Here is a 144179-nt window from a genome sequence, read left to right as displayed (position 1 = left end):
ATGCCCAACGAGGCTTCCCGACAGAGCGGGCAGTGTTTTCTACTGTGCCATGCAGGTCAGGGTTTTAGATGGACCACTGTGGGACTGGCTTCTACAGATCATCCCACTCATCACTGTGCCCAGACCTCAGGATTTACTCTGGGGTGATACCTGAAAACTTCAGTTCTGCAGGATGCACCCTAATGGGCTGTACTTCAGTGTGGTGGATGTTTTGGTTCCATTCAGACATGTTCTGGTTTTGGATTTGTTTCTAAACACCAAAGTGGGGCAGATGGAGTAATTTGTTGGCACACAAATGCCACAAGATTTGACCCAGATAAGATTTCTGGTTTGGGAAATTTGCATTCCTCCAAAGACCAAAATAAGAGGCATCCAAATGGTGTGGAGATGTATAACTGGGGGGTCCCCCTTGAATCTGTAAGGTTTAGGGCTGAGACAGGCCTCCTCATGCAGCATGTCCCACAGGAGCTTAGACAGGACGGCGTCCAGGCCAGAGCAGCTTAGCTGCGTCAGTTCCTGATCAGCTTGCTCCGTTAGGGCGGGAACACTGTCTGAGGCGGGGTCTTCTCTTTCTTACTTTCAGCCAAAAAGCAGGAGGTTTTGGACATCCCAGTAGGTGAGAGCGAAAGCTCGACGGGCTCCCACAGGGTACTCCTCAGAGCCCTGGGGCAGTGGATTTCCTGTGCTAACGCAGGGCGGCGAGCCTGTGGATCCTTGTTTGGTAAAGAATCACTCAGAGTACACCTCTGGAGCAGAGAGGAGAGGAGAGGTTGCGTGATGGGTGTTTCCTGGTCTTGTAAGCAGCTCATGGGGCTCCTCAGCCCACTTCAGAGAAACCAGCACTGACCAGAAGTGGTCAGGTCTCCTGTTGCACGTCTGCCTTGGGATTCTTTCCCCCTCTAGTGTCCTAGTGCCGTTTCCTGAATTCAGATTGAGTGACTTTCTGTTTTGTTGAGTGGTGCTTATCACCTGGGCCTTTTCCCAGTCCCCCGTCTTGGCTCTCAGGGCTGGCCACCTTCCTTTAATGAACCAAAAGTGACTATGGAGAATGCTAGTTTTGACCCCTGGAGGTCAGCAAGGAGGGCAGAAAGCCCTGGTGCAGCCTCTACTGCCTTGTGCAGGGCGGTCAAGAGCCTGGTGCTACTGGCAAAACAGTGCAAGACTGCTGTGGCTCCCTCTTGTCCATAGGTCCCCACTGTCCCCAGGTGTCCAGTACCATTGGAAGGCCAGCCGAGGCAGCAGACAGACATGTAAGTTTCAGTCTCCAATCCCCAGTGATGCCACAGTATGATCCCCTCAAGGAGGTGCAGTCCATATTACTCTGGGGGCTACCCTGTGTGTGCACCACACCCAGGTATCAAGCAGGGTGCTGAGTAGGGTTGCTCTGAATTCAACTGAAGCCTGCTCCATCCTACTCTATCAGAGTGTACTCAACTATCAGAATCACTCATCCTCTTGCGAACCTCCCAAAGCCTCCTCTGTCTTCCTGCTGGAGCCAGGGTGAGCCCAGAGCCTAGTAGATAGGTGCAGTGAAAAGGCCACGGTACATCCCATCTGGGTTGCCATAACTCTATTACTAACCCTCCCAAGTTGGTCCCCAACCCTTGTTGCCTTCTGCCTGGCGTCATTGGAGCCAATAGAACAAGACCGAGTTGGGTTCAGAAGCGAAGGGAAGCTTTACTCTTTGATCACAGTGGAGAGGTGCAGGCTCATGCTCTGAAGTGCACACTTTCCCGCAAAGGCCCTTGGTGGGATTGCCTTATGGACTCTTGCTGGTGGGAGAATTCTTGAGGTCCTGGTGCAACTGTGCTGCTCAGGGCGCTCCAGATCGAAGCCCTGGGTGCAGCGTCTCTGCACAAAATGCACTGTCGCCACCTTGAATTGAAGTGTCCTATGCAGCGCTTCTGCACAAAGCCTGCCAAGCTGGTGTCAGGAGCAGCCATTACACACTAGGAATTCTGGTCTGAAGTAGTAGGGGGCAAGGACCCTGCACAAGGCGCCCTGTGAGCAAGTGAAACTAGACTAAGTGCAAAAGAAAAGGGGCAAAAAAATGTTAGATTATTCTACTACCCAGATTCTATTTTTATTTCTCGAGAATTGTTAATGGGCTTTGCCAGTGACAGGAGGACACAACCTGCTGCAGATTAAGGTCATTAAGGTTGCAGCACTTATGACAAAGCCCGATTGAGACACTAATGGGTGGGATCCCTGTGAAACTGAGAAGAGCCAAGAGGAGGATGTTGTGGTGACTGACAGTGAGACAGATGAAACACATGAAATGCAGGTGCCCTCGGCCCACATTACAAAGGAAGGCAAAGCACAGCAACAGCCCCAGCCGTGGTCCCTCCTCCAATTCAGGAAACGTTCATGATGAGAGAATATATTCCCACCAAGTTTATTGATATGGCTGCCGAGTCGGAATAAATGATAACCAACAAAGCCTGTCCTTACTGAACACTAAAATATCTTTAATGAGATGGATTGTCGATGGCTTTGGACATTATTAGTGCTACTCCAGGAGGCACCTGTGCCATTATCCAAACAGAATGTTTCATGTTTATACCTGATGTATCATCTTTGTTAAATCCCGTGAGGACACAGGTGAACATCTTGAGTGATCTGACCGCCCAGCTTAGGGAACTTAGTGAAGCAGTGCTTTGGATCATGGGGCTCCTGGTGGAAAAAAATTGTTACTTATTTAGGAAATCATCTTAATCTGTATTCCTCTTACATGTGCCTGTATTGCTGTGGTGTCTGCCTCCAGTGCAGCCAGATATCTACCTCCATGCTAGTGAAACCCCCAGCTGGCCTCTCAGTGCACATTGTGCAAGAAAGGAAACATGTAAGATTTTAAGAGCAAGTTAGGAGGACTGGAGAAGGTTATCGAGAGGACATGACCGAAGATTGATCCTCAAGCTGGGCCCGGGTAATCAGCTCCACCCTCCACCCACCACCGTTGGAATGTACATTCCACCCACCATTCCTACAGTGGGAGTCGTTTCCAAGGACACAGCCTCAAGAGAGTGTGTGTTGTTGTGACCATCTAGTTGGCATACGTGACTGAACCCGGTTGAGGCCTCTCTTATATAGAAAATTTTGGTGGGCAGTTGTGGAGATCTACTCATCTTGCAGCCAAGACAAGCCTTGTAAGTCAGTCCCCTTGCTTATTAACTCTACCAGTCAGAGTGATCTGCCTCTTTCTTCTTCTCTTCTTGCCCTGCAGGTATAGGGGCCAGTTTCAGATCACACCTGGGAAACCCCGGAGGTTTCGAACCAGCCGTATATTATATTTAGATGCTCGTATAAGTATAATGTGTACTTTAGCCCAAACGGTTATTATTCTAGTTTTACAGGTGAGTGATATAAGGGGACAGTGCTCCATGAATAGTTAGTTGGACATTTCTGCAAACTTGGGCATTTTTTGAGCAAAGAGCATTGGTATCAGATTTACGAGGAGAGAAAAATATACAAGTTTTAGCAAAATGCAAGTACAAATTACTTCAGGTGAAAGAGGCTACCCTCATTTGAGAAGCAGAAAGGTGGCTGATGTGGTTGAAGAATAAAGATCTCTGGGAAGTTTATAAGGTGGAGTCAGAGGTAGGCAGACGGTGGAGGGCTGAGAGATGTGGCAACAAGATGAAAGTGTTGGTGCAGTGGGAAGCCATTTGATTTTTAAGTAAGAAAGAAATACAGTTTGGTTTTTGTTGTGTGAAGAGCTCCCTGGTAGATACTGTTAGAAGGGGGGAAATGGCAACAGAGAAAAAACAACTAGAAGACTTTCTGCAGTAGCTCAGGTTAGGAAGTTTTTAAGTTGCCCTATTTAGCCCACTAAATATTTTGCAACTTTTGTGAGCAAATTTATATCTGCAAAACATTGTTTTAAAGTCAAATAACCCTAGATGACTTTTCTACAAGAAAATTGCAGCTTTCTGCCTCCTTTTATCCCTTCATTACATTGCTGCTCTTCCATGTGATGTTCCACAGCTTGAATACAATGTATAATTTGGAATATGAGGGTTTGGTGCTTTTTCCTCATCCTGTTTTCTCTTCTTCTCACCCAACACTAAAACAAGATTTCATGTTTTTCATTACCCGGATTTACCGTAAAATAGGCCAGAACTTGAAACTCAAATGCCTAGCAAGCAGCTGGGTATTTTACTTTTTACATCACTTGGGTTTATTTTCTTTTTAGGCATGTTTGTTTGCTTGTTTTGGTCTATATGTTTTCATTCTGATAAACAAGTACCTAAATTATAACAATTTAAAACTGCTCTGAAATTAAGTCATGCTTAGGAGATAGATGCTTCTCGTCACACAATATTTGCATTACATTTACTATTACTTCATTATTTTGTATTTCTTTAAGTATAATTTACTGAACAGTTATTTTATTTGTCTCGCTTGGTAAAACTTATGTATAAAATGACATCAGAAAACATGTCACTTTTTTTTAAAGTCAAATTATAAATTAATCTATATATATTAAAGAGTTGTAATGACTTCCTACAAATGTCACATATCATCAGGAAACACTATGAATTGTCTAATATGGAAATCTGATTGTGATATTTCCCGACTTAGAAATCTTCATTGACATCTCTTGCTCACTGGGTGGGAGGGGCAGGAAGAAAAGAAGCCTTGCATCACTTTTCTGGTGCCTAAATTTTAAAATTCATCGTAAGCCATTTCCAAACCTTCCTTCCCACTGTGCTCCTGCCACTAATGGTTGTACTTTTCAGAATATGCCATTGTGTGTTTACTTCATGTTTTCGCATATGCAAAGCATATTGTCTCAAATGCTGTTCTCCATTTTGTGACCAATCAATATCTATCCAAATATGAAGCCCTCATTGAACATTTCTGACCTGTAAAGCTTTTGGCAATATTTTGGAAACAAGTTCAGCGTTTTTGTACCATCGGATATCTTAAATGTGACCCCACTGTAGCACTTAAAATGGCTACTGTGATAGATGTTTCATCTCTTCGTCTGCAGTTCATGACTGAATTCCTAAAGGGCAGTTATGATAATATTTCATTCACTTTTGCATACACAGGTCTTCGCTCTGATAAAGACTTTGTTTCAGGGAGAAATGTTTAACGACTAACTGATTGAAAAAATAGATTGATTAAACAATGTTGATCCTGTCTTGAGGAATACATCTGTGTAATAATCTACTTTGCTTCGGAGAGGTAGCCATACTTAAGGAATTATTAAGAAAATTTAAATACACAATAGAAATATTTTTGAAAAGACAATTTTATAACATTTTATAACCTGATTTTTATAACTTTATTTTTTCTTTAATGTACATATGTGTATTTATACACGTAATTTATAACTTAATGTGTAACTTTATTTTATAACTGTATGTGTATTTTCCTCTTAGCAAATTCTTAAAAAAAATTGAAAATCAGATTTTATTTCACTCATCTTTTTGACAAATTGCTTACTTTAAAAATTTTTGTTTCTGAGGTGAAACTTTTATTTTATACGTGAAAAGTGCAACAACCGCATTGCTTGACTCACCTCATGGTAGACTGTGAAAAGCAAAGAAGCAAAGACTTTATCCTTTTATCTTTGCCTTTGCTTTCATACCTTTTCATGAATTAATCACTTTGAGATAAATTGTGCAGTCATTATTCCTCTTGGAAAAACTTCTAACTGAAGTCAATTAATGAATCAGCTGAGAAAGCTGTAGCTTTACTAATTCTTACAGTGTTTAATCAGAAGGAAAATCTGTTTTAATTTTATTTTATTTAGTCAGGGGGTCAGAATCAAGCAAATATGCCAATCTCTGGACAGTTTCTGAATCAAATAACTATTAACTTGAATTTATAAAAAGTTAAATCAGAAAAGAACATGAACTAGAAAAATGAACAATATTGCTTTGGTGATAGACTTCATAATTGAGAAAAAAGTATCTTTCGTGAGGCTGGCTGAAGGCAGGAACTCTCCCTTACATGTTTATTATATATTAGCCCCTGGACTAGACACTACAATTTTTCATATTAAATTCCTTAAGTCTCCCTTAAAGAGAAAATTGCAAATCCTGATGAAAGGTTAAGAAGTTTAAATACAAACAGAAAAAGCAAACGTGGTATTATTACATGTGAAATTTATTTTAAGAGTCTTACATTATTTATGACCTCATAACTAATGTAAATAAATAAAATAATTATGAAATATGTTATGCCTTCTAGAAATCACATTTCCAAACATTAATAATAAGTTCAAACATCACCTCCTCTACCATAAATTATCTAATGGTATAATAAGTCATCTCAAAAGTTAGAGGGTTAAAATACCATTAATTTACCTCACATGTTAATGGTAGGCTCTTAGGCTGGGTTCAGCTGGCTGGTTTTGCTAATCTGGATCACACTTGGCTAATATCAGTTGGTCTCTGTGTGTGTCTAAAGTCACATAGTAGTTTGGCTTGAAACAAAGAGTATGAAAGTATGCAAGATATCTTGAGTCCTACACTCAAAATCAGAAAAGTATTGCTTCTGCCTCATTTGGTTGGTCTAACTTAATCCCAGCTAAATCAGATTTAAGGGACAGAAAAAGGAGGTGTTGTAAAATCACACGTAATGAAAAGGCATTCATACAAGGAGGAATTGATTTGTGGCCGTTTTCACAATCTACAATACAATATCCTCCTTAAAGCTTTTGATAATCCCTAAGGTCTATTGTCTTCTGCCTCTTAACTTCCGTATCACTCGTGACATTATAACCGGGATGATGCCTTTATAAAAAACGAAAAACATAATGATATTATAGTGTTTTTTATTAAAATCTTTTGCACATAGGTGTTATTTTCTCTTTTTAGGCAATTATCTAGAATGCATAGACTTCATTTTTATGCATTGGATTCATAAGGGTTCACCAGAGAAACAGAAACAAGAGGATGTGTGTGTGCACACATGGGTATATATGTGTTTGTGCGCACACACACACGTGTGTATATGTGTGTCTTGGTTGGGGGGTGATTTCAATAACATGGCTCGCACTGTTATGGAAGCTAGCAGGCTGGAGGTGCAGGAAAGAATTTATTTTGCAGCTCAAATCTGAAGCATACTGCAGGTAAAATTTTCTTCTCTGGGAAGTCAATCTTTTTTCTCTTAAGGCCTTCAAGACTTCAGCTGATTAGATGAAGCCCACCCACTGCATGGAGTGTAATCTGCTTTAATCAAAATCTACTAATTTCAATGTTAATCTCATTTAAAAATACTTCACAGCAACATCTACACTAGCATTTGGCTAGTGAACATCTTAGTACCATGGTCTAACCAAATTGACACATAAAATTAACCTTCATACTTATCATTTACTATTCTCCACAGAATTTCCAAATATCAGCATTTTAACTACAAATAATATTTCTAATAAATGCTACTGAAATAAATAAAGCAATAAGTGAATGAATGAAAATGGTATCTAAGCAAATAAGAATAATTTCCAATTCAATGGAGGTAGAGTTAAAAAGGCACTATCCTTCCTCTCTGTCGAATATTATTCCTAAATAACAAGCTTGGTTAGAAATGCAAACTTAATTTCCATTGTCAATGATAATATGCATCATGGTATATAAAAAAGGGCTGCCAATGCAGTGAAGATCAAACCAGGGTGACAAAAATTGCCTAGAGAGGACAGCCTCTCTACACATCAAGCAGAGCCAGTAGAGTTCAGTTCTCCAAAGCAGACACCACACTAGGTAGGGGGAGAACAAACAAGCCCTTTTTTTGGAACCACTGGAAAGGAGTGCACAAGTTGGTATCATGATTCCCTTGGACCCTGTCACTACTGAATAGAAGGTGAAGACACATCAAAAGAGGAAAAGTAGACATGCCATCTGCCAGAAGCAATCTATCAGTGAGACTGAGTAAAGATAAGAGAGGGAGGGAAGGAGGGAGAGAGGAAGAGAGAGCGAGAAACACACACACACACACATATACATACACATGGAGACTGAGATTACATTTTAAGTAACCAGTTAGCTACTGACCTCTGTTGGCTGAAGAATAAAAGCAAATACACACACACACACACACACGCACACACACACGCTTAAGTGAGAAAACAGGCAGAATTTTTCTGTTAAACGTTGTGTTGGCTCATTTATTCACTTTAGACATTCTACAAATGGCTTGGCAAAAAAAAAATTATTTAATCCAAATCAAAGTAAATAAGAATAAAAGGATGCAACAGCAGATCTATACACAAACATCATGAAAAAAGAAGAAAAGATAACAATAAAATGGCAGACAATGATCACTCATTGAAAAAATAGTGCTGTCCTTGGGCAGGTAAAACTTATGACCTAACACATTGCCATGAAGCCAGGGAAATAAATGAGTAAGCAATATGATTTCAGCCTACGCACTTCGAAAACAATGTGAGCCAGTTTCTTGAAAACAGTCTCTCTCTCTCAACATATAGTTGACTCAACAGCCCCCACCACTGTAATAAAGCATCATGTCTATGGAAAACCATAGAACTGCAAACAAATTCCAAGGCTATCAATAAGCAAATGATTCATTTTTCAGTAGCATTGTTTTCACTTGATAAACTTTTTAAAATTTTAGCCTTTGTATCCTTCTCCCAGGCTGCCTGATATCCTCTGCCCAGCACCCCCATATTGTGCCTTGCCTGGGGATGGTGTTGGGGAGGGTGGAGAAGGAAATTATACCTATAGAGCTTGTAGAGCTACACCAGGAGTGGGGCCAACACCTCACCCCACCAGCTGGGTCTGGCCAGGGCATGGGGCAGCTCCCAACATCCCTGAGACCCAGAGGCTATGGCCAAGAGCCCCCATCCCCCATACCCACTCAAGACTTGGGGAGGAGGGGGATGGGGAGCATACCAAGATCCCCAGAGGCAGCTACAGGAGAGCAGGTCTTGCCAGGGAGAAGGCAAAGAACCAGTGAGATTTCTCGAGGTGCCTTTGTTTCCAGCCAGGGTTCCTTGACCTCTCCCTGAGATAGTGCCAACTACCTCCCTCTCCTACTTGCCAAGCCCGGAACCGGGGCACCCTGCCCCTTCCCACCAGCCAACAAGAAACAAAAGTACTGAAAACACCAGGCTTTGCTGCTAGCTTGTAGCTGTATCTAGTTGTAGCTAGACAGTAGCGTTTTCCTACTTGGGGGAAAAAAGGAAAGTGATGTCTACCCTACCTCCTAGAGAAGTAAACTCAGGAGGAATGAAAGTTTTGAACACTAAAAATAAAATCCCAAAGGGATTAGTAGAAAATATGTGAGAATCTTTTATGTAAACTACTAGTGGGGAAGGATTTTCTGAGGATGTCTTTAAAACTACAAGCAAAAAGGAAACCAATAATTAACATACATACACACATTTCATGGACATATGTACATGCATATTTATATACATATATGTATACATATATACATAATTCCTAGAAAATCACTAAAAAACATGTTTTAAAAGTTTTTGTGGTAAAACCATCAAAGGCAATTCAAAATAAAATAATAATACAGGAAGATTATCTTTGCTATGGACTAATTTTCTTAAAACATACATGTATACTTATCCACATTTGTTCACAGTATATGTATGTAATTTAAAAGTGTATATAATATATAATTATGTATAATTCTATCATGTTTCAGCATATCGTTACACTCTGTTTCGTATTAAGGGAATCTACAGATTAAAAAAAATTTTTAAATTAAATGGCTTGCTTTTTCAGATCCATAAAATATTCTCTAACAAATATTGCCTATTAAAATTTATCAGATAAATAACTTCATCTAATACTTACAAAGCCACAGAGAACAACTTCAGTGATTGCTATTAAAAATAATTCTTTTCCAATTCGTTATTTTCACATAGGAAACTATTTATACAAATGTTTATGTCTTTAGATATTTCATGATTCCTTATTCATCATATGCATTTAGAAAGATTAAAATTAAATTAATTTGTCTTGATTTGTGAGATAATATTTTCACTTTATAAAAAATGGTCCTATTTTAATTCATCTTTGTACCAGCTTGATAATTTGGCCTTGATATGATGTTATGAACTATGAAGAGAATCTTCTGATTAAAATGCTATCCTATGAACTTGATTTTGTTGTAATAAACTGTAAATGCTGATGGCTCTTTAAGTAGTTAATTAAAATTTTAAATGATTGATCTACTGAAAAAACAAAGTAGGTTAGATATTTTTCTAGCGACAAAGAGCCACTTAAAATAATTCTTATATTGTTATTTTTTTCTTTGCTCTTACTCCTCACATGAACATTTTCTTTTAAAAACAAATCTTTATCATTAGCCATAACCTCTCTTTATTTTCTCATTAACAAAATAGTATTAAAAAAATGAGTGTATCTTGGCCTAATCCATTCTTGAGTCAGTTTTGTTATGTTTTAATTAGAAATATGAATCTAAAGTAGCCTCCTAAATTGAAAGATAATCTCTTTTTGATTGTGCCACGAAGAATAATCTGTAGAGTAAAATATATTCATGCCTAACTCTGGTCAAATATGTATCTTTACAGAAGAAAAATCAATGTAGTGGGAAGATTTTTAAATTGCATAAGGCTTCTTTTTGTAATAAGGCATTTCAAAATACAACATACTTTTATGTCAGGAGTATTCGTTTTGTATTGCTAGCATTTGACCTCGATCATTTGTTCTTGGATTAGGTGTTCATACTGTGGTTTTGTGGGACTTCTATGGAATTACATTTAAATGGGTGCAAATTCTGTTTTATCTTGAATTAGTTGTGACCTTGATTAAGTAATTTTTTTAAACAGTCACATGAGATTTCTGTCTAATATTTTCTAATTAAGTATACTTATGGAACTTTTAAAATTTCTTTTTTTCTTGCCTTAAATTTTATTTGAGCTGTTATTCTTTATTGTCACCATAAATACTTTCAGAAACAAAATGGGAAATAAGAAGCATAGAAAGGAAAGGACAATGAAAGAGAGGCAGGAAGAGAAGAAAAGGGATAAGGAGAAAGGATGGAAGGGAAGTTAATTTGTGCACATTTTTTCTGCTAATTTCTGGACATTTGTGCTAATTTGCTAGATCTGTATATCTTAGTATTCACCATGGTACAGCCTACATTTTAAAAAAATACCAAAATGTAAAAGGGAAACCAAATAACTTCTTACAGAAAACTCTCCCACATTCATCTATATTTTGGAAAGAAAGAATAGTTTTATAACAGTGAATCAAAATCTTGAAAGAATAATATGATTGATAAATTTGAGTGCAATGAAAATGTGTTGGTAGGTCATATCTGTTGTGTGTGTGAGTATGTAAATTACATCACAGGTGAAAATCTAGTAGATGTAGTGTGGAGAGTGTTCTAAAAGTCAATTAGAAACAGCAGAACACTTACAGAAGAACAGACAAATTAGGGCAGTCCACAGAAAAATTAATTTGGTTACATGTCATTTAAACTTAGGAAAAATACTTGAACTCATGTAAGTGTGAGCGTAATTTAAATTTAAACTGAGATCTCATTTTTGGCTCAGTTTTGTGAACTAAAGATTTGAAAAAAAATCCAAAAGTTTAACAACACATGCCATTTTGAGACTGCGAGGATTCATACACTCTTAGGCTGGAGGCAAATGGAATAGCCCAGAGACAAAAATAACAATATCTAATGAAATACATGTCAACTAGAACATTGGCTCACAAGTTGTTGTTCAGCATCCCATCTCAGTTATGAACCAGCAAACATGCAAAGTGACATATGCATAAAATAATACTTTGAACTGCAAATGACTGGAAAGAACTGAAATGTCCTAAAATTGTGTATTGGTTGAGTAAATTATGAAATAACACGATGAAATACAAATGCAGTCCCCAAAACATTTACACTTTCAAACTGTTTCGTCATGAATCATAATTTATGTGACTTACCTATAGATTAGAAACGAATCCTCATTAGGAAAATAGCCACCCCAAAAGTGAATATGTCATTTTTTTTTTCTGCACTATTTTTAGACAAGTTAAAGATCATGTAAGGAAGTCTCTGGGGGAGAACCTGGGCTTTGAACTGAATACTGAGAAATGATGGTATTTTGGAAAGTGAAAAGTATAAAGAGGTAAATCCGCATAGGTGGAAAGTACAAGCTGTTCTTAGGGGAGAGAAAGCTCAATAATTTCTAAATGGTCATTTTATCCAAAGGCTTGGGGAGTAGCAGGCGGGCAGGCATATTCTAGAGATGCTGTTAGAAATGAAATGACCACTAGCAAATTAAATTGTATTGGGCACAAAGTATATTCAGTTGCCACTGTTGCAAGCACTTTCAAAATCTTTCATTGAATTTTCATAGCAATATTTATCCCCAAATTACATTTGTAGTGAACGAAGATTGATGTGAAATCAAAGCCTCCTCTGGTCATGACTGCCAGTGGCTTAGCACACTACTTTCTTTTGCTCTCAAGGCTACATTTTGAGCTGTTTTATTTGTTGAGGGAAATAGTGAAATCAATAAGAATACTGTCATAGTCTGTAAATGACTTACTGCGAATGAAAAGAATGGGGTTAATGTTCCTTTATCTGAACAACATCAAAAGAAATACACAAACAAAACAAACCAGAATAGCATCTATAGATCCATTATTCATAACATCAGTGTTGCCAAATAGAAAAGCGATTCCAACGTGCTTTCTGTCGTTCTGAAAGAAATATATTTATTTGTGACGTGTTTTGTATTCTAATCCACAGTACCATTATGAAATCTATAGAAATCACTTAGCTAGTCAGTTATGTCAGAACTTTTATGGGAAATGTAAAACAGTGATGATGAAAGCTTGGATGAAGTGCCCCAAATTTTGGAAGCCAGTTGTGGTTTTCCAGTTAGCGGAGGGTCTGCATGGAATTTCCTAGTTTTTTCCATAAATTAGCTAAGATAGGATACTCACAGGCAGCTCTCATATAACCTTTCATCCATATTCAGTACTGAGAGCTTTAATTCCTGGGTTATTCAAAATGTTTGCACATAGAGATTATGGCAAATTGTAGATAATTGCTGTTGTGGTTAATTTTATGGGTCAATTTGATTTGATTAAGTGATGGCCAGAGAGCTCGTAAACATTATTTCTGGGTAAAGGTGTCTCTGGAAGAGATTAAAAGAAAGATTTAAAGAAAAAAAATTAGCATTGACTATATTTAGACTTAATTAGTAGATATACTGTTATTTAAACATACTATCAATGTAGAAATTATTTCAATAATGGTATATGAGAATTATGTTCCAGATTCTTTTTCGGGTTCTGAAAATACAAGAAAAAATTGTACTTAATTTAGTGTAGCTTATAATGAGTTGATGAAAACTTTATATTACTGAAACTGTTGGAGATAGTTTTCATTCTCATAATATTAATAAAGTATGATTCTGTAAGTAAAAGAAAGCATTGAGCCAACAGTAATTTAACTACCACTTTTCTTATTTAACCAGGTATTAGGGGAAATTAAGCTTCTTGCTTCTAATGTAACATGTTTGGAGAAAAATGACTCCCGAGAAGCTGGTCTGCTTTGTTGATAATTTGCAGGAATAAGGAAAGTGCTATAAAGTTCTCAGCGTCGGTATATTACTAAACTGCTGTAGTTGGCACAAGCTGGTTTAGCTCTTCATGGCCTGACCTTGTGTAGGTTAGAAGACAAGTGCGCTGCAGTTTTAAAGAGGGACTTTGATGACGTTTCCTGTCAGGCGTGTTCAGTCCACGTGGAAGAATGTCACGAGCTTGACAGGACTCTGTCCCAAGAACAGGGTGTAGAAAGTTGGATCGAGGGGCTTTATTTCTGTTGATTCTTTTTTATTCTCTACAAGCATTTATTATATTTTAGAGTATGGTGTGGATAATCTCAAATTTGAAGCGTGTTTTCAAGGCTTATGAAGATTTTAATAACCTGGTCCAAAAGTCTTTTGAAACAGTTTATCTCAGTGTCATCCAGTAGGATGACATTGAAGGAAATCAGTTGTTTTGTAACTGAAACTTAAGAGAATTAGAAAGCATGTGTATTAAGTGAGAGCTGTTAGTGATGAAGAGTAAAGGAAAAAAAAAAAACTGTCCCTCTAGGACTCACCAGGAGAAGTAGAAACACTTTGATGTGACTGAAAAAAAGGAGTAGCCTTTTAATTTACAGGAAGCTCAGTGTGAAAGAGGGGAGGACAAGATAGGAGTATAGATGAGGGTGCTTCTAGCTTCTCAATTAGAGAATTTACAGTATCTAGGATGTTCATCAGAAAACTTCAAAACATCTTTTTCTTTTTCATTTCTTAAAATTAGGAGTTGGTTCACATAATTTAAGAAGTTACAATGTTAGTGATGAAATTTCTCAAACTACAACAGTTTTAAATGAAGAAATTAATCACCAAATATATTGTCTTATAAAACTTATGGTCAGAAAGTGACATTGCATATTTCCTTATTAAAGAAGAAATTATCTTATAATTGACAAAATGACTTTTTAGAGATTTTAATATATGCTACATTGTGAAATTACAAAACTTCAGCTTCAGTTCATTATGAATTTGTTTCTAGATCAAATATATGGTTTGTTCAGATATAGCTAGAGCCAAAATACAATCATCATCTCTGAATTGTTTTTAACTTAGTGAAATGTCTGAAGTAATTGAAAAGTGAAAAGTTTAACGCTAACACTGAAAGCAAATCTAATTAACAACTATTTTTTTCTTAGTTTAGAATCTTATTTCTCAATGAAAGCATACATATGAAAATTATAGTGCTATATAGTGAGACTTTAAAATTAATTTTACCTAGAGTGTTAGGAGAAAAAAACGATTGAGATTAAAATGCTCACTCTGCAACAGTCTTTTGCCTTCTTAAATAAGTTCGTAATATAAACATTTTATGTTTCTAATTTTCAATTCTAATCCAGTTACACAGTTTTAGATGTGTCATTTTTTTAAATGGAGTTTATTCAGCAACAGTTTATTCAGAAAATAAATATACCTACTTAATTTTAATAGATGTATTAAAAATAATAATTTTGTAAGTTATTATATTGAATTTCTGAGTTGATACCTTTTTTGTTATTTCTTGGCTTTCTTTATGGGATCTATTTTACACTTAGGAAAACTTTCCACTAAGAATGTGAAATTATGTCATAAGCATTTTATGTGTATGTATTTAATACATGGTGATTTGGATTTGGCTTTTACATCTTAATTAAATATATGAGTAGGCATATAGTGCCTTGTTCTAAACATTAAATTCATCTTTAAGTAAAGATATCATTGTTTTGCTGAATTACAAGGAATTGTGTACATCAGTTTGTCCTAATGTTCTCGAGAAGGGCTTATGTTTTGTCTTGTTTTTGTTTTCTCCTTCAAATACCCTTAACAGCTCCAGATTTTTTTTAAGGAAACTACTTCATCCACAATCGCTGTTGGACAAATCGCCCAGCAATTCTTTATGCACTGGTGACCGTGTTGGTTGCCATGTAAATCATCTCCATAGTCACAGTTGAGTGGATTACAGGATAGATATCAATAAGGGACTGGGAGAAAAATCTTCCCAAAGATATCAGTAGATATTTGTGCCAAATGATATTCTTTATTGTGAGGACAGGAACTGACACCAAAGGATATACATACAGAAAAGGCCATACACAAATATCATGGACAATACAAGCCATGGTTAACAAAGTTACATGTCATCAAAAGCTATGTAAGTGATAAGCAGCCATGAGGAATGAAATGGAATAAAGAATGAGGCTGTGTGTGGCCAGATTAGAAGAGCAAAAATTGACAGGTACTGAGGTATCAGGTGGAAATCCAAGAACACCAGCTGTTCATGTACCAATAAGATGATCTGATTATATTATGTAGCATGTTGGAGACATGTGTGTGTTTGAAAGAGAGTTCCTATCAGAAACTAAAAACCATTTTAGAAATGGGGCTTAAAGAGTCAAATATTATGTATTATATAGTCTCTAAGAAGCATCACTCAACTAGGAAATTAGACTGTATTTCTAATTAATTAAAAACATTACTAAGTACTGAGGAAAATTCATATGTTTGATATTTTAAATATAAAAATGTGAATTTTTTATATAACCATGTTGAAAATGGGGGAAAAAGTGTCTATATATATATTGTTACTTATTCGGATTAATTTAGCAGAGTAGATCTCAAAATTTGATGTATGTCAAAATAACTGAGTAACTTGTTACATTAAAAAAAAAATGGCTGTGGCTGGCTCATTTCACTCATTAATGTCCTCTAGGTTCATCCCTGTTGTCACAAGTGGTGGAGTTTTCTCCTTTTTATAAGGCTGAATAACGTTCCACTGTATGTATGTTTCACGTTTTCTTTATCCATTCACCTGTCAATAGACACTTGAGTTGTTTTCATGTCTTGACTATTGTCACTAATATTGCAATGAACATGGGAGTGCAGATGGCTCCTTCATATTCCTTTGGATTTTTACCCATTGATTCCACTTACTTGGAAATCTAACGTAGTCAAACTCTTAGAAACAGAGAATACAGTACCAGTTGCCATAGGTAAGGTGTTGAGAGAAATAGGGTGTTATATTTCCATTGGTAAAAAATTTCTTACACTAGACGAATAATTTCTAGAGATCTGCTATAAAACATGCCTACAGTTACAACATGGTATTGTGCACTTCAAAATTTGTTAAGAGGGTAACTCTTTATGTTGTGTTCTTACCCAGAGACAAACAAAAAGCGAAGGATGCAGGAAACTCTCTGAGGTACTGGATGTGTCTACCACCTTGATTGTGGTGATGGTATCATGGGTGTTTACCTATGTGCAAATTCATCAGACTGTGCACATTAAACATGTACATTTATTTGTATATCAATTATACCTCAACAAAGCTGTTAAAAATAAAATGTGAATATGGCAGGGCTCCAACACAGAACCACTTAACTCAGAGTCTAAAGAGGTAGATCGAGGTCTGTTTTTTTATGCTACACTGGTAATTCATATACAGGGTCAGCCTAAATTAAATATGATCTCATTAATTTTTCTTTAGGATTTGACTTAATATTTAAACTGTTAAAATATATTTGTTTATATATATTCATGGGAAGAAATATTTTCATTTATAAATATGGTATGTAAATTATAATTTAGTATCCACATATTGAGGTATTACTTAATTCTTCTGAATCATCATTTATATTCAGAATTCTTACATTTCTTGAATCTAGAATGCCCAGTACGAAATTAATAGTTATTATCTTATCAGTTTGTTGAAAGGTAAATTATATGTGCTTACTTTGTGGAGAAAGATAAATAAGTATTATGGCACTCTTTCAGACATTCCATTAATAATCAAATCAAATCAAATCAAATCAATTACTTACATTTTGCCTACATTGTAAGTCAGTAGGGCATAAGATTTAAGACTCAGGTTCTGCCCTTGAGGTATTTTTGAATTGGGGGAAGATAAACTATTGTAAGATAAGAAAATGTATCTCTTCTTCCAGAGTTATCAGAAACCTCCCGATTTTTAATTCTAATGTGTGCTTCTTTTCCTGAGTTAACATCTCAAAACAGCATTTAATACAATTTCTCACTCCCCTTAAGTTGGAAAGTTTTTTTTTTTCTTTTCTTGGTACTCTCTTGGTTTTTCTCTTATATCATTGGCCATTTAAATATAGTTTTTGTTTGTTTGTTTTCACTCCTTCTCTTAAAACATTAGCGCTTTAAAAGCTCTTTCCAATCTATGTTCCCTCTCAAGGCTGATTTCAGTCTCCTCATTTTAAGTATCATATATGCATGGCATGCATGCACACACGTAAATGTTACATCTCCTGTTCACATCTCAAACCAAAATCATAGGAATCACAACCCTAATCCCTCTCTCGTCCTTCATGACGAGTCTGTCTTCAATATGATTTCTTCTACCTCTAGAACATGGCCCTTATTAACCTATTACTCATTTTCATTCCCAAATACTAGACAGAATTTCCCAAACCATGTACTGTGGAATGCTGTGCTCCATGGGAAAAAGAAAGTTGTAAGTAAATAATTTGGGGGAAACAATGTCCTGATTTTGAGTATATTAGCATATTGAATCACATTACCAATATTAAATATCAAGCATATTAGCATATTAGAGACTCCAAAAAGATTTTCAGTAAATGCACATTTAAAAATGTATTTATCCCAATGTTTCATCAGTGTTTTTGACCATGGAACCATTTCATTTTACAACATAATTAAATGTATTATAACCTATTAACCTTGAAACCCTGGGTAATGCAAAAATCTAAAGGTATTTTTTTAACTTATATGTGGCTATAGCCATCATAGTCAGCAGGACAGGACTGAAGAGTTCTGCCTGTGTTCTTATTAATGATAAATAGCATAAATATCTTAAAAATATTTTCCAACTACCTCTATATACTGTTCACAAGTAAAGACATTTACTTAAGTTCTATAGTACAGTTCTCTAAGTACCAGCCTATTGGAAGTTATACATCTCTAAGGAACTATGTCTCATCCCTGAAATTTGGTTTAAAAAATTAAAAACAATCAGCTCTGGATGTTTTAGGCATGGAACCCCTGAAAATGAGGAAACTAGGCATAAAAAAACAAAACTTAGCATGATTTCAATGCAGTGCATGACTTTTTTGGCCACAAATATGAGGCTTATAGAAGACAGTGGTAGATAACATGGGCTTGGAAGCTTAGAAAGTCTTCTGAATTTCTAGTTCCTATAATTTGATATGATCTCTGATAAGTTAACTTCTCTGTGCCTCAGTTGCCTCATCTACCAGACGGGAATTTTAATAGTACATTTCCTAGGATGTGAAAATTAAGTGAGACAATCCATCAAATGTTCTTGGAACAGTGCCTGGTATATCATAAGTACTCAATAGATACTACATGATAATAATGGAGGATAACTTTAAAAATGTTTATTGGAAATAAGACTAGAAATTATAGTTTTGTTTTCATTTTAACATATACATAGTGAACAACATCATTTGCCATGAATAAATTGGCAAATACATTCCAAATAAATTACAATCATCACTTTTGGGCACAGAGTGAGGAAAACAGCCGTCTGTTTTAAAAGTGACACTAGCCATGTTAGAACTCAGTGCAAGAGACTGTAAGGCATTGACCAGTCTGCTTTAATTCAGTGTTAAGCTTAATAAGGTAAGAACTTAATACTTCGTGTTTCAGTAGAAATGGTATAGCACTGAATGTATATCTTTCAATATATCATAATGACTTCATCAAATAAAAAATCACTGAAATCATCCTGGGAGAGGACATAGATTAGGAAGAGCTTCTAAAGCTCTAATATCTTAAGAAGAGGAGTTAAAAACAAACAAACAAAAACTGGATATAAATGGCCAGTGATATAAGAGAAAAACCAAGAGAATATCAAGAAAAGAAAAAATATATATATATTGTCTCTGATATACAGAGATCACCTGTTACATAAAACGTTAAAATAATAAATATTACCCCTTCCTTCAAGAAACAATATCACTGTTGAAATAGTTGGGATACTTAAGCTTTGACCATAAATGTAGTCTGAGTTGGTGTGCAGTAGGGGATTACCAATTTAGCAAAAAGATTGAAATCAAGATAATGCTGCTTGGAGGATTCTATTGAACATTTTTCCTACCTTGATAATCAAGTTACATAATTTGCCATCTTTAACAGTTTTTTTCTGAGAGAAATATTATACAATACTTTGAAGCTAATCTGTAAACCCTGAGGATTGTGTTTGTTTGTTTGTTTGCATGCTTGCTTTGTGATACTGTGATACCCAAAGCAAATCACTGCTGTAGATATATTGTGTATAACAACCAGGCTTGTCACATTGATACACTGGAGAGGATGACCTTGGAATTGAGTGGAGAAATCGTTTTCCTTTTCTATGTGCCAGTGAGTAAAAGAGTGGTTGTTAATAGGCAGGTTTAGTTAATAGTCCATATATGAAGTTCTAACATAAGAGTGCAAATCAGTTGTCAACAAAATATATTAGCTGTGTTACAGAGTAAGCAGGATGATACACAGCTTGCGAGATTTTAGCTTGTGTTACAAGATCAGTTCTTTTCAGTTTGAAAGAAAATATGTTATTGGAGTAAACATATTAAAATAAATAGGCACAAATAGAGATTAAAGAATCAGGAGGGTTATTTATTTTCCTCCAGGCATATGAATAACCACAGTTCTTGCTCTTATGATAGACGCCTGTTAATATTTTGGATCCCAAATGCTCGTGTGTGTTGTAAACACTTTCGGAGTTTTTTACAGATACTCATTTGAGGACCCCCACTGTCAGATTCTTATGCAGTAGCTCTTGACTGAGATCAAAGATATCTGATGTGTTTAAGAGCTGCTTAAGAATATGATGCTAACTAGCCCAAGGTTTAAATGCAGGCAATACCACTAGTGAACAGAAGGTACAGAAAAAAAGCCTGAAAGATTCCAAAACTATCCTGGGAAATTAAACCACTACAAGCAATGGGAAACACTTCTTTGCTGGAAACATATGTATAAATGGAGAATTGGTACTCAGAGTGGCGTCAGATCAAAAGACCAGTGGCATCTGCTCACCAGGAAGCATTTTGGAAATGCCCAGCCCCAGCTCAACACCTGTCTTAATGTACCCAAATCTGAGCTTTCATAATATCCTCAGGTAACCCATTAATGTTTAAGAAACACTACAGTAAAAGGAACAGAAGAGATATATCTGCTCTGTCATTCTACTTTTTATCTGGAAAAAATGTGGTCCTATAAGGTGATTTCTGCATAGAAATAAACCCTGCCATTATATGTGTGCCATTTTGGGTTTTGCTTGCTTGCTTGTTTGTTTATAGGCAACATAGTTTATTTCTGAAACTTTTTTTTAACATTTATTAATGTGAATACATCAGAAAATAATTCACATTTATCTTCAGGTGGAAAAAATAAAATATGCCTATCAATAAAGGGACAGTCTATCAAAATTTATAAGACCTAGATAGTGGAAAACTAAACTACTGCTCCCTCGATATTAGCTTTTCATTTGATAACTCAATGTACTAAATGGTAAAAATCCATTGTTTTTACATCTATCAAATTTTAATTAGAACTCATGTAGCCTTAATGTGTAGATCAAAAAGGTGGTAGACTGACTGTTGCCAGGAAGCAAAGGCCTAGAAATAGTGACAGATTGCTCTTTCGGATTTTTTTAGTCCTTTAGATACATATTCTGCTCACGGAGAGATTTAACTTCCTAGAAAATTCCATCATGTTACAAAATGCCATTAACTCCTGATAGTCATAAACACATTAAATAACAACCATCGATGCTGCTTTGACAGCTCTAAAGGATTTGTATGCAGTTTTAATGATGGAGAACCTCACTCATCATAATTTCTGAGTGTTGAATTGATCCTTGGAAGAGAGGCTGATAATTTGATTGTTCTATAATGTGCTAGTGCATAATTTCAGAAAGAGAAATCATTTTATGAAGAAACTAATTACATGCAAATGACTCTCTTTGCAAGATGTTAATAAAATTAGAAATACTTTCCAAAAATGAAGAAAAAATAGTGTAAAATAAAATGCCTTGAAGAGGTAAATTGTTAAAGAATACTACAGAGATATTATCCTGGGAAAGTGCATGAAGGAATCTATACCAAGGAGAGGAAACTTGTGCTGTTTCATTTTTTACTGTGTCAAGAACATCCTCTTGTCCTTTACTTAACCTTCTAAACCCTAAGTGATAATATGAATTGTGAAAATTTCAATTCATATTGGAATTAAATTGGTCTTCATGGGAGATATATTACAGAAGTCTCTCCAAATAGAAAAAGAATTCACACCTTACCTAATAAAGGAGCAGTGAAGGGACATGCCCATCTTACAGTGCATGTTAATGTCTTGTTGAAAAGCATTATCAAAAATAAGCCAATTTATTCTGAAATTTTAGAAACCCCTTTAAAGAAAAATACGTTGGACTTGATTTGACTGTAATAAAATAATATTTTATCTTAATTATCACTTCTTTTTTCTATATGCCCTATTTTTTATTTCTCTTTCTGAACCACTGAAGCTTTTCTTTGAATAGAGGAATTGAGGTGGACTGTAGGTGATCCAGGTTTATAGTCTTCTAAACTATGTAGTCCTAATATTTATCTCAGACATCAAAAAGTTGTCATGTGAATATTTAAAGATGTGAAAATCAAAGCCAGACCAAAAAAAATGCACTTTGGAATCCTTACTTTGCAATTAAAAGCATATTTTTTTTGTTTATTGATTAATTTCTCTTATTCTTAGTCTTCTCATTAGCAAAACAGGGTTCTTTCATATAAACTACCATACTTTTGCTCTCAGTAGCTTTCCATGTTTATTTCTTATCTGCTTTCATAGAATCCTATCCTTTCTTGACTTTCTATATACCCATGCTAATTTTTTTCCCTTTTCTCTCTCTTTCTAAAAAATTTTCCAAGGTATTAAGCCTTAAGATATATTTTAGAGAGTCCCAAGTTGCCTAACTCATAGAAAATGTTCAGTAAATACATTTTTAAATTAACTAAATTTGGTTCAAAGCCATTTCTCTCTCTCTCTCATCCATTCTATGAAGATTTAGGTACCCATCTCTTTTTCTCTTTCAGAACTAGTGTCCTGCCCAACAGACACATGCGCATGTACACAATTCCACCTCTGATAAATGCTATGAAGCAGTTTATTTTGCTATTGTATTTTAGGTATGTTTGTCTTTATAAATGAGGTCAAGTGGTGCTTCCCTGAGAAATGGGAATTGTAGATATGATTAGCCAACTATCAGAGAGATTTCCCAGAAAAACTCATTCAATAAAAAGATTAAAAGGAGTATTGACTATTACATTTAGTAAGAATGAAGTTTTTTATGGCTTTGGCCAGTAAGTTTACAACAGACTAGGGAGATGCACATGTGATTGATTGGAATAAAGAGATGATAAAACATGGGAATTTAAGGGTCATGCGTTTATATAGCTCCGGTTAGGAGTTTTGCTCTGGAAGAGATCATGAAGATTCGGGGGAAGGAATGGAGGAATACACAGGATCAAGGATGAGTTTTCCCTTTGTCCATCAGTGTGTTTTAAAATGGTAGTTACTGAAGCATGTTCATTTGATGATATAAGTGGTACAATATAAAGGGAACAAATCATGACACCAGTGAGCAGGAGAATTGTGTGGGGTTTAAGAATGGTGAATGCGGTTTGATTAAAAAATGGAGGTTGGCCTCAGCTAGATGTGGAGAGGAATTCATTTACTAAAATTCATTTACTAAAAGGAAACGGAATGTTTACGGATATGGTCGCAAATACAAGTATTTGATGTTGGAAAGAAAAAATGAAGGAAATGCTTTTCATTTGATGAATTTATTTGTTCGATGAAACATGATTTAATATCTTCAAGATTGAATAGCGTTGTAAGGCTGAGGAGAAGAAATAGTAAAACAAAATTACTGCAAGAAGTTAATACTATTGAGGGACAGTTTGAAAGCTGGTGAGGAACAGGCAGAGCTTTGGAGTTCATTGGGTTTGGAATTTTCCAGATGACCTCACCGGGAAAGATAAAGGAAAGGGAATTAAATATGTAAGCTGGTAAGCATTTCCACTTATTGACAAAGTAATCTAAGGATGGTAAAGAAAGAATTAAAGACATGACAGAAATAATAGACAACATAAATAGTGATGGTGTCCGTATATCACTGAGATACCTAGGTAAGTCAAAGGATTTTTGAGCCAGGGGACCTAGAATAAACGAGGTAGGGTGATTCCCAGTGGTAGTCAAGGAGTGGATGGTTTGAAATAAATTCTGTGAAGGGGATATGACTTTGATAAAATAAAATCTAGTTAAAAGCCAATGTTTTAGATACTTTGTTGCCTTCAGGTAGATTTTAGATACAGACCAAACTTCTGTCTTTGCCCACAACTAATTTCCTGCTGTGATCTGACACATCCATGCATTTCCAACCCTGTTTAGGTGGAGAAAGAAATTATTTTATAGGATCTCCTTATTAAATCCTACTTCTGCTTTACCTCTCAGCAATTCTCAGCTTTAAATTTAAATATTTCTGAAATGCAAAGATTAACCAGATAGTCAGAAAACAGGTTGGGGATCCTGGGTCTGTTCCCTCCCCATGCCCTATGTGTACCTGAAAGCACCATCTATTCCCTGAAATTCTGGTTGTCTCTCTTACATGTCTTTGGGCCTTTAAGTCTCCTTCACGATCAGGTAACTGTACTCAGGAGTATTTAGCACGCTGAGGAGAACATAATATGCTGCCAATAATTGGGTTTTTGAGACAAACATGCTTAAATTTTAACTTGTGAAATAACAGGCATCTTCCTTTCTCTTGACCTGCTATGTGGCATAGTTTTGTACCTTAAGTAATCAGAAATTTCACTGCTGGAACTAAATTTGAGAGACTTCTAGATCCCCTTATCTTCTTTAAAAATAAATGATATTTTATAAGACGTTGTTTCACAGTTTTAAAATATGACATATTTGTTCTTAGCCCAAAGGACAAGCAGTTGACAGGGCTGCTATTGAAGGTATTATTTTAATTTAATAGAACATAAAATAGAGATAGGTTGATTCTAAATATCTTTGAAACCACAATATTCTATAACATCAATGTTGTAAGTTGGGATGCTGAGAAAATTATTCTGCCTCTCTATACCCACACACACACACACAAAAGGATTGTGGAGATTTTGACAATAAATGCACACATATGTATGTCTGTGTGCAGTACCAAATATCTACACAACACAGATAGAAATTTTAAACATTCGTATTTTTAAAAATCATATTTAGACAATACACAAATTGTTGATTTCTGTTTTTATCAGGCTTTAAAAACAGAAGTTAATTTTCCCTATGCATGTTGATGTCTTAACTGGTGATTAGCATGACATACATTTTAAGCAAATATATCAGTTACCATTTTTTCTAATTTCTGAAAATCCATCCTTGCATCATGAGGGCTCAAGACTTAAATGACATGTAAGAAACTTCCTTTAGAATGTTACATTTTTTAATCCTATGTAATGTAATATCTAGGTTAATGTTGGTTTCTTTATGGAAATTTTAAAAATAAATGTATTTTCCAGATATAATCTTAGTATATCTCCTCCTGGTAGAAAAGTGATATTTAGAACTACTAGTATTTATTTTTGATAATTAGGCTATTACTAAATATCCTGGGGTTCATACTTAAAATACAAGATCAATGTATTCTAAGCACATATCAAATTCATGGAATATGATATGAACATTTCTCCAGTCTCCATAGATTCTAATGATTAGGAGCCAAGAAGCACATGTTTTGTTCACTTTCCAACTAATGCCACCTCCTTACTCTCTCAGATTCTGTGACCTTCCTTTAAATAAGATATATTTTGGAGAAGTTTCATATAATCTAAGTAGTTTTATCAGCTTTTCCCAGTAGGCAACCAAGCTTGAATTTTAATTTGATTAGTTGCATTATTTTTTTATATTTTAATGGCCCTGGAATATCTAAAAGAAAAAAAATAGACATTCAGACCACTTTAATAACCTGCCTTAACTCACATGAAGAGTATGATTGAATTTTTCAAGACCATTTGCAATCTGGATAGATACAATATTGTAATCGGGTTGATCTAGCTATATTTAAGGAAATATAGCTCCTATCAGATAGATAATAAATTAAGCCATGTCCACATAAGGAAATGAAATAGTGCCTCGTATATTAAATGGATGGTACAGTTTGCACCCTAACTTCAAGGAGGGTAATAGGAAAGAACCAAAAGCAATAGCAATACCATTCCATCCTTTATCATATTATGTACAGTATCTTATTTTGTTGAGAAATATTCTAGATGATATGAATAAAATAGAAAAGTGAAATTTGTGAATAGTGTATTTTACTGTTGAAAGTTGTTTTAAAATTGCCAAATAATATCTTAGTACAGGTAAAGAATTCAGATATTCTTGTATTTTCAGGATCTTCCTAATGTCAATAAGTATTTAAATAAAGGTCTTTAATATGAAAATTAAATATTTTAAAATTTTAAAAGATGATTTTAAAAGATACAAAGCAACTCAATTGTAGGGAGAAAGTGAACGTATAATATTGTAAATGAGCAAACGAGGCAGCACGTGCTAGGTAATACATGAATTAAATGGACATATTACGCCTCAGGAGTCCGGAGCTGTCAATCTCCATTTCTCCTGTCATTTTTTTCAGCTCTTTTCCTGCATTTACTACCCCGTGCATTGATTTTTTTACTACTTCTTTCTCCAATAAACTATCAAATCTTCTATTCTGTCTGTTTTACATTTCATGTGGCTCACCTTTGTATCTGCAGTGGCTAGTCAAATGCATAGTACATAATGTTTTTTCAATCAGTGTGTGGTAGGACACATCAGTTTAGAAGTGAGAGCTGGAAAAGTTTTATTAAATTTTAGAGGCACCGTGGTTTATGTTATTCAAAAAGAAGAGAGATGGAGCCCATCTGAGGTCCATAGAGGTATCTGTGTAGAGAATGGGATAACAGGTAGAAAAGCAAATATGTCAGTTGGCTTAAAGGTGAAATTCATGTGTAGATTACCAGGAGGTAAACTGGAAATGACTTGTTAAACCAATGTGGATCACTGTAAATCTAGGTTATGGGATTTGGATTATATCCAGCAATGATAAATATACGAATAGGGAAAATATATCTGGCATGAGTAATACACTGTTTCCAATGTAAAATCTCCTCTTAAAGAGGTATTTTCAATAAAAATATTTAACTTTGAATTATGTTTTAAGTAAACAAATTGGGAGTGCAGTGATTTGTTAGGCTGAGCTTACAACTGAGCTAGTTTTTGTTTACTTCTTGTTTTATTTTTTTAATCTAACTTCCTGGCTAAGCATCCTATTTAGATTTGCTTATACAGCTAACTACCACTGTGAATAACTTCCAGAATGGGAAATTAGCCTGGCTAATTTAACCACCAGGATTCTAGTCTAATCCTGTTGATGTATTCCTGATAATTAACAATCTGTGAGCAGCTGCAATGTCCAATATCCAAAATACAGCACAAGGTAAATGATCATTTGTACGTTGTGGGTTTCATGGACTAAATGAAAGAGCACTTTTTTTTTTATTAATAGCTGCACTTTTCATAAATTTTATGAGTTAATAGGGTTCAATTAATGTTGCCAAGTAGTGTGCTTCATGCATATGTCTCTGGGGTTTTGTGAAGTTGAGGAGAATGTATAATGAATGGTTGAGCAGTTATATTGGTACCCTAGTAATTAGAGAACGAGTAATTAATGTGCATCTGTGTTAGGCTCCTGGGTACTGTCAACGACCCTGTGGTGTGCAAAAAAAGAGAAATTATGTGCTTGGCAAGAGATTACAGCTTTTCTCTTTTTCTTAAATTTTAGATCTGCATCTGTGTTTAATTAGAAGAAGAAATGAATTCCCATTAACACCATTAGGCAACACGCTATGATTGGTTAAAGCCTACATGGACTGTGAAACTGATCTAGAAAGCTCAGGAGATTACAATGGAATTTTTTTTAATCTCAGGAGAATTTATCTGTACTAAAATAAGGATGCTGAATAGTCCCCACTTGTCTCTCTATAGAATACCTTCTGCCTTTTACTTTTGGCCGCTTTCTATAACTGAGCGATCTAAGCAAAAATCTACTGAGCAAAAGTAACTTACCATACCCACAAGTGGACTTTTTCCTAGCTGTAAGGAGCGAGATGCAATAGCGTCACCTTGTAATCAGCTCAATGTACAAAAACCGTCCCATATATTAATGACAGTGTAACATAGTTTACTGACAGGTAATAGTCACGGATGTCACAGCTGACTAGCTGTGCTGATGTTTTCGTTTCCAGAGAGATTCAAATTAAGTTGCTTTTATCTCCTGAAGCAGAAAAACATTTCATATTCCACATGATGATAATAAAATGTATCCTTAGGGCAAGTAGAATGCTCTACTTCTAAAATGAAACAGCCATGATTTAATTAGTATGCAAGAAAACAAGCCGAAATTTTAAGAGAAAGATGATTCTCCTGAGTGTTCTTATTCAGTGGCCCTCTAAAATTCTGCTTTTTGAGAGACTACTGAGTGGCTGTATTTGTAATTAAACATTGCCTTTACTTAAAGTGTTGGTAATACTCTGCCAAATATCCCACTGAGATATTAACTTGAAATTATGACATTCGCTCTTACATATATAATTATGCTAGAAACTTGCTGTGCACTATTGAGTACAAAGTTGGAATTTGAGGAAAAAAAAGTTCAGTATTGGACATCAGCAAACAAATTATGTAAGCAGGTTAATGGTGGGTAATTTTACCCACAGGAAAGTTCAATATTTGCATTTAGATGTTAGCTTTAGAGCAAGGTATGAATTATTTGCTACATCGTATTTAAAGCTATATATTTAAGGAACATATACATTTAAATCCTTTCTCCAAAATATTGTTAAAGTAGAATAATGTATAATTGAATGTTATTAAGGTAATTTAAAAGTATAATCCCTATTTTCTTCTTGCTCTAATATGCGATGTTTCACTTAAGATTTGAAAAGGAATTTTTTAATTAAAATGTTGAAATTCCAGTTGCATTTTAGTTTTCTAAATTATTTGAGTATTGTACTTCATAAGCTCTGGAGTCAACAGGTCTGAGATAAAACTTTCCCTCTCTGTTTACTAGATAATATGACCTTTAATAAGCCACTTAGCGTCTATAATTTTCCTTTCTTGCCTAGAGAAACTGAAAATAATAATATCTGTATCCCAAGTGTCAGTACAATGTGGAATGATGATAAATATGCATCGTGATCATGGTGATGGTGATGGTGATGACAGCTGGTGTTGGTAAAGATTATTGCATGGCAATAATTATCACAAGTGAAGTAGATTGAAGGTGGCCTTAAATTTTTTGCTGCTCTTCCCATCAACAAATAAAGTTGACTTCACCTCTGCTTATATGTGGACTGGCCTTTGTAATTTGTCTGACCAAAGAAATGCAGCAAAAGTCGAGTTCTGGGACTCCCGAGGTAGGGCTGTAAGCAGCGTTGCAGCTTCCATCAGGCCTCCTAGGAGGGTGCTCACTCTCAAGACGTTTTCTTCTGAGGTCCGCCTGCCCTCCCTGTGCCACGTAGAGAAGCTATATATGTAGTCACTCTGTTGAGAAACACCAAGTGAGCCTCAGATGACAGTCAGCACCAACTGTCAGCCCTGTGTGTGGTCATGTAGCAAGTCCAGCCCTTTCAAGCCTTTGGATGCTTCAGCCCCAGCTGACACTTGACTGTATCTGCATAAGTAACTCCACATGGTAGCTGTCCGTTTGAGACTATTCAATATGTAGGACAGCAAGAGATAACGAATTGTTATTTTAAGATTTGCATAGCGACAGCTAACTGAAACAAGAATACCATTAAGTAAGCATTTTAGTATGCCATTTTGCTTATTATGAAATCACATCTTAATGAAGTCCAGTAATTTGCCTCAAGTTACACAGTAAAAAGAAAGTAATATACATATATATATTTTTTAGCATTTAGTATATGTCAAACACTGTCCAATGCGTTTTGCTTATCTTAACTCATTCAGTCACCATAAGGTTAGTTCTTTTACTTCCATGATCTGTTTCCTTTTCTAGATAAAGAAATTGGGAAGCAGAAGAGTTAAGTAACGTGGCCAAGAAATGATGGAACGGGAATGTTAATCTAGGCAGATTAGTGTGAGATGTTCTCTATGACTACTGTGCTGTCTCTCAAATAGTTTAAGTAGGGTTTGAACCCATGTGTGGTTGATTTTAAACCCCAATAAATGCTTTGTTTTTATCTTGTTTTCCCTATCTCTCATATCCTTCTATGATTATAGTCCATGTCAGCTAATCTGGATGATAAACTATAAAATCCACAAGCATAAAAACTCTCTCTCACTTGCTCACCTTTGAATCTCCAGTGCCTAACAAATTGCCTGGCACAGACAAGGTCGTCAATAAGGATTATTGGAATGAATACCGACAAGGAGATCATGGCTACCTTAAGAGATACTGAGTATGAATATCGAACTCTCCTTGAAGGATCAACCCTGCAGCCAGAGCAGCTTTTCCAGCCCCTACCCTGGCTTCCTTAAATGCCTCCTTCTCTACAACTCCAGCAACCCTAAACAAGAAAACCCCTGAGAAATCATTACTGCATTATTATCAACCTAACAAAACAATCCTTTCTCATAATGTTAATATATGAAAAATGTTTATGATGATAATGTTCATAGCTATCAGAGGCAGTTTGAATTACTTTTTGTGTACTGATAAAATAACAGACCTCAATTGCTACAGAGATGGCTGGATGAGACAAGGTTTCATTAATTCAGTTTCAAGCGCCATTGACACAGAGTCTTTCTAAAAAAAATAATAAATTTGGATATATGCAGTTTGTATTGAAAACTGGAAGAGAGGTTACTATCAAATAGAAGTCATCCCTTAACTTTCTTCATTCCTTTCCATCTAAGGCATTTAAAGCTAAATAAATTTAGAAAAGGTAGATTATTAAACAGTCCTCAGCAAGCAAAACACAGGTAACTATTTCAAGGCAAGCATGATTTGTAGGCTGGTTCTGAGTTGTCATTCAGAGCCCCAGTAGCCAAAGACTGCCAATTCATTGTTTTTCCTCTCTTGTTCCATTGGAAACCACTTTCCTCTTGCTATATTTTGTTTCACTTTAAAATTATTACACAAAATTAAAAAATGCTCAGACAAATTGTAATCAAATAATTCTGTGCACTTGCTTTATGTCAAGGGATATATAAGTTAATAAAAAAATACTGTTTGTATGTGGCACCGTAATATCTCCATCATTCTGAAATTTGGTGTAATGGTCAGCATTATAATGAAATTGCAGTTTTTCATTTTTTTCAACAATACTTCTTGGGCAAGAAAAATCATCACAAGCTAGAGTTGAATTTGTGAATTCTACAGAAGTCAGTTTGTGTGTGCATATGTGTGTGTGTGTGTGTGTGTGAGAGAGAGAGACAAATTAAGGGGTAAAATGTCGTGAACATTTCTAAAAGAACTTCATTGTGCCTTAATTTTTTTAACTTCAGTGAGTTTTAAAATGTCTTGATCAGAATGACATGAAGCAAAAGTAATTTATGAGTTGTATCTTTACTGAAAATTCCATAATAATTGGAGGGATATATGTTTTTGTTAATATTCTATTGTATTTCCATTTTAGAATAACTTAGCTATCATATTTTACATGTTTGTTTGAAATAGTTGCTTCTCTCGGGAATGTGTTTTAATTTATTTTTAGTCATAAGATTTTTTTTAATTTCAAGTATTTTTAAAGACCATGATTATATTTCATATTCATTAAAGAGAGCACAGGTTTCTAAGATTGAGAAAGAGCAGTTTGAGAAAAAAAAAAACCACGAGAGAAATTTTATGCCAGCTATTACATTTTAATTTAGTATTTGAGTAGGTGCCTAGAAATAATATAGTCAAAGGAAATGTCTGATAAAGACAATTGGAAGTCAAAAAGAGCTATCCATTGAATTAGTTCAAATTTTCTAAACAGTGTCTGCCAGTGATTTGGTAAAAAAAAAAAAAATTCAATTGTATCAGGAGGATTGAAACCTTGGTTTTCCATACTCTTCTATAACTCCCTGGTGTCCAGAATTCTTTGACATGTATTGCTTCTCACAGTTTAGGATGTATTACTTCTCTTCCACTCTGTTCTATTCCATTTATCCTCAAGTCAGAGTTTCCCTGTAACATTGTTATTCTTAAAATAGAGAAGGGAGTTTTAAAATTATTTGTTTCATGATTACATATCTTCTTATTGCCCTATGGAAGCTTTGAGCTATGTAGTTGTATGGCCATTCAAATGGCTGTTCTCTTGCTCTCTGGACATCCCCTGCTTAACCAATGCCTTCCTCCCTGCACCCTGCTCACAAGTCTGACCTTCCTACATACTTGCCCAGATTCCAGCTAATGGACCAGGCAGATAGAAAAACAAATGCCAAAACTCTGAGGAAAGAGCATGCCCTACTTCTGTGAGGTCATAAATCATGTCATTTGGTTTGAGAGGAGTGAGCTCATGCTCACTGTAGCCCGTGATCAGACCTACAGTTTAATTGTATCTCTCAGGCTGCTCTGTTGGAAAATGACTGAGAAGTGTAGAGGAGAGCAAGTGAAGGGAGAAGTCTGTTATAGTGATCCACGCCTGAAATGACGGTATCTTGGATACTAGTACTGGTGGTGGTCAAAGTCTGGATTCCACGAGTAGAGCTGAAAGGATTTCTTGACTGATTAGGTAAGTAGTACTTGATAAACAGAGAAGTTGAAGATGACTCCAAGTCTTGTGGACTGAACATTGAATGGCATAGAGTAACATAAGAGGGACCTTTACGTTTAGGTATGTCATGTTTGAGAAGCTTGGTAGATGGACAAGTGGAGGCTGCATATACTCTGTTTAATACCATTCTGGAGTTCACAGAAGATGATGGAATGGAGAGAAAAACACTGGAGTCATCAGGGTGAAAATAGTATTTAAAACCACAGGAATGGATAAAATCACCTAGAAAGTGAGTAAGAAAGATATAAAACCTGAGCCCTAGGCCAGCCTGTTATTTTAAAGGAGAAGATGAGGAAGATGGCACTAGGAGGAGTGAGAGTGAGAGGCAGTGAGGAGGCAGAAGAACTAAATTAGAGTGAAGTCTAGTGCCTGCCATTAGAGGAGAAAGAGGAAGAAAGGGAGGAAGAAGAGAGGAGGGATAAGTAAGAGGACAAAGCAGAAGCATCTCATGAAAGAAAAATCAACGTTTGTGATAGTTACATAAGGACTAAACACTGAATTAGCAAAGTACAAAGTAGGAAGTTTCTATAGATTTTCTCAGCAAAATAAGAAGCTGAATTCTCAGCTGAAAATGTGGAAGGAGAAAATGGTGTTTATGTTTTGAGGAGAGAAAAGACTGAAATGATCCTTTAAAAACCTGGAGTGTGAGTCATGCAAGGCTAAGTAGTAGAAGGAAGGAAGGGCAGTTTTCCTCATCACTCTCAGCAGGACTGAACACGTCCTTCCAAGGCACTCTGCCCATGCTTTCATGAACATGCTTAGCATTTTTAATTAAGGTTATTCACTTTTCTGTCTCTTCTGCTAGGCTGTAAGCTCTTCAAAAAATGACCAGTTGATAGATTCCTAACATGCATGTTTTCCATGGAACCACATTAAAGAATGTTAAACAAGTGAAAAAGAGATTCAGATTTAAGTGGCACCATTAGGGCAAGCGGAGACTAAAGAACTCCAAATTTTAACATCCCCAAATTATAAATACATTGGGAAGTATCATCAAACATTGGAGAATTAGTGCATGGATATTAGGCAGCACAGAGATAGAGATCCTAGTGCAACCGTGTTAAAAAGAAATTCATAATGATGTATGCAGAGAACAACAAATCTAAGAGGATTTAAATGAAGGTTAGGATAAAAGCAACATGGAAGATGTTTTATACTGAAGTTGCTACCTTTGATAGAACTTTTTACCTCATTCTTGCCTAGTTTGAAAATTATTCCAAGAGTGTCCTAAAGTGGAAGTAAATAGGGTCTTCTGGTTAAGGTGACTATTTCTGGTGTAGATTACATGAGCTGACCACTCAAATAATGTTTTCATTGTTATCTGAAACAAAGTGAGAGTACCCTAAGACTTGATACTGAAAAAAAACTTGACATAATTAGTATAGACATCTAAATATAAATCTATTCAAAACAGTTAAACACACTGTAGCCAGTCCAGGCCTAAGAATGGGAAATGATGAGAATAATAGTGACAATTTTTCATTGATGAGGATGTGCTGAATCCTGTTTAGATCTTATTTCTCTGGATTTACGTGACGCTGGTTTTTCGCTCCGTGCTGCTGATGACCTGTCAGGATGACTGGATGTAGAGACTTCTGATATGGCTTCTTCTTCACGAGCTTCATCACCAATGCATAGTAGTGACCTTGTTGTCCTGGCACTGTCTAGTGGTCCTCTATTGCACCTGGCCCTTTTCTTCATGTCACTTGTGGAAACAGCTGTCAATGCCTTAGGACATGCTTCTTGCCCCTGTTGTCTCTGAAGCCCAAGACTCTGAAGCATTCACTCACTGTATGTTTCAGCAAACTCATCCCACATCCACCCTTCAATGGGACCTGCAAGACCGAAAGACAAGGAAAGGGTGTGAGTGTTGCTGGCACAAGCCTTAGAGACTGCCACTGATAACTTGAGATCTGGTTTCCCTTTCCCTGGCAACTACCCCAAAAGGCAGAATGCCTAGAAGTGCCTGTAATGGCACCCTGTGGAGTAAACTTTGACCGATGGGAGGTGAAAGCAAATAATTAGACTGTCTTCCTACTCTGAACATAGTGTTCCACAAAGCAGTAGGTTATATTAGAAGATATCCTGCAAAGCAGAATAATCAGCTACACTTGTTACGATTTCAGATCAATGATGGACTCTTATCTTTGCTTCTCTTCTTTCCTTGCCTCAGTTGACTATACTTCACAATGCAGTGTACACCCATAAATTCCACTTAAATTCTGTTTTCCCTGGAACCTAGTCTAAAATGAGATTTATGCATGCATTTAAATCATTTTTAGGATAAGATCTATTTGTTAAAGTCTGTATGAAGAATAAAAGCAAGTTTTGTTGCAGTTTTTTTCTTTATTTAGTCAAAATAAATATCTTTTAATAATGAGGACTTTTCTTAAAAGTAAAGTGTAAGAAACACTTTATTAAATTAACAGATTGAAGTAAATAGTGGTGTTATTCTAATGAGACACTTTATTTCCAGAGGAGTAAGAGAGAAAGAAAGAAAGAAATCCTTGACTATTTGCATGAACAGAGAGATTGCAGTAGAGGTGTTGAAAATGTTAAAATTCTGAAAGTGGGGTCAATAGGCTTTTCTAAACAGTTGAGTATGATGTGTGAGAAAAAGAGAAGACTCATAATATTCCAAGAACAATTGCGAAAATGTACTTTCTTTTCACTTAGAAGGGGAAGGTGATGGGTATTTTGGGTGAGGGAGGGTAAAAAGATCAGGAGTGCAATTTCAAACATAGTGAGTGTAAGGTCTTTATTAAGTATGCAAATGAAGGTTCTAAGTAATCTGTTGAGTTTACAAGTCTGCTGTTCAGAAGAGGAATTTGGACTGGAAAGATTATTTGGGAGATTTGAGCATATAGTTGGTATTTAATGTTATAACACCAGATGACACAAAGAGGAAACTAGGTGTAGATAACAGGGTAAAGATTTTGCTAAAGATGAACGATGTAAGTTTAGAGGAGAGAAAACTTCAGAGGTGACAGAAAAAAAGTGTTCAGAGAGGAAGGAGAAAAGCAAGCTAAGAGTATCTGGACTCCTAGATCAATTTAAAAACAAACAAGCAAACAAAAAACCAAAAAACGAATGTTAAAGGAAGCTAAAAATCTGCCATGTCAAATACTGCTGCTAAATCAATAAAAATGAGGAATTAAAATTCACAATTGAATTTAGCAACATGTATATAATAGTTGACCTTGACAGGGGAAATTTCATCTAAGTACTGAGTATAATCATGATTAGAGCGGGTTTAAAAGAGAATGAGAGAAAAATTAGAAACAATGATTAAAGATAAAAATTTCTTGAAGTTTTATTAGAAAGAAGTACAAATAAATGGGTTAGCTGGTAAGAGGAATAGATCAAGAAACTTTTTGAAAGATGAGTACAGATTCCCGGGCAGAGGTGACGTTTTTGATCTGTGGCAGATAGACCCCGAGCGTCCACAAATACACCTGCTGTCTGGCACCTCTGCCCCACTCTCCCCGGAAGTGTGGGCACAACTTGTGATTTGCTTTAAATCAATAGAAGACAGCAAAGATGACAGGATGTCACTTTCATGATTACATTACATAAACTTTTAACTTCTGTCTTGCTAGTAAATTCTATTGATTCTCTTTCTTGCTGGCTTTGATGACATACACCATCATATAGTGAGGCCCAGGTGAAAAAACTAAAGGTGGTTTGGAACTGACAGCCAGCAAGGAGCCGAGGCCCTCACGCTGAGAACCCTCAAGAAACTAGATCCCGCCAACAATCGTGTGAGCTTGGAAGAGGATCTCTCCCCGGTAAAGCCTTAGATGACACCTCAGGCCTGACTGACACGGTGAATGTAACCTCATGAGAGACCCTGAAGCGAATTATCCAGCTAACCCACGCCCAGGTTCTGACCTGCCAACACTATGAGATAATGTAGGTTCATGGTTTTAAGGCACTAAGTTTTTAGTAATTTATTACACAGCAATAAGAGGTTAATGCTTAGTCTTTAAAGATTCTCCTTTGATTTCTTCAACTGTTCTAGCAACTAGAAGTGAGCATGAGGAGGAGGTATGTGGTGCTTGAAGAAAGGAGGAGACACAAAGTAGTTATCTCGGAGGCTGAAGAGAGAATGGACTAAGAATATACACTGCGACAGCATAGCAGCATGAAGAGTTCACTCAAAGTTCTTGGCCACTGCATTTCATCTGAGAATATTCAGTTTGATTATCTATTTTTCTCCAGCTCCAGTTTAGGTTTGGAGTGGTGCCACACTGAAGGCAATGAGCTGGAAAGATAAGGAGTAGTTGTCTGGGAGTGGAATGCATGAAATTGACATCAGGGTAATAAGTAATGACAAAGTCTAGGTCATGATCATGGAAGCAAGTAGCTGAGAAATGCAGAAGGCACGAACAATGGAAAAGAGTCATTCAAGAGACTGAGACCACAGTTTTGAGGAAAAGCATCTACGTGAATATGAAAGTAGCCAAAAATAAAAACAGACATATTGAAAATGGTGACAGTGAGCCAAGGAATAAATCTGTGTAAAAAGAGTAGGAATGATTCAGGGGTTGGCAGATGATGGTGACAGTGAGATAGGTATGGTGGATGAGATAATCCCATGGCACGTGATACAAAACTGGAGGAGAGTAATGGAGGTGGGTAGAAGAATTGTCTGAAAGGGACAAGAGGGAGCAACAAGGACATTTTTCCAATTCTAGGCTCAATGATATGAAGACTGAGGAAGAAGAAACAGCCAACACTTGAGGGATTTGCAGAAGTGGTACTCTCAAGAGACAGCATGAATTTAGAATTTCAGTTCAGCTCAAGGATGGTTCAGAGAAGATGTTGAGGATACAGCAGATGCTGCTTCTGATGGATATTGAAGTTCAGAGGGCTCCATCAATATCCTTCAGCCAGAGATCACAAGGAACACACATGTAATTCAATCAAGTTGGGTTTATTGACTTGTTGAAAACTATTGCAGCGTAATGCAACATTGGATATTTCAGTGAGAAGATGGTAGAAGGGATTTATTATAGGATTTGGCCTTGTGTTAGATTACTTGATAGAAAAAAACAAAAGGGGGGAAATTTTGCTCTGGATTTGATGCTGTAAAGAAGTAGTATAATTCTTTGAGTGTTTTAATAGTTCTTACTGAGAAGATCAGAACAGAAAGCGCTAAATCTGATCAGGAAGGAAGCACAAAGCACCGGTCACTCCTACTGGCCAGTGTAAGAGAATTCTTAGTCATTTTGATATTTTCCTTTGTCTTCCTTTTGTCTGTGTTCAGACATGATTATGACGTTGTCTGTGTGGTTTTTACCCATCCAGTCAGTGTTTTTGTCTGATGTTGGTGTGCTGTGCAGTTTTATGCTCGGTGGGAGAATGCCATGCCCTCTCTGTGAGCTCTAGAACATGCCCCTCTTATCAGGGCATGGATTTCCCTTTCCCAGCCAGGAGACTGGTCTTAGATGTTGGAAAGAGTGTGAAGAACAGAGTAACTTGTTTGCATAGCCTTACAGGAATTAGAGTGTAAGAAATGAGGGTGGGTATCAGAGTCTAAAGTTTTTTGTGATGACTGCTATGAATAGGGATGATTAAGGGGCATGATTAAGCATAGTATAGTTATTAACTCAGTCAAGAGAATATTTTGTAACTGTTGATTGTGCTAATAATAAAAATAATCTTTTAGATTTTAGAGGCTATCATCTGTTTAGTGCTTATTTTCATCAAATGTTTTGCTAAATATATTATGTATAATTTAATACTTTATTTTATTATCACCAAGTAGTTTTATTTTTATTTTTTAATGAGAAAATCAAGACCTAAAAGTTTTAAGCATCAAGATCACATTCTTAATCTTGAATCCAAAGTTCTTAATCACTGTCATGCTGTCCCATCTACTAACAATATTATGTTCAGTAAAAGTACAGACTGGAGAATTTCAATTATGCTGAGGTTGCAGTAATATGCAATTCATACTTACAAATATAAGTAAACTGGAAGAAAACTTGGGAACAAAATAACAAAATCTTTGATTGATGGAGCAGTGGATTTATTTATCCACCAGGGTGATTTATTTTTATTTCTAATGTTGCTATAATATGTTTTTGTGAAATTAATAATAATAATATGTTTACCTAACATTACTTGTCAGAATAAAAGTTATTTTAAATAAAAAATATTCAGTTGAATTCCCCAAGTTTCTGAGCAATAATAATCCCTTGAGATAATTACACTAGAACCTGGAATAATTTTCTCCAAACTTCACTGGCTACTGTGAATCATTTCAGGTTAAATCATGGAGCTTATTTTCCAAAAGGTTTATTTAAATGCCTAAATATTTACAGTTAAACAGTGAAGAGTGTAGTGTACTTCTTTGCTTATCAGATAACTTAAAGAAGAGTATGTGCACATATATTTAAATTCTTGTAATATATTACTTAAGAGAGAATTTAAATCCAGTTGCTGTGTTTTCAATCATTATTTTTTTCAAGTGTGTGTTAGTTTAGTTTTGTTCTGTTTTAAATAATTGGGAGCCAAAATCTATAGAAAAATATTCAAGGACAAAGTGTAATCATTTCAATTAGGGAATCCATTTTGGACATTATATATTATATAAATTAAGTACAGTTTGCTTATAGATGTCATAATAACTATATGACTTGAAATTAATCAACTATAACTTATAGGAAACTTAGAAGAACAAAAGTTTGTGGTAATACTGTATGAGAAATAACCTGGTTTCCTCATCAAATAGTTTAAAGACATGAGAAAGGAAAATTAAAAACATGAGAAATAGAGGAAAAAGATATGTGTATATATATGTATATACATGTGCATATATATGTAAAGAGCCTAAAGAGACATCAATCAACAGCAATGTTTAGACTTTATTTCGACCCTGATTCAAATGAAAAACTATAAAGGCACCTGACATTCCAAGACAACTGCATATTTGAGTAAGAGATATTTTATAGTTAAGATATTATTACTTTTTTTTAACCATGACAATGTTAACATGGTTACTTTTTTAAAGTTCTTAACTTTTAGAGACACCTGGTGAAATATTTATGAATGAAATGATACAATATTGGAGAATGTAGTGGGTGAGGTATAGATTAAACTCTATTAATGTTGCATTGATGACTGTTAAAGCTGAGTAACAGAAATGAGAAAATTTATATACTGTTTTATTTTAATATTTATTGCTTGAAAATTTCTATTCTCAAAATGAAGAAAAATATATCTAAGTCATTACATATAAAACAATAACAGAAGCATAGACTACACAGAAATCAGAGAGGAGTATTTAAGGTAACAACTTCATAGATAATTCTTTTTTTTTTATACCAGCTGTATAACTAATACTGGCTTGATTAATTTTGTTAGTATTATATTTGTCTGTATCTCCTTATTTGGTCTAACCTTTCTCCATGTCTAATTAGTTCATAAGTGCGTATTAACTCTAATCACATAATTACTCAACTGACAAACATTTGAATGTCAATATCAAAATATTCCAAAGAATATTTTGGAAGCAATATGGACCAGAAATCACTTATTAAGCTGCTTTCCTTAAAGAAAAAATAATTTATGGATCTTGCATCTTGTGCTCCCTTTAATTAGCATTTTCATTCAGCATTTTCATTCATTCAGGATTTTAATAGAAACTCAGCCAATCCATGTCTGATGACTAACTGTTAGAATGAGTGCATAATGGGATAGATTACTTACTCGTGGAATAACATAGAGTAATACTTTTAGATGGTGTGTTTATTCTGGGAAACCAAACACAAGAAGAGGCATTTTATTTATCTGCAAATATTTGAGGCTTTCCATTTTAGAATTGAGAATAGACATGTACTTTTTTGCAGATGGATGCTGCTTGTATGAGAGTTATAGGACCATGGTTGCTTCAACATAAGAAGAAATTAAATATTTAGGGATGGATAGTAATGAATATGCTGCTTCTTCAACTAGTATGCTACACTGAATTATTGAAAAAAATTACTTCTATCAAAGGCGCTATGCAGATAATTTATGTACTTCCATTGTGAAGCCTAATAAAGACAATCAAGTTTTAGTTCAGCTCTACAATCCTATATGTTAAGTTACTACAAAAGAAATTATAAAGCATAAATATGTACTTATTTATTCAGAAAATGACTTAATATTGCTAAATCTTGAATTTGAGTACTGCTTATTTTGTAGCTTGTCCTGGAAAGTCAGTGACAAAAAGTCAATCATCTTCCAAATGTCAGTAAAGAATATTAATGTTTGGATCTTGAAACATGTTTCCACTGAAGTGTAAGTAGAAAGCCCCTGATTCTAAGCCATGATATTCTACACCTCACAAACCTGGATGTTATTGCATGGAGTCCAGTTTGCCAGGTTTATACCAAACTGCCATTAGATTGGATAATTTGCATCACACACACATACTTCTACTTTTTATTGTTCACTTTCATTGAACTTACTTTTAAACAAACATTAATATATAATTTATATGCCATATAATTGATACATTTAGAATTCAATTCAGTGATTCTTAGTCTATTTGTGTCCTGTCAATACAGTCAATTTTAGTACATTTCATCAAGTCAGAAGCAAACTCTGGACCCAATAGTGGTGATTCCACCATTGCCCTAGGCAATTGTTAATATACTTTATATGTCTCTTTATATTTTATACTTTTATTGGATATTTTAGATAAATAAGAATCACACAAATGTGATCTTTTGTAACCGGCTTGTTTCACTTAGTAAAGTTTTCGAGATTCATCCATGTTGTATCATGTATTGTATTAATATGCTTCATTGTATTTATCTATTCATCAGTGGATGGACATTTTTGCTGTTTCCATTTCTGTTATTATGAATAATAATGCTGTGAACATTAACACACAAGTTTTTTTGGAGAAATGTTTTCATTTCTCTTAGTTATTTACCTAGAAATACAGTTGCTAGGTCCTTTGGTTACTCTGTATTTAGCATCTTGCCAGACTGTTTTCCAAAGCAATTGAACTATTTTACGTTCCCACCACAGAGTACTAGCATGTGTGAAGTGGTGTCTCATCGCATTTTCCTGAAGATGTGAATCATTTTTTTTTCATTTGTCTGTTAGCCATTTGTCTAATTAATTTGGCAAAATGGCAATTCAGATCCTTTGCCTGGGTTCTTATTGAGTCATGAGATTTCTTTATATAGTCCATATGTAAATCCCTTATGCAACAGAGGATTAACAAATATTTTTTTCCCATTCTGATGATTGTCTTTCACCTTCATGTCATTCACTGTCATTCACTTTTTTTTTTTTAACAATTATGATCACCTTTTTTTTGGGGGGGGGTGAGGGGAGGTAATTAGGTTTATTTGTTTATTTATTTTTAGATGTACTGGGGATTGAACCCAGGACCTCATGCATACAAAGCATGCACTCTACTGCTTGAGCTATACCCTCCCCCTTGTCATTCACTTTCATAATGGTATCCTTTTGTACTGCAAAAATTGATCATTTTGATGAAGTTCAAGTTATCTATTATTTCTTTTGTCATTGTGATTTTTGTATCTTTTTAAAGAAATTTTGCTTAATCCAGCGTCTTTTCATATCTTCTTGTGTGTATGATTTTAGTCTCAATATCAAAACAAACTTTAGGTGGGTGACCATACTGCTTTGGTAGAGTGGCTGCATCACCCTAAAAATGGAATCTTAACTTTTTTTTTAACGTCGGAATGGTATTTGTAAACAAAGATCTGGAAACTCAAACTCTATTTAGAGAGATATATGTTTTCAGCCCAGAAGGCCTTCTATTTCTCATTTGGAAAACAGAGTTATATTTTAATTTTCTCTATCTGGTTGGCCACCTCCACCATGCTATGGAGATTGGTGCCTATCATAGCAAAAATAAATAAATAAATAAATAAATAAATAAATAAATAAATAAATAAATAAATAAATAAATGATTTCTTAAAAATGGAAATGTCCGTTCGAGTTCTTTGCCCACTTTTTAATTTAACTGAGTTTTTTTCTTTTTGTTTTTTGCTATTGAGTTGTAGATATTCTTGAATTATTTGGAAATTAACCCTCTATCTATGATTTGCAAGTGTTTCTCTCATTCTATAGAGAGAATATTTATGTTCTGTTATTTTTTTTACTCCTGTGCTGTGCAGAAACTTTTAGCCTTGTTGTAGTTCCATTTTTACTGGTTTTATTTATATTTTTGGTGTCATATCCATGAAATCATTGTCAAGACTAATATTAAGAAGCTTTTCCATTATATTTTCTTCTAAAAGTTTTACAGTTTCAGGTCTTATGTTTAGGCCCTTAATCTATTTTGAGTTGATTTTTACAAATAATGTAAAGTAGGGGTTCACTTTTTTTTTTGGATGTGGACATCTAGTTTTCTCAGCATCATTGGTTGAAGAAAGTATCCTTTCCTCATTGTGTATTCTTGGTTACTTGGTCAAAGATTACTTGACCACATATGTGAGGATTTATTTATGGACTCTCAATTCTATTTTACTGATCTGCTTGTCTGTCTTTATGCCAGCACCATACTGTTTTGATTTCTGTAGCTTTGTAATATATTTTGAAATCAAGAAGGGTGATACCTCCTGATTTGTTCTTGCTGCTCAAATTCACTTTGTCCACTCTGGGATTTTTGTGGTTTTATAAGAATTTTAATTTTTTTTTCTATTTCTGTAAAAGAGAAATGTCATTTAGATATTCATAGGGATAGTATTAAGTCTTTAGATCACCTTGGGTATAATGAACTCTTAAACAATATTAGTTCTTTCAATCCATGAACATAGGATATCTTTCCATTCATTTGTGTCTACTTTAATTTCTCTCATCAGTGTTCTGCAGTTCCCAGTGTCTATCAGACATTTCTCCAAAGAAAATAAACAAATGGCCAACAGATATATTAAAAGATGCACAGCATCATTAATTATCAGGAAAATACAAGTCAAAACTATGATATCTTATTTCACCTGTTTGGATAGCTATTTTTTTTTTTAAAGATAAGAACTGTTAGCAAGATTGTAGAGAAATTGGAACCCTTGTATACTGTTGAATATAAGATGGTGCAACAGCTATGGAAAACTATTGTTTTCCTCAAAAAATTAAAAATAGATCTACCATATGTTCTAGCATTCCCACTCCAGGACATATATTCAAGAGAACTGAAATCAGAATCTCTACGAAACAGCTGCAGTTGCATGTTTGTTGCAGCACTCTTCACAATAGCCAAGATATGTAAATAATTTGAGTGTCCATCAACAGGTACATGGATAAAGATAATTTGGTATATACATACAATGGGTTATTATTCAGCTGTAAATGAAAGAAGTAAATTCTGCCATTCACAACTGTATGGATGGACCTAGAGGCCGTTATGCTAAGTGAAATAAGCCAGACACATACAAATACTGCATGATCCCACTTTATGAGGTATCTAAAATAGTCAAACTCTTAGAAGCAGGGGATACAGTACTGGTTGCCAGATGCTGGAGGGTGGGGGAGGTAGAGAATTGTTTCTATTAGTATAAAGTTTCAGTCTTTGCAAAGTGAATAGATTGTAGAGATCTTCTGTGTAACATTGTGTCTGTAGCTAACAATACAGTTTTCAAAATATGCTAAGATGATAGATCTCAGGCTGAGTGTTCTCACTTACAAGCAAACAAAAAGAAAAAGACCCAGGTAACTCCAAAGTGTATCAGTTATGTCTATTACCTTGATTGTGGTGATAGTATCGCAGGTGTCTGCATATATAAAACTCATCAAATTGTACACATTATATATATACACTTCTTGGTATATAAATTATGCTTCAATAAATCTGTTCTTTTTAAAAGAACCATTAAATTAATCTTTTTGGGGTTCTTTTTTTTTTTTTGAGTCAGAATACAAATATATTGAACATGGTACCAAGAATCTTCCTGAGAGCCCTCTCACTACAGAAACCCAAATACTGGCTTTTGAGTCAACCAAACTCTAGCTGTCAGTGGTGTCACAGACCCTGCACACCACCCATTCCCCAAATTCAACTGGATTAGGCATATAGCTTACATTATAATCCTTTGCTCTGAGCTAAACTTAAAGCTGAGGCTATTGGTACAAAGAGGTCAGGATTGTTAGTTTTAAATCTTTGTTTACTTTTCAACAACCTTTTTCTTCTGGGTGATGATCGAAGTTCTACAGGTGAAAAGAGCATCCAAGATGTAGAATGGTCCAGAACCAAGAGCCTGGAAAATGGTTCTCCCCAGCCCTATACTTTTGCAAGGTGAACTCTGAGGTTACCCAGGGGTCAGTCTCAAGCAGGGTAGAAACTCACAGCCCTGGCATGGGCAGGCAGTGTGGCAATCACCTTGTTTTCTTCCCCTATTATTATGATAATATCTAAAAGGCTGAAGAAGGTTTAGGAACCGTTAAAGAGCTGAGGTCAGGATAAGGAAGGAGGGAAGGAAGAGAGAGAGAGAGAGAAAGAAAAGAAAGAGAGAAAGAAAAGAAAGAGAGAAAGAGAGAAAGAGAGAAAGAGAGAAAGAGAGAGAAAGAAAGAAAGAAAGAAAGAAAGAAAGAAAGAAAGAAAGAAAGAAAGAAAGAAAGAAAGAAAGAAAGAAAGAAAGAAAGAAAGAAAGAAAAAGAAAGAAAGAAAGAAAGAAAGAAAGAAAGGAAGGAAGGAAGGAAGGAAGGAAGGAAGGAAGGAAAAGAAAGAAAGAAAGAAAGAAAGAAAGAAAGAAAGAAAGAAAGAAAGAAAGAAAGAAAGAAAGAAAGAAAGAAAGGTGGAAGGAAGGAAGGAAGATGGAAGGAAGGAAGGAAGGAAGGAAGGAAGAAAACTCTTCCCTTTAAGAGTTTCTTTTTCAAGCTGATTCCCCTTGGCAATCTGTCAGCTTTTGTTCACATTTTTAAAGCTTTATTTTTTGTGTTTTTGTCTTAAGTTTTAAGTTGTAGTTGGTTGGAAGGATGTGTTCTTTTGGGCTTAGACTACCGTGCTGAAACAAGAAGGAAGTCTGTTTCTTTACCTATGAATTCATTTTCCATTAAGATATTAGGGGTTTTGTTTGTTTTTGTTAATAGTATGTATCTGGAGAAGCATCAGATGGTCTGTTGGCCTGTAAGGCTCTTCCTTCTGTCTTCTCTTTCTTCTCCCTAATGAAAGCTTTCCTTCTACATCGCAGCCACAGTTCCAGGGTGCTGAGGGGAGGAGAATGAAATGGACACTGTCAGACCTGCCTTTTCTTGTGATTATTGACTCTATATACCAGGTGACTGGAATTTTGGGCCACTCAGTTATAATCTGAAGTGTGGCTCTGGTAGCATTAATTTTCTGCCCTGGGGTGGCTAGTGGACAATAATCTGCTCAGGAGAATGTGTCTGTGTCTGTGAAAAAAGAAGCCTCAGTATCCACCTGCTATCTTACTTGTCCCTCACTCAAATCCGGAGACTGACTCTGCTCAGCTCTGTACTGCCAGTTCTTTTCCTCGTTAGGTCAAAGTGCCTTCTCTTTTCTCATGTGTTTTCCACTGGTTTTATTATAACTTCACAGTCTTACATTTTCCTCTGACCTCCAGAACATCCCCATGACTGGACTAGGAGCTTGTGTTCGTTTTCCAACTTGTCAGCAGTAAGCATCTAAACACTTACTTTTCATTATGTGATAAAGATATTGCAATAAATGTGATAAAGTTCAAGTTGTAAAGCAAAATTAGTTTGTTGGAAAAATACTCAGGTGATCATTATATGTTAGCTTTAATGAGGTACTCTGCTCTTTGAGACCCAATTGTTTTCACAGTTAGAAAGCATCACGGCACTTTACTTTCTGTTAATTACAAAGAATTTAGTTTTAGAGATGAATACACCAAAAGCAGAATTCATAATTATCATAGTAAAATCTCCAGAGAATTTAAATAGGATGTATTTCTAGACAAAATATTTCTCTTTAAATTAAAGTTTAAAATTCAATCTTTGATTCTGAGAGAAATGTCTGACTGGGCTTTTATGTAAATAATTTTAAAGTATTCTTGGTAGAACAAAGTTAACTATGGGCTTTTAGATCTCTGTGCCATTAGCAACAAAATGGGTAGTTAAATTTTGGCGACTCCCGAAATGACTAGTAATAATTATAAAGGCTAAAAAGATCAGGGAAAAAACAACAAAGGAAATATGATATTTTAATAGTAAAATACATTTTAAGTTAAAATTTTTATGAGCATAGTTATATAATGGAAAAAATTGAAATTACATTCAAACGATAACTTGTTAAATAAACTATGACCTGGAAAATTTCCTATATCAAAGTTAATATTTTGAATTTTTATTGAAAGGATGGCAGCATATTTAAAATTATAAAAATATGATTCCATGAGAATCAGAGTGAAACATTACAGCATATACATGTATATACCATTTTGTGTGATTAGCTCACATTTCATTCTGAGAACTAACTGAATTGTTGAAGAATGCTTCCCATCAAAGATACGTATAAGTCAACTTTAGATTCTTTTTAAAAGTAGTGTATTTTAAAAGAGTATGTCACATTTGCAGTGCCGTTTTCCTTATTATCTAAGCTTTTTCTTGCTTTTTAAGTTCATATCATTAGCTTGCACTCAGTGTTCAGATGACCCTATTGAAAGCTATTTGGAGCTATGTCAGATATACCTTACATCTTAAATTTTACATTTCATTAAGTGATAAATATGAAAAAAGCATTTTTCCTTTTCTTAACTCCATGTTCACATTATTCCTTTTCTTCCCTTCATCTCTGGCTATATAGTAGCTATACACTAGACTACCAGAATGCCAGATTTGCTCACTGTATGCCTAAAAAAAACCCCAAAGATATCTTGTTTCAGAACTGTTTTAATCAGCACTATGTAAGCTCTCTGAATAATGCATGATTTCTCTATGGGGTCTCAATCCTTATCAGAGATATCTTCAAGTATAGCACATTAGGTAACTTGCACTGGGTCTTATTAATTATATTCTTAATTTTTTATTGAAGTATAGTCAGTTTACAATATTGTGTTAATTTCTGATGTACAGCATAGTTATTCAAATATGTATATATATATATATATATATATATTCCTTTCCATATTCTTTTACATTATAGGCTATTACAAGGTATTGAATATTATTCTCTGAGCTATATGGTATGACCTTGTTGTTTATCTATTTAACAATAGTAGTTAGTATCTGTAAATCCTGAACTCCCAGTTTATCCCTCCAGCCCTGCCTTTTCCCCCTGGTAACCGTAAGTTTGTTTTCTATGTCTGTGAGTCTGTTTCTGTTTTATAAATGAGTTCATTTGTGTCTGTCTTTTTTACTTTTTTTTTTCTTTTTTTTTAGATTCCACAGAGGAGTGATATCATATGGTATTTTTCTTTCTCTTTTTGGCTTCCTTCACTTAGAATGACAATCTCCAGATCCATCCATGTTGCTGCAAATGGCATTATGTCATTATTTTATTCTTTTTTATGGCTGAGTAGTATTCCATTGTATAAATATACCACATCTTTATCCACTCATCTGTAGATGGACCTTTAGGTTTCTACCATGTCTTGGCTATTGTAAATAGTACTACTATGAACATTGGGGTGCATGTATCTTTTTGAATTGGAGTTCCCTCCAGATAAATGCCCTGGAGTGGGATTGCTGAATCATATGGTAAATCTAATTAGTTTTTTGAGGCATCTCCATACTGCTTTCCATAATGGCTATACCAAACTGCATTCCCACCAATAATGTAGGAGGGTTCCCTTTTCTCTACACCCTCTCCAGCATTTATCATTCATGGACTTTTGAATGATGGCCATTCTGACTGGTGCGAGGTGATACCTCACTGTAGTTTTGATTTGCATTTCTCTGATAACTAGCAATATTGAGCATTTTTTCATGCACCTATTGGCCATTTGTATGTCTTCATTAAAGAAATGTTTATTTAGGCCTTCTGCCAATTTTTAGATTGGGTTATTTGTATTTTTGTTACTGAGTTGTATGAGCTGTTTATATAGTTTAGAAATTAAGACCTTGTCAGTCTCAATGTTTGCAAATATTTTCTCCCATGCTATTGGTTGTCTTTTAAGTACATTCTTTAAATGTCACTTTTCAAAAGTTGAATAAGAAAGCATTTTCACTTCAATATCATAAAATGAGCAAATATAGTAACTACGAGAACATATAAATTTGATTCACTTTTATTATTGTTAAGAAAAGTCATTTAAAATATTACATGAGATTAAAGTTAAACAGCATGTCTTTTCAATTTCATACTAGGGCACTCTAAAGGATTATTTAATTCTGCAGAAGAATATATTTTTATTTGATTTGCTATTTACTATTAGAGCCAAAACACAATAAAGTTACATGTGTTCTACATCTTATCTAGCAGAGTTGCAAAAGATACCATCAAAGGCTACCTGATTTTTTGTTTGTTATTCTTGTTTTGTTGAATTTGGGGTTTTGTTTGTTTCTAATTGGCATGTATAATTGTAACTATAGCAACAGTTTGGGTAATTGCAAGAGTTTGTAAGATTCTAGAGAACATATTCAAGTCTTGTAATAAAGGCAAACAATACAGGGCAGCAAAAGGAGATTTCAGCAAACTTTGGAGGGGGTCCAAGAGACATCAAGGCTTATGCTCCCTGAGGTCCCTCTTACTTGCACAAAGATATGCACAGCCTTTGGATTGAAATTTTAAGATTTGTGTAATGAACCTTAGTCTCAGAGAACTTCACACAGGTGTTGCCAGCAGTGTCTTTTATGTCTCTCTGGTCACTTAGGTAAGCCAAGTTGTCTAATCTGTTACTCCAGAAGAAAGTCATCCTTAAACATATCCTGCTTATGCCAGGGGAGCTTCAGACTTTAAACAGTAGTATATCACAAATTATTAGTTAGTAAAGTAGGCCTATTTCAGCTAAGAATCAAACCAGATATCCCAGTATCTCCAGAGATAAACATAGAGGTTTTCCTAGCTAACTATAAAATAACTCTATCCTGCATAAGAACATTAAACAGTTATAACCAACCCAGAAATCTTATTTTTACAATGTCTTAATCCCTATAAATCCCTATAAATACTGAAAGTTCAAAATATTCTTTATAACAGCTTTTCAGAATTGTAGTTTCTTCATTTATATATTGATAATCTTTGGCATGCACTTAATATTTTTATGTCACACATTTAAATTTTTAAAAATTAAATATGGAATTATATTTTATTTCAAAATCTTTTTTCCTTTGCCTGTCATTTTTTTTTCCTTCTTTCACTGCTTTTGATCTGCTTTTTCAGAGTTGCTCTGTGTCATTTGATTAAGAGAAAGAGGTTCTCAGACTGTGTGGTGTGATCCAAGCTCTCAGGTCCTTTATGAATGAGTTTCTAAGTTATTTTTATAGAATATAATTACAAGAAGGAACTCAGTTTATTGAGGTTATTCCCTGGCCCTTGAGTAATTATGCTTCCATGAGACTGAGAATATTTCCCTCCTGGCCCTTGAGTAATTATGCTTCCATGAGACTGAGAATATTTCCCTCTACATTATCTAGAAGCAGAATTTCATAGGCTTTGCATAAAACACACTGACAAAGTCTCTTACAAATTGCCTACAGTAGTTGCACTCATTTTTTTTGCATCTTCAGTGTTAATCCTTATGCTATTCCAAGTGAATGACTTAAGAACTGAGGCAACCATAATCCTTTTTTTCCACTTTAGTTTACTAGCCAACACTGAGATGCTTGCAGTGAGGACTCCTTCCTTTACTCAGAATCTTTCAAAGGACTGGGATTTTTCTTTACTTATTTACTGTTATTTTTCAACTATTAAGTAGGTGGGATATGGAGGTTAGTAGGCTCAGTGCTTTAAACTGATATGAAATATAGTATATTTATTTGTTACATAAAGTGGGTTTGGTTTTAGACCATTAAAATATATCATTTTTGAATGGTTTTTTTTAGGATAAGTTGAAAAATACAAAGTACATGAATAGACTGTGACCTAGAGATAAAAAATTTTTAAATTAAACAATTTTTTCAGTGTCTCCTACATGTAAGACATTCTTTTGGAGGCTTTGGACATAATATTGAACAAAACACATAAAAGCTTTGCTCTCATGAAGCTCATAGCTACATGATAGGAAACAGAAAATGCATGGAGAGATAAATGTTTTTATTCAACTAAGGGTTATGAGGAAACATATTCCAGAGCGGGGAGGATAAAATACGTACATAGGAAGGGAAAGTACTCTGTTTTTTTTTGGGCTAGTAAATGAAGGTCTGTCTCAACGATGTGACATTTGAGCAGAGATCTGAAGGAAGGGATGGTAATAGCCTTGGAATTACCTCAGAGAAGAGATTCCAACCAGAAGGAAGTGTAAACACCCTGATGCCAGAGCATACTTGGCATGAGGCATGAACAAGGAGCAGTAAGGCAGCAAATAGCTAAGGCAGAGCACACAAGACAAAGGCTGGTAGGGGATCAGATCAGTGGAACAGCAAAGAACTGAACATGTAGAGCCTCATAGGCCAGTTTCAGAGATGGAAAGCCCCTGGAGAGTATAGAGTAGGGTAATTTACTTGGCTAACATGTGGAGAATGAACAGAAGAGGGTGAGGACAAAAGGAGAACAGTTGGGTATTACTATAAGCCATGAGACAAATGGTAACTTGAACAAGAAGGCTGTTGGTGCATCTGGTGAGAAGTGGTTGGCATCAAAATATACTGGAAAGATGGAGCCACAAAAATTTGCTGGTAATTTGAGTGTAGGATATGAAACAAGATCAGTATAGAAAGATAAGTTTAGAATTTTGTTTTTGAGAAATCTGAAGGATTAAGCTTTCATTTACTGAAACTGTTGGAGAAAATTTGAGCAGGTAGAGGGTGGATCAGAAGTATGCTTTTGTATAAGTATTAATCAGATTAATGTCTCAGTGATATATATTTTAATTTTTTATTTTAATTCTTTTTTTTTTTCAGGGAGAATGAGAGACAAAGGGAGAGAAGGAGAGTGAAAGGAAAGGAAGTAGCATGAGAGAGTCATTGCTGAAAATGGGGATTCATGAAATAGTTAAAGTTAGAAGGATGACAGAAGTCAATCAAAATTATTTTCCTACATCAGTATTTCTGGATAATCATGGGAAATTAGCTGATTTATTTGATTTATACAGAGACTTATTTTTTGTAGGACTGAATACATTTTTTCTTTTTACAATTTTTGGAGAGGCAATATCTTTAAGATCCACTTGACTATTTTAATTTAATAACACATTTCATGGATCAAAAGAAATTTGGAAAAATCCATTTAATATTTACAATGGTAGCTGGGCTTGATCTTAGATTTCATTTTATAAGCTCATCTTTGCTTTGGGTAAAACTCATTTTCAGAGAAGAAGTGGTGGAAAGGAGATGATAATAATACAGAGGTATTTCCTGTAAACTTCTATGGATGTCTTCACTGTTATTGATGAAAGCAAAGCTCTGATATTTGAGGTTATGAGTTTCTGAATTTATACACCGGGGAACCAATCTCCAAAGAACTACATTTTTACTAACATCCTTTTGCAAAATAACACACACATTCACATAAAAGATTCCAGCTGCTTTGCTGAATTTTCCAACATCAGCTAAGTCAAGCACCCCACTAGTCACAGGTGACAAATAATGCTTGAACATCTGCTTGCTAACAATATAATCTGGCTCATTTACTATCACCAGTTTCCTGGTATTGTGCCCACAGGAGATGTTCAATAAATACTGAATGAAATGCTTCTACCTATTGAGAAGAATAAATAAACCTATGAGGTGGGGGAGTAATAATGCCATGGCCTTTCTTTTTTCCTTTAGAAGAAAAAGTGCAGGCCTTGTGAAATTTGTGAAATACATTGTGTTTTGATAATTTTGATAGCATGGTCTGAGTTTAGGATGAAGTCTAGTGCAGTTTACCCAGGAAATCTAAAATAGGTCAATGCCCCTGAGAAAGTTTCTTGGATTTGGAAGGACGATAATTTCAATTTCTGCTCAGTTTGTTTCCAGAGTAAGCAGTGATCCAAATGATTAAACTTCTACCACTGGGGATAGTTAGAATTCAGTTTCAGCTATCTGCGAATGAGTCAACAAATTGCAAGCTGTTTGGCGTATTGCCCATAAGAACAGTTAGTTTTAAATGTTCTTAGATAAGGCTCTGAAAATTCAATAAAATGAGGTGTATTATTTTTTCAAAGATGTAGCAAAACAGATTTTATGTTAAAATGTATAATCTTAAAGTGTTATCGTTATATTTCAAAACCTCATTTTGCATAATCTAATATAAATGTTTATTTAAAAATCCACCAAAATATTTTAATTATCTGTATCTTACCTTAAAAGTATTGTAAAATACATGCACTTTCTTTTCTAACCTTTTTCTGTTGTACCTTTAATACATATTAACTTCTCTCAGGCAATTATTTCCTAACTCTCCTTTCTCCAACATGCCACACACATACAGACTCCCTCTCATTCAGTTCTCTCTTTCTCAGGATTATCCTGCTTCTTGTTTAACCAAGAAAATAGAAGCTAATAGAAATGAATGTTCATATTCTTCCATTACATTATCTAATAATCTACCTACATCTGTACCCATAATCTCTGCTTTCCCTCCTGTCAAGGTCTTACTGCTCATTAGTGCAATAGCCAACATTTGTATCATCATGTCATCCATGTCTTTGATTCGGCAATGATCTGTTCTTTCATTCATCATCAGTAGTACTCAGTAAGAATAAGAACAGATGGCAACATCTTCTGTGATAAAAAATCCTTCCTAAGCCCCTCCCATCACCCACTCTCAACTGTAATCCCATCATCTGTTCTTTAGGGTAAAATTGCACCAAATATCTGCCTGTATGTGTTCTTTCTTGAGCACATTCCTATCCAATTTTGCCTCTTGAAATTTTTCTTACTGGGTCATCACTGACCTGATTAGGACATCTGAGAGTCAATTTTTACTCCTTATTTTACTCAACTATTTAACAGAATTTGATATAATTGACTTTTCATCTTTAAATATTTTACACACTATGGTTTCTGGGATATAGCAATTTATTGGTTTACCTATTCCCTCACTTTTCTGTTTTGACCTGCAAATAGGTATTGGAATACATTTTTGAGAAACCTTCTACAGGTGACAACTTCAGCTTTAGAAAAGATGAGGTGGTTTAATGATTCTGAGTACAAGAAAAGGGAGTTCTGAAAATAAGTTTGTTAATAAAATATAATTTAAAAAATTTGAGATATGGACTGAAAAATTGCATTGGATTTTAAAACTAGAAGCTTGAGAACTTAGGGAACCCTGATACAGAAGATTGGTGCCTACAGAGTTTAGGGTGCTGAGGAAGAAAGTTCAGTCAGTAGTCTGTCTAGTAGTTCCCAACATTAATGTGCATATAAATTACCATAGGGCATAGGTAAAGATTTTGATTTCATGGGTCTGGGTCAGCCTCCAGAATGCATATTTCTGAGAGCTCCCAGATAATGATGCTGCTGTAGTGTCTATGGACCACACTTTGAGTAGCAAGAGTCTAGTCCTCTTTCAGGAAGTTTTGCCATTGAAATCAAATAGATAGGCAGTCAGAGGGTCTTAGGGGCATATAGACATGTATAAGTATTTTTAAAGAGATGTGAGTGGAACTTTTTTCTAAGCAATTAGGATGACTTTTGAAAATACAGAAGGTGAAGATACATGAAGATGCAGGATAGAATAAGGGGCTGGGGTGTATAACTCAGGGCTTGATGAGAGAACCAGTATGGTATTTAATATGCATATACTGGAGAAGGTATATATTTATATGTAATAATATTTTATAATTATATAAATTATATGTGTAAGTTATTTGTAATATAGTTCTATACGTAGAATATACTTTGCAATATACAATGTTGTAGTGTGTAATATATAATAATATGTATATCATATATATATATATATATATATATATATATATATTTAGAGACTTATAACCATGAATTGGCTTACACGATTGTGGGAACAGGTGAGGTAATTTTGAAATCCATCGAGCAAGCTATAAGGAATGGTGGGAGAGACCCTCTTGGGATAGGGTTATGCTGTAGTTCACAGGTAGAATTTCTTCTTTAGACAAATGTGAGTTCTGCCATTACATCACTTCAAATTACTGGATTAGTCCCACTCAGATTATCTGGGATAATATTATAGTCAACAAATTGAAGATGTTAATCACATCATAGCAATCATAGGTTTATGTTTGTTTTTGATTGAACAACTGGATACTGTAGCCTAGACAAGTAGACACATAAAAATGACCATTATAGTCCACCTCATGTAAATTTGGCACCCATGCATACCTCCTTAAACCATACTTAATATCCAAATAAAGACAATGAAATAATTTCACTTGAGATGATTCAAATATCCTGCATGTAACCAAAAACATGCTTCCTTTCCCCAAAGTCCTGAGGGATTTTTACTCTTCTACTTGATATCCTGTAACTTACATACTGCAATGTAAAGCTAACTGTTAGTAATATTTCTTATGTTAGATGGTAAGGAAATAAGAGAAGAAAACAAAATTGTTTATACACCCACACAGAAGCATGTTCAAAACAAAAAAGGGTGAACTATTACAATTCTCATTTGTGCATCTGGTCATGTAGTCATAGTCATAAAACGTAGTCATAGTTTTAACTTCCTTCTTCCACTACCTATTCTATATTCCTCGCAGCAAGCACATCAGCTTGTCATGGCTCTTTGCCTGATAAGGTGATCCAGAACTTCATTCCTGCAGGGCCACTAGCAGCCCTGCCTGAATTCGACTGTTGCAGATTTCCACTGACTATAACCCCGGGGCGTGGTAGCACTAAGGGACTCTCCTCCTTAGCATGAGGAGCCCAACGTGGCTGAGTGGAGGTCTTCACTTCTATAGACTCATTGTTCTGTCTCCCAGTGGAAGCATTCTTCCCTTTGGGACTAAGATCTCTACATCAACATAAAATAAGGTCATGGGGATAATAAGCAAAAATGTGCTAGTGGAAAACCAGGAGTAATAGTGAGAGATGCCACTCCCATTTCTACACCTTGATTCCTGTGCCTGTGAATCTGGCTGTCGGGAAAAGTAGCATTATATATTGCCCACTGATTTAGAGCATATAGCCTCCAAGAGAGCATTGCCCCAGCGCTACCAGCTATAGCCAACTACTTAGCATTGCAACCAAGTCTTCAATATGCTATTCCACAATGCAGTTAAGCCAGCTGCTTCAGGATAGTGGGCAACATGGTAAGACCAGTAAATTCCATGAATGTGAGCCCTCTGTAACACATTGTTTGCTGTGAAATGAATTACCTGATCAGAAGCAATGCTGTGTAGAGTACCAAAATGGTGTATTAAACACTCTATAAGTCTATGGATGGCAGTCTGGGGATAAACATTGCATGTGGGGAAAATATTCATATCCAGAGTAAGTGTCCACTCCAGCAAGAACTAAATGTGGCTCCTTCCATGATGAAAATGTTCCGATATAATCAACTTGCTGTTAGTTAGCTGGTTGATCACCTTGGGGAATGGTGCCGTATCAGGGACTGTGTTGACACTTGCTGCTGGCAAACTGGTTAGGAAGTGGCTGTTGCCAGATCATCCTTGGTAAGTGGAAGTCCATGTTGCTGGGCCCATATATAACTCCTGTCCCTGTCACCATGACTACCTTGTTCATAAGATCATTGGGCAGTAACAGGAGTAGCTGGGGGAAGACACTGACTGGTATCCACAAAATTGGTAATCCTATCCACTTAAATATAAGATCCTCCTTTTCCAAAGTCACACAAATGGCACACAAATGGGGCAAAAATATCTTCACATTATTTGCTCAAAGTGGTCTGCCCACATATCTGTCTCTTCCTCACATTGCCTTGTCACCAGATTTTCAAGCATATTTCTTCCAAATCCAAGACCATCCAGCCAAACCATTGGTCACAGTTTATGGAATGATATAGATGCATACCCATGGTCGTTTCTCCTTCCAGGCAAGATGAATAGCCAGTTTAACTGCTTGATTTGGCTCACTTAGAGGTTTTCCCTTCAAGATTGTCTCAGAAAGAGTCTTCAGTGCTGTAGTGCTGGAATTTCTTCTTCTTCAGCGAAACTGCAGTTCTAGGGTTATATCCTTTCAACTGATTGGATCAGGCCCATCCAGATGATCTACTTTAATCCCCTTTACGTAGAATCCATTGATTGTAGGTGTTAACCACTTACACAAAATGGTTTCACAGCGATGCCTAGATTAGTGAATACCTGGAGACTATATCCTAGCCAATTACAGGGGGTAAATTCGGGAAGGAATTTCTTAGAGAAACAGATGATTGGTGAAATGTAGAAAGAAAAGGAGCCTAATTTGGGGGATGAAAAACTAAGAGAGAAAGTTAAGAATTTGTTTTTTAAAAAATAGGTCAATTTTTAAGGGAAAATGGAAATCCAGAAAGTGCATGCCTATTAGATCTTATGGTTTATATGGAGTAAATGAATTTTATCTGTTGAGCATAAAGTATGTGAAAACTGAAAAAGAAACTAAGAGGGGAAATATGTGTTTTATATATATACAATCTACTTTTTGAAATTAAAATAATTAGCTGGCAGATAGTTCTCCAGTGTCGTAGAAAAACCACATGCAGTGATTGAGATGTTGCTGGACAAATAGCCTTCTGTTTTTAAAGTTCCTAATCTTCCCTTTATCATGCTATCCAAAAAAATGCACATTGGGAATGGTATCATCTATATTTCGCTTGATCTCATGTAAAGATATTTTAGTTTTTAAAAATAGTTTTAAAAAATGAAATTCAGGTGGTGGGAAGAGATAATGAAATATTAAACACTCTTCTTGGGCTTTTTACCCCCCTTTTTTTTCCTTTACAGAAATGCTAAAAAATCAGTACATACAATTTCAGATTTAGAATGTTATTACTCTCCTAGAGGAAAAGTTTCTTTTCTGAGCTGAAATTTTTCAAATGGTTAAAGATTAATTTATAATCCCTGTATGCAGCAATGTCGGTAATTCTTTTGAATGCCTTTTTGATATGTCATAGTCTGCAAAACAAAACTTTCACTGGAAAACATTTATTATTTATGTTCTTTGTTCTTCACTAACAGATGGGGATTCTCTAATAGAATCTTTTTAAAAATCATTAATGCATTTTAAAACACAAGCGGGATCTATGTTGAGTGCCCAAATCTTTGCTTAAAATACTAATTTTGTAATTTGTTAACTAGCAAGAAGAAAATCCATTTAAATATTCTAGTTCACTTTGAAGTTTTTGTGTATCAACTAGATATACAAAATTCTTATGCCAATTAGTTGATCCTAAATGCAGATCTATTTATTGCTTGGCTTGGTAGCTAGTCTAGCAATTAAAATTTTTCCATTATTTTCTAATTGTAACATTGTTACTGGATTATCTTACTTTGAATACATTTGGATAAGTCTTCTAATAGCCAGCATAAAATTATTAAATAATGTGCTAAAAATAATTATTCATCAAGCTTTGTGAAATATCAATCATTAAGAATTCAATTAAATATACTTGAAGTGCCTATCATATTTTAGAACATAAAGATCTTTTGTTATTAAATTGAGGTACAAACCAAATACAACATATTTTTTCTCTTATAAAAATCTGATTAAAACAATATAGCTGACTTTGTTTATAATAAAGTCATCTTTCTGTCTTAGAAATTCTCATATATCCAAGATCATTTCAACAGTTAAAGCTAAATTTCTAGAACCTTTTAAATAATGAACCAGGAATTCATTAAAAGTAAGCTAACAGTACAAATAAAATAAATGACTAATTTTAATGTTTGAAAAGGACCATAATCAGTAGTTGAAATAATATCTTTCTGAAACGTTCTCACTTCTAGTTTAGAATCTCTCTCGTTAAAATTGACCTTATGTGTGGATTGTTTCTCTAGGCATCCTTTTCATACTTCTATCTCTATGCCTTTCCCTTCCAATTCATCCCCCCAAATATTGCCAGGTATACTTCTAAAACCTACATGTGATCATAAAATCACCTAGCTGTTAATAGTCAATAGCAATGTATGTGCAAAGGTAACAGCCTAACAACCAAGGTCAAGAACAAATAGCAAAGTATCAAATATCAAAATATTTTTAAAGCTGTAAAATCATCTTAGTTTTATTTAATTACTATTTGAAACATGACACAAATTACCATTTTATTTTAAAAGAGAATTAGTCAAATAGAGAACAATGTAACAAATATAACTAAACTGATAATTATAACTTACACGTAGCTATATTTAAAGAGATTTTAAGAATTTCAGTTAAAATTACTAAGTATACAGGAGCATACTTACATAATTTTTAAAATCTAACAAAAAGGAAGAGAAATGTGGAGGCTTCCAACCCAAAGGGAGAAAACATAATATAGCCCAATTTCCATTATAAAATATTATCTGAGTTATAGTTGTACAGAAGTCAGGAAAGTTGTATGTGAAGTTGTACAAAACTTTTGAGTTATGGTGAATGGTTAGGAAGCCATTTAGAAGCGCAGGTAAAAAAGTCCTAGTATATAAGGCAGAGAACTGAATTAAAATTTTTAGGTAACTATGTAATCCAGGACAATCTTTTTCTATCAAGTCGGTGTTCCGTAATTCCTTCAACTTTGCCAGAGGCTTAAGAAAGTTACTCAAGAGGAAGGACTTCTGAAGACAAAGGACTGTCAGAGAGGCTTAAAATATGCAAAGATCATTGATCTTAAGTTCATTGGAAAGCTACACACTTCAAATGTAACCATTAGAAGAATTTTCACTCCAAAGTCTGATTCAGCCTTTTCCAATGCTTATCCCAAGGAACGTTATATTAAACATGTCAGTTATATGAAGGATAAAAGTCTCAATGCATCAGTATTTGGGGAAATGCTGCCCACTCCCCCACCCCCTGAAACACACACACACACAGAACTGCTTATAGCTGAAGTGTGCTGTGAACCTCCAAGTAGGAAACCTTACTATGAACTTTTCTCATAATCACCTGCCTTTCTTGATTTGAAGGTATCCTCAGATAACCTTCCTTTTGATCAACCCAGAGTTGCCTGATTAGACTCCAATCAAGTGAGGGATGGCTCATCATGTTCCTTACACCAGGGGGCTGGAGTCTTGGGAGCCATCATGGACCTTGCTTTCCACGGTGGAAGCATCTTTGCTATTTTGTTTGTACTTTCATCACTGGCACCTTTGTGCCATTATACGCTACAGTTCTGAGGCATTATTAACTTCAGCAACAATTGAAGATGGTATAAACAAATAAAATAGTCATATTAAAATGATTGTTTTGATCACATGAAGCTGTTTCTTTTGAAGTGTTGATTTGTATAAACTCTCTCAAAAAACATCGTAAGATGAAGCTGTTTAAAACAGAGCCATTACCTGTGTTTCTTTGAAGTGACTTAATTTTTCTTACAAGTGATTAAAAATCACCATTTTAATCATATTATAAGAATCAAGTGAATAATAAAAGAATACTGTTAACCTTTACAACACTTAATGTTGATGTTTTCATCTATAATATATTCATTTTCCTTTCTTAAAGGGATACTAATGGCTTAAGCTGATTATCTTTTGTAAATTCATAATGTGGTAAAAACGAATAATTATCTTTTTAAGGATCATCATTTTCTTTTAAAGTTAGATGAACAAACATATCTTAAAAGATTATGACAAATAAGAATCAGATTCCCTTGTTACATTCTTCTCTAGGTTTCTAGAGAAATTTATATGTCAAAATAGGTGTCATTTGGCAAGCACATGCCTGAAACTTAGATGTGCTCACCAGAGGTTGTCTTTGAAAAATTTTGTGAGTGCAGAGGGAAAGTCACTTGTTCTGGACAGCTTTTGCGCCCTAAGATCATGCTAGTTAGCAAATCATACATAAAGGGCACTAATGAGGTTAATTAGAAGAATGCCTATAAGCTTCTCACTAAGGAATATGCTTAGAAAAATAAGAATGAGAAAGGTACAGCGTACGTGGACTTTCACAAGACTAAAAGGAGATTAGTTACCATGTTTCGAAGTACAAGCAATTATTTTAAAGTAATCCTATTTATTTCCATTTCTGCTTTTCCTTTAAATCCACATATCTTTTGCTTTTACCATGTAGAATTGTTGTTTAGCCTCATATAATTTTGCAAAATCTGCATTGGCCCAAAATGACATTCACTGAATATAAAAATACTCATAAAAATTTTCTGTTGGCCCATGTTTAAGTCAGTCAATAAATGTGTATTCTCAAAATATAGAATATGTTTATAAGAAAAACAGTTCCAAGTGTTATTCTCTTTGAAGAGTGTATCAATTCTGATTTACAGGACTAGTGCAAAAATGTTATAAGACAAACTAATGGGTAATGATAATTTTAATATGTTTACAGCACTTAATTCACATAGAATAGTTCCAAGCATAATTTAAATAAGCTCATATACCCTTTAAAATAGCACCCAAAGTAATAAAATATCTGGGAATAAATCTAACCAAGGAGGTGAAAGACTTATACACAGAAAACTATAAACCATTGATGAAGGAAATTAAAGAAGACTTTAAAAAATGGAAAGATATTCCATGCTCTTGGATTGGAAGAATCAATATTGTTAAAATGGTCACACTGCCCAAGGCAATCTACAGATTTCATGCAATCCCTATCCAATTACCCAGGACATATTTCACAGAACTAGAACAAATCATAGTAAAATTTATATGGAACCATCAAAGACCTAGAATTGCTAAAGCATTACTGAAGAGAAAGAAAGAGGCTGGAGGAATAACTCTCCCAGACTTCAGATGATACTATAGAGCTACAGTCATCAAGATAGCATGGTATTGGTACCAAAACAGACATATGGACCAATGGAACAGAATAGAGAGCCCAGAAATGAACCCACAAACTTTTGGTCAACTCATCTTCGACAAAGGAGGCAAGAATATACAATGGAATAAAGACAGTCTCTTCAGCAAATGGTGTTGGGAAAACTGGACAGCAGCATGTAAAACAATGAAGCTAGAACACACCCTTACACCATATACAAAAATCAACTCAAAATGGATTAAAGATTTAAACATAAGACAAGATACAATAAACCTCCTAGAGGAAAACATAGGCAAAACATTATCTGACATACATTTCAAAAATTTTCTCCTAGAAGAAATAAAAGCAAGAATAAACAAATGGGACCTAATGAAACTTACAAGCTTCTGCAGAGCAAAGGAAACCAGAAGTAAAACAAGAAGAAAACCTAAGGAATGGGAGAAAATTTTTGCAAGTGAAACCGACAAAGGCTTGATCTCCAGAATATACAAGCAGCTCATACGACTCAATAAGAAAAAAATAAACAACCCAATCCAAAAATGGGCAGAAGACCTAAACAAGCAACTCTCCAAGGAAGACATACAAATGATCAAAAAGCACATGAAAAAATGCTCAATATCACTAATTATCAGAGAAATGCAAATCAAAACTACAATGAGGTATCACCTCACACCAGTCAGAATGGCCGTCATTCAAAAATCCACAAATGACAAATGCTGGAGAGGCTGTGGAGAAAGGGGAACCCTCCTACACTGCTGGTGGGAATGCAGTTTGGTGCAGCCACTGTGGAAAACAGTGTGGAGATTCCTCAAAAGACTAGGAATAGACTTACCATATGACCCAGGAATCCCACTCCTGGGCTTGTATCCAGAAGGAAATCTACTTCAGGATGACACCTGCACTCCAATGTTCATAGCAGCACTATTTACAATAGCCAAAACATGGAAACAGCCTAAATGTCCATCAACAGGTGACTGGATAAAGAAGAATTGGTATATTTATACAATGGAATACTACTCAGCCATTAAAACCGACAACATAACGCCATTTGCAGCAACATGGATGCTCCTAGAGAATGTCATTCTAAGTGAAGTAAGCCAGAAAGAGAAAGAAAAATACCATATGAGATCACTCATATGTGGAATCTAAAGACTCATGGACAGAGAATACAGACTTGTGGTTACCAGGGGGGTAGAGGGTAGGAAGGGATAGACTGGGATTTCAAAATTGCTGAATAGATAAACAAGATTACACTGTATAGCAGAGGGAAATATACACAAAATGTTATGATAAATCACAGAGAAAAAAATGTGACAATGAGTGTGTATATGTCCATGAATGACTGAAAAATTGTGCTGAACACTGGAATTTGACACATTGTAAAATGATTATAAATCAATAAAAAATGTCAAAAAAAATTTGTTTCAAGGTCTAACTGTAACAGGAGGATATCATGTTGTACACCTGAAACTAAAATTTTGTATCAGTTATAATTCAATAAAGGAAATAAGGGTATCCAAAAAAAAAAAAGAAAAAGCAATATTTAAGAATCATACTACTCTTTTACAACATTTATTTATGTCATATATCAGTATTCTTTGTAACATTCCTAGCACCAGGAACAAGATACCTATAAGTGAAGCTTATAAAATTTACTATTATCTTTTGAGACAGTGTTTTTGTTCCAGCCTCAGCTAATGATATGCATTTGATATCATGAGGTTTCTACATGGCAGGCCAAGAGATTGTGAAACAAATCTAGTCCTTATTATGCTCTGAACACATAGCATCAGACTTAGACTGCTAAGGAGTGAATATTTCCTGAATGTAAATTGCTTTCAGATGGAGAAAAATACTATTTTTTTCTAGATGAACAACTTTTCCTTTCCAGACTTTGGCTAACTGGGCTTCTGTTATCACATAGTTTTTCAGATGGAGTATAAAATCATGATTGAAATTTCTAACAAAATCTGGAGATTGGAAGATTCAAAGTTAAAAACATCAATACTAACTTACACAAAGTCCACTTTACTGGAAATGTAAGTAAATATTAGAAAAAAGATTGTAAGTAGAAAGTCTGTAGAAAGTTCTCCTATCAGTAATGACAGGTACTATTTATGTAGCCTTTACTGTTTGCCAGTCTCCAAGGGTTTCACACAGATTTACTCAAGGATTCCTCACAACAGGTCTGTGAAGTAAATACTACGATATACTCATTTTACACATGAAGGGATTGAGACACGAAGAGGGATGGTAATTCAGATAAAGACAAAACTAGATTTTCACTCAGACTCTACAGGCTCTTAGATCCTATCATAAGAATTGTTGTTATTATTACTTACTATTATTATTACTGTAACTTAAGATAGCAAAGGAAAGATCAAGTCACTAATAACCAGAAAGGTTTTTCGTTTTTGTTTTTCCAAATCTAGGTTACTTTCAGGTAAAGAGATCAAAGATCAAGGACAGTTTTACTCTCAATCAGAGCAGGATCGAGTTTAGGCAATGTTATTCATCGTGTAACATATTTTTAAAAGTCCACTAGTACAATGAAAATATCTTTTGTTTCCTTTGGAGAATTGCTCCTTGTACAACAGTTTATGAGGAACATGACAATCTTCGAATCCCTTAAAATATTACCAGACAATTCATAAATTTGTTCCAGCTATATGTCACAACATGCCTTCATATATCCGCTGATCTCTAGCTCTATTAACTACTTGATAGCTTCCAAGCATGCAAACATACTCTTTTTCTTCTCTTCCCATTTACGTGGGATGATTCCTGTTTTGGGGAAGGTTCCTCCAGCATTTCTGTGCCTTAGAACTTTTCTATAACATACGAGATCATAGAGGTGCCCTTCTGTCCCTAACTTGATGGTGGATTTTTCATATTGTGTTACAGTGAACTCAACTGATATTTATTGTGTCATTAACCTAGACTGGATGCTGGAGGTAAGGTTAAAAGAAATAATTCCATTTCTTAAACTTAAAATCTAATAGGGTGAATAAGAAAGTAAGCAGACCATTTCAGGTTAAATGACTACTCCAGTTAACTTGACATTTATAGGATTCATGTGGCAATGGAGCCATTAAACGGTCAAAGATTGATTAGTGATGCAGTAAGATCACCCTACTAACTCCTTTTACTCAGAGACCACTCTGCTGTCATGATACAGTTTTCTCTGCTGTATATCAATCAGTCTCTTAATTAAAGCTGACCTTTCATTTAGTCTTTAATATAAGAAGCTAATGTACTGACTTAGTAACGACAGAGTTAGGCCATCTTACCCAGCAGGTATGGGCCAGGTACAGGGTGAAAGTCAAGTCTTTTAACTTGGTATTTGTCATAAATAAGGTGCTACTTTGTTATTTTTCAACTTATTTAGGACCTGGACAGGGAAGAGGAATGATATTTATTAGGGCTCCTAAAAAGTCCCGATAATAACACAAGGAAAATAAAAAAGAGTTGTTTTTGTAAGTGGTCATGCTGATGAATTTATAGAAGAAAAACAAATGTGTGGATAAGCTTTTGGTGAGGTTGGCTATTTGACCCTGAAACTTGGACTTCTGTGGGACAGTGAGGCATTTTCAGCTTGGTACAGTGTAGGGACCGGGTCGATTGGGTTTTTACAATTGAATTGAGGCATAGGAAAGAGACTGTGAACCTTTGGGTACCTAGCATTTCGACTTTGGCTTTATCCACAGCTGAGTGGTTGTTTTTATGGAGCAGTGGTTCCCTAGATTAGCAGCATTAGGGCATTCTCAATTTGGCTGCAGTTAGGATCACCCGGGGGCATCTCAGACAGAATTGTTGAGGGTAAGACCCTCAACATCTTGATTCCAAGATGCAGACAACGTTGGGAACCTTTAAGCAAAGATGAGGACGTTTGGCAATTTGCAAGTTTTGGCAACCTCGGCAATACCTAAGATGCCTGTTTGTGGGGAGCAGGGGCAAGAAGCATACATGAAAGCCAGAACAGCATGTCAGTTACAAGCTATTGGGTTCAAAGTGCAATGGACTGGATGTGTGTGCCCTCCCCAAAATTATATGTGGAAATCCTAACCCCCAGTATGATGGTATTTGAGGGCAGGGCCTTTGGGAGGTAATAAGTTCACAAGTGTGGAGCCCTCATGAATGGAGTTAATGCCTGTCAGCCAAGGGAGGCTGGAGAGGGATTTGAGGTGAGCTGTGCAACTGGAAGAAGGTGTGAGGAGCCAACATAATGCACGAGCAGCCAAAATGGAGCAAAACAGCACTTTATTGCAGTACAAGCGGGTGGCGCACGCGGCGGGCAGCCCCCGGGTGTATGCACTTGTCCTTTTATAATGCAAGTGGCGCATGCGTAGTGTCCATAATGCTGACTCACGCTACTGGCCCATGCGTGGTGTTTATAATGCTTATTCATGCTACTGGCGCATGCGTACATTTACCTCTTTCCAGGTGCAAGCTATTGTGAACTTTGTCCTGGGCCCCGCAGCATACTTACTTAAGGCTGCCAACACTCCCCCTAGGTCATGGGGACCCTGGCCCATATTGCGGAGCCCTGTGAGAATAGCACATGTGCCGCCTTGGTTTGCAGTGAGAATATCTAATGCCATCCTGTTTTGTAAGACCACCTTCCACGCTTGGGTGGCCTCATATAATAATTCCTCTGTGGCTTTCCTAGTAGCATTTAATGCTGCTGATATGTGCTGAGCTAAAGATTCTATCTGCAACTCTACACTGATGGGCCCGGCCCCAGGCAGGAACAGGGCCATGAAATAAAATCACCAAGCTGCACGCTTTTCACAGTGCCACTGGGTGTGCAGCAGATCCCAGTTCATGGGGCGCTCTGTTAAAGTGGGCCGATGTTCCCAGGTGAGTAAGCTTTACCCCAAGTACAGCACCCTCTCCATTCAGCTGGGCGATATGACCATCCGTGGGTGCCACATACCCATAGATACCCTGGCGGCAGGAAATCAGTGGGTTTCACGCCAGTCAAACACCAACCATCCCACCAAGTGGAGGCATTTACATTGCGAGTGAGGTTGGCACGTAGTCCTTTGGGGAGCGACCCCATTGTGCAGTTTGGGGCCTCACGTTCAAACTGCTGCTCAATACAGAAGGGGCTTAAACGTGTCAATTTTATATGAACAAGTACTGCCATAGAGCAGATTCCCCTGCCTTCTAAGTACTGCCATGGAGCAGGTTCCCCTGCAATAGCTTCTCTAGTGGGCTTATGCCAGAAGGCTTCAGTGGCAGGGTGCGGTGCTACTGCAACCTAACTGGGTGGACTGCCCTTCCAAGAATAATCTGTATACCAAGCAGTTCCCCGGGGGTGGCTTTTTCCCTTTGTGAAAGGGACTAGGTGCGGAGTCCACCCCCTGATATGGGAGCGTCTGTACAACAGGCGCAACAAACTCCACAGACCCTAACACCTGCTGCAACTCTGCAGCCAAGAGGCTGGTGGCGTATTGGGCCCTCTGTTCTAAATAAGCACCCCACTTCATCAGAGTTGGGGTCTGTGCAGTCCCCTATCGGGGTTGCCTTGCCCATGTGTGTATCTATCTTGCAATGGGGTATGCGGTCTGTACCTGGACCTCTTGCCTCCCTGTCAGGGGTTCAGTGGCTATCAAGGATGCATACACTGCTAACAATTGTTTCTCAATTAAAGAATAATGATACTCAGCCCCTTTCCACAACTGAGACCAGAACCCTATAGGCACCTTCTGTTGCCCATGTTTTTGCCGTAAGCCCGAACCATATCCATCATCGTCCACATGGACTGTTAACCAGAAAGGAAGGCTGGATCTATAGTGCGCAACGCTTGCACTTGGGCCACTGCCCTCTTAGTTTCTACAAATGCACGTTTGGCCCCATCTGTCCAATCCCAGACTTCTCCCTTCATAATCAATTTATAAAGGGGTTTAGCTATTTGGGCCAAATGAGGAATAAACGCCTGCCAGTATCCCAGAAGACCTAAGTAAGTCTGTAACTGTTTAACCATCTTGGGGCGGGAATATGCCTGGATCTTGTCTATTACCGCCGCAGGCAGCACTTTATCTTACCCGACCAGACAACACCCAAGAATTTGACAGAATATCCAGGTCCTTGCACTTTGTCCTCGTTCACGGCCCACCACCAGCCCGCTAGGGCTTCTCGCAGCACTGTGGCAGTGGTTTCCAAATCTGAAAGAAAATCAGAGGTTAGCATTTTGTCATCTATGTAATGGAACAAATGAACAGTATCCGGTTTGTTCCATGTACCCAGCTCCTGGGCGACCAGGCCATGACACAGAGTGGGGCTGTGCAGCTATCCCTGCAGCAACACAACAAATGTCCATTGTCTGCCTTCCCAGATGAAGGAAAACTGTTCTTGGCTCTCAGGGGCTATATCTATAGAGAAGAATGCATTAGCCAGGTCAACCACACAGTGACAAGTACCCAGTTCATGGGACAGCTGGCCCATTAAATCTGTTATATTTGGCACAGCTGCATGCATGGGGGGTGACTTTGTTCAGTTCTCGATAGTCCACTGTCATCATCCAGGAGCCGTCTGGCTTCTGCACTGGCCACACTTGAGAGTTATATGGGCTATGCTTGCCCGAGTAATACCGGCTTCCTCAAGCTTTAAAATAATCCAGACTCTCATTGTAGCCTCTGGGAAACCAATATTGCTGAATATTCACCACTCGAGCAGCCTGTGGCAGACTCAGAGGTGCAAGATGAGGGTGACCCCGTATGACCGTTCACTACACGAACTCTCAGGTGAAATTCCCCTTGGGTCGTCTGTATTTGCAATCCTTGCAAAATGTCTGTCCCCAGGATATACTCACTACGGGGGATATATGTACTTCATATGCAGCAGGGGGCAAGCGGCCAATACCCAAAGTCAGAGTCACTCGTTTAACTCACATTTGCTTGCTTCCATATCCCTCTATATCAACCCATGTTCCCCGAAAGCCATCCGGATTTCCATGCAATAATGTAATTTTGGCTCCTGGATCTATTAATGCTAATACCTGCTGTTTGTTCATGGGGGACCAGTGGATAGTCAGTTCAACGTGTGGCCTCCGGTCACCTGGGTTCCCCACGTCCTGGACACCTTGGCCTTCCCCCTAATCTGGGAGGAGATCACGAGGGCCATTTCTTGGGCCTGTAGGGAGGTTGGCAATGGGGTATATTGTTGCTCGGGCTGTGATTTCTTCCATAGGACCATCAGGACCTCCAGTTTCACCAGCTGCTGCACCACGGGTCGTAGACTCAGCGGACCAGGGGGACTGGGCTTACTGCTCTCGGTAGGTGGTGGAACTGGAGCCATGCAGGCGTCCTTACTGTCATACTGAGTCTCTGCTCGAGTTCCTCCTCCTTGTGCTGCAACTGCTCCACTTGTATCTGTAATTCATGCAGGCTTCCCTGTCAGAGGAAGGGGGAACAGAAGGGGCACTTACTTCATCCTGCCGTCTGTGCCAAGTGTCCGCCGAGGGAGGCTGGAGAGGGGTTTGAGGAGGTGAGCTGCCCAACTGGAAAAAGGCGCGAGGAGTCAACATAGAGCAAAACAGCACTTTATTGCAGTACAAGCAAGTGGTGCGTGCGGCGGGTGGCCCTCAGGTGTATGCACTTGTCCTTTTATAATGCTAGTGGCGCATGCGTAGTGTTCATGATGCGGACTCACACTACTGGCGCATGCGTGGTGTTCATAATGCGTAGTCATGCTACTTGCGCCTGCGTACATTTACCTCTTACCAGGTGCAAGCTATTGTGAACTTCGGCCTGGGCCCAGGCCTGCTCACTTACGGCTGCGGACAGCGCCCTTCTAAAACAGGCCCCAGTGAGCGCTCTTGTTCTCTTTCCACCGTGAGGGGTTTGTGGAGAAGTTGGCAGTCTGCAGCGTGGAAGAAGGCTCTCACTGGAACTGACCTTGCTGACACGCTAATCTTGGACTTTCCGCCTCCAAAACCGTAAGAAATTCATTTGTGTTGTTTATAAGCCAGTTTTCAGTATTCTGTTGTCGCTCCACTGAGACTCGTAGATAACTAGGGACGGCTGGGGGTATATTCAGCAGAGGCACCTTGGCTAGCTCAGGCTTCCAAGTGCAGGCTAGCGCAGTTCAATACTCAGATGTAGTGTTTCCGGAGTGACAGACATGGTTCAGGTGATAATTCAGTTATAAAGTAAAGTGTTCATCGCTCTCTACATTTTGCTGTTTGACTTAAAACTTGAAGGCAGCTCCTTTCAGCATGTATTACTCCTTACCTGTGTAGGGTTACCAGTTTTAGCAAATAAACACAATATACCATTTACGTTAGAGAATTACTTAAAAATAAATACTATTTTAGTACAGGTAGATAAGTATGTGTCCCAGTTACTGCATGGGGACCTACTTACACTAAAAAAAGTGTTGTTTATCTGGATTTCAAATTTAACTGGGCTTCCTGTATTTTATCTGACAACCCTATATTCGTGTGATTTAATAGGTGTTTTAGGCCTATGTTGGTAAAATTATATTAGCTGTTCCAAATTCTCTTTTGCATTAAGGGCTAAGGGGGAAATTGAAGTAAACTGTCTAGTACATGTAGCTTGTCTGTGAAATCAGGTTATTGAAAACATTCAAAGAATTGCTTAGCGAGCTTATGGTAGGCAGGTTTGTAGATGCTGCTTGTTCCTTAAGAAAATATGTTTAAGAAATGTGTGGAATTCAAAAACAAGTCTTTTGCCTAGCATATGACTGAAGTATAAATCCATACTAGGCTTCTAGTGCCACATATATCATTCGAGGTTTTAATTCAAGAATCTGAGTGATTTTCCAACTGAAATGAACATGGAATGATAAACATAGCTTTCAAAATACAAAACCATGACATTCATACAAGTGCAAAGTGAATGTATTTCAATGACGTAAGTTAACTCATTCATGAGAAAACCATTAAGATGTTAAAACTAACTTAAAGAAAATATGAAGGACACACAGACACATATGAAGGCGGCTGAAATCTGCTAATAGAGCCAAAACTAATTAATATAATATACATAGGGCAATAAAATATAATACTTGGGCTCATATTTTTTACAGGGCAGAAATCAATTTTTTTTCTGTGAACAAAAGTTGTTTGCATATATTTATCTTACTATCATATTTTCACCACTTAACTTCTACACCTAAGAGTTGTGAAATAGAATAATCAATAGAAAGACAGCCGGAAGTACAGAACACTATACTGACCCAAAAGTCACTGAAAAAACACCCAGTAATATCTGTGGTCAAGTTCGAAGTCTTTGAAAAACATTCCTGACAATGATAAGGCAAAAAAATTTTTTTTCCGGCTGGGATGGGGGAACATCCCTTAGCAGGTATATTCCTCAGGCCCTGGGGCTTTTAAAATGCCTTCTCACAGAGGTAAGGATGCTTTGTCACCAGGTAGAATATATTCAATCCTCATTACCTCTAATTTTAGGCTGAAATGATTATATCTCTCAGTGTAATAATTGTTCCTGTTTCTTCTCTGTTTTCTTCTTGCATTATAATTTTTGCTTTTGTTTTATTTTCCCCTATGGTATTTTCAAGCTATCTACTCAAGTTTGCAATAGATGTAACTGCCTTTCTTTTTCAATATTTCAATCTTATCCCTATTTCAATTTTACTTTGCATAGTAGTGGGAACAAGCTATAAAAAATGAATAAATTTCAGCAATTCAGTGATTAAGTTATGTTTACACTGTATTTTCTGCCATCGGTCAGTACTTTCTATTCTCCAACCCCTACATCTAAATTGTGTCTAATGTGCTAGCATGGCTTTTTGGGAAGGCATATGGAAGTGTTCAATGTATTTCTCCATTGAGATATATTTTAAATTCCATTGAACATGGTCATCCTCCACACTGGCACTTCTGAGGTATGATCTTTCCCAAGTGGTCCCCCACCAAACAATCTATGATTGATGTACTGATGGTTTCATTTTGTCAAAGCTTCAAGCTCTTTCTTTGTTAGCCTGGTCTTAGTATTACATTTGTGTCAGATTTAACCACGTAAGTTTGGTGTCCCAGCAAACTTTGGGGAGTTATAAGGAAGTCTATGAGGCTGCCTCTAACCCATCAACCTAGGCATACCAAATGTCAAAATCCAGTCTCCTTTGCCATGAAAAACAAAGGATTTTTAGAAGCTTGTGCCTCCTGTAGACATACAATGGAAGTAGTGCATAATTTCTTTCCGTTTGAGAACCTCAACCCATCAGAAGAATCTTTCTCCATCCCCATGCTGCTGCACAGTGCTCAGCCAGTGACAGAAGTGGAATATATATCCGCAGCAGCACCCCGGTCTCTGATCTGTTGATTCCCTTTTAGACATTCCTTCTTATCCTAAGCCAATGGGATCTTCCTCTGGTCTGGGCAAGTGGGAGAAATCTGCCTTTTCTTTGTGATATACATTGAAGTATTACAGGGGTCGTCTTTTGTAAAAAGCAAAAAGCCTTGTCTGAGGACTATATTCTTCAATGTCAATTTGAAAGTCAAAAGCTGAAAATTCCTCCCCCCCCATATCCCTGCAGTGACCACTGTACACTTCAGATCTAAGCCTTGGGTTTCCTAGCTACCTCTCCTAGGCTGAAGCACAAAGAAATTATGTGTAGGGGGGAAAAGTAGGGAGGTAGCATAATCAGATTTCTGCACATGTAATCAAGAAACTCTACTAACCCCTGTAGTAAATGCTGAGATGCACTCTCCCCCTCCCCTAGATTCCAACTTCAGGAAAAAACACTCTTTCTCCTGGCTACCGGGAGTGTGGCTGGCCAAAGCTTTCTCTCAGCTTAAAGAGCCTCCTCATCTAAGGTTGGACCAGCTCCCCAGGAGCAGCCTGTATTTAAGGACACAGAGGAGAACAAAGGCCCAGCCCTTTGTCTCAATAAATACTTCTGAAGACCATTCCAGCTCCAGAGCTTCTTCAGGGATCTGCTGAGGCCTTTGTTATGAATGCATTGCGCTTTAAAGCTTTCCCTCTGCCCAACACTGATTCCCTCACTTCTTTAGTGTGATTCTGAAGAGCACTCCCCAATAAGCCTTCTGAATGCAGATCTCTATTATAGGGAAATCTGACTTACAAAAAACACCCTAAATTAAAAAATATATATATATACATATATATATGTATGTATGTGTGTATCTCCTGGCTAACCAATAATTACCTATTTGTCATAAAAAGAAAAATCAAGAGACAATAGTCCCCAGATTTAAAAAAAAAAAACTTTTCCTTCCTTCCACTCAACGTTTTTTTGTTTTGTTTTGTTTCCATTTTTCCTTCTGTCTTAACTCTTACGTACCACTCTGATGTATAAGTCTGATCATGGGGAAGAGGAGTGTGCAAGGGCCCTAGAGCCCCACTTAGATTCCCACCTTTTACCCTCCAAGGACAATTCTAGAGGACTCCAAGGAGTCCCAAGGCTTTGGGAAACACCTTTACAATATCCCCTGCTTCGGCTACTTTAGGAAGCAGAGATCTCACCATCCTACCGGGTCAATGGTTCACACATTGAGCTGTTATACCCACATATGCACATTGCTTCAGCATGGTTTTAAGCACATGCTTTTATTTTAATAAGTGTTTATTAACTTAGTGAATTTATAATCCACTTTCCAATCACTTAAATTTTATTTAAGTACCTCTCCAATCCTATTAGTAATTATAAGATCAAAATAATTACAGAACATTGCTGTTAGAGCTGAGACATAATCCTGGACATTTGGTAAAATCTGTAAATATTGTAATCAAAGGCCTTTGAGAAAAGGAAAAATGTGTTTTTGTTGAAGTGAATATCTGTTATTTGTTGGCCATCTTTTGGGAATAAAGAGGAAAATCCCTAGCCACCCAGCAGCCTTATTTATGTAAAAATAAATGCATTATATCCTATGTTTTTAACTTTTCACCATCATACAAAAAGGATTCTGAAGACAGTTCTGTATTCTAGAAGTCAGGAAGGTTGATTAACTTTCTAGGAGAAGTTTTATTATAGTAAGAAATATGGAGAAACTGAGACGATGTTGATAAACACATTATCAAGACACTCATGTCTTGCCATGGTCCTATGGCTTCCACATTTAGACTTTGTGGTAGACACAACTGTTTGCTGCTTAACAGCCATATGAAAAATCATTCTTGTCAACAGAAACCCAGTCAGTTCACCATCACACAGCTGAAACCATCCATCAGGAGTGACTGCCCTCCTGCCTAGCTCCGTGGAGGAAATCTTGATGGGTACAAGCCAAACCTAGTAATCTCATTCTCATTGCCTAAAATTAGTCAAGGTGTAGGCATGTGATAAAATGCTAGCCAAAAAGAACTGAGTGAGAATTTGTTCTGGCTGGATATAGGATATTTCTCTTCACACACATGCGCACACACACAAGCCTAGAATCTACCTCCTCTGGACGTTTTTGAATGAAGACATAGATACTTAGAATTACAATGTCTGTCTTGCAACAGTGAAGGTAAAATCAGTGAAATTTTACATAATTTTAACAGATCTGATACTCCTAAGCTACTAAAACAATCCTGGCAATACTATTCCATGGGAAAAAATCTTGTAGAAAAGAATACGGCTTTCCTTATTTAAGCCCACCTTAGCTGGGTGCTCTGTAACCAAAGTCATGAGTATCCTTACATGTATTTCACAAGCACAGACATTGAGGGAAGTTTGAATCTCCTCTTCACAAAGCCCCTGGATCTCTCCTGCTGACTTGAGAAACCTTAATATATCCAGCCAACTTTTTTACTTTTGTGAGATTATTCCATGTTCAGCAAACATTTGTTGGGTATTTATCACATATATGTACACTGTTTACTTCTGTTGCTTGTATAATTGTAAACCTCTGAAGGATTTTAAACAAGGGAATGTATTAGTTTCCTAAGGCTGCATAACAAATTACCTTGAATTGGGTGGTTTACAATGACAGAAATAGAGCCTCTCACAGTTCTAGAGGCTAGAAACATGACATCAAGCCATACTTCCTATGGAAACTCCAGGGAGGTGTCTTTCCTTGCATCCTCCGAGCTTTTGGTGGTTGCTTGCATTCCTTGGCTGCATCGCTCCAGTTTCTGCCATTGTCTTCAGCCCAGCTAATCCAGTATGACCTCATCTTAACTTGATTACATCTGCAGACACCCTATTTTCAAATAAGATCACATTCACAAGTTCTGGGAAGACAAGAAGTTTAGGCGAACACTAGTTAATCCAGAATAGGAGTGATGTGATCTAATATTTGAGTTTCAAAAGATTGCTCTCAGTGCACAGTGTACCACTTTCCTGTTTCTCTAATATTCTGTTTTTCTAACTTAATGTAGGACTGGGAATCTGATCACTAAATAAACTAGAATTATATGTAATAATTCCTATGACAAGGACAAAAATCATCATTACTCAGAAAGCATTTACATTAGATAACGTGTCTGTCTCTTAGGCTTCTTTGTGACTACTGTGTTCTTACTTTCAGATTCTACCTACTTTCTCGGTGGGTGAAGTTGCCCATGTGTTTTTCAGATAGATGAGCTATTACTGGCTATATACAATTTATGTGTTATACCAGTATTCATTCAAAAATACTTATTTCCAGGTACTGTCATAGGCTCTGGGAATACAGCAGTGAATAACAGTAACAGCAAAAATAAGAAAATAAAGTCATTGCTCAAGTGGAGCTTAAATTCTTAAGGAAAAGTGGGAAAGCTGGACATTAAGCAAATATCTAAAATATAGGTAAATAAAATAATGGTGGGTAATGCCAATGGTACGAAGGAAAATAAAAGAGAACATGAAAGAGAATTAGAGGATATTTCATTTTGGATCCAGTGGTCAGGGAAGACATCTCAGAGGACATGACATTTGGCGGAGCTGTGAATGATATGAGAATTAAAAGCCATTAATGACCCCGTATTTTCCTCAGGATACAATCAAAACCTCACATTCTTAGAAAGGCCCTTTGACATCTTGTCATTGATGAATTATTCAGCTTCATCTCTTTCACTGGGTAATATAATTAAGTTTTTTTTTCAAGTATCTCTTACGAAGAGCAACATGTTTTCCGTCAGTAAATCTTAGAATATGACTTGTATTCTGAGTTAAAGCAATTTAACTTTAGAACACAGACATGTACACATAGTATTTTATTTAATGTTTTCATACAGTGAGAACTTAACACGTTTCAAATTATGAGCAACTTTTTTAAATTGCACTATAGTTGATTTACAATATTGTGTTAGTTTCAGGTGCACAGCATAGTGATTCAGTTATACTTACATATTTTTCGTATCCTTTTTAATTACAGGCTATCAGTAGCTTTTAAATGTAGTTGCCTGTGCTATACACAAGGACCTTGTTTTTTATCTATTTTGTATGTAGCAGTTTGTATCTGCTAATTCCAAACTCCTAATGTACCCCTCCCCCCACTTTCCCCTTTGGTAACCATAAATTTGTTTTCTGTGTCTGAGTCTCTTTCTGTTTTGTTAATAAGCTTATCTGTATCTTTTTTTAAGATTCCACATATAAGTGATACATGATATTTGTCTTTCTCTGTCTGGCTTACTTGAGCAACTTCTAATTATTTTTAAACCTATCTTTTAAACCTGTCATATTTAAAAACTATATTTTATGCAAATCCATAATTTTGTTTGGCCTTTTTAAATACATAATTTATAAATTTATGTGTTGAGTTATTCTTAATAACCAAATTCATTTAAGCTATTAAATTTAATATTTTGAAATCCTTTGTGTGTTTATTTTTCTCACATCTCATGACACAAACTATAGTTAGTATTTCAACTTTTATATATCTCAGAAGAGTTCAGATCCTTTTGCATTCAATGACAAGTGACAATGATAAAACATTTCGTATGGAGAAACTGAAAATTGATCAACATAATGCAAACAGAAATTGAATCTCTATAATAGCAATTGGACAAAATAACTTACTATATCTTCCTAGGCAAGGGTCTTAAAAATCAATTAAATTGAAATGTTTCTAATGAAAAAAAATTCTAGTCACCTCTTAGACACATATGTTCTCAATTATTTGAGACAAAATTAGCAAGTATAGAATTATTGTACGTAAGTCAAACTGCTGACAAAGTAAATGCAAAACAGAAACTCAAATATCTTCAGTAGCACCATCTTAAATTACAACATTGCATGACTGTAATGGGACAAACTACCAGCAGAGGGATGGCTTTAGTATTAATTTAAGACTGAAGCAAATAGGAGCCCCAAACACAGGCCAAACAAAATGTAATTAATATGAGACCTTCATGAGAGTCAACTTGCACAATTGCAGGTGCAGTGAGTATTAAAATATTGAACTACAATATGTGTGTCATGGTTGGTAGAATAGTATATGATAGTAATTGCAGTGTGTGAAAATTATTTAATATTCCATCACATACACATGACTCATCTAGCACACAGAACCTATTCTATAATCTAAGTTGGAGATTGCAGCACAGATTTGGGATGTATGTTGCTGTGGGGTTAGGGGTACAGGGCTGAGAGCGCTGCAGAAATTTTAATTGTGTCAGATGTGAAGAGTTGCCTTTAGGTTGAAAGGTCTTGGAAAGGGAATGAGGGTGTTCTGCAAAGTGGAGGAAGGCGCATTGTGTATCCCCTCACACACAAACACACAAAAATGCTTAGCCCTGTATGGGCTCAGGCCCTAGCTGTGGAGGACCCAAGGAGATTGAAAATTTATTGTGCAGGGTGCACATGTGTGGAGACTTAATTCCTTAGATACATTTTAGGTTCTTTGCTAATTTGAAAACTATCCCTTTGGAGTGGTGGCAAGGACAGGTGGGGGCCCTTTTGGCTTCTTGTGTTAAGGTCTGTGCGGAGAGAAACAGTCCATTTTATCCACGTTAACAGGGTATGTACACCAACATGGTCCATTTTATCCATGTTAACAGGGTACATACATACATCCTTTCTTACCTCTTCCTGCAAGGCCAAGGAGCCTCCCTCCAGCTCCCCAATTCCCCTTCCCCTGCCTGCTCGCTGCTGTGCCCTGGAACAGGTTTTTCAAGAGAACCCTCGAGTGTTGACTCAGTCTGTCAGTAATCAGCACTTAAACTTTCTTTGGTATCTCTTCCCTTTTTCTTCTCCTTTTTTTTTTACTCTAGTTTAACAACAGAGCCTCAGCCAACAACTGCCTCCGTGCAGGGAACCAGCTGTTTACTGAGTCGGGCTGTGCAAGGCACACAGCTGTCCTACTCCCCTGATTGAGTCAGGCTAAAGGAGTCAACTCCTGTGTCTGGAAACTAGGTCAGTATATGCCCACCCACCTGCCTCTCTCATGACTTCCTCCTTAATTGATCCGAGTGCTCTTCACCCTCACTGTAGGAATGTAATCAGTGTCCAGATTAGAGGATCCTGACTTGGTCGAGGGAAAAGGATAGTGAGAAAGGAGTGAAAGCATGGAGGGCAGTGGGAAGACTAAGATTAAAATGGGAGGGAATGTCTTCAGTGTCCTTCGGTATCTGTCAGATACCTGTCACTAATGATGTCATTTAATGGTGAAGTCTTTGAAGAGATTAATATGGCTCCTTATAGCTGCATAGCCATAGCTGTATCACAGGGAAGAGTCAAACCATAACTTCTATAAATCAGTAGATGGCTGGAAATTATTAGAATAAGTTAGACTAAATTGATTAATTTATGCCATAACTTAAGTCACATGTTATACACTTTTCAAAAACATAGTTTAAATTATTTCAATAACAAAAGGTATGTTATATGGCGATTCACATTTATATTGCAGTATTGATTATGCAGTATCCTGAATATTAACCAAGTACCTAAATGAGCATTTTTAAAAGTTTCTGACTTGGATCTAGATATGTTAACAATTTTGAAAAGCACAGAAAATTGAAATGGCTGGAAGTGTCTCAGTTATTGTGTATAAATTTGAAATTCTTCCAATAATCTTGGAATGGTCAGGTTACAAGTAAACTAATATTATTTAACTATATAAAGAGTTTCTATATAACTATATGCTTCTAGTTTATTGCAGATGATAATAACTTAATAATACTATTTTCCTTATGAAATGACAAGTATGAGTATCAGTATATTAACTGATGTCAACTGAACTCATAAAAATGCTTTTCTCAGGGCAGAGCACATAATCAACAGATTTTAATTTCTGTAGACATGGGAAAGATATGTATAAGCAAAGAATGAAAGTAATTTGTCACCAGCTTTGGCTTTGTTTACTCTTTTTATATTGTTATCTTTTTGTTCTCATTTCTGGTTTTATATGGTAGATTTTAAAACTGAAAGAGACAGAAAAATAAATTGATATAGCTGTAACCAGGTATGGAAGGTCTATTATCTAGAGAGTTTTAGAATGGGATGTTACTTGCATTTATCTGTATCTCCATTTTTCTTTTAACTTCAAAGTTTCATAAAGGAGAGGTCGATTCTTGATTTAATACTTTTCTGAAATTTGTTGGTCTGAGGTCATCCATTGTTCAGGGATTCCTAAAGAATTTATTCTTGTCTGATAGGAAGTCTTGTTCTCTTTTTTATGGTAAAGGAACCACATTTCATCTCACAGCAGACATAGGCTTGCTTTCCTGGAGTAATTCCTCACCCCATGATTTTGCTTCTTGCCACTTTTATCTCAAGACTAGTGAAACTGAGCAATCCCCGGATGGGCTTTCTCAGTAACAGACCCCTTCATGTTCTCCACGCCTCACTGAAAGAAAAACTTCAGCCTCCTGAACCCAGTTGAGTTTCAGAAGGTCTGGCTCAAGAGTTAATGATCAGAGGAATGAGAACATTCAGAGACAAAGAACAGCTGTCAGACAGGAGAACTGGTAACAATTTAAACAAAAGGTCAGCCATATACTAGAGCCACAGGACTTCAGTTCATCCCTGAAGGACATAGATAGCACCATCTGACACACCTTCCTAAGTTCTTATGGAAACCAGTCTCCCACCAGATGAAAACTGCTGACTGTAGGCATGTAGAACTCAGTCTGGTTAGAACCAGAAGGTTGATGATTGAGATTCCTGAAACATCACCCTGTTACCTCACCATCCACCAATCAGACAACTGAGCACAAGCTGATCTCACACCCTGCTACTCTTTTCCTCACAGTCTTTCAAAGCCCTAACCTAGAGCTGTTGGAGAGTTCATGGCTTTTGAGCACAAGGTACCCATTCTCTTTGCTTGGCACTTTGCAGTAAACACTGTGATTCCTTTCGCCACAACCTGTTGTCGGTGATTTGGCTTTGCTATGCGTTGGGCAAGCTGACCCAAGTTTGGTTTGGTAACACCAGGATAGGTTATTTGGTCGATGCTGACATAAGACTTTGTCCTCTTTTTCCTTCTAGAGCACTTAAATTGTTTAGCATGGTTATTTGTTTAGTGTTTGATCCACCCACCAAAGTGAAGTCAGTGTTTGTGATGTGAAATTCTCAGTACTAAGCATTTTATATTTGTTAATAACTAACTCATTTAATCCCATGAAGTGGTAATTTCAACAGATGAGGAAACTGAGGAAAGAAGCTACTAGCCCACGGTCATGGAACTAAGTGGTGGACTTGGGTTGGCTTTTCCAGAGCCAACAATGTTAGTCTACAAGCTACACAGGCTCTGATCTTGAATAGTCAGCTTCAAGGGACAAGGCCCGCCTATTCTTGCCTGTGCTATATCCCAGTGTATAGCACAGCATGTACATTTAAAATGCAATCAAACAGCTGTTAAATGAGTTATTAATCGTATTTTCACACTTTACTAGGATAAAGACAACCATTATTAAACATTGTGAGCTCCTAGGGAAAATCATGGGGGGCAGTCTAGAAAAGCAGTTAAGACCAGGGGTCATATCGGTCACCAGTCATGTGATCTAAATATAATGATATGAGGATATAAATAGAATTTACATCATAGAATTGTAGAGAGAATAATAACATGCAGTGTCTGGTACAGAATTTGTTCCCAATTAATGTTAAATATCTGTTAATACCATAAAAGTTCATGGTTTGTTGCAGTAAAAGGATTCAATAAAATATTTATATATTTAGATCTGTCTTTAAGTCGGGAAAAGGCAAAAGTGTCTTTCAGTATTACAGCAAAGTGACATTTCCTACCAGAGAATTCACTTGTGGGTATTCGGTGCAATCCTTTATCCATTAGATCTACAGATATTTATTAAGCACTAGTTACAATTATAGGCATTTTGATTGTTACTGAGATACCGGAGAGAGAAAAACATTTTTCATGGATCATACAGTCTTATGAGAAGAAAGGTGAATACTCATTACAAAGTCAGACATAGGACATAAGACATACAGAGCAGTGTGGAAACAGTAAATGATGTTTTAGATGACTAGAAATATACTGAAACAATAGCATACATCTATTGATTTCTAGAATGTAACAGAAAAAAAAGAGGAAAAACAATTCAAAATAAAGATGTAGATGAAGGGCCTGATCATTGGGCTCTTGTCATTCATGTGAGCATTCTTGACATTTATTTCAAATCCTCAGACACTGCTTAACCATGCTAAGTCAGGGAGGAAACTGTGATAAACTGCAAAACATCATACTTGACCTGGATCCCATCTTAATGTTAGGTTCATCCCATTAACAGAGAAAAACCAAATAAGCTCTAACTTTATAAACTGCAAATGAAGTATAGCCATGTTTCTGTAACTTGTCCGTTGTCTTTTACTTAAAAGGTATGATTTGAGTGTAGTATGTTTTCAAACAACTGTATAAGTAGGTCTACATGCCTGCACTATTTTCTACACCTTCCAAATCTGATATAATGTTATGTACACCAGTAAATGGACCTCAGCCACTTCCTATTTTGCAAGTGCTCAGCATTTCAGTCTCCAGTTCCCCAAGCAACATCGCCAATCCAAATTCTCATGGCTGTATTATGGATCAAGTTTCCTTGTATTTTGACTTCTTAATTCAGTGTCCATTGTTCAGTGGTATGTTCTTCCTCATGATTTCTCCCACCGCAAGCCCAGTTGTTTCCTGGATTTGTTACACAGAGCAGTTTTGCTCTGCTCCAGTATCTCCTTTAAAAACTTGTGTACCTGTAGCCATCACTCCACTCAGCAAAAAAAGAGCCCTCTTGTTTCTCGAACTGACCCCTTAGAAACTAGTGCAAGTTATGTCACAATTATAAATACACACACACAGACTCACAGACAACACAGATCTGACTTGATTGTTAGCCAGAACAGATGGATTATATATAATTATGAAGTATTATCTGTTTTCTTGTTAATAGAATGATCTTTATTTTTTCCTTATAACTATTTGAAATATTACATTTACATTAGCTTTATATTTTAACTTGGAAACAGTCATAATTTTTTTATAACTCTTAGAACACCTTAACATAAATATTTGTGAGAAGAGATTTGTTTAAGCTTCTGTACCACAAGTGCTCAAAAGTAGCTGCGGGAATTGCACACAGACAACTAGACAGATACTACTCTGGAAGAGCCCTTGGCGACAATGGACTAATTAATCTAATTATGCTCTTCTAAATAGTTTGTTTTGGACCTATCTTATGGATACAGATTCTTGTTAAAGCATTTCAAAGAAGGCTTGTTTTCTTCAAGTTTCATGAAGTGTTTCATTACATTAATAAGAACCTTAGAGTATTAAAAAAAAAAAAGTGCAGCTTTCATCTGAGTCATGAAAAGAAATACATAGAATTACCTATAAAGCAGATGGCCCGTTAATCTAAACAACGATCATTCCAGGTACCCAGAGACACAAAGACAATTATTTCAGAAACATCAAATTTTGAAATTTACTCAATTTACAGTAAAAGCAAAAATGAGATACACATTTCCCAGAGGAAGCCCAGAGCTTGTGAACATTTTTATTTTTATCATTAACTGTAATACAGAGAGCATACAAAATAGCAGTAAACAATTGTGAGTGATCTTTTTTCTTTGGAAAATAAAAATGCTCATATTGCTTTTGTCATTAAGCAGACAAAAAACCAGAAAACTTGATTAAGCCCTTCTGTCCTCAGCTAACGTCACATTATTTCCTTGAACTCTAAGCTTTGTAATGGTGTATCGTACTGAAACTTTCTTTTTTATTAATCTTCCCATTCACCCCTGAATTTACTACTACTGATTTTTTAAATTCTAGTGGTTATTGTCAAATTCAGTAGATAGTTTTGTTCTTTGTGTTATTGATGTCTTTCTGAAAATGTTAGTGTTAATTCATTTCTTTTTCCTTGAAACATTCCCTTATGGTAAAACTTTCTTCTGGTCATTTTCTTCTATCTCTAGCTTCTCTTTTTCATTATACTCCTTATTTTACTTTTTTTCCCATAACTTTTTAGTAATTCCATAAAAATCAGTCCTTGGTCAACTGTTCTTATTCTACAGTCTCCCAAAGGAAATGACTCAACTGCCACTCAGATTAATCCCCGGGTCCTCTGGGGATACAGACTTTTACATTCAGTGCAACAGCAGCCACACCCTAATTTAGACAACTTCAGCCATTTCTCTAAGTATATACCCACCACTGTAGTCACTCCAGTCCATTCTCCATCAAACCATAAGAGAATTGTTTTGTAAATTGCAAATCACTTGTTCAAAATTCTTTAAATTTCATACTTTTCAGGAAAGATTGCAAACTCCTTACTTTTGTGCATATGAAATACAGCCCCCTTTTCACCAATTCTGTAAATTTTTTTTATCATAAGCTGTTTAATTAAATCACATGAAGTTTTCCCCTGTTTGTAAAACACTACCCTTTTCAGCTTCAATTGAGCAGCAACTGTTTGCCAAACACCTTCCATAGGCACTGGACCTACAAAGAGAAATAAGACATAAATTCTTCTGTTTGGGAGCTCTCAGTCTACTTGAGTGACGATGCCAAATAAGATAATTACAATAAAGAGTTTAAAGTGTTATAATAATGGAGAGATGTACATATTATTTAAGAGGAGAAAGACTGGTGTGGCTTCCAAGAAGAGAAAATACATATATTGAGTCTTAAAGAATTCAAAAAGTTTAGGTGAAAAACAAGATAAAAATGGGATACTTAAGGATAGGGATCATTTAAAAAATTTTTATCTAGCTATCTAGCTAGCTGTGTATGTCAATCAAACTTTTATCTGTAACCTGGTACTTTCTCTGAGCTATGACTTTTGTTTTAGCTCTCAGTATCTCCACTTGATGTCTGATATCTACTATTGTCATCAATATTTAATATTGACTAATGTCTAGTACTAATCTCTAAAACCAGTGGTCTCCAAATGTTCCTGTGTCTTTCTTACAACTTTCTATATTCACACTCTCCGCTTCTCAGAAAATGGGAGCTCCATTCTTCTAGTTGCATAGGCCAAAAACTTTTAAATCACCTTGATTCCAATCTGTTTGCTCTTTTCTCCATCTAGAAAATACTTTCCCCATCTCACTGTTTACTGCCTCATCTTCTTCAGATTTTTTGCTCAAATGTCCTTGTTGTTTTTCTGAAACTTACCCTAATTATTAGATTTTTAAACTGCAGACACTTTCCCAGCCATCTTTGTTTCCCATTCCTGCTGTATTTACTTCTGAAGTACTTACCATGTGATATGTTATATGTTTACCACTTGTTTGCTTATTAAACATCTTCTCCCACTGAAGTGTATACCCTGTGAGAACAGGCGCTTTTGTCTGCTTGGTTCACTGCAGTATAGCTAGTAATCAGGGAGTTACCAGCACATATTAGGTATTTATGAAATATTTGATAATTGAGGCAGTAGATATGTGAATTCATTATCAAACCATATTGCTGTTTTGTAAATGGTAGGGCTGTCTGAAAATACGAAGTTAAATGAACTGTACGGAAGTATTTTCCTACTTTATTCTAAAATAACTAAATCAAACCTAAAATAGCTCCTCTGTTGATAGAAGGTCTTTTGGATCTTGTACTTTTTTATTGAAATAAATAATAAATGGTCTTTGTCACCATGTATCTGTGCTTTAAAAAAATGTTTTAAAGAGGTACTCTGATAAACATTTTTTATGTATTGTTTCATTTAATTCTTGCAACCAGCCTATGAGATAAAGTAGATTAGTCGACTCAGTTAAGATTTGCAGAGCTTATGAACATGGCTGACTTGGCAAAGGAAAAGTTTGAATCCAGGCAGTCTTACCCCAGAGCACATTTAAGCTACTCTCCTTTATACAGCTTGATGCATGTAAAAGAACAGCGGTAATGAATACAACTTTGTCTCCATAAAATTAAACCACTTTGGATTCTTCCAAAGTCCCAATTCTGTAGAAAATATCTTGATAACCGTATATTTTTTAAGCATAAGTCAACTTCTTATGGCGTTAGGGAAAATGAAGACCAATGTTATATAGCCAAATCCTCTATATTTTATATACATATTTGGGCATATTTATTTAAAAAAATGTCTGGATATAGTCATATTTCCTTTGCTTTCTTTGTTAACGTTGTATGAAGATTTGCTGTTTAACTATTAAAAGACACAATTTTTTAATCTAGGTAAACTATCTTCTTCATTCAGTTTTCCTCAGTAAATTATACCAGTTCTTTGCTACCACATCTCATGAGTTAAAAAGCCTCTGGTCATGTTCAAGTTCTAGTTTTTAGTTAAAAAGTTTTAATGGATTGAATTTAAAAATTACTCTAAAATATTCAACATCTCTTTTCACCTTGTCTTTGTACTTCACCTTCAAAAAACACTTTGATAATCTCTGATGGTAAAGGTCTGTGTAGATCTATTTATTTCTAACTGTTTCAAAGAGCTGAACCGGTAGTCTCCTCTGGCCCAGATTTAATTAAATACAGGTAGAATTTCTAATTTTCCATCAAGTTGATTTAGCAATATTGTATTCCTCTAGAGCAGTTTGGCTTTTTGTTGTTGTTGTTGTTTTTACTTGACAGCTTGTGTCAAAATCGATTCTGATTCCAAACAGATGGAATTTTCCCCTTTATTTTGCATGCTTAACTACCCAAAGACCTGCACTAGACAAGATGCAGCTAACTCTTCCTTCTGATGATTCTTGTCTTAGGCATTTCAAACCTCAGAGTTCCCTCCTGAGAAAATTATGCTCAGTCACTATAACTTCTAAGTAAATGGATTTGTCTTCAAATGTGGTGGGATCTTTTTTTCTTCTTTGTGAACAGCAGATTATTCTCCTTTGTACTAAATTAATGTCTGAGGGAAAAGAATATCAGAAGTTTGGCTCACACAATATTCCATTTCCTTGTCAGTGTCTACCAGGTCTTTTTGGCAGAAACAAAAAGGAATCACAAGCCACTTTGAATAAAACGTGCTGTATTAATCAAAAGGAAACACCAACACATTAATTTCACTTCCACAGTGTTAAAATTGTAGCCATGACAAAATATGGACTTAAAACATTGCTTTATAACAATGTCTTCAATAAGCCCAGTGCTTTACCAAAATGTTACACACCTCATGTTTGTAATTAAGCTGCCATACTTGCATTGAGTTACTCCAAATTCTTTTTCATTTGTAAGCAATACAGACTTTTAAGTTACATCTACTGAGTTTTCCTATAGGGAAAAAAAAAAGAAAAAAAAAACTAAAATCTGCAGGCAGATGGTCAAGCCTATTTTGAAAGCCAGACTGAGAGTGTTGAACCTCCCAAGTTTTCTGACGTTTTTTCCCTGCGGTACGTACTGGTACACAACACATGTTCCGGTGGGAGGACAGGTTTGTCATCCCCTCGTGGACTAGCTCTGATGTATGGACAAGTAGTGGTGGAGGGAGGATTTCCTTTTCACCTCACTAGCTTTCACTGTTAGTTCAGTTTAAGGCATCTTTTGAAGGTTTTAATCCATTGAAAAAAGGGGTTGTCTTTTCAAGGTAGGTAAGGTTTGAGTAATCCTTGAGGTGACCAGTACAGCAAGCTATGAACAAAATGCCCTGAATTCATGGATTTAACATAAATTCTGAATGTAGTTAATGAATAATTTCTCACTTGAATGGAAATGGGAAAACTGTCTGAATTGGCTCATCTTCTTTTAACTCTTTATCAATTAGCTTTGAGACATATAACCACTTCAAAACTTAGTAGCTTAAAACTGCACATTCAGAGTACAATTCTGAGAGTCAGTAACTTGGGCTGGGCTTACCTGCGTGATGCAAATAGTCTCCACTTGGTTCTCTCATTTTTGTGCAGTCAATCACCAGCCCTATTCATCTGGGATAGCCTCAAAGAATGACCACCCTCTACTCCCTGGATTTTCATCCAGCTGAGTAATTTTGTTTATCTAATAATTCTGTTGTTGAGCAAAAAGAGTAAGCACCAAGATATAAACACTCTTCAAGATTCAAATAGTCTCCACTTGGTTCTCTCATTTTTGTGCAGTCAATCACCAGCCCTGTTCATCTGGGATAGCCTCAAAGAGTGACCACCCTCTACTCCCTGGATTTTCATCCAGCTGAGTGGTTTTGTTTATCTAATAATTCTGTTGTTGAGCAAAAAGAGTAAGCACCAAGATATAAACACTCCTCAAGCTTTGGGTTACATCACGCTTGCCAGTGTCTCCTTGGCCAAAGTAAGTCCTATGGCCAAATCATAGGAGGAATAGAGCCATATGAGCATTTCTATAATCTGTCAGTGACTCCCTGCCTTTATCAATGTGCTGTAATCAACTAAGCTGTCTATGACTTATAACCTTGCTCTTCTCCACAAGAAACTTGTATCAGTTCCTTCAAAGATAATCCTATGACTAACTCTAGTCCTCCAAATACTGTAAGTATCCTTTCTAACAACCTTTGTTGTTGTTGTTACACTCCATGGTTATCCTGAGGTGCATTTTCTCTTGTTGTAGTAAGCTGCTAAAATTTAATTGGTTGGACTAATGATATATTCCTGTGGTCTTTGATCAGTGAGCTTTATTAGCATATGTTGAGCCTCTGTCAAGTGTTAGACAATGTGCCGGATGATAGCATGCAAACATACGTAAGGAATGGTCTCCATCCTTGAGGATTTGATAGTCTACTTGGCAAGACTGTTCTAAAATTTAAATTATGAATACTATAACATGGGTGATATGCTTTTGTGGTCCAGGAATGTGTGTTTTACAGGAGTTATTATTCAACCCTTAGCAAGTGAATTCTTAATGAGGATTTGATCCCTTCCTTATGAAGAAAGAATCCAAAAAATGACATGGAATCAAGGAGCACATTTACTTCAAATATATATATCATCTGCTGCCTCCTGCTGGTAGTATGATTTTACCAAAGAATCCACAGCAGAAGTTTTCCAGTTTTAGTGGATCCTCTCCCAAAAGAATTACTTTTTGTTTATTTGTTTCAGTTCTTCTATTTCTTTAACTTTTAACTCTCTTTTTGGGGTGGAATAATTAGGTTTATTTATTTATTTATTTTTAGAGGAGGTATTAGGGACTGAACCCAGGGCCTCATGCATGTTAAGCATGCACTCTACCACTTGAGCTGTACCCTTCTCTCCAAAAGCATTACTAGACCCATATAATTCAGTTTAAAGTCTCTTAATGCAGTAAATGGTAGCTAAAAGAATACAGTTTCATATTCCAAGCCTGAACATTTCCACCATTTTATATCAAGAAATGACATTTTAAAACATAGTAGATAACTTAATGCTTTAAATTTCATATTTATTTGCAGAATGTCTATTTTCTTGATGTAATTTCTCTAAAGTTAGTGTTTGAGGATATTGGATAATACTAAATGAAGATGCCACTAGAAAATAAACACACATTAAATTCTGTTCTCCATCACTACCTCTTTATGTACCTCTTTCTATAAAAATATCTTGTCTTCATTCATCTTACCATTCTTTTCGAGGCCCCAGAAGAAGAGAGATTGCTCTTTCCTAAAACTGTCTTCCTTTTCTATTTCTCCTCTCTTCTCTCTGGACTGTCTTGGGTCATAGTCTATCAACTAGCCCCTTTTATTTATTTGTATTTTCAGTTTTTCCCTGCCAATGGGCCCTTTTCCCTTCTGGATACACTCCCCCCCAAAACAAAACAAAACAAAACAAGACATTTTTAGATGTTGATGGCTTTGAAAAATCTTCCCTTGACTCCATTTCAAACTGTTGTTCTGTATTTCTTCTTCCTGTGTTTGATAAATGCAATTCTAGTAAGAATAAGCTTCACAGAAATCCTTCTTCTACTGTCTATATTTTTTATCTTTATCTTTAGATTTACTACTTAAAAATTTAATGCCCTTACTTCATTAAAAATGGCTGTCTTTGAGACACAAAGTCTTGTTCATTTGGCCCCAGTCCTCAGAAATCACATACTTTTCTGCAGTCTTCAGTGTTCTCCTTGCTGAGAGAAGGAGAAAGCGGTGGCTGTGGATGATGGTAAGAGAGATTTAGTTTATCCTGGTCTCTGGTAGGGGAGATCTTTTATCTTCTCAGGTGATTCTAAGAGTTTTCTCCTTCATATGAGTGTAGGTGACTTTAAAGGACATTCCACACTCACTTGATTCTTAACTTGCTTACTTTGAATCATTTTTGTGTGCATTTTCCCAAATTACTATCTTATATTAAGGAAGGGTTCATAATTTACACTGCTTTGTTTTTCTAGTCCTTAGCAGAGGGTCCTAAACTTTTAAGATGCTAGGTATTTGGGGAGGCTATTGATAAGTCAGTGATCTCAACACCCTAGTGTGTAGAAGGTATTTATAGCACATTATGAAGTGGGAGCAGGCATAGGGATAGGAAGATGGAGTTTGTTAATTTTAATACTGTAGTATTTTCTTACTGTATCTATGTAGCTTTGTTCTACAGAGAGAAAAGCAGCAAATATATTTTAGTTCATTCCTTCCATTTTTTTAATTTCCTTCTAAATAACTGAGCTATGTGTGACCTAGAAGGATGCTGCATCTATCAAGTTCCTGCAGAAGCAAATCAGAGACACAGAGGAGGGAAGGAGAGGGATTTGAGGAAGTACTTCCTTTCCTTGAGATTCTCCGTTATTTCCAAGCAGCCGAGAGTGCCTACCCTTCCTATTGTTTTCAGTTCTGACATAGTCAAAGTCAATGCAATCTGAATAGGAATGGGTGTCTTTAATGGAAGAATCAGGTTATAACAGAAATTAACCAAAGTCGTATTCTAAGTAAAATATTTTAACACCCTTGGATCCATTTTCTACAACATGTTCTTAAGCCCTTGGGAAGATTCAGCTGACAATCCAATTTCTGTTTCAAAACAGACACAACAAAATTGTAGTGCAGAAAATCTGTGACTTGCCTAGATTGGTTTAAAATCCAAATAAGCATGAAAGAATACACATGAGTGCATGTGAAGAAGAATATAATTTGTATTGGAATAATAATAATATAGATTTCATGCAAAGGTAATACCTGATAATATCTCTTGATTAAAAAGACATGTTTCATATCATTAAAATACTTTACATTCAGATACTATTTGAAATTAATCATATATCCTAATCAGGGAAAATTGCAAAGTAAATATAAATAGGTTAATTTGTTAAATGTTGGAAATATGTGCTGTAATAAGAGTTAAAGTCATAGGTGCGTTCAAAAAAAATACAGCCCATTCAGCATAAAGTGTGAATCTATGCATGGGTGGCAGAATTGCTAGTGGGTAAATCTGACCTCTTACTAGAAATAGCTGGTTTGAAAGCTAATACCAGAGCTTGGTAATGCTCTTTCCTCAAAGCATAATGCAGATTTATCATGCTTTTCCTCTGGGGTAGATGAAGTGCTGACATAACGATTCGTTGTGAAAATCAGTGTGTTTAAATCCAAAAGGACAGACTACTTCAGAAACACTTTGCCTCTTTAAAGGCAATTTTCAGAGCTGTTGTTACCCAAGAACTTTGTCCAAACTATTTCCTCCTTTAAGAAAGCACTATAAATAAATCTGTCCTGTGACCTTCAGTTCTCAGCCCCTCCAGCATGTATAGCTTGTTATTAAAAGAGAAAAATATCTCCCTTCTTACTTAAGGTTGTATATATGTATACTATATCTACCTTATTATACTTTCTAATCAGTTGTCTAAAGTTGATTTGCATATGACCTCTTTTTGGAAAATAGAGAAAAGAAATCATTTGTCTCTGTGTTCCTTGGAGAAAGTGAGATGATTTCAAAACTTTACACACACACACGCATATATGTGTGCTTGTGGACACGCACGTGTGGACACGCACAAACACACGCACAGTACTTTTACAGTAATTCACTCTGACATTGTCCCATGTGAGGCCAGCATTCCATTTCTCAACCATGAAGCAACTGACTTTGACTTTTTCTCTTGTCTTTACCAGCAGTTAATTACTATCTTGAATTCTCTAAACCCAGCATTATATATTCTCGTCAAAATCTTATCCAGTAGTTATTTTTGTACAGATATATTATGAGGGATATTCCTGTGTAGAAATGTTTGCTGTGGTAGCTACAGTTTCGTATTCTTTGACCCTGGCATTCATAAGCCGCCTTTCTCCCTTACGTATCTCCTAAAAAGGCAATGTTGCCTGGTTTTGCAGAGCTGAAGATCTGGAGCCTGGCTGGCTGCACCACAGCACAATCCTGACACTTACTTATCTGTGAGAATGTGGGCAACCTGTTCTATAGTCCTGGGCCTCAATTTTTCTGTCTCTTAAGTTAGGATAATAATTGCATTTTCCCTGTAGAGTTTTTACTGTAACTAAATGAGTTAATAGAGGTGAAACACTTAAATGGCGACTGGAACATTAAAAAATGCTGTGTATGTGTATAATCCTATTTTATACACCGAACAAATTCATATTACACTAGTTTATTTGCCCTAATTTCATTATACCTTGTTTTCTCCGGAATGTGGACATTTCTATGTACTTGATTCAGGTACATACAAATGTACCTTGACATTTGCAGTCTCCTCTACTCCTTTTTACATGTAAAAAATAAAAATATTTTGCATGTTTCTAAGTATGTTCTATTCCATATACAGGAAAGTATGGTTTTAACATAAGGACTCCAACTAAGGAAACCCAGACAGGAATTTAGGGAATATTATGAAAACCACACTTCTTGATGACCTAATGGTGACAGTGGTAGATGGTGACAAAATGAGAATAACTTTATAATGATTGCACCAGGAACCTTGTTTACTTCTTTGAAAAAAAATCTTTGAAATTTTAGTGTGTTAATGCAAATAAAATGTTAAATTATTGAGAAATATAACAATGATTAAATTTATAAAAAATATAACCTTCTGAAAAACTATAATGCATTGAGAAAGGAAGATCAAAGGATATAACACCAAAAAAAAAAAAAAACAGGCCTACTAAGAAAATGACAAGAAACAAGTAAGAGAGACATTATAGCACAGGAAAGCCATGCCTAGTTGTGTGAAATATACATGATTAGCAAGATATAATCAGCTTGGAAAAGTGCAACTTCAGAAATATTTATTATACTTTTGAGTATTATAAAGCAATAGCACTAAGATTAAAAAGGCAGGGAGCAAATTCACTTACAATTCATTGGCAGATAATTGTATATTTTAGGCTAGGAACTTATCATTGTTTATAGACTGTTTTGTAGTGCACTGAACATATCTCATTTAAAATGTTTGTCTACTTTCGTTAGACTGTGAGTTCCTTAAATACTGCATCTTGCAATTTGTTGTTAATATGAGCGACTTCATGAAGAGTTGTTCAATTGATTGATTTTAGCCTTTTGGTTATAATGGATAAATTACCACTGCAATTCTATATAGTGCTACCAAGTTCCTTTAGCTTTATACTCTTCAAAGAGGTCTCCACTCATAAATGATACCCATGAAATTGAACTGCTGTACTGCTCAACAGCAAGACGGTGGGGCAAAATCTGGGTGGATGTCAGGATATGAATGAGTGGCATCACCCTTTGCAAATTATATATAAAATCTATTACCGTCATTCAAAGAGTAAGTTAGCATTGTTTTCAAGGTTTCCATTAATTTTTGTTACCTTCTGGTATTTTAAGAGGGCTTTTTAAATCTTGAATTGTTAACGCTGAGTGTCTGATTCATCTCTGAAATTTAGTGCTGTAACAAATGTTATAAAATGTATATATGAGAGAAAAATGAATCCCTTTCAATGGGGGAACTCTGTACTCACAGACTCACAGTAAATACCTGTTTAACTTCTTTTTTTTTTTTTTGGAAGTTCCCTAACATTTAGCTGTCTACAGGACTTCCTATGTACTAAAATATTTAGACATTTCTGGCCTTGGATATTAATGTAAACCTAAATAGCCAAATCAGTTTTAAAAATAAGATTAAAATTCTCCACCAATTAGACAAAATCCAGCTTTCTTAAGACTTTTCATAATGGCATACATAGTAATACATTTATTAGAACTTGATGGTAGTAGGCCATTCTTTTTAATCTTCTTTGAAGTGGAAAAAGACCCAAATCTCCCTGGATTAAGATAATGTCTTTTTATTTGTTGAGAAAAAAAGATATTTTTAATGAATTGTTTGATTAGATAATCTTCATTTCTCTCGGAAAGTGTTTCTTATATATAAACTCAAAATCCCTCTTCTGTGTTCATAGTACTGCAGATTGTGCAAAGGTTAGGTAAAATTCTTTTTGATTCCTAATTTAACTGAACATATCGTATTTTTCTAAGTGCAATGTTTTGAAGCCTAAAGAAGTGTTACATTCACAGGTCTTTTATTGTATATATAAATTTAACATTTTGACAACAATATTGCAGTAACATGCATGATCTATATCCTTGACAGATATCCAGGTTCTTTTTAATTGTGTTTAAACTTTATGCATAAACATCATTGTATAATCAGTATTACTTTCTTTTGATTATTGGAACAGATATTGACATTGCTTGTTTAAATCACAATTTTGTTATCTTACTTCTAGAGTCTAAGGAAGCAAAATTAGCCTGTATAATGTATCTTTGTTCACCTTTAGTAAAATTTTTCCCTTTTTATAGGCAGTTCTCTACTGTTAAACCCCAATGGATATATGATAAGACTATAATTTTTGATGGATGCTCCACTGTGGGTACAAATCTTGTCATTGTGTTATAGTCTATGCACATTTTCTTTTCCATCAAATCTTCTTTGAAATTCAAAAAATATTTCAGATATTATGATGTTTCCAAACTGTCCTCAGGGATCACTGTTCTTATTGTCAACCTTTTCTGAAAAGGGAAAAGGAAATTCAATATGGAAAAGCTTTGCTAGCTGAGTGCTTTTATTTTGTCTTCTGTGTAGCAGAACATTGAATCTATCATTTCTAAGACTGTTCTGAGAATTTTGTAATTACAGCACTTAGATTTAAGAGACATAATTTATCATCATTCTGTTTTCAATTGCTGTAGTATTTCAGTCAAATTCAAAAGTACTTTTCTAATTTTATTTCTGAAGGTTATGTTGACCTTTCCTTTATGTTGAATAAATAACCTAAGTTTCTCTTTTGCTTGGTAAATCTAGTTTGTGTTACAAAGAAAACTGTTTGCATTTTTTTATTTTTAAAAATATATTAATATATTTACTTGTTGTTTGATAAAAATATATTGTATTTATTACTCCTTTCAGCATGTTGCACAAGCATGAAAATAACCATTTCCTATGGCCCTTTTTACCCTCATATATTTTAGTAGCTCTTAAAAACACTTTCAAATATAACAGAGCTAGATTTTAGTAAGCTTATGTTATCTGTACCTATCTAAGTAAATGTTTAGTTACGTACATGGGAGCTGTCCCTATGGCTTTATACAAGTTAACCTCTGTTGCAGAGATTTACAAAGTTATTTGTTTCCATGTATAGTTAATATTGCATTTTCTTGCTGCATAACAGTATAGACTCGGATATGCTTGCAATTGTTGATGGACTGGTTCCCTTTCAAGCAGAAAGAGTAACATTGTTTAAGTCCTGTTCTATATGTCTTCATGTACAATCATGCATTATGCCTTTTTTAATAATGATATGCCTTATTAGCAAATTTGCATAGTTTACCCCAGTGCATTAAAAAAAACTTCCAAAACCATTTGGTTATCTGCTTATACTATTTATCAAATTTGTCCTTTCATTTTCATTTCAAATTTCAATATCCTTATTTCTACTTTATTGTTCCCCCCAGATGAATATCTCTTTTCTTCACCACTCCAATGGTTCCTATAAGATTAGCTATTATGAGTTCTTAAAATTAACCCCAATCATATGATTGCACTATTCAGAACATTAATATTATCAGTGCTTGCCATTTAAGGAATTCCATATTCTGGCTCTATCCAACTTTATAAAACTGTAAGTCATTTATTTTCTATATATTCTCTACACCAGTCCCAAAGTGATGGTATCAAAGTGTTTATTACATGTACTTGAGATTAAAAAGCTTACACCAGAATCTAAATCAAAATGCTTTATAAAGCATATTCTAGTTAAGCTTCTAATACATTTTCAAAGCAAGATTTTCTTGATAAAGGAAGCAGTGCATTGCTTTACAGGCTAAAACAAACTCCCTTATTTCCTCATGATGTTCACAAACAATTCTTGGATCAGTCCCATTCCATGGATGACACTTTTAGTTATTCTGCTGGTTCTCTAGATGTATACACGGCTACACAGGGCCTTTCTAATTCCCCTGGGAAAATTCTGTATATACAATTTAGCTGATGCTGTTTTCTTATATTTAAAAAAGGATCCACCTTTTGTTCAAAATGTATAGCTGATCTAACATGTCATTGAGAATTATTTTATTCCCTTGTTGAGTGATTTACTCATCCTACAGTTTCACTATTTTTATAATGTTTTTCCAAGAACATTGCTAAATTCAGGAGATACAGAAATAAATACTGTATTTCTCTGGCTGAAAAATTCCACGTTTGTGTTTGTTTCTCTGAGTATGAGTGAGCTCTAAATTTATGGAAGCTTAAAATTACTATTAGCCAATAGAGAAATAGTTTTCATTACTTGAGCGTGCATATACGTAGTTGTTATTCTTGAGGACGTGACTGGACAGTCATAATATTTTGACGTAATGTTCCACATAAGGATCCCTTGAGGAAGGAATCTGGATGTTTATTATTTTTCTAATATCAAGAAACAACTAGCATGAATGTCTAGGCTTGGATAAGATCTAAGGGACAAATATGGAACACTGTTTTACGAACTATTGTATGAACCATGACCATTATTTCACAGAAGATGATACTTTATAATAAAACATGGGCAATAAATGATGATTTTGAAAAGTGATTTAAAGTAGATCTCTGAATGTAATGAAATTTTAGGAACCCTGTAACAATTTATTCCACTAATACTTTTCTTTATGTACAGAATTGGATAAACACTAACTGTATGCCAAAAACAATTGGAAGGTATTTTATGCAATTTGACTAACTTAATCAGTACCTTTACCATAACTTCACAAGTTTTACAGATAGGAATGATGTGGAATATGCATGCATTAATAAGTATAGGCTTCCAGAGTAATATCTGACCTGTCTCAAGTACTATGTTATTACATTTTTTTTTTCCAATTTAGGGAGCAGGAGTCTGAAACAGTGAGGTTAATTAACTCCCTAAGTTGCAGCTATCTGATGGAAAACTTGACATTAGAGCCCAAAGATTCAAATTTTTAATTTCCGTCCTGTACTGCCTTTTAGCCTTGAGTTACACAAATAGTCAATACCTTCCTGTGCAGGGGATAGATAACTCAACAAACATGATAAATGAAACATGTAAAGTAAAATATGCTTTAATAGTTTTGATAGAGGTGCATAGAATGTGCTGTTACATTTCTGAGAAGCGTCACTGTCACCAGACTTGGGTGAAGAGCAAGGATGGCTTCTGGTTGGAAGGAATGTCCAAGGCAGATTTTGAAACAGGAATAAAACTTAGATATAGGCTTGGTGTTGACAGTAATGGAAGAGGTTTTCTCAACAGCAGTCATCCTGTAACATTTTCCCACTTCCTTACCTCATTGTAACTACTCTGTCCACAAGCACACTGGGCAGACTCCCACCGCAAGACCTTTGCACTAGTTCCCTCTGCCTAGAAAGCTCTTCCGCAAAATAGCCACATGGGTTAATCCTTTATCCACTTCAGATTTTTATTTAAAATTCTTACCCATGAGGCCTTCTCTGGCTAATCTATTAAAAATTGCAACTCACAACAATAATATTTCTATCTCCTCCCTGTATTTTTCTCCTTGATATGTGTCACTATGTATTTTGCTTATTTTGTCAACCTCCTCCACTAAAATGTAAAGGAATAAGGGCAGATATTTTTGTCTTTTCTGCAGCAGTATTCCCAGTGAATGATGGAACTGCACGTGGTTCATGTTGCTTGATAACAGGATGCTTATCGAGGTCTGTGTGTGGAGGGGGAAGTGTGTGGAGGTAATTTTAGGCAGGCAAAGACCATGGTAAGTTGTGCTTTACTAAAGTGTTTGAACTCAATTGTCTTGGTGATGAATCTTAATTAAGATGGTGATGCGGTCTGTTTTTTAGATTAGAAATGTCTATTGAAGTCATTCTGAAAATAAATTGGAGAAGTATAAAGAAGGATTTGGACACCAGTTAGGTAATCATTGCTATAATCCGGGCCATTAAATTATAACAGTTCATGAGAACTATTTGAATTGGGGCTCTTGGTATTCCTCATAGTTCCAGTTGAACCTGATTTCTCACATTGCATGAGAAAGGGTTACGTTAGAGGAGTATGTATAAGTCCTGTACCATTATGTAAATTCCGGCTCTGACCAGGGTACCCTTCTCGTGTTTGAGCGACTTTGAGTGACTTGGTTGAACTCTTAGTTAGCAAATTGCTTATAGTGACTTCAAGAGCGCACAATAGGTATTACAGTATTTAACTTTGACTATTAGGAGTAACTATCCTGTTAAGAACATCACATGTGGTAGTTGCATGCTTGATTTTCCAGCTGACAGTCCTCTTTCTCTTGCAACCTTCTTTACAACAAAATTGTCTTTTACTATGTTTTATCCCATTTCTTTTACTCTGTTTTATCCCACTTTTTCCCAAACAGAAACACAAGTTTTATCAAATGGAATAGAGGAATTTTTTCTCCTCAAGAAGAAAATACTATGTTTTAGCACACTTGTATCTCTGAACTTCCCAGATTTGTTTTGCTTAATATAATTCACATATAAAGAAATTACCCTAAAGCCTCTTCTCATGCTTTCTTAAGATTCTTAATGACATTTTTTTTTGTATGTCGAGAGTTAGAATGTAAAATTTAGTGAGGCGAGCAGGTAGGCACTGATGTTTTAGAGAATAATCTCTTATACATTTGACATAGGACATGAAATATTTTGTACTGCTTGCTTGGGCCATCATATTTTTCTTAGCAATTTTTTTCTTTTTTGAGTAAAGGCAGATTTATTTAGAGAGATACATTGAAAGGCAAGAGAAAGGCCATGAGGTGTGTGGGTGGTGTGCTCAGATTAGAGTAAGAGGAGGTACACACTCCGTAGACAGACTGCGGGCCATCTCTGAAGAGGAGGAAGAGAGAGTGGCGGCAGTGCAAATTTTAACTTTTTATAATATTTGCCTGTACACTGCATGCATGTGTAACATTTAAACCATTCAAAAAATTCTTGAACATTACTTAATTTTCTTTCATTTAATATGGATAATTAAATGATCTCAGACATAGTCTATATCATTGATATGGGCCTAAACCAATGAGCCAGTGGTAGAAAGCAAAGAAATACCCCTGTGCATATATAGAAACTTGGTATTTGACAGAAGGGACAGTGCAAAATGAATAGACTATTTATTATGAATAATCAATTTGATAAATGGTTGTGGGAGAATTGATAATAGGGAAAAAACATTTTTTCTTCCTCCTTGTTTTTTAAAATAATTTTACTCCATATGTATGTAATATAAATATTTTGTGATTTTTACAACTTACATAAACAATATCTTACTCAACTATAAGGAAATATTTCTCCAGATTGGTCACTTATTAGCTAGGCTCCCAGGAATGGAACCAGCCTTCTGCATAGATACATAAGAGCAAGTAGCCGTGGCTGGTGACAAAGCTTGGACCACAGCCCCTTCCTAGCCTAGTCCCCATCATGAGGGAAGGGATGAGGGACAGAAGCTCTCCCAACCATAAGCAGAGATGTAGCCAATAATACCCCATCAAAAAGCTACAACATCAAATATGAGAGCCCAGCCCCTGGATTGTGCCACTGTTTGGACTGGCAGAAAAGGGCTAGAGCCAAGACTCGGCATGTTATTTATTAGGACTGACTCCTGTTGACAACAGAAGTAGGTTCCCTAATCATGCAGCTTCAGAGACCTACAGTCAAAAGCTGAAGTTCCTTTTAAGTTCTCTTAAGTGTAGTTGGCCCTGCCAAATAGCAGTGCAACATCTCAGAGGGTGATGTGTGGTGGGTGACGTATGCATGTGCTGTTGACACTGCCTCTGGGAGCTTTCCACATTCCAGGCTGCACCAGCAGGCGTGGGCTCAGGACGGCTCAGTGCTTTGCTCTTGTTGCATGACACATACTATATGCAGGGAATTAAGGATTCATCACTTACATACTAGAGATCACATTGGAAAGATATGATAATTGCAAGGAAATTTTAGTAAAAGTCATAATAGACAAGAATATGTGATTTGAAGAGGCCAAAAAAAGGAAAGAAAGAAAGATGAGGGAAAATGGAGTTTCACACAAAGAGTTTAGCATCTATTTTATTGAAGTAAAAATAAACGGAAAATATGTATTCAGCCAAAATAGAAGTATATCTTAATCTAATATAAGGAAAAACTTTACAAATGTAAATTGGTAGGATTGCTTTAAAATAAAGTATACATTTTGGGAAACTAATTTAGCCTTGTATTCATCTAGTGACTTTTAATTAGGAATCCTGAGGTTTAACTTCAAACACATAGAAGAAAACAAATCGATGAGTAAGAAAAAGAATGATAGACACAGATGAACCAGCCAGGCTTCCCTTATGCTAGTGTTCAGTTGCAAGCTGGAAAAGACATCACTGAAGACCAGTAAATTTAGTTTAGCACTGGAACCTATCAATCGGAAGATTTCTCATCTCTTCGTATATCCATTTAAAAGGAGTATTCTATGGAAATATAATGTCAGTATTTTAAGCATTATCCTCCCCAAAATCTCACCATGTCTGTTATTTCTGCCCAAATCCCCTATGTCTGTCAGGCAGGTACAGTCAAGACCCAGTTGTGCACCTGTAATTATTAGCATTTGGCAAATGGTAGAAAGCTAGTGTGAATGGAAAATACCTTACAAATGTATTCTCCCTTGGAAATTTCACATGCTTTATGTGCCCTGTCCCAACAGCACTCATATTAATCCCATAATCAAAAATGTCTAATTAGAACCAATTTGATAAGCAGTCAGTTATCTGCATTAAACATATGTGTTACTATTCATTGTACAAGTAAACCTATTATTTCCAAGAGAAATCAGAGTCATTAGATCAGAAAGGCTTACTAAAATTGAACACTGCTAAGCAAAATTAAGGATTTCTATTTTAGAAGAAAACATACATCTCATTTCAAAGTAAATGACACATTAATAGACACAATTAGCACTATAAAGTGTTCAAGAGTCTTGAGAAAATTAATATGAGTATTGAGTTTGAATGGGGTAGATTGCTTCAGAGGCCATCTACATATTCTATTATGAACAGGTTTTAAGCATATTAACGCTTTAAACAGACTTAGGAAGTAACAGATATTCTTTGAAGCAAGAAACCAGAAAATGAATATAAAGAGAGAATTGAACTTCCCAAATTATCAGAGATTCCTTAATAAGTAAACTTCCTCCTTTTTGATCTTAGTGACAAATTACTGACTCATAAGATCAGAAAATAAATCCTCATCCGAAGCTGAACTCTATAACTGTATTTTGCTGCTTCTCAATTTCATGGGTGCTCGATGCTTTCTGTATTGTGCAGGGATTTACATTCCTGATTAGTAAGACTTCAATGGACTGATACAATTCCAGTCATAACTAGAACCCTTGTAGCAGTATTTACACTTCCACTGATAGTTAATTGATACCATTTTAGCATCTTAATTGCTTCATGAAGTAACTATTTTAAGAAATTTATTATCTTTATGAGGCTTAAAATAATGTTTCATTTTCAAACAGTGCAACTGCTGTCCATGAGGCTTTCAGGATAAATTTCAAACTCATTAGACAAGCTACTACCTACAGTATTTCAGGAACACTGTCTTCATTTCTGTTGTAATTTCTTCTGTCTTTCCAGTGCTCAAGTTCCAGTCATTTCAGTGTTGGTGAAATTCTTACAAAGGGCTGCAGGGTTTGCTACCTCTCTGCCTTGTCCTTTCATCTTCATTTGATTTCCTTTCACTCATCCTGACAGATTCAACTCAGCCACATGTTCCAATATTTTATTTGGTCAAAGAACTCAAGAGCTCATTAGATGCCATTTCCTTGTTCTGATTTTACTCTCTGCTTATCCTGTGATGACACCCATAGTACCAGTGTAATTCCTAACTCTAGATTTCAAAATCTTCCAAGACCAGATAGGAGCTTATCTAACTTTGTACTCTCAATATGTAACATGGTTTTTGTTTTGATGTAGGTGTGCTGAATTTTTTAAAAAATGAAACTAAGTCATTATTCCTAGATCAGTTATACGAAGGTGGTAAATGATGTCAACATAAGAAATCAAACCAGTTCCCACCTTAGACTTTGAAATAACAAAGTAATGCAGTTCACATCAGTGCCAGGCTTATTGACTGGTTTATTACTCATGTATTCAGTAAATGTTTACTGAGGGCCTGCTAGGTGCCTGGCACTTTGCGAGGCAGTATATAAGTTTGTTAAAGAATTCAGGCTTAGCTGACACATTACCCTAGTCATGTAAATAGTAATGAAAAACTAAATCATATAAATAAAAATGTTTGAATATGTTTAAATTTCCTATGAGTGAACTGTATGCTGTTGATCATCTGTGATCTGCCAGCAGCATATTAGTAGTGTAGCGTTCCCAGGGAAGAGTGATAGAACTGGTCTCACATATCTCTGCTGGAAATTTTCATTGAGTTAATTGCTTTGTGCATTGTTTTACCATTTCCCTGTAAGCCTTACTTTCCTCTGTTAGACCATACAACAATCTTTCTAGCAAGTTGTCCTTAAACTTTGCACCAGGTAGTTTTGTCCATTTGTTGCATTCCTCCAAGCAGAAATTCTGCATCAGTTTCTTAAAGGACTAGGTATGTCTTCAAGCACTTGAATAGATGTTTTAAATTATATTTGTTAAAAGAATAATGAGCCCACTAAAACAGAATAAACACTGGTAGGTGCTACGTAGTGAAAGTATAGGTAATATTGTGTGACCTTAGTCAAGTCAGTGTTTCCAAGTCTCAGTTCATTCCTCTGTCAGATAGAGGAAAGTGTCTGTTTCATAAGATACTGAACAGATTAAATGACGTAATACATATGAAGCTCTCACAGTAATTCCTGGAACATAGTAAATATTTCACGAGAGTAATTAGTATCAAACACACACATACACACACCCTGCTCACACTCACCTACTTATAATTAAGAATGTTTGAAGAGCAAAGGGGATATAAGAAAGGAAGAGACCCAAAAAATATAATTTTTTTAGAATTATGTTAAAATATCCTGGGCTTAAGCTATATGTTTACTCTTCTGTTCATTGTAAAATTATCATGATACAGAAACAATTTTTCCTAAACTTAATCTTAATTTAGTACTAATTGCACTTCCCTCAGGATTCAAGTTTTGAACAACTAGGAAAATGAGTGACTATTAGATTTTGCACGAGCAAAATTTTTAACGAGCGTTACACTGATAAAAATGGGAAAATGTTTTTAATATGCTACATTAATCCAGAAATCATCTTCCCAAAAAGTTGATAACATTTTTTAAAATTAAAGAGATCAATGTAAGGCATGGAGGGTAAAATCAGTAACAGGAAAACATAAGTCTTGGAACATAGGCAGTCAAATCAGGTCATTAATTACAGTTTTGAAATATGCAAAGACTGAAATGTAAGAAATCTACTCAGTTAAATCAAAGTATTTCTCTTAAAAGGAATAAATAAATAAAAACTTATATAGAATAAATATACTAAAAACTTGTACCATTTTAATACTATCCTATTTCCCATATATCATGGCTATTATATTATCAAAACCCCTCAAGAAAGGAAAAAAATGTAATATTGCCATAGAAAATGTCAGAATTCTTCACTTATTTGGAAAAGAGTGATGAAAGACTTTTGATAGGCCAGTTAATAAAACCAGATATTTACACAGTATCTCATTAACTATTCCTCCTTATGTTCCTCCTAGGTTTGGTAAAATTATTTCTATTATTGGATATGAAACTTCGAATTGTATACTAAGCTGACCCTCTTTACCCAAGTACAAATTAAGCTTTACTGCCTCCCCCCACTATTAAAGTTATTCTAGTACTTTTCTTAAACTTTTCTTAAACTTTTCTACATAAACCAAATCTGTATGACTTCTGTGTCTCCAAATGTAACAAGACTTTGTTGATATTATGTTAAATGTCACATTAATAGTAACAGTATTAATCCACATTTTCAGTGTGACGTTTGCCATTCCAAAAAATTAACCATGACAGCTAATAATTGGAATTTCTTATTTTTGATTTAGTAATTGTCATGCTAAAATATCAGTAAAATGTCAAGAAGCATTGTACCTATCAAAATTTAATTTGAACTGAAACATATCACACATTATGCAGGTTGTCAGACCAGAGAATTTCTGAATTGGAACATGTAAAATATTTCCTTCAGTAAAGTTGATAACTTCAGAAAAAAATATATTGTTTTCCAACTAATACCTAAAAGAACATTTCCCAAGAGTGAGGCAAAAAGTTAATATTGAAGAGGTTATACTTAATGCAATTGATAGTAGAATTGGCCTTCAAAAATAAGAAAGATCAGCTTGTTTAGGATTTTTCTTTTAACATTTCCACTTTGTACTTTTTTATAATAGATTATTTTCTAAAGTAGTTTTAGGTTCATGGAATTAATTTCATTATGGTTGACACAGAAAAATGCCAGAATTACAAAACCAAGTCCAGAGTGAATATATAAAAATGTCAAGTTCATAGGTGACAAATGATCGTGTTTCTAAGTTGAGAAGTAAAAGAGGTTGCCTATAAAGTGATTTATAAAAACAATTCTAAGTAAACATAATATATTTCTGTATATATAGTCCATTTTATAAATGATTATTTTTTTCCCTTTCCCAAAACCTATTGATTTTTCTTGTAGACAATTTAGGTATTATATTAAGAAAAAGAGGAGGTATTAGTTTTTGTTGTTTCTAATGCATGGGAAAAAATACCAAATGACAGCTAAAATATATACATTTTCATCAACATTTAACAATTCACTATGGGACATATGAAATCCAACGAAAATGCTTTTATTGTTTATTATGAGTACTTCCTTGAGTATCAGGTAAATCTTTTAGCAAATGCCACTAGCATTTTTCAAGTGACATTTATAATCAAAATTATCTAATATTTATCTACCTGTGTTGTTTATTTAAAAAACTGAAAATTATAACATAGTTACTCTGTCACTATCTTTCTGTTTCTTAAGGTTGGAAATTCGTCACACTTCAGAAAACTGGAATTTGACTTGTGACATATGAAAGTTGATTCTGAGAAACAATTATTAAAATATTTGCATAGCCATTTTATATATATTAGAATATGCTGGGCTTATTTTATGGTAGCACAGATACAATGAAGAAATAAAATGATGACATATTTATTCTGCAAACACCTTTTCTTTATTAATACTGACAACAATGTTATCATTTTCCAAGTTATTTTTAGGGCATCTATTATGTAAAAGTTACTGTGTTCTTATTGGTTCTTCATAGAAACACATAAAACACTGGAAAACATGATGTGTGATAAAAAGGAAATATCTGAGGAAGTTGTTACATTACTCTTTAACTATTTGGAGGAGTTAGAATTAAAAATGAATAGGAATATCATAATTGAAATGGGCAGGGAGAGTAAAGAGAGAAGACAAAATACATGCATGGGAATGGAAAATCCTGGGTACATTCAGAACAAAAATGTGTTCCTCTTGGCTAGAACAGTGTTAGTCACTTTTATTTGTTTTTCTCTGCTCTATTTCTCCCAGCAACTTGATCCACTGATTTCTCCACCTGAAATCTCAGTCTAGTATTTTATCTAATCCTGACTGGGATAATAGAAATATCAGCAACCACATCGGCTAATCCGATGGGGCTCAGAGTTTTTAGGCTTCGGTGTCAAATTTGGGAACTCAGTGACACAGTGACAGTCAGAGTTACTGTTTTTAAAGTTGCCCTTGACGCCAGTACGTTTACAGGCTCTTTTATAAGGGGCCACAACTCTAAAACCTTGTTGTACCAACCCTGCTGCCTTTTTTTGACTTTTGCAGTCTTTCTTAATGTTGGGCCAACCCCCTACTGCTACATTTCATTTATTATTTGCAATATATACTATATGCTCTATAATGAACATCGGACTATTGATGGAGACATGTATCTCTTCTTGTCTTTCTCTCGGTGGGAGATGTGTTTCTTCCACTCACAAATAAAAGGGTTCTCTGTCCTCCTGACCTATGGATCCCCTAACATTCTAATCCATTCACCTGAATGGTAATGTATTATTATGTAAAAGTTATTACGGTATTAAAAGTTATTATGAAGAGTAAGGGATTGTGTAAAAATTATTCACTATGCCTGGGTGTCTGACATAAAGTCTTTCATAGGGAAATGATAGGAGGAATTTTCTCAATAAAATATTTCATTCATTTTTTGACTTTCCAAATATGAGTAGCCTGTGGGATAAAAGAGCCAAGATTCTTTATAGGCAAGGAGATACGTAGACATGGGTCTTAGAATAGAATCTGGGCTGATTAGATGATTTTAGAAATCATTACCTTATAGTAGTGATAAAAGTCATGGAAGCACATTATGCCATAGAAGAGGTGGTCTGAGCTGAACTTCATCATGTGCATTTTGGTGTCATCAGCATAGTAAATCTTACTATGACAGTAATCTAAAATCTTACTGTCAGCCAGCGTTCTAAGGTTACATTGATTAACTATTTCTGCACAGCAAATCATCCCCAAACGTAGCGACTTAAGACAGCAGTCTTTTAGCACACCATTCTTTTGACTTTTTTTTTTGGTCTGGATGATCTGTCCATTAATGTAAAGGGGGTGTTAAAATCACCTACTATTATTGCTTCTGTCCATTTCTCCTTTTAGATCTGTTAATAATTGCTCTCTCTATTTTGGTGCTCCTATGTTATATGCATATACATTAATAACATGTCTTCTTGGTGATTGTCCCATATATCATTATATAATGTCCATTGTTGCTTTTTACCTTTTTTGACTTGAAGTCTATATTATCAGATACGAATATGGCTACACCCACTTTTTTTTTTTGGCAGCCACTTACTTGGAGCATCATCTTCCATCCCTTTACTTTCAGCTGATGTTTGTCTTTAGAGCTAATAGGAGTCTCTTGGTGGTAGCCTATTGTTGTGTCTTATTTTCTGATCCATCCAACCACCATGTGTGTTTTGATTTGTGAATTCAATCTATTTTTATCCAGAGTGATTATTGGCAGATGAGCACTTAGTAATGCTACTTTATCTTTTGTTCTCTGAGTGTTCTATATCTCCAGTGTTTTTCTGCCATTTTAGCTTGGTGGCTTTCTAAGATTTTCTGTTTCCTCTTTTTATAAGTTTTTCTGTGTCTCTGCTCTAAATTTATTTTGTGGTTACCATTAGGTTTGTATAAAATGTCATATATAAAATAGTCTTTTTTTTTCTGCCAATAGCTTCTGATTTTCATTTGCCTTTATGAGTTCCATCCTTTTCCTCTTCCCCTTAAATATGTTGTTGTCTTAAATTATCCCTTTTTATGTTGTGACTTTGTTACCAAATTGAAGTAGCTATAGTTATTTTTACTGCTATTTTTACCTTTAACCTTTATGCTATAACTTTTTAACAACCTATCCTGATGTAAAGTTGCTGTTTTCTGCCTAATTCTATTTATTACCTGACTCACAGTTTTCTGTAGTTTTGCCTTTTTGTTTCAGTTAGAAAAACTACTTTCAACATTTCTTGAAAGGCAGGTCTAGTTTCAATCAACTACTTCAGCTTTTGTTTGTCTGAAAAAGCTTTTATTTCTTCTTTATACCTCAAAGATAACTTTGCTGGATAGAGTGATCTTGGCTGGCAGATTTTATCTTTCAGTGTTTTTAGTATGTCATTCCATCCTCCTCATCTCTCCTGCCCTGTAGAGTTTCTGCTGAGAAATCTTACATAAACTAATTGGGATTCCCTTTTAGGTTACCGTCTTCCCCCTGGCTCCTTTTAAATTTTTTTGGCATTGACTTTTGACAATTTTAATATAATGTGTCTTGGAGACAGTCTTTTTGCATTGAGATAATTGTGTGTTCTCTTAGCTTCATGGACTTGTATATCCAGCTCCTTCTCCAGGATTGAGATGTTCTCAGCTGTTATTTCTTTAAACTCTCTGCTTCCTTCTCCCTCCCTTCTCTTGAGATACCCATTATCCTTATATTGCCCTTCCTGATGGAGTTGGCTGGTTCTTGGAGAATTACTTCAGTTTTTATAAATCTTACTTCTCTCTCCACTTCTACCTGTATTATATATAGATTACTGTCTTTGAGCTTACTGGTTCTTTCTTCTGTATGGTCTGCTCTATTTCCAGTCCTTCCTAATGCTGCTTTTTGGTTACTATACTCACATGGGACTCATGAATGCAAAGTACCATCGGCTATCTGAACTAGGTGATCTGGAGACCCTCCTCAGGTGATAACCTTAAACTTGGGACCATTTTGTGTAGTCCAAACCCTTCATTCCTCAGAGAGAAGCTGGGAGTTAGGTGTTTCCTCCCGATTATGAGGCACTTTGCTGAGGAATGAGGTTTAAAGGAAGACTGTGTCTCAAAATTTCCTACCTATTTTGATGTGGGTATTTTCACAGTTACCAAATATGTAGGAATCACTTAACTAGTTTCTGAATTTATCTTAGAGGGAGTTGATCCATGTGTAGCTATATATTTGGTATGTGCTTAGGAAGAAGGAATGTCAGAAGCCTTCTCTGCCACCATCACAATCTCAAGTTTTTTAGAAAACTCTTTTATTTGATTGAATCTATGAAGCACACCCATAAATACTTCAGAGGAAATTTGGGGTGTATGTGACTAAACTTACTCTTAGATATCTTCAATATTTAGTGACATTAAACAGACATTTATTTATCATAGCTTATGAGAATTTAACGAAGGTTTTTAAAATCATATACTTGGTTTGTCACTGTGTTTTACTGGCATTGCCAGTAAATTTATCTTTGCTCAGAAACAGTTTCTTAATTTTAACCTCATTTGACATCTGTAGAGGATGAGGATTTTTCAAATCATGAAGCCCTGGTTCTTTCATGTTTAAATTTCTCCTTTACTGTAACTCTTTCCTCTCACATTTTATTATAAGCAACAAGAAGAAATCAGTTGGCATTTTCAGCGTCCTGGCTGGAAATTACCTTAGCAAAATCATCCCGTGGTTTAGGTATTTATTTTCTACTTTCCACATTACTGCAGTGTTTTGCTGCTGTTGTTGTTTTGCCAAAACCATCACTTGGGACGTATGAAGAGAGGGTGGAAGTATTATTTGGACAGAAGTACCTCCACATGGAAACACGAAGTAGGAGAAACGGAGGTTAGCACTAGCATTCCCCAGCTCTCCTTTCACACCCCCTCCCCCATTTTAACATACTGGGCTTAACCAGCAAACTCCTGCTTGCTAGAGGTACACCTTGTCCTGGCGGAGGAGAATTCAGGACAGACCAGCTCCTATGCCCACCTTTATGCGGCAGCACCAAAAACAGCATCCCCTGGACCACGTGGATCCTTCCGAGCTGCTGTGGTTTGACTTGGAGCTCGAAAGGCCCTGAGGTGACTTTGAATATGATACCAATTTTTCCATCCCAAGATCTTGGAATACTCCAGGATGGTAATTTACCACTATTCTGTTTCCCATACTACATTGTCATAAATAGCTATTTAAAGGTTATACAAGTAAAATCGTATCACAGCTATATTATAATAATACTATGGTAGTAATATATAAATGCCCTGAACATAATCCTTTCAAATTACTAAATAACCAGTGAAATATCAAATTCAAAATATACTATTTACTTGACAATGTATGTAAATATTCCAATACTCAAATATCTAAATTAATGTCATAAGGAATTAAATTCCTTAAGTGACCTACACAATTGCTTATAATATCGCACTTCCAATGGCTCAAATGAAAGGTCCCTTCGATAAGCCAAATAACTGGGACCCGTGGCTGCAGTGGGAGGCGCAGCTGTGCAGTACTGCCTGTGAATGAGTGTGTGGATTTCATTACTAGATTACCGTGGTGGCAGCACATGTATTTCACACACCCAATCCAGCTTTTATCAGAAATAAAATGTTTTGTTCCACATCTAACTTATATTAACTGTTTCTCAGTTGGTTCTCAACATAAAAAAATGCCAGTATACGTGTGTGAATCACACTTTCCATATACAGTCGTGATAGGAATAAGCACTTGGGGAACTGAATCACTGTTATTTCTAGCTTTGTGAATGTGTTTGTCCGGAGGAGTCTATTCTTCTCTGAGTGCAGACACCAAGATGAAGTACACATTCCCTTAGAGGTTATTTATCACAGTGTCAAAGATCAACAAATAACCATCCTAATATTGCTCTTCTTAGATCCTGAAAATATTTTAAACTTAATGGAAGGAGGCAAGTCAGATTGTAGGAATTCAAAAACAGATTATACTTATCACTTAAAACCACTTATATGTTAGCAAATGAAATTTCTGTGGCTAAGCCCACCACAAAAGTTACACCACTTATACAGTCTGCTTCTCCCATTTATAAAAGATTAGACAGAATAATAATGCATCAATTTCAAAAAACAGGATTACTCCTAAATGTATGGCTTCAATAAGGATGAGACATTAACCTCATTTAGAAGTAGATTAATTCATCCAAAGAGCATTTAGTAATTTTTATGAATAATTTACTCAGGCAGCTTTTAAAGTCATTCATGACACAAGTTTGCCTCTCGTGTAATTTACCAGATGAATATATCTTAGGATTTTAAGCAAACATAACTTATTTTTATTAGTCAGAGACGGCGTAAAGTCATGCCATCTACTTACTTATGTGCAGGCTAATGAGTTTTATTCATTGAATAAGTAATCAATACTGCATATTCAATTTGGTTCAGCCTTTCTGGAGAAAATTAAGTAGTGCTGTTCGAATTATTTAGTCCTTTTCCTCTCAAAATCTCATTTTCTATAATAGAAAAGCTGTCCATGAGCATGATTTTCACAGTTGCCTATGAGATTATCATCATGAATGATGTGGTGAAAGATTTAGATTGAGCCATAACTCAGAGATAATGTTTTTCTTTTATTTTGCAATTGATAACTTATACCTTGACTTTGGGGTGGGGGGTCTTAATGACCATTGTGTTAGTACTATACACGTGTCACTGTTATGCCCATTGACTTTTTTAATATATGAACTTATTAATAATTATATCTTTCAACAAGGTAATCAATACTAGTTAAAGCAGTGTTAAAATTGACATTAATAGCTTTTTAAGAGATAGCATCTTTCTCATCTTATAATTAAAATTGTAATGTAATCCCTATTTAATAAGCATATTAATTACTGCTTCTGTATTTATGGAATATTTATATTATTTTTCTCCCAAATCAACTGCGGAAACAATGTCTATAAATATCAATGCCCCCAAAGCCACATCTGTTAAAATTACAAGATGTTAAAAACAAAAGTCTCAGCTGGTCATGGAGATTTTTTTTATGTAGAAGGTAAAACTTAGTGCATATCCACCTGCCAATAATTGCACAGCACTTGCTTAGAATGCACTTGTTATTCATGTGCATTTTCCAATGCAATTTCAAATAACTTTCTAGCTCACATTATCTCCATACATCAAAATTTACTGTAGGTGCAGCGTATAGCCCACTGTGGAAGTTTAGAATAGAACACACACACTTAGAATTCTGGAGACTGGTCTTCTTTTCCTGACACTGTCATAATAGCCTATTTGGTGCCTTTCATTTACTTCCAAGAGAGATTTTTCTCATGAAGTGTAGAACTAATGGTGCAGGGAAGCTTAAGTCTTCACTTAAAGGCTCACAAATGCATTGAATCATAATCATTAAAATGACTATTCTAGTTTGTGTAAAGTAGTCTGTATTCACAGCATTTAGCAGAATCATTGTCTCAGAGAAGACACTAAAATACTGGTTAAATAAAATTTCATTTTAAAGTAGGCAAAAGGGAAGAGGAAAAGCAGTAGGCATGTATTTCTGAAAGAGATATATTGGATTTTGGAGGATGTCTTCAAATATATATGGATTAATAGAATAGAGGTTAGAATATGCCTTTATAGATATAGAATACATAGCTAGGATTAATGAAAGGAAGCTACAGAGCCAGATTATAAATCAGTAGTAACGTGAATTCTTTACTTTAGTTGCCATAAACCACATGGGTAGCTGTGTTCCCTTATAATCAGAACGAAAAAACTAAGCAGCAAGGTGGCCATTAATTACAAATCTTACAGAAGTGATGCCTGAGCTGGCAGCAGTTATATGAGATTATTAATCAGGTTCAATTTATTTCCTAGACTCTGATTTCACATTGCCTAATCTCTAAAGTAAAATGCTACCGAAAGACCACTATATTCGTGTGAGGCACTAATGTGTCGTGAAAGAGAACTTAGATCCTGGAGCCCAGCTCCCTGGGTTGCAAAAGCAGCTCCACCACTTACTGAGTCTCACACTGGACAAATAAGTTGATATTTCTATGCCTCAGTTTTCCCAAAAATTGAATGGGACCTATTTTTCTGAGAATCAGTGGTAATGCTCATAAAATATTTAGCACACACAAAGTAGAAAATTTATGTTAATTATTAACATTAAATTCTACATAATATTTGTCTCATTATATCTTCAAATATCAGTTTTAGAATCCTAATTTTCAATTGAGCTCTGTTATTAAATATCCCACTAAATTTATAATCTCTCCACTCCCTTTATTGAAAACCTTCAAAAACAGATGTATAATCTTTTTCCTCGCCTCATTTTTTTCCTAAAATTAGAATTTAAACTTTAAATTTCCAATTAAGCATAACTTTATCTGCAAATTTTGATATGTTGAATTTTTATTTCTATTCAGTTCCACCTATTTTCTAAATTTCTTTATGAATTATTCTTTGATCTTTGAATTATTTAAAAGTATGTAGATTAGTTTTCAAATATTTGAATGGTTTCTAGTTTCCTTGTTTTTACTGACTTCTATTTTCATTCCATTTTGGTCAAAAAACATACTCTCCACCATTTAATCCTGTGTAAATTTATCAAAATTTGCTTTATGGCTTAATATATGTTTTAAATTAACTTAAAATCATGAATTTTCAAAAATGTATATATTAGTAGTCAATAGTAAAGCGGTCTTAACTATCAGTATATGTAGGATAACCAGTGTTTCTAGGATAGCTGATGGTTGTTTCATATCTTCAATGACTACTAATCTAGTTGTCCTATTATTTCCTTACAGAGGGGTATTACATTCTCCAATTATGAATGTGAAATTATAATTAGTCCACGTAATTAGGCGTTACATACATTAGTTATGTGTTCCTGATAAATTACCCACTTACCATTACAAAGGATACAACTTTAGTATGTATCACAGAGTAAGGCATGTGAAAAGGGATGTGGAGCTTCCGTGCCGCTCTGGGCATGCCATCCCGCACCCCAGCACCTTTATGTGTTCACCAACCCAGAAGCTCTCTGGACCCCTGTGGAGGCTTTATTATAAAAGTATGAATGATTAAATAATTGTCTGTTAGTGATTAATTCCACCTCCAGCCCCTGTCCCATCACCAGAGATCAGGGAGTGGGGCTGAAAATTTCAACCCTCTATCCAAACAAGTGTTTCCTCTAGCAGCCAGCTTCTATCCAAGGCTACCCAACAGCCCCCAGTGACCAGTCATCTCATTAGCATCCAGAAAGACACATTGCTTGAGAGATTCTAAGGGTTTTAGGAGTTGTGTGCAAGGAAACAGAGAAGGAGATGAAATATACATTTCGTATGTCACAAAGGGACTTCTGAAGACTCAGTTACAGTGCTAGATGGATGCCAATACCTTGCAGGGCTGTGGTAAGTAGAACAGAGGAGAATGAATGATCGTGTATAATCTTGTATAAGGGCTCTGCTGACTGGATCAGAAACAGGTATACACTCACATGCACACACACAAATGTTTGTTTTTCTCTAATGAAAGTGCTGGCATTCAAAAACATAATACAAACTCCATTTAGGGGTATGCATGGAACAGCAGATGTTGGGTTTTTCCCTGCTAAGTCCAAACCAGGCAAAATTTCAAGGCATTAGTTCTGTTGTGTTTGTTTTTGTTTTTGCTTCTCAATTATTTGCCACATTGTAGTATTTGATTAAGAAATCTCACATACATTGAATTTCAAACCATTCCAAGTTTGGGGACAATATCTCTTCTACATTATATCTCCAAAATATAACACAATACCTAGCACATAGTAATGTTTCAAAATATATTTACTGCATACATAGTTGAATTTATCAATATGTGGTATAGAAAGATGTCAGTGGATCAGCAGTGTTAGGAAGGCTGTATGGGGTCTAGAACTAGATTACATGGTCTTTGATTGTCCTTCCTATCCCCAAGGTGTTTGAATCAATACATGAGAATTGATGTCTTTCTAGCATAACCTCAGTGATAACAAATTTATGGTTTTCTCAGATTTTCCTGGTAAGTAATTACACAGGTGTTAGCAGTCATTCTTTATCCTAAGATGAGCAGTTCTTAAGAAATCAAGCATGTTGGTGGTCTCTCTTCTTCATGAATAGGAAATACCTGATGTAGTACACCGAGCCTGGGGACAGCATTTAGAGAATCCTCCAGGAAAGCATTAACTTCTAGTTAAAAGAATGCCTAGGTATTTTATTAAGCAGCAGCTCATCAATGATGAAATCACACTGAGAGATGTATAGGTATCCCTTGGGGCAACTGCTATGTGGAATGATGCATGCTAACCTTATTTGCTGAAATTCTAAAACAGTAACTATAAATTTTATCATATCACAAGCACTGTACACCTGTCGCTGAAATGTGCAAGATTCCTCAGCATACCAACATATTCACTAATTGGGTAAAACATGCCACATAAGTAAATATTAAATATGGAATTCACTTTCACTTAATTGTCTTAATGTCAAGTGTCCCAATTAAGTGGAGAATATGCAAGATTTCCATTATATAATTCCAGCTTTCGCTTATTAGTACATTGTTCATTTGAGATTTTTTTAAATTCTGGGCTGACTTTGAGACCTCGATCAAGTGCCTGAAATGTCCCCTTATTATTGAAATTCAAACCAAACCAGCTCTTATTTTCAGACCCACGTCTTTATTTTTCCTTAGTTCTTGTCTCCCAGCATTACAAATTACACGTGGGCTTTACTTAATACCTACATTAGTCCAATAAAGTAGACTATCACCCCATTCTTTTTTATTATCATTTTATGAATTAACTGAAGAGCATCTGCCTGTGAAATAAACATTTCCTGTCTTAAGTCATTTTGGAAATATCATAGAATGTACTAAATTTAGAAATTCTGACCAAGTGAGCATTGCTACATACCAAATTTGGTAATCTAATTTGCAAAATTTTGGCCTTTTCTCTCAGGCCTCATGCCAAAATATCTTAGTAGATGGAGCCATATTAATCACAAATAATGTCTTATAAATGATTTTGAGTTTCCCAATACCTATTCTTTCTTTACCTTTTTATTCAGCTCTCCAAAAAATATCCATAATGTGTCTCAACATTTATATTTACCCTGCCAGGATACCTGAGGATTCTTTACATGACGGGTCTTATTTTGACAGTTTCTTAAAATTTATCTTTTATGCACCCATTGGCCATCATCAAAATTTCATGAAATCCAAATGTCAGAGTTGGCTGTGAATTTGTTTAGAGTAAGAATACAGAAAAAGTGATGTGGAACTGAAAAATATATTAGCACATGCTGTGTCTGAAGGAGAAGGCAAAAATTAAAGGAAAAAATTCCCCTAGCTAAATACATCTGTGAGTTCAACTGATTATTGTTGAAAGGTAGGTCTGCAGGGTTCAAGGTATGTTGAATCCCTTCTCTAAGGTAGAGGTAGTATCTTTATTTTGTTATATGGGATACTTACTCTGTTCATCTCTTTGTCTTCTGCCAGAAATTGAGAAGTCCCTTCTCCTCACATTCCAGTATTACTTACATGGGAAATACAGAGCTATGCGTAGGTAAATAACTTTCTTAGAACTGTTAACACAAATATGCACAACTCGTATTCTGCCTGTTCACACATAATAAACACAGGATAACTCACAGAGGTAGCGCAGGGATTAGAGTATTAAACCAATCAGTATTGTGAAAAGTCAAACATTTGTGTGAACCTGAGTTCCTTGGAAGGATGAATTTTTATTTTAGAATAAGACAATGACAGAAACATTACTTACCTTTATCCTGTCCCTGGAACAAATCAGGAAAAATGATCAGTAAGAAAGTAGGATTCCCTTTGATGGGTTTTAGGTAAGATATTTAAATTATATGTAACATAGGTTGTACGTGTTCCATCTTTCAATAAAGTTCTGATAAGCAGAGCATGAAATACTGGTTTTAAAAGCAGATATTTTACTTTAGGAATACTAAGAAGTATATCAGTATTTCTGGATCTTACGTAGAGTCTATAACCATGCTACCTTAAACTGCTAAGTTTAACATCACTTTGGTTCTGTATACACTGTCCTCCACTGTCCCTCTTCTGTGCCTTCGCAACTCTCCCCTTCCCTCAGGCCCTTATTTCCCACACACAGACGGACTTGGCTTCCTTAGGATCTCTTAGGTTAATCTCTTGCTTTAAGCCCTGGTAATCAAGTTTTATGTATTTATTTTGGAATTTTACAGGAATCACTGACACCAAGGTCTGAGTTAATAAGTGATTCTGTGTTTGTATAGACCCAGCTGAGTACATTCATCCTTGGCCTTTTCAGAAATCAGAGCTGCCCCCACCCCCGACACTAACCCAGCCCCAGTCTCTTTCCCTTATCATCTGCATGACTTCAGAGATAATTTTTTTTTAATTGGCATCTGTATGTGACTCTTTTGTTGATCAAAAATAACCATTTTACTGGGTCACTGGATAAGAAGGAGGCGAACGTGTCTAACAGAAAGCTCTATATGTGCCTAGGAAGGTTGTGCATCTCTTTGGAAGCCAAAAAACTATTCTGTTTTGAGAAAAAGCAAGAAAAAATTTACCTCTTTAAAACCAGAGTAGAATAATTTTTAAAAGGGAAACTAAATGATTTTACGCCTGTATTGCTATCTCCAAATGAGAACAGAAATTTCAAGTTCATTGTTCACAGAAGAAAGAAACACATGTTGCCTTCAGAAAAATAAAGCAAGATTGGAAGGTTATCTAACTCAAAAATTCAAACAGCTGAAATTGGTCATCATAATTATTGGAAAAAATCTCATAATATATATATCAGAGTCTTAGCTACAAGACCTTTGTTACAGTGAATTTTTTTCCCTGCATTTAATACTCTGGAAATTAGCACTTCAGCTTCAGTTTGTAAATTATTTTGTTATATAGGAAATTGTATGGTAATAGAATGAAATTATGACGTGTATGAACTACAGAATGAATTATGTCAGTGTCCATAAAACAGTGTAATTAAGAATTCCGTTACATCTACAGCTTTTTGTGTGCCAAGCCAGATTGTAAATTTAAAGAAAACAGTGCTGAAAACAGCTTATTAAATAGTCTGTTAAAATTTGTTGAATTCTGCTAAGATGCTTATTGTATAAGTAGATTAAATTTTTTATTTATTTTGAAAATCTGTTTCAATGATTCTAAATAACCTCTAAGGCTAATAAAGGCCAGTGAAACTTTGAAGAAATGATGATGCTGCTCAGTGAAGACGCTAGCTCTCCAAGGTAGGCCAGCCATTCATCAGCAAACAGGAAGGGCAGAGGTTAATTAAACCTCTAGTTTAGAAACAACTATAAAAATTATTTACAGTGTTAATTTAGTCACCCAGGTTATCTCTTTCAGGATTGGTAGTAAATCCTCAATCAGCTACTCAAAGGAGTCAGAATTATAGTGTCAGGGACAACATTTACTAGTTTATTACAGTGGGAGCTAAAATAAAATACCCTTCTGCTATAGGATTCTAATTTGTAATTCAAAAGAAGCTTGTGAAGAGTAAAACTACTTCTTCCCCATTTAACTCTATTCTATTTGCAAGGAAAAACTTGATGCTCAAGGAAATATAGAATAAAAAACTTGCTTCTGCTGCTCACATTTACTGGAATAATATCAGAAAGAACTAAGAATGATCTTTTCTTAAAATATAAGCTGAGGTGGATGAATTTCTGTATAGATTGGGATAAACAGATTGGACAGAAACCACAAATTAATTAAAAGCTCTGATTTCAAATTCTTCCTCATCTTCATATTAAAACTAATGAAAACTCACGGGATTGTAGAATTAAGACCATCTAGCACAACCACCAACCTTGACAAGTGTGAGGTTCTTGCTCAATCCCTTAAGAGAGCTGCTATCACTGTTATATAGTCAGCTTCCATGCTTACAAAGAAGGACATGGTCTTATGTTTAGCAAGTTCTACCTAAAGGTTTTTTAAAAATGTTTGTCTACTTTTATTTACCAACTTTGGATCTAAATTCTGCTCCTTAAGATAGAATGAAATCAACTTTATAACTTAATGACAATAATTATAAAACTGAGAGCAACTTCAGAAATACATCAAGTATCAAAATGCCAGTAGAAATATTTTTCTGGTTACCTATTATCTGAGTCCTACATATATGAGATTACATAAACTATATCTTTCTGGTCTAATCTAGCTGATTTTTGGATTTTGGAAACATTCTATAACACAGTGCAAGTACATAGCAATACTCCTGCAAAGAGAAAGTAAAACATTTTTTTAAACTGTGCAGGATTTCATGAAATTAATAGAGATGATGTTGGAGAATTCCAAAGCCAATTGCAATGAAGTGGTGACATTTACAAGTATAACTATAGACTGGTACTTCAATGGAAAATTATTTGAATAGCAAGAGTAAATGAAGCTGAGGGAAATTAGTTAAAGTCTTGAAAGTTTGCAAAAATAAAAATATATGATGATGCTGTAAAACTCAAATTATACTGTAACAGAATCTGTATAGAAAACTGTACAAAATATTGAACATGATTCATTCTATATTTTAAAGATTTTGCTCAACTCAAATTATAGCTAACATCTTGATCCTTTTTTTGAAGTTTCAGTTTTGTTTTCTAGATAAATTCTGGAACTATTTTTGATAAGTTTCTCAGATTCTCAGAAATATTTTTATAGACATGCATTGATTATAAACAGATACACATGGTAGAATATTTTCAAATTTTTTTATAGCTGAAACTTTTCAGATTAAAATTTTATATTACATTCTAATACAACATTTAAAAGAAACTCTTATTTAAAACCATGTGGCAAAACCTGAGTCTTATGATTTTAAGCTCTGGGAGCTCATGGCACACTGACTGAAAATAAATAAACAATATTGAGTTATGCGGACATATCATAGCTTGTTTAGCACTTTTACTTTTGAGTATTTTAAAAATACACCATTTGCAAGAATGCAAATGAACACCTTTTGCCATTCAATAATTTACATGTCTCTCATTATAGTATACATACAAATTCTAAAGTAGAAAATGACTCTCTGATAATGAGGTTTTTTGGGCTTTTGATGTATATTACCAAATGACTTTTTAGTATATATTTTTCAGATGTGCCTAACAACTGGTGTTCTTATTGCTGTTTTACTGCTGCCAATATTGGATGAGTGTGTCCATTATTCTCATTCCTAACAATTCTTTAATTGCAAAATTTCTTTTTTTTGAAGCAGAAGATATTGTATTTGTTATTCTTTTCCTTCCATTTTTCTTAAACTGGAGCATATATGTATGTGTGCATGATTTTATACACACACACACGCACATACATGCACACACACACATCTCACACAGCAGCACTGACTACACCGACATTAGCATATAGAATTGATGGCAGCCAGGAAGTAGTCTATCTTGTTCACCCCACTATCTGCAAAAAACTACAGCTGTGTCTCACCCTGCACATAAACAGTGAAAAAAAAAAAAAGTTTAGATAATGAAAGAAGAAAAGTTTGACTAATGAAGCTATTTACTTAAAAAAAAGTTAACTTGTTCATTAAGAAATCAATAATGCAGAAATGGACTTGGTATGATTAGCAATAGCCTCCTAGTTACAAATATTCCTTAATCAAATGAGTTAGTCATCTGTACGTGTGGTTTGTTAAATTATTGTCATAAAAAATGACAAGCCTTTGTACTCCAAAGGCATAAGTCACAGCATAAACATTGCTACTTCAATCATATTAATATGCATTTGAGAATACTATCAGAGAAGAGAAACAAAGGCTAGATCATTACCCACACCCAAAATGGTCCCTTGTATGTTTAAAGAGGGGAACCAATTTGACTTAATCATAAATAGTACTTAATAATGCAGTTTTCTTGCTACTTGAATCAAAAATACTTGGTGAAAAATAAAAAAAATTCAGGTACCAGACCACAAAACATACCTGCAAGATAATACATTGGACTAAAGTGTCAGAATTATGCACTCCTCTCCCCAGGTGACTTCTGTTATACATGGTAGCATTTCAGAACCACCAGCAAAAATCTATCCTTATCTGTTGAAAATATGCACCAGAATTTAATAGATCAAAATAAAGTGCTTTAGGCTAAAATATTGAATGCATCATTCTGCCTGTGCAAATGTCTTTTAAGACAAGTCAGTGGATCTCAGTTTTTAAAATTACACACATAGAAAACTTTACACTGTTACTGATTCTTGTACACAACAAACTCTAATATGGTAAATTGGGGCTGGAAAAATCAGAGCGATACAAGTTACATACAATAAGAAATGTGCTGGTTATTATAGATATTTAGAAGTGGCATTTGAGCAATTTGAACAACATAGTCAAGTATTGCAAATGTAAGTGGTTGTGGAAGACCCTCTCTGTGGAGTTGGAAGAGGAAGCTTTTCTCATAAGCCCCTCCTCCCTTCTCTCAGCATTTACCTACCGAGCTAAGAACTCCAGGGATGTTATTTCATGAGAAAGTAGACCAGTGAATATGTTTACTATAAAAGTTATAGTAAAAGTTCCAAACAAAAAATATTTTATAGAGGGATCAAGAAGAAATTTTCAGAAGGATTTTCAAATCCATGGTTAAATACAATGTATAAAAACATAGCATTTATAAATTTAAAAATATATTTAAGAAATTGAATAAGAAAAATAATTAGAGAAAAGATAATTCAATGTATAAATAAGCACTTGGTGGAAAATAAAATTTTATTAACAAATTTCAAAATATCTAGAAAGCAGAATTGAAGAGTAGTGTAAAAACCAAAATTGAAATTCTTTCAGGAATGTTGAAGAAAAGGAAAGTGAAATAAAAGTATAAAAAACATGTGATATAACATCTAATGCTATGTAATTTACTATATCAAATATAATAGCTTGCAGCTTTTAAAATTTCAAAATCATTTATTACATTTTAAAAAACAATACAAACATGTTTAAAAACGTATAATCTAGAAAATAATGAACATGTGTGAAGTGACAAATCTCAAAAATTGATTTCTTCATATTATTGATGTGTGAAAGTAAACTAGCTAAAGCAACTAGAATAAAATATTATAAACATAAGAATAAGATACTTGGAAAATCCAAGAAAATCAAGTGAAATACACTGAAGCTAACATAAAGTATATGTTTGTTAATTTTAAATAGTGGTTTTACTAAGTTCTAGTAATAAATAGTTAAAATCAAAGTAATTTTTATTAACAGTCACAGCAAAACATAGTATCTAGGAATAAACTGATTCCAAACTTTTATGATCTAGATAGGTATGTACATACATATATACATAGATACAAACACAGAAGTACATGGATAAATTAGGTAGACTTCTATTGTTTCTATTAAGTTTATGCTGCTTCATAAAATATGTATGTGTTTTGTCATCTGTCTTGTTATAGATGTATATGGGCACTGATTTGCTATATTTATTATATACATCTATAAATGAATAAACTGTTTTCTCAAGCAGGAAATTTTTTTAAAAGTGTATATTACCAGAAAAAGAGGGAAACATACCATAAACATGAAGTATTAATGAACACCAGAAGCAAGAGCAAATGGTACTCACACCAGAGTTTCAATATGATAGGTTATGCTAACGGGGTTCTCAAGAAAGTTTACTGAGCACAAACTCCAGTTCAAATACTCTGAGATACAAAGGCTTGTGAGAGGGCAGAGCCTACTATGTCCTTCATTATTCTGTATGGAAGATTAGTAGGGTTCTGGCAGAAAACAAATGGCAGATACAAAGGGCCAATAGAGAGTTTAATAAAGAACTAGTTGTGAAGGTATAAGCAAGTTTAAGGAAATCAACAAAGGAGGGTGATAATCCAATATTAATGGGACAGCTTTGGGGAACAGGATTGTAATCAAATAATTCTCTTTGTCTTCAAACTGTCAGTTATCTATAAAGGCAACATAAAATATTTGTGACAAAAGGCTTAAAAACATAATCTAAAATTTTTTAAAAATCCCTTACATATATTTTATAAAACTAAGATTTATTAAAAAGAAATGTTCAAGAATGGAGAATCCATGACACAGACAATACAGCTAATTTCACCCCAAATCTAAGGATTTTCAAATTATGTTCAAATTCAAATCAAAAGAGAATTGCAAATAATTTAGCAAGAATTTTTTTAAAGGTTAAAATATTGACCATGATATTGCTTAAAAAACTCTTATTACAGTTACTAAAATCTTACTACAAAATCTCACTACAGTCTTAATAAAATCTTGCTATAAAAATATTTTTGTGTAAAGTAGTCAAAGCATTTATTTTTTTAATTTATAATACGCTTGCATATTACTTTTTAGTATGTTGTACAGTAGTAGTTTAGTATAATTATTTTTCTCACTGTCCGTTAAATATTTTAATCATTCCCATGGCTACATAATTTTATTTATATTCTTGGGTATCTGAGTGTTCTATTCTGCTTCACAAGTCTCATTGTCACTGAGATCCTTATGCATTGAAAAATAATGACTGCATACATAGCAAAATTTTGCAAGGACTAATGCCAGTGGAATCATGTATTTAAATATTTTTCTCTAAGGTGTTTGCATATTTCAAAATTTTTTCAAAGTGTATTTTTTTACAGACTTTTAAAAAATATCTACAAACTTTATTGGTTATACTGCTTTACTAATCATACCTAATGGTGTTTGTAAAATAAAGTGTCTATAAGAGAATCTATTTTAAAATGTTCAGGTATATCATTTCACTCTTTTATTCCCCTCTGTGTGCTAGTGTGGGAGCAAGATTTAAACTGTAACTTATCTTCTATACTTTTGTATTGTTTTACTATTTAAAAGTGTGTTATATTTTTAACAACTCGTGCAAGGTCAATTTAGTGAAATTTCAAAAAGTAAATACAAGAGTACTTTCAAATGTTGATAACAAGACCCCTTCATGGGAACTCAGGCATTCTTTGGTCAAACTTTCCAGATAGAAAAATCGCTTTTCATCTTAATGGATCTCTGTGGCAAGTTCTCTCCCTTTTCACATTATTGTAACAGGATCACCCCAAATGCCAGATCTGTGTGCCAAGTACATCCATCTACTCTTATTTATGAGTTCCTTATGTTTGGAAACTGTTCACTTACTCAAGTCATATTACTTTGATGAATTAAATCTTTGATTACACCCTTAGAATATAACTGGAAACTCTTCTCACCTCTAAACTGATAATGATATTGCTAATTATTTTTCATGATGCATTGTAGCAGCAGAAATCCTAAGATATATAACCAAAAAGCCCTTAATAATGTCAAAATAATAAAAATTACAAACCTAGTTCTGCAGAATTATAGCCCCAATTCAAGTGCTAAGAAGTAAATTAATTTTCACTTTTCTTTTTGACCCAGTATGTAATTCCTTTTTCTATAGATATTAATAAAAACATATTACCCTCTGAAAGCTGAAAACTTCTGTACATTGGTGAAATTAGGTGATTGACTATGGCCAGTTCTCACTGGACAGGGCTCTACTGTTTAACATTTGCCATGGTGATTGGCATTAATAGGTTCCTTGGCTGGCAGCAATGTCAAAAGAAAAATTATGTGAGATGGATGCATGAACTTCCATTCCTCCCACAATTGAGCACTGTATCCATTTCTTGGGAATGCAAGCAGAGCACAGGAAGGAGTCCCCTTTGTATTTAACATTCTGTGCGTCCTTAACTAGAGTCAATTTTTTGTTAGCCTGCTCACTTGAGAGCTCCAAGTTTGTTTTTGAAAGTTGTACAATATTAAGGCTGCTTGCAGATATTGAAAACAATGTATCTCTCTAGTGCAATGAAAAATGTCACAAATTAGGCAGTGATAAATATTGATGGATATGTTATTTCATTAAATAAAAATTCAGGATTCTTACAGTATATATCATTTTAAAAACACATGCATTTAGCTCAAGTAAAACTCACAACTAGAGATAATAGTTGTGCCTTGCATGTAACCAGGATAAGCATTGTTTAATCCTCTTATAAACTAATTTTCTAGAAAATGTAAATGTTAACTCTTTGCAGTCATAAATGCAGGCAGGTTGCTGATTCGGTCAGTGCCTCTCTCCCTTACTCTTTGAGAAATTACCTCTCTGGATCCATATCTCCTCCCCCCCGATTTAAATTGAGTTATGAAACTTATAATAGAAAGTTAGAACTGGAAGAAAGGCTAATAACAATCTAAATAACGCTTTAACGATCTAAATATACTGTACCATGTTATAAAAACAATCGACTGTGACACTTGACCCGGAAAAGGGAAGAACAGAGGACATGAAGCATGTGAGAAAATATAAAATGTGGTAGGGTTGAGGAACTGGAGTTCCAATGAGATCAAAGAACAGGAGAAGGAAGGATCTGGAATAGTGGGAGGTACTGATCAGAAAGTGGAATTCAAAAGATGAAATTATAGCAAGAATATATAATAGTGAGGAAAAGTGTTCCAGGAACTGAGAGGAGCTAAACTTATCAGAAATGTCAGGAATGCCACAATGATCAAATCGATAATGGATGCATACATATTTGCCCGAGATGTTGCCAAGTCAAGAGGAAGAAAATTCCCTATTGAAGGCAGAAGTGAGAAAACAATGAAGTTGTAAGGTGATAATCTCCCATTTAATATATTTAAATATTTGATATATTTTGATCTAGATACATTATATTCTAGATGTAAAAAATGTTACTTTTTTAAACTTTCCAGTAGAGTGCAGCTCTCTTGTCCTTCAAAAACAAACTAAATTTCTGCCTCAGAGCTCTTGCCATTATCTTTTTATTATATAATTTATCTCTTCTGTAATTTTGTATCATTTAATTTCATTATAAGTAGCCCCACATTCTAGATTTTTCCTGATAAACTCTACCATATTCTGATTTTTTAATCCACCTTAGCATTTTGCCATTTACATGTCATTTTTTTGTTTACACTTTGTGTATATTAACAGTTTTTCCAATGTTAATTCTATGCATATCTAGTATCTTAAACTATATATAAGCAAGAATTGTGTCCTTGTTTTTCCCAAGATCTTTAGATTCTTTGTGCAAAGTGAATATTCAATAGATGATTGTTGCCCAAGTCTATACAACTTCCAGAAAAATTGGACCTTGATGAAAAAGTCACATAAAGCATAATATAATCATGTGAACTACAGAATGCTGCTCATTAGACTGAAATTTCTCGATCAGGGACCATTATATTATTCTATGAAATCACAAACTAGAAATATGAGATTTGTTTAATTTTCTGCCTTCTGCTCCTCTCCACTTAAAAGGCAACTACTTTAATCGTGTTTATTTTGTATCCATAGTAACTAGGGCAGTGCCTGACTCATAGAAGTTATTTAATAAATAATTGCAGAATAAAATAAGAAATAAGTACATTTTCTACTGGGACTTTCATGAGTTTCTGGACAGTGCAACATTAAAGTGTATAAATTTTAGTGTTCACATTTTTCCATTTTCCTACTTACTAAGTACATAAGATATAAAATGTAGATAGATAATGCCCCAGTGTACTAAGACTGGGAATATATATCATTTTATTTTAAAATGTTTTATAATAGTTGATTTTATTTATACTTTCCTTTATTGCAAAACAAAACAAAAAAATTCCCTACGATTTATTAAGAGAGGCTGTATTGTGCCATGTTTAAGAACATGGATTAGGGGTCAGGTGGACTGAGTTGAAAGAATTATGAGTTAATACTGTTACCAAACCAAATTTGCATCCACTTACCAGTGCACAGTAAAGCCAATCTACTGATACTGGGTTGTGGTGAAGGAAAGTAGTATCTATTTTATTGCGAGGCGTCCAACATGGGGCAAGCAAGCAAAGGGGATGAGCAGTTCATGCTCAAAAGGTGCAAACTCCCTGGTGGCTTTTGGAGAGGGGTTTTTAGAGGCGGGGGAGGGAGAGGGTCACAGGGTGTGAGATCAGCTCATGGACATTCTTTTGATTGGTTTGTGGGGAGGTAACCAGGTGGTACTTCTCCAGTCAATATGATCAACCTGGATCCAAATGGTCTGGAGTCTAAATGCTTGTGGTCACATGCAGTTAACTTCTGCCTGCTGGAGGTTTTAGTTTCTGCAAAACAACTCAAGGAAATGGCTCAGGATATTACCTGTAGCCCTGGAGGAGGAACTAAACTTCCTCGACTTTGTTTTATGGCTAAACTGATTTTGTCTTGCTTAACTCTTTTCCTTTGTTCTGTATTTTCTCACTTCTCTGATTAAATTGATTAAATTTGCTCTTTGGAACATGGGAAGACCTAGGGGGCTAAAGGCTTTCTACAAACAGGAGGCAGGGGACACAAGGGGTCTGCTCCTAGGAAAGCTCCACAGTGTTCTGCTCGGTATCAGTACATATAAAACACTTAGAATGACACACACTATGTGTCTGCATAAATACTACTTAATTTTATTATTCTTATTCATATTATAAAATACCTACTGCATGTAAAAACAATAAATTGGAAATGTCAAAACAAAACTAAAAGTAGAATAACCGAGAATATAGAATTAAACCTTGCACACTTAATTTTGTCCTCCCAGGAAAATCAGAACCAAGAAATCAGAATTTTAGAGAAATATTAAAATGTCACTTTGCTTCTCCCTCATCTGGCCTAAGCCAGTGTTCTCATTTGGTAATATAGCTTAGATGTATATGAGACAGGAAGGGGGCAGGGCACAGCCATTCAAGGAATGCTGCAACAATTAACATCAAAATGGTGAAAGATTCAACCCCCAATAGGCCTTGAGGCTCAAGATGGTTGGAGATTTGACTCTTAGCAGATCTTGAGCTTCATTACACGCCCACTGTAATGTATTAACATGGTTTATAACATACCCACAGATACTATGGCTGTCCCAAGGCTAGCCACAAAAGGTCAAAGAGTGGGAAATGGCCAACTTCCTGGGAATCCCAGCCCCTTCCCCAGGCTACTTAGACTGGTCCTTATTAGCATATGAAGCCACCAAGCCCATAAAAACTGGCAACAAGGTGCCTAGCGGCCATGACCACCCCCTCCCTCTCTCCCTTTGGAGGCGGCCTGCACTCTATGTAGTGTGTACCTACTTTTACTCTACTCTGAGCACCCAACCCCCACACCTCATGGCCTTTCTCTTGCCTTTCGATGTATCTCTCTAAATAAATCTACCTTTACGCAACTGTGGCTCGCTCTTGAATTTTTTCCTGTGCGAAGCCAAGGACCCACACTTGGCGGGGCATGTCCAGGGGCTCAACCGAAGCCTGGGACACAGCCCTTCTCACACCTCACATCCATTTGTCCTGCATCATATATGCTGATTGCATGCATGATTGAGTTCTGTGGCCGTCCTTGTGAACTGCTTGTTCTGTGCTTATTTCTTAATCTGTAAGTGGGATATAAATAACAGTACTTACCTAACAGGAATTTAGTAATAATTATACGAGACAAGATATACAACGTGCTGTGCAACTTTTCTTTTTCTTCATTATTATCATCATCATCATTATTTATGGCTTGAGACAGAAAGAGAAACAGACACTAAGCTAAAATAATCTAGCGGTTACCGTGAAGGAAAAGCCGGGCTGGTCTAACAAGATAACTCACAAGTCTAGAATGTGGAGAGGCTGGGCTGGGCTGGCAGGATAACTCACAGATCTAAGTATTGGAATACTGATCTGAGTTCTGCTAGACTAACTTTGTAAATCTAGGTTAATTAGTGTTGGTTTGCTGTTTGTTTTTTTGCTGGCCAGCTGGGTTTTCAAAGATACATATCTAGCTTTGGAATGTTGGTTTGCTGCCTCCCCGCCTCCACTTTTGTGATGATGATGCTGCTAAAGCTGTTCCATGACTATTGGCCGAATACCCCAAGCTTGTACTTTACCCTATAAAACCTCATGCACACGTCTTGAAGGTGCTCAGAGCTTCGGAGCAGAAGCCCCTCTGAGCCCACCGGCGTAATACATCTGAGTACTCCAACCCTCCGAGTGGTGCTTGTTTCTTGGCTGGCCTGTTGTTTCCGTAACATTACTACGTACCAATCACTGCAATGATCATGGAGAATGAGACTATGTATAATACGATCTTTATAAACTAAATTCTGTGTATCAAGTGTGATTTCTTGATTTATTTTCTCCATATCTCCCTCAAAGAGATATTGAAAATTGGGAGTTAGATATATAAATAAAGAAACATCAAGACTATGTGATGAGTGAAAGAATACAAGCATGTTTGTGAAAAAGGCAAAGTAATCAGCTGTATTACAGTGCAGGAAAAGTTTTGGAATGTAGCGAAGTATGTTTTGAACAATCAACATTATCCTTATTCTGACATGCAGCAGCTCTAATAGCATGTGACCACTGTGTGATTCTAGCTTGAAATGGTGCAGACTGGCAAAGCATTTGATCTCATGGACCATGTCAAGTTAATGCTCCTCCGTCAATTTTATTAGTTCTGGTACTAAAGATACTTTATATTTGCATAACATGTTACAAGTTCTAAGTGGTTTAACAAACATATTGCTTATATTAAATATCCATAGGAGGAGAGCAATTTCCTTTTTCCAAAGGAAGAATAAAAACCTACAGTATCAAAGTCATATTTATGGTTAGAAATTTGAAGAGAAAGTGAAATTTAGGTTCACCTGAAATTACTTTAATTTAATAGCTTCATGTCTGTTTGGAATTTGTTCAACTTTATTGGATTTAATGTGTTTTATAAATGCTAACCCTACCCTCTTAATGCATTAAGAGACCTTAGGAGTGGGTATACTACTTTGTGTGATACAAGAAATAATAGGAAGCTCTCATAAAGACCAGAGGTCATGGGAAGACTGTCCTGAATCTCAGGGCTTCTGTGTATTTTTTTCTCAAGAGAAATGTTTAAAATGAGAAGAGTCACTTTTTATTTTTAACTTTAAAAACTGTTTTTTTTTAAGTTGAGGTATAACTGACATACAACATTATATTAGTTTCATATGTACAACATAATAATTTTATATTTGTATATATTGCAAAACAATCACCTCATAAGTCTAGTTAACATATATCAAATGCATAGTTACATTATTTTTTTCCATGATGAGGACTTTTAAGATGTACCCTCTTAGCAACTTTAAGATACATAACAGTATTATTAGCCATAATCACCATGCTACACAATATATCCTCATGACTTACTTATTTTATAACTGGAAGTTTGTAGTTTTTGGCCCCCTTCCAAAAACCATCCTTCCCCATCTGACTTAGATTAGACTCACAGATGCTCCTATGACAAAACCAACCACAGACTCTTCAAATTACCATCCTTTGCCTCATGAATGAGTAGCTGAATCATTTGCCCCTGCTGATCATCTGGAACCAAAATGCTTATTAACCAAACTTTAAGATTCTTTCCTTCCCCAGACTCCTAAACTTTGACCCAGTCTTGGCCTGAGCAAGCAAAGAACCCCTTCTTCAAGTCCCCTCTGGAGAACAGACTGACCTCAGGGTAAAGCATTCACGTACTGTTCAATCATCCCATCCTTATTCGTCGCACTTCCCCATACCCAATCTTTCTAGCCTTGGTTACTTCTTTTTAGAAAAGAAAAGCCCTGTTGACCTAACCTTTGAGATGCTTGCAGATGCCTGTTATTGTGATAGTCCTGTCTCTCTCCACCTCCCCATTGTAATAGTTCCTTACCTCCCTCTTGAAATAATGATTTCAAATAAAGTCTCTCCTTACCTAAGTTCAGAGTTGTTTTTTATTTGACAAGAGAAAAGTGAAAACAAAAGTAGAGAAGCCACATGGGAACCCAAAGCAATTACTAACAATATTAAGTTACGTTTTCATGATTGCTTTGCTTATATAGAAACATAAACTAAGAACCAGAAAACCAAAAGTCATTTCCTAGCTCTGTATCTTATCATTTGATGTGACCTTGGGCAAGTCATAACATTTTTGAGACTTGAATTTCTTCCCTGATAAAACAGGAATCATAATGCCTACCTCCAGGGATGCTGCAAAAATTGAATGTGATAATGCATGTGAAAGAGATTAGCAAACTGCAAAATCCCTTCACGTTGCATTTATCATCTATAAATGGCTTTTCTCCACTTGTCATTGATCACTCAAAACAGCTCCTGTCTTAGAAGGATGGTGTAAAATGTTTGCAGGATTATCATCTGTGATCAGTAGGCAGAATAAAAGGTAAATACAGAAAAATAAAATTTAGCCAGAAATGACTCCCTGTAAAGTCTGTTGATTTTTTAGCTTGACCACAAGTGTATTCTTAAAATACCTTCAAGCAACACAGGCAGAATTATCTGAAGGACAATCAACACTGGAGAACACAATATAAGGAAAATAAAATATTCCAAGGGTTAAATGAAATTCACATTAAAAACATGAAATTTTATATGACTAAAATATTATATAGCATTATTTTGAAAATATAGAGTTTAAGGAAAGTTTTAAATAAAGGAGAAGTGTCTTGTTGTAGAATCATAATGAAGTTAGGCTGTTTTTGCTGGAGCGTTAGCAAAATGATACTTTCTTGGGACTACAGTGTCAATCTTGCCATAAGAAGGTCATTTTTTAATTACTAATCTGTAAGATAGAAAGCATTTTGATTCACTTTCTCTGGTCCAGAGAAGTGGCAGTTTGAGTCTTTATTTTTTTGGACCTCCCTAAAATATTTTTTTAAAGTTTAACCGTCAAGGTTATAGTTTTTTGGTTTTTTTTTTTTTGGTTTCTGTTTTTTTTTTTTTTAATTTCTTATATTGAAGGACTTCTCCCTACCTGATTATATTTTTTTTATACTTCTTAAAATCAAAAAGCATCTTAGCATATTATTTTCCTACTTCATATAAGCAATAGGGAATTAACCATTTTGGAGCCAAACCTACTTATTCCAATTCATTTTATTCAAGTACTTTTTAATATATACACATTTTTTTCCTACAAGAGAATGTATGCTATTTGCATTTTGAATGCTTATGTTTTATTAACCTATTTAGGAGTTTAATGTCGTAATTACTGTATTTGATATATCAACTTTTGTACCAAATAACATCAAGGACTTTTATAAATTTAATTTTATGTCCTACATATGTTTTCATTCTTGAGTGGTAAGAAGTCTCATTTAAGTTATGAATTTTTATTATACTTTAGAATATTCCCATTGTTCTCAACTCAGTCATTGATATGTGTATCTTTTATTTTAGTTCTGGTCATTAGAAATATTAACCAAAAGTTGTTGTCATTTTGTTTTTCTGTATTTTTCCTCAGAATTGTCACTTTGCAAAGTAACCATGAATAAGAAAATATTTTTAAGTACCAAAGCAGCAATATTACTATTCAAAAAAATTTTTTTTCAGAGGCAGTTGACCATCATGAGTAAGGTGAGTTGAAATTGCCAAAAGCTAGTAATATTGTACTAAATCTTGGTTCTGTAATCTTGTAACCTAAAAATCCATGAGTTTCAGTTTCCCCCTTTATAAATTGAGATGTGCAAACCAGGTATTCCACAAAATCTCTTTAAAAGCTGGCTTCTTAAGATCTAATTAAACTCATTTAGGGTGTTTTAAATAAGAGGCCTTCTGTATTGAATTTTTTCCTACTACATAAACTTGATTTCTCAAATACGGCATTTATTATTTCTCATTTATGAGCAAGAGTAAAGAGTAAATAAAAACTATAACCTGCAAAGCACATTTTTTAGTATATTGCATTGAATTTTGCAACTAAATAAATACAAATTTCACCTCTATTTCCCTTCTTCCATCTTTACTTCATTATTCCTCCATAAAACCTATTAGCCACATGTTCTGCTATGTTTTCTTGAGTTTTTCCAACATTAGCAGAAGTAATATGCATAGTTTTGTAACACATCATTGATTCCTGAAAACAATAAGATGTGCTTAATTACTTGTGTAATTGTGCTGAGCACCATTTAGAACTTAATGCAACCACATTTTTTGGTTTGGCTTTTACAGTTACAGTATAAATACATTTCTTTCAAATGAAAGATACTCCTTTCAAATAATGTCTTGGGTGGCAGACCTTTCAAACTGAACTATTTATGTCACACAGAGTGAACTGCAGGAGAGCTCAAATCCTACACTTGACTTTCCTTTACCACCAACAGTGCTTTGCTCAACCAATTTACTCTGAGTCTCTCTGTCTTTATTATAAAACACAGATAATGATCTTTGCTTTGTATGACTTATGGGATTACTCTCAGGATCAAAGGAACCACTGGATTTGAAAATACATTATGAACTATAAAATAAGATGTTTTATTCACATTGAAATGCCACCTTTTTGGGTGCCTCTTCTTTAAATCATATAGACGTGCTCTATCTCTTCACCATACAGGGCTCATATGAAAACTGTGGGTAATTATAATTTCTGTTTTGAAAAGTTGTAAATGGAAATGTAAGTTTTCTGCTTTAAAAACTCACTGTTCAGCAGTCATATATTTATTTTCCTGTCACTTCTGTTTTTATTTGTTCTCACACAAAACTGTAGCTAGCAGAAATATTAGGAAGTTTGATGAAATGTATTTTGTGAATAAAGAGTGACTTCAGTATGGGTAGAAAACTTTGAATATTTTAAAATATTTAATATTTTGACATAGAAAATCTTCTCCCAAGCTCCTTGGAAGCTTCTGCTTGTCTCTTAACAAGGCCAAATAAACCCGAACCTTCTTGCTCTAAACTAAAAGTCCGTCTTAGAGTCACATGAGTTTGCCCCCCCTCAAAACACTGAAGAATGATACAAAACCATGATTAACTCTTGGTTCAAATATACAGTTATAAAATAAGATGGAAAAAAATTCTACAGAGTGAAATTGACCTTTTCTTGATACTTATTTGACTAAATAAGTTCTGGGTTTTCATCTGGGTAAAACAACCCCACACTATCGGTTTGCTTAAAGCCATAAAATCATTTATGGCAAGATGCTAACGTGCTGGAACCAACACAACTCTCATAGGTCTCAAATCATCTCACTCTCGGAAATGCATTTTCATTAATTAGGACATCTTCTGAATTGTCCACTCAAGTTGCACTTGCCCTTCTTTGGCTTTTACTTTTCATCTAGTGTTGCCTCAGCAAAACTGGACTTCACACTTGTCCTATGTCTTACATTTAGAATCATTTTTTTTTTCTTTTTCACTGATCCTTGCCTTCAGTTTGAAAATATGTCTATCATCTACTCTCTTTCTCCCATTTCTCTTTCCTCCCGCTACCCAGATCATGGTAACCGTATGACTAACAGCAGAGCAGTATAGATACAATAATACTTCTTGGAATCCAAGAGAGTGAGCCTTCTCCCCTCGGAAGAACGTTCCTCCAGGGTAGTTTCTTGTCTCATTCTACAGGTACTGATTCCAAATTTCTATTAAACTTTATCGTCTGAAATAACAAATGTGTATGTATTTCATGTCTAGTATATACAAAGTTTAAAAGCATTATCCTATTCTATGATGATTATGGTTGTAGTAACTTGTAGTGCACGAAACATGGACTAGAAATTTTCCTTTGTTTAAGGAAGAGGATGTATGATGTACTGGTTGTATTAGTTTTCTAGGGCTCCTGTTAACACAGCACCACAAACTGAATGGCTTAAACGACGGAAATTTGTTGTCTCAAGGTGGTGATAGGGCTGATTTTTTTCTGAGAGCCATCACTGGGTATCTGTTCTATGACTCTCTCTATATTTGCTGCTGATTTTTGACGTTCCTTGGTGTGTAGAAGCATTACCCCAATCTTCGGTTCATCTTCACATGGTGTTCTTGTGTGTATCTATCTCCAGTTTTCTGTTTTTGTAAGGACATCTGTCCTATTAGATTAGAGGTCCACATTACTCCAGTATCACCGTATCTTAACTGTATCTACAATGACTTTGTTTCTAATAAGTTCACATTCTGTGGTACTGGGATTTAAGACTTCAATGTATGATTGGGGAATCCAGACACAATTCAACCCATAACCCTGGTAGTTAAAAAAATATTTTACCTTACTGTAGCCAAGTGCATTTTTTAAATTCCCATTTGAAAAATAAAAAATAACTCTGAATAATATTGTCATAGAGAGAATTCATTGAAAGGATAATAGATACTTGAAGGAATTGTCAGAAAGTTTCCAGAAAGCTTGCTCAGAGCTGGGAGAAGACATGAGAAACTCTAAAAGCCAGAAACAGAGACAATATCAGGCCACATAATAGTTAAGAAAGGACCACAAGTGCAGCTGAATGCTGACATCGTGCACTTACCAGCACCACACTGGGGCTCAAATTTGGTAGCTTACACCGCTGCCTTTTGAAACTGGATTAACTGTCATTGCTGCTGCTGCTTTAAGTCTCTAGCTTCTGATTCAGATTTTTGATTCAGCAAATTCATGGCCAGGTCTAGACATTGTGTCCAAACTTTGGCATTCTGAAAGGCTAGATAAAACATTTCATCTTCTGCAGTGGGAGGTGGGCTCCTGTCCCAGTAAGACACGCGTATTGGGAAATTCTGGAAATGTATTACTGGGATTTATAGGCTGGACAACCTGGGACTGGCAGATGTACTCAATAAGGTGCTGTCAATATTTGTTTCCTTGTGGTTTTTGAGAGTGTACTTAATATAAAATAAATAAATATTAAAAGATTGTCTATGGAGAGGAGTGTTAGAAGAGGGTGAAGTATGTTGTCATTGGGACAAATAATAGTGAAATAAACAAAAAAATTCAAAGGTAAGAGACTTTCCTATGAGTTGGGCATTGAAATGAGGGTTGGGACTTAAAGAAGCAGAGGGGGAGGCAAGGCACCTGATAAAAGACATGACACTGAGGGAAGAATGAATGGGACATCTTTGGGGTAAAAGTGATTTACAATTTTAGTTGAAGTAATGCATTTATATAAGTGAATGATGGAATGGTAGAATGATCTCCATTTGGCCAGATCATTTATGGTCTTGCATGTCAAGGGAAAAGGGTTTGAATATTATTCCAAAGAGAATGAGATGTTATTCAAGAGAAGGGAGAGGCATATTTAGGAAGAGTATTCTAACATACAATATTTTGCATAGTGGAGTTTTGCAGGCATGAAACCAGGTAGCAGAAAATGCAATAGCTATGAAACATGACTGTAATCAATGTAGCATTTTGGAAAGAGAGCAAAATGCTCAAACCTGTGAAATTTTACAAAGGAAAGCTAATAGAACTTGGTAGAGGAATAAAGCACTCTAAGGTTGTAAGCCTGTATGACTAGAAGAAATGTAGTTTTTTGGCATATACAAGAAATAAGGCAGGGAAAATATCTTGTGGTCAAATATTGGTGTATTTTAAATGCTGTGTTTAAAATGGTAGCAGAATATTCAGAAGAAACATATTCATACAAAAATAAAAGCCGTAAACTCAAAAGAAATGACCAAGCTGAACACACAGGTTTTGGAGACATTTATAGAGACAAACAACTTTATTTGCAGGGTACAGAGAAATGAACAGGCTCAAAATCATTAGAGGTCATGCATCTAAAGCCAAGATGTGTCAATTTGATACTATTCATGAATTCTCATAACCTGAATTTTACAAAATAAATCATTGCTCATGATAATGATGAATTGTATTATTTATCATATATTCTAATTCTATGAATTATTTTTATGTTTTATATAAGCTATGTTTATTAAGCAATACATTACATTCCCAAGCAATTCAGGACATTATCTAACTTCACTATGTACATGTTTGTTCATATAACTTTTGTTATGAACTACAATTGAAATTAAGTATCACCTCACTGGAATTTGACACAACACTGTAAAATGATTATGAATCAATAAAAATGTAAAAAAAAAAAAAAAAAAAAAGAAATTAAGTATCACCTCACACCAGTCAGAATGGCCATCATTCAAAAGTCACAAATGACAAATGCTGGAGAGGCTGTGGAGAAAAGGGAACCATCCTACACTGTTGGTGGGAATGCAGTTTGGTGCAGCCATTATTGAAAACAGTATGGAGGTTCCTCAGAAGGATAAAAATAGACTTACCATATGATCCAGCAATCCCACTCCTGGGCATATAACTAGAGGGAACCTTAATTCAAAAAGACACATGCACCCCAATATTCATAACAGAACTATTTACAGTAGCCAAGACATGGAAACAACCTAAATGTCCATGGACAGATGACTGGATGAAGAAGCTGTGGTGCATATATATATATATACTACTCAGCCATAAAAACCAATAAAATAATGCCATTTGCAGCAACATGGAAGGGCCTGGAGATTGTCATTCTAAGTGAAGTAAGCCAGAAATAGAAAGAAAAGTACCATATGATATCACTCATATGTGGAAGTAAAAACAAAACATAAATGAACTTATTGACAAAACAGAAACAGACTCACAGACATAGAACATAAACTTAACAGTAGCTAGGGGGAAGAGGATGGAAGGGATAAACTGAAAGTTTGAGATTTGCAGATACTAACTAATATATATATATATATATTTATAGTATATATAAATAGATAAACAACAAGTTTATACTGTAATGCACAGGGAACTATATTCAATATCTTATAGTAACTTATGGTGAAAAAGTATATGAAAACAAATATATATATGTTCATGTATGACTGAAGCATTGTGCGGTACACCAGAAATTGACACAACATTGTAAACTAACTATACTTCAATAAAAAAAAATACAAAAACAATTAAGAATCTTACCATGGTTCAGATCTTCAATATCAATAGCTGTGGTATCAAGCTGTGATATAAATGATACTAATTTTTTCTCACTAGTCATCTTCAGTCTAATTCATATCCAGGTAGTGTATGAAATATGCAATAATCTGTTTTTTCCATTGTAAAAATCAGTGTGTTTAATTATGTAACATAACCACCAAAACTCACATTAGAAAAGTTACAAATATAGGAAATATAAAAGCATAAATTCAGAATATGTTTGCATTTCAATTTCAAGTTTTCCTTGTTGAAGGCTGTGGAAAATTACGTTTGTTTATTAGTGTTCATTATTCTGAATCAAAGAAGCAAGTCAAATTAGTTTTGCTCAATGCAAGTCTAAAAGAGTCTCTGATCGTTACTTCATAATAATAGTGGTGCGTTGAAAACATATCTTGACTGATGCAAATTATAAATAAACCTTATACGCCACAAATTAAGTTGCTTACTTTCTGTTTTGCTTTCCAAAAGTAACCTCATTTCTCTAAATCTTATTTGCCTCTTTGGTAAAATGTAATGGTTTGTGGGATTATTGTAAGCATAAAATATCAGTAGAAAATAGTCTGTAAATTATAAAATAGATGATAGGGTTCACCCAAACAAATAACTTAAAACCAAATATCATAAAAACAGAAATGAAAACTTTCCATTGACCTCATAGGTGGCCATAGAGATAAATGTCTATTAAAAATTACTTATACCTATTTTATTTACCTCTCACCTCTTTGTCATTTTCAACCTACCCTACTCTAGCTAATGCCCCCAGCATTACACTGAAACTGGCCTAGAGTCTAGACAATGCACCCGATGGCATTCTCATTGCAAAATTTAAGAAAGCCTGCCATGTCAAGGGAGAGCTTGCGGAAATTTTAGCCCCTGTCTTTTCCTCCATCACCTCCTCATCAAGCCATAGTAAATGAACATATATAATCTAAGTAAAAAACTGGTCTTCTCTTTCCCTCCAATCACATACTCTTGACTTTCTTTAAAGCTCTCCTATGTAAAAATTCTAGAGCTATTACTGTAAGCATTTTCTCCTTCATGAAATGCGTATTTCTCTTGCTTTCTGCAACACGACTATCTTTGGAGTTTCTCGGACGTGCGTGGCTGCTCCTTCATAGTTATTTTTGCTGAACATTGCTGTTTCAACAGGCATCTAAATACTGGAACTCTTTAGAACTTAAGTTTAAGTCTTCTCTCTCATCTATATTCTTTCCCAAGATGATCATATACATTTGGGTTTTCTGCCAACTGTATGCTGATTATTCCCAAATTTATATAGTTAGTATAGAACTATTTCTTGAATTCCACAATTAAGATCAACTTCTTATTTGGTAGTTTTGCTTGAAATATCAGGTGCATTTTCATTTATCATTTCCAAAATTTGACAGTTTTCTCTCAAAACTTGTTTTCTTTCCAACTTTCTCATACCAGTAAATGTTAGTTCTACCAAAGTCAAAATACTGAGAATCATTCTTGCCTTTTTTTGTTCATTTGCTCTCCACATCTATTCATCAGTAACTTTATTTGTACTACTTAAAAGAATCTCAACTACAACCATTTCTCCCCATTTCTGCTGCCAGCTACTCTGTCTACTTCTACTCCTTCTTCTTTGGCCAGTTCCCTACATAACAACCAAATGAAATTTTGAATAATACCCCTTGGTCATAATATGCTTAAGTTTTCCAACTGTCTTCATGTTTTCAAAAGCCATGGGTGATTATCCCCTGCTTATCTCCCCAGCTTTAACTAGTGCCATTGTTTTGACTCAGCTGCTAAAGTCTTTCTTTCAGTCTTTATAAAGATACTAGTTTCTTTCCTGATCGAGGGCTTTTGCACATGCTGCCATTTCTGTCATGAAATCAAGCAGTCCACACACCGACACATCATCTTACTAACTCTCTCTTACCGTCTCTAGATGTCTCCTTTTAATTCGGGTACCATTTTGTCACCTCCGATGAAAGACCTTTCCCAACTCTTTCATAGATCTAGATACAGATATAGATATAGATATAGATCCCATATGGTTTCTTATAAATTTATATATTTCTTATGATACTTGCTGTGAAAATCTATTTATATGCCTATTTGTTCTTTTAATCATTTCGTGTCTTTCTTTACTACTTTAACTGTACACCTGAAGAGAGCAAGGCCCTCTACACATCTAACAGTTACTTCAATGCCTGGTACGTAGTACACTCATTTGTCAAGTTTACATAGAAAAGAGAATAATCAAGGATGTTAAATGATGAACTCTAACTAATAATAGTTTTCTATATTTGGCAATATACCAAGGAAGAAAATATATTGACACCTATGGCTAAAGAAATTTAGGCCATTCATGTATTCACACACACACAAAAATTATTTTATTTTACTTTTTACCACAATATCTTAAACATAGTTACTAGTTTATAAGTATTTTCATTTCATATAACAACCTGTTATCTGTATAGAATTATTACATTTAATGTGTGGATGACAAATCTAAAATTTGAAATAGATGAATGTTTTTTTCAAGATAATGGAATTAACCACAATAGAAAAAGGAATCTTGCTTGATCCTTTGGGTTCTGAAGGCAGGTAAAAAGGAAACCACCTCAGGTGATTAAATTTCAAATAGAAGGCTCTACTCATCTGTACGTTATAATTAACTTTGTCATTTCTCCATTAAGCTCTCTTTAATTTAAAAAACTGACTTCTCTGTGAAAAGGTCAGCATATCTTTTTTCCTCCTCACTTCATTTCTGCCATCCCTTCAAGTCTGAGTGCAAACTTATGTTACTTGGAAAAGCTCAAGTGAAAACTGTTTCTCACGGCTTCTTATACAAAAGTGATGTCACTGAAGTATTAAAAAAGTTGGACATGTATCATGTACTCAACTTGAAAACATATGTGCAGTTTAGCTACAATATTTAAAAAATTATTTGTGATATAAACTCCACTAAAATTTTCCCTAAAAAGAAGATATTTCAATCAAAGAAACTGCAAAAGTATAATTCTTTAGATACATTCATTGCTAATTGTGAGTGCTGTCATATTTTAAAATCAATTCACTAGTATAACATCCCACATTGCACATTATTTGGACCCAAACTGATACACAGCATCTACATGACAAAAATGAAAGTAGCATATTAATGTTAATTAATCTGAATAATTATCTCTTGTGTATGATGGGTCATAAACATCATTTGTGATTTAATTTTATATAAATCAGGGTGAATATAGTGCATAAATGTTAGGAAAATGATGAAGAATAATATTTTCATGGTTGCAGTGAGTTTACTGTTTAGCAGATGAGGAGGAGGAAAATGGGAGTAGTTTACTTCCCGTAGTTTTAATAAAACATATGGAAATATATGAAAATGAATGTTTTCATTAATTATTGGTAAAAATAATGGGGATAATGTTCTCCTTCTCCTTGGACAAGATTATATCAAATACTTGTCTCTGACAGTACCAAATAATTATTGAAGTGTCATACATCTATAAAATGCTATGAGTATAAAGGAAATTTCATCCAAATTAAAGTAGCCAGTTCATTGCTTCCCTCTGTTATGTATTATGTGTCATTTGCACCAACATTGGAAAAGCCAAGATAAAAAGTCAAAGTATGATATGAATGTATGCCTTTTCTCTCTCTTAATGACCCACATTTTCCCACTTGAATTGTATCCCTTTCCATCCCCAAATCATTTCCTATATATAAAGCATCTTAATACTGCTTATTCTCTTAAACTCATCTTTGAATTCACTTTTCTTTTTTCCTCATTTCCATTTACAATCAACTGAGTTAACAATTAGTTATATAAAATCTCCTTCAGTTTCATTCTGATTGAAAAAAATGAATAATGTATGTTTCCAGCACAGTGTTTCATGTAGGGATCTAAAGATTTCTAAGGAATAGTCCTTACCTTCAAAGAATTGAATGTATAGTGAATCAAGAATAAAGGACAAACAAGAGAATAATATAAATGCTACAATAGATGCAAGGAAGATTAGGAAGATGTTAGGAATGGTCCACAGAAGAGATATCTGAGGTGTGTCTGGAACAATTAATCATTTTTCTAAGCAGGAAAGTAAACAGTTACAATGAATAAGAGGAAACATGTATAAACTTTAGAATTGCTAGTTTGATCATGTACAGAAATTATAAAGGATTAAGAAATGAAACAGATAAGGAGCATATGTTTAAAAAAAAAAAACCCTAAAAGGAGGGAGTGCATGACAGCCTTGCCTTTTCCTATTGTATGGCTTATCATAAAATAATTCTATTTGACTTTCTCACGTTTTCCTTCTGCTATCACATAGTACATTTTTTACATTCATTGAAGCAATTATTTTACTAAATTGCTGTCCTATTTCTAGGCACAGGGTACATAACCTTAATTTGTAACAGAAGATAAATAGCAAAAAAACACTTTATTCTTGACTATTCTATACAGAAATATGTAACAGAGCAAGGATCCACCAATAGGGTTTATAGACAAGTTTCACTCAATATTTTGGATTGCCTCTAATTTACTTGCACAGATGTAACCATGCATAGAAACCATTTTAAACGTAAGTAACCTTACCATTATATACACTGTGAAAAAATGGCATGTTCTGGATTACCAGTCACTGGGAAAATATTACCCCAATGATGAAATTTAAACCTCAATAATGTAATTTAAACTCTAAGCTTCTTTTTTTTTTTTTTTTGGTTTACTAGATTGGGACATTCAAAGAGGCTGACTCACAAGATTTATTTCTACATTTCTGAATTCATGTCACTGCTGAATTCATTCCTGGTTATTGAAGAGTAGAGATTACACATATACATTTCAAATTAAAATAAACACTGGATTGTTTCTCAGACTATCATGGTGGATGACGTGTCATGTAGTATTAGGGAAACAGTATTGCCATAGAGGATAGCTATCCTTCACTGTTCACAAAGTGTTAATTAACTAATCATATACTCACCATTCACTGATAATTGACTGACTGGTTTATTCCCCTCTATTAACTGACTCTAACTTTAATATATTCTTTAGTTTTAACTAAATTAAGTTTAGGTGAATTATTTATTTATCTAGTTATCTATGTATTTATTTTTCTGAGCAGATTCTTGTCTATAAAATGAAAGTTCAGCCAGTGACATATGTTGCCCATTCTTGCTCCCTGTTTATATATTAGATGTTCATTTCAACCTCAAATACAATAAAAGTTGGCCATTTTCTTATACCTGTCCTGAGTTCTCTCATTTGGTCAGTAACATATTTTTTGAGTCCCTAATATGTTCAAGATAATTTACCTACTAAGTTCAAAGACCTGTAAAGGGGAGAGTGGTTAATGAAATGTGTTCTCTATTGTCAAAAAGAATCAGGAGAGAGAGACGAAGGTGAGACTTTACTCTAGGGAATAATGATATTTACAGTAAGATAGAGGAGAAGAATGGCCACCAAATTTCAGTAATTCTGCACAAGGAAATGCCTCTTTCCTGGTTTCTGTAACCTGACCCACTAACATAGGTTTGGAAATGAAAGCTCACAATGGCTAGACCAGTTATATGATCCCTTAGCATATTCTAGATAGATTCTTTTAGGTTTCTCAGCAACCATTATATCAACCATTGCCTTTGGAACACCAGCCAAAATTAAAACTGAAGTAGTCTTAAAAATAAAAAACAGTTATTTTAGGGAAAATAGATAAAAATTGGAAAGCTATTGTGCAAATGCTTTGACATTCAGATCTTCTTCATATTGTGGATTTAAAGTCAGAGAAAACAAAAAGGGAGAGAGTCAGGAGTATATGTATATGTATCTTTCTTTCAATATAAATATAAAATTCTTTATGGTTTTGTTAGGTCTCTAGCTGCAGGACTGAAAGCTTAATTGCTTAGTTCATTTTGTCATACATTTATGATCTTGCTGAAACTAGAAATCGTAAATCTATGATGGCCCTAATTATGCAAATACATCTTTTTTTTTTTTTTTGCTACCAGGAAGAAAGAAAAATGAAGATTAGATTATTTGACATAAATTTTGCGCATGGTAGTGATGGTGGTGGTAAGGAGCACAGCAGAAAAGACAATGGAATTTTGACAGGATTTTTTTTTTTTTTTTTAGTTATAAGGAAGTTAGGTTTAGAGAAACAACCAATAGGATAAAGATCATACATAAGAGGAGATTTATTATAGGTATTGACTCACTAGTTATGGAAGCTGGTGAGTCCTGTAATCTACCGTATGCTGGAAAAACAGGAAAGCCAACAGTGTAATTAAGTATAGGTCCAAAGACCTAAAAATGGGGAGGGGAGGATGAGGGTCAGTCATGTAACTGCCTTAAGTCCAACAGCCCAAGAACCAGGGGCACCACTGTCCAAAAGTAGGGGAAGAGGAATGTCCCAAGCTGAGAGAGTGAATTTGCCCTTTCTCCACCCTTTTTTTTTTTTTCTATTCAGGCCCTTGACAAATTGGATGATGATCTTCTTTATTCACTTTACTGATTCAAATTCTCTCCTGAAGACTTCCTCATACACTACCCAGAAATATGTTTTACCAGCTATTTGGGCATCCTTTAGCCTAGTCAAGTTAACACATAAAATTAACCATCATAGGTAAGATAAAAAAAAAAAAACTGAAGGCAAAAGGAACTATTAGTTCGGGAGAATAACGAGGACTAAGGAACTTATGATTACACCTTTCTTTTATGTAATTGCCAACTCCTCTATATTAATGAAGGAATGGTTTGTTTTTTTTTAAAGAAAGTACAGTTTGATATGTAAAGTTGATTCTATTAATTTTCTTCAAAATTTTAGACCACATGAAATTTGCTATTTTAAGAATATAAAGAGAGCTCAAAAAAATCTCGTGTTTAATAAAGAATGAATAATACTTCCTTTTCATGACTAGCAAAGATAAGGGTGGTAAAAGCAATTGTTAAGAGATCTCGATCATTGGGGAAAAGTGGTCTCTGTAAATGTTTTCTACTCCTGCATTTATTAAGACAGTTATATGTTTTTCCTTTTTAAATCTTAATGTGTTTGGTTATGTTAATAGCTGGACTGCTAATAATGGTCTTGCACTTTTGAGATGCATCCAATACTGACATTATACATACATGCATTATTTGGATTCATTTTTTCCTAATATTTTATTTAGGTCATTACATAGTTACAAGTTAATTTGCCTAAAATTTTCAGTTCTCTTATTGTTCTTATCTAGTATTATTTTTAAGGTTATAGCTGCATGATGTAATGAATAATGTAGTGATCCTTCATTTTATCTTCTCTAGAACACCATATATTTTGTAAATTTTTTCATTTATCTCATCCTTGATTTTTTAAGTATTTATTTCAGTATGAGGTTATAGGACATTTTTTTCTTTTCATACAATAAAAAATGCATAGCAGATTTATTGTCATGTGTATATATGTATGTATGATATATGTATAAAGGAAACTGTCAGAAACCATTCAAGGTGTCGTGTTATTTAAAATAGACTTAAGCAAATGAGAGAGTTTCAAACTGCACAGAAGAGAATAAAAATTTACCCTTGTCTCCCAATCTTGATAAAATTCTCTTCCAGAATAATGGATTTATATTTGAAGAAATAGAAAGTATAGAATAAATGTGAAAAAATACAGAAAAATATCTACTTTTTTGACTTGCTTAGCAACATAAATAATTTCCCCTTTCTTTGTGTCTGTAGCTGCAGTCTAAGCCAGAAAATGTGTCTATTCCAATGAATATTTTTCTCAAGTATGTTTTTCACAAAAGTATATGGAGTTAGTTTTGTGTGAAGTAAGTAACAATGAAGACTAAGTCTCTTTACCTGAAAAAAAGCCATTGTATATTCCCTGCTAAGGAAACAATCTCAACTCACTTTTTAGCTTTTGTTATTCTATCTTGTCACATTTCTTTATTTTTTTTGAGGCCAATCTGTCTTGAAAAAATTCGGTGTATTCTTCACACATATACAGTTTTATTTACGAGCATAATTTGGGTTTAAGGGTGTTAATTTAAAGGACCAAAGTAAATTGAAAATCTGACTCCCTTGCCATTTCTTTTCTCCAAAAACCCTGTCGAGGGGGAGAGGTATTCTATTTTCAGCACTTACTCCTGAACTGACTTTGGCAGTCTCTGTTCCCACGTGCAAAACACAATTACAGTTCTTCGAAACTACATTAACACCGATCTTGCTAATTTCATTAGTATTATTTTTATGCTTTTGCTTAAATTGGTAATGCAGAATTCATTAAAATATCATCTCCCTTGGGAAACAGCAGAAGCATGATTTTCTTGTGGCTGTATTTATAATCACAAGGGGTCATTTTAAGGGGAGACCCAATAAAAAAAATTCTAGTAGG

General features: G+C 35.2%; 1 long non-coding RNA gene across 1 annotated transcript; it reads left to right on the top strand.

Moving 5' to 3' along the window:
• Positions 1-68958: 68958 nt before the first annotated feature.
• On the top strand, positions 68959-127042 carry LOC140700410 (uncharacterized). Its single transcript, XR_012078800.1, has 3 exons — positions 68959-69143; positions 77326-77467; positions 126858-127042. It is a non-coding gene; the product is annotated as an uncharacterized lncRNA (long non-coding RNA).
• Positions 127043-144179: the final 17137 nt, after the last annotated feature.

Source organism: Vicugna pacos, chromosome 2, assembly GCF_048564905.1.
Source record: "Vicugna pacos chromosome 2, VicPac4, whole genome shotgun sequence".
NCBI classification, from domain to species: Eukaryota; Metazoa; Chordata; class Mammalia; order Artiodactyla; family Camelidae; genus Vicugna; species Vicugna pacos.
Note: the sequence above shows the minus strand (reverse complement) of the source record. Positions and strands in the feature narration are given on the sequence as shown.